The sequence below is a fragment of the Numenius arquata genome, chromosome 14 (genome assembly GCF_964106895.1).
Source record: "Numenius arquata chromosome 14, bNumArq3.hap1.1, whole genome shotgun sequence".
NCBI lineage: Eukaryota > Metazoa > Chordata > Aves > Charadriiformes > Scolopacidae > Numenius > Numenius arquata.
Window position 1 is genome coordinate 16,743,749 of NC_133589.1, and position 117,727 is coordinate 16,861,475.

Genomic DNA, 117,727 nt, shown 5'->3' on the forward strand with positions numbered 1-117,727 from the left:
GACTGCTGCCTTTCAGCCCGGGGGTCCTTCACGGCTCCTCGCCTCCACAACTCACTATTTAACTCCCGCTGTGTCTGGGCTGAGTTATTCTGGTTGAGGTTTTGGGGAAAAAAAAAACCCAAATTGGCACAGGGGGTCACTCTCTATTCGCAATAAATTTGCTAGCATTAAACCCAGACCAAAATAAATAGGACCGCTTCTGAAAGTCATATGTAAACTGGCTAAAAACTATCTAAATGAATTACCCGCAGATCTGGAAGTTTCATAATTGGGTATAATGCAAAAGGGTTTGCTTAATTAACGTAAATTAACAATGTGAAATCTTTTCGGTTCTGCCAAAAGGTGGCAGCCTGTATCTTGTATCCTTCAGGACCTGCGCAACTCCTGGGTTGATGGGGAATGGCTGGAGATGTTGGCTCAGCCAGGCTCCGTTCAGGGTGGATACATAAATAAAAAGGGCAGGAGAAAGAAATAAGAGGAAAATAAGAAATAAGAGAGAGAGAGAGAGAGGGTGTGTTGGTAAAGGAGCCTGAGATTCGCCGGAGGAAGCCCGGGGCGCCAGGAAGTGGTGGGAAGGTCTGGCGGGGCTGGTTTCTCTCCGCTCCCGTGTCTGGGGTGGGGAGACGGGTGCTGCGCTGCCGGGGTGTGAACGGCGCCGAGAGGCATCACCCCAGGCTTTGCAGAGCTTTGAGGAACCGGTGGCATCCCAAACCCCGCGGCGATGGGACAGGGAGAAGGCAAGGGCCGGGTTTCTGTGTGTGTGGGGGGGCACAGAGCAGCCCTGGAGCGGGCATTTCTCTGCTCCTTCAGGTGCCTGCTTAACGATGCCGTTATTAGTTTGTATCAAAAGCTTTAAACGTACCTAAACGCTGCAGATCAGCCCATTTTCTGATGTTTTCCACTTGTGGCTCCCTGCAGCTGTCCAGGAGCTCTTGCTTGGCACTTTGGTGCCCATCTAGACTTAGGCACGCTTCAGCGTGGTGACAGCAGGTCAGGTCCCCGAGGCTCTGCCAGCTGGAGAGCCCTGCTCAAGGTGACAACCAACGTCCCCTGATGCTGCTGGTGAATCTGCCCACGAGCCCCCGTGGGGGAACAGCCACGGATGTCCCACTCTTGAGCCCGATGTCGCCTCAGTGCTGTTGGTGGCTGCTGCGACAGCTCCTGGTGAGGCACAGTCCCAAGTCCTCAGCAGACTCCCAGAGCACAGGGTGATGGATCTGTTTTCTGGGGGGGGGGGGGGTGGCTGTCATATGAAAACCAAAGCCACCTCCTAGTAGGAGGAAGACCTGAGAGGCCAGACAGAGCAGAGAGGCAGCAGATATCTGTTATCTCCAGCCATCTGAGATGCTGTGGCCATCTCAGGACTGCCCCTTCATCTCAGATCCCCTGGCTTTTGGTCTATGTTGGACTTCCAGGAGCAAAAGTACATGTATGTAATTAGAGACAGAGATGAGCAGAAGCAGCTATGTCTGGGTCCGTGTTTCCCGGTGTCAATGCCAGGCAGTTTGGATCTTGGAGCAGGACACATGGTGATGAAAAAACTCAGCGGCTGCTTGGTAGAGGGTTTGTCTGTGCTCCTGGTCAGGGACTCTCCAGCACGGTGGTTGTGGCTCCCAGGCACGGATGGGTTTGGGACACGGACTGTAGGCCCACAGGCCTGGTGAAACATGGGGATGGTGGGACGTAGGATTGAAGCTGCTGGAAGAACACATCAGCATTGACTGGATACCCTCAGATGGAAGGATTTTCCCCTGGGCTGGGCTCTTGGACCACACCAGGAGAAGAAGCATTAACGCCAAGTTTTTGCCACCAAAATCCCCCATTTCCCTCACCGGGGATTGCAGACACCGTTCATCAGTTTGGCTGGGCAGCCTCCCACTCTCCAGCTTCTTCTCCCAGCGCCCCGGGAGATGGAGGCAACAAAGCAGGGCAGAGACAAACCATCGCTGGATTGTGGCTTCTCTGGACAGGCATCCCTGCTTGATCCCGGCCAAGCGATAGCTGCAAACCCGGGGCCGAGCTCCGTGCTCGCAGGATGGCCATGGACACCACCTTCCAGCCTCAGGGACGGTGACTGCGGCACTTCCAGAAGACGACTCATGTCAGCAGCCTCGGGACGGGCTGGGTCGCATCCTGGAAACATCTCGGATCTTTGTAGGGGTTTCAGAGATTGGCCTTGGCTGGCCTCCACCCTTCAAACAGCTCAGATAACACCCTTCACCCTCCTAGGATGCAGCCTCCAGCATCACTGGGTGGTCCTAGAGCTGCATCTGAAACTTTTCCACTGGAAGCAATAAAAAAACCAGCAGCTATTGCATTATTTATTCCACTGCTTTATGAATTCTGCTGCCTGATTCTCCCGGTCAGATGCCTCTGCACGAGCTGACCCAGGGCTGCTGGTTTCCAGCAGCGGGATCACATTCTGAAGTAGCACCAGAAGACACCATCAAATCATCTGTGGTGTTGGAGCAGGCTTCTCCCATCAAAGGGGTTTTTCTCGCCAGCCACGCTGCAGAGGAAGGGCTGTGGGGAGCAGCGCTGCCAGCAGCAGCAAATCCCCCTTTCATTCTGGCTGCCTTCTTGGTTCCACGCCAAAGATGAGAGATCCGGGGGCTGCTGCCTGCAAAGACTTAATTGAACTTTCCAGGCCAGGTAGAGACAAGAAGACATCAAAGGGTGAAAAATTTGCTGTGAATTGCTCACCGAGCTCCTTTAATTGGCGGCATCTTAATTGACCAAGCTAGTGCCTGGGGGGGTGAAGAGCAAGGGGAGCTGCTGCCTCAGCCCTGCTGCTCCCTGTATGGAGAAAACGGCTTTGCTGTAGGGCCATCATCACTGCCAGGGGGACCATGGACCTCTGACACCTCTGAAACCAGGGGGTCAGAGCTGGGCAGCCGAGGAAGAGCGGAGGAACTCGGGTTTCCCTCCTGAAGGGAAAGGATGTGGGTTCAGACCCAGCTACAACAGCACCCACCACCCCTATGAGGGCTTGTCCAAGCCACATGTGAAACCATCTGGGCAGCTGAGGATGGGCTTTGTCACCCAGTGCCCCTCGGACACTTACCCCACTCCATAGGAGGTGCTGCCAAGGGGTGTCCATGTGAGATCCAGCCAGTGGGGTCTGTGAGGGACCCGGCTCTGGGAGATGCTGTGCCTGGTCCTCCCTCCTGCAGCCTGGCCACCATCCACACACGGCTGGGCTACTGCTGGTGGCTGAGCCCTTGTGTCCTCTGGTAGGAGAAATACACCTCAGCATGGATCTCCTGGCAGGAAGATGAAGGGAAGAGTCTACAAAGGGGACATCCCAAGCACCTTAACCTCGTGCCATGGACCTAACCATGGACCAGAAACTCTACCAAGTTTCCCTGGTGAAGCTACATTTGTTCTTTCTTCCTGGAAGAGCTTGGGTTTGACAAAAGAAAGTGTTACCTGGTCCTGTTGGCAAGGCTGCACCGAAGCCCCCACGGTGCCCACGTGCCACTGCGGAGTGCGTTTGGGCAAAGGCAATGCTGCCTGTGGGCAGGGACCTCCTTGAAGTGCCTCTGACCCACATGGACGGGGGTGATCGCGTGGATCTAGAGCATCCTGTAGGCCAGGTGGAGGTGAGGAAGGGATGCTGTGCCAGGACACGGGCACTGGGACACTGCGCTTGCATCGCTGCCGTGATCAGACAGCCCCTGGGGCTGAGAAGTTCCCACCTGGACATGGCCAACTCCTGGAGATGACTTTGGGGCTGGTGGAGACGCCATAGCACAGTGCCATCTGCTAACACAGGTGAAGCTGGGAGCACTCTCAGGCCTGGAGGCATTTCCCTCTCCACCTCTGTTCATAAAACAATTGGACTCAGTGAGCGGATACACTTCTTAAAAATAAAACACCAAACCCTCAGTGTGGTTTGGCAGCAGCCGAGGGGGAGGGAGCAGGTAGATGCTCCTTCTCCAGGCAACGATTCAAGAGTGCTGCAAAAGTGGAGCATCTACAGAGCTCTGCAACAGGATGTGGTGTTGGCCACGCTCAGCAAGCCCTGACGGAGGCTCTGGACGGTGGTGAGGTGGGTTTGAAACTGAAACAGGCTCTTCATCGCTCAGTCTGCTGCCCCACAGCTTCCTTCACAACACAGAGAAGAAAAACGCATGAGCGGTTCACGGCCCTGATGTCCCTCCGGTGACAGCAATCACTGGGTGGCCCACAGATGACACGGGTGCATCGTCAGGGCAATTAATGCAACCACTCTGCCCGAGAAAGGCTCCGACATAAGCAGCGGTGGTCAAGGCACCAAGTTTGTGGCACATGAGGTCTGGGTATAGATGATGGCCCTGGCTCTGCCCCTGCCAGGTCCACAGCACCGGGGACTCTGGTCTTAGCCAAAAACTGACGAAAGGACCCTTGGTTCCACCACAGTCAGCACCACGTTAGCTCAAGATGGGCTCCCTCCCATGCTGCTTCTCATGCTTTTCCTTTTCTCCCACCAGGAACATGGATAAAGGCTGAGGAGCCTCAACCGACGCTGTGAGCCAGCCTGGGGGACGCGGGGCGGTCCATGGGACGGCCGTGCTGCTGCCAACACAGCGCTCCTCGCCCAGGGATCACTCATGTCACGGGAGGCCTCTGATGGAAGGTGAGTGGTGGCTGGGCAGCCGGAGACCCACCACCTTGGAGTTTCAAATTCAAATATGGGACAAGGTGGGGGACCAAGGAATGAGGGTTGACAGTGGTTCCTAGTCCAAGGGTTTGGGAACAACTCTGCTGGAACAAGGGGAATGGCTATCTCCAAAGACAAATGATCTTGCTCAGACTTTTATATCTGCATGGGCCTGGTTACCAGGAGGAAATTTCATTTCATGATTGTGTTCTTCCGTTTCTTTGACTCCAATTTCGATAGCTGCTGCCTTGGCCAGGCATCTCCTAACAAAACAGCCTGCCACAGCTTTGGGATGGCATCATCTCAAGGAGGACTTTGGCAGGTTGCTCTGAAGGGCTCTAGTTTACCCCCTGCTACCCTCAGAGTCAGATGGGATGCTCCACTGCCACCTTTCCCCATGACCCCTGAGCAACGTGCCCAGAGCCTTGTTTAAGACTCAACTCTCCTGCTCTCCTCTTCCGCAGAGGTTTGGATCAATCGCTACCGCAAGCAGCTGGTGAGGTCCATCTCACCACAGTTCCTGGAGGAGATCATCTGCTACCTGCGGAGGCTGGACCTCCTCACGGTGGAGGAGGCCGGCCGGGCGCAGGAGGCCAGCTCCCTGCCCGAGCAGGTGAGGGCAGTGGTGGACATCCTGGCTGGCAAGGGCAGCTACGCCTCCCAGTCCCTGCAGACCTTCATCGAGACCACCAATTCCCAGCTCTACCTTCACATCACTGTCTATGGTAGGCAGTCCACTTTGGACCCAACGAGGGGTGTTTGCACACATGTCCTGGCTGTGGGTGCTTGCTGGAGCACCCCAAGATGTGCACAGATCTGGGCAACGTTGGCAGCTCCAATGGGAGTGTCCATGCAAGTGACAGTCCTGTCTTGGGGTCTCTGCTGGGGAAGGACACAGCCAGGGGGTGACAAGGACTCTCTACCACGTCTGAGGGACCTTCCTGTGGGTCCCTCACTGCCCTCAGCACACCTCTCTGGGCAGCCTGAGGAGTCTTTAGTGTCGTCAACATCCAGATCACACCAGTCATTCCCAGCAGCTGTGCTGGGAACAGGGGGACGGCAGGAGGAGGACAGCTGGGCATCCCTGACCCCACCTGTTGGTGGTTGCCCCAACTCTAGGCTCTCCTTGCAACCCTCTTGCCAGGAGAGGTTTCCCTTCTGGTTGGGAGGCTCCAGCCTTGGCTGGTGTCTGCTCTGACTCTCTCGCAGCATCATTCCCTGCTTGCCCAGCCTTTGCTGGAGGGTTTAAATACTCTGTCCCAGGGGCCGTGGTACGTGAGTCAGGTGAGCAGGACAGGTCCAGAGATGATCACCAGGTTCAGCCAGGAGTCCAACTCATCAGACAAGTCCATAGCGATGAGGCAGGGCTGAGGTCAAGCTGGGAAGTCAATCCGGAGGTCATAGCCAGGTCCAGCGAGGGCAATCAGGTTAAGACATAGTCCAGCTGTCACTAGACAAGCGCAGAGCGATGAGGCCCAAGATCAAGGCCCAGATGAACAAGGTCCTGCAGGCACAGGCACAATGGTGCTGTAGATAAGTGCTCCTACAATATAGCTTAGGCAGGGGTTGAAGGCCCAGGGTTGAACTTAAATGGGCTCCTGGACCAATGGGTGAGGCTGTTCAGGGCCATTTAAGCCTATTAGTGCCCTCCAGGCCCTGGCACGTACCTTCCTGCCCAGACGTGAGGGCTCTGTGCAGCTTCCCCTCTGCGTGGGCATGGCAGAAAAGTGAAGCAGCATCTCTCATTTGCATTTGTGGTTAGCATCCTCCTGCTCACCCCCCCATTTCATTTCTCTCTGTGCAGAACCCATGGTGCAGAAGCACCTGGAGAGCCTCCAAAACTACTATGGGAATGGCTTGGAGACAGGTCCCCTCCAGCGACTCACCAGCCTGCTGCTGGTGGAAGGCTTGACTGATATCCAGCAGAAGGAGCATGATATCCTGCAGATTGAAGCCACCAAAGGCTTACGAAACGCATCCAAGAGCATCCCTCTGGAGAAGCTCTTCCTGCCTCTCTCCAAGGTCAGCATCCCACCCCGGATCTCTGTCACCATCGGAGTGGCCGGGATTGGCAAAAGCACACTGGTGAAGCTGTTTGTCTACACCTGGGCAAAGGGGGAGATCAACAGGGACATCATCTTTGTGCTGCCCCTCACCTTCCGGGAGCTCAACACCTACGAGAAGCTCTCTGCCGAAAGGCTCATCTGCTTGGCCTTTCCTCACATCACCGAGCCCAACTGCATCTGGGCGGGAGCCGCCAGGACCCTCCTCATCCTTGACGGTTTGGATGAGTTCAAGACTCCTTTGGATTTTTCCAACACGGTAGTATGCACCGATCCCAAAAAGGAGATCCAGGTGGACAACCTGATCACAAACATTATACGTGGCAACTTGCTGCAGGAGGCTTCTGTCTGGGTCACGTCACGGCCAACTGCAGCCAGCCAAATCCCCGGTGGGCTTGTTGACCGGATGACGGAAATACGAGGGTTTGGAGCTGCAGAGATGAAGGACTTCTTGGACCAGATGTTCCTTGACAACAGAGACTTATCCAGCCAAGTCCTGCGTCACATCAGGGCTAACAGGTCCTTACACGTCATGTGCACTGTTCCTGGCTTTTGCTGGATTTCTGGCTCCTCCATTGGTTATTACCTAAAAAACAGCACCAATCAATCCCAAGAAACACCCGTCGTCCCCAGGACCCTATCAGAAATCTACTCCTATTATTTTAAGATGGCTCTGAGCAGCGACTGGCCAGAAAAGCCGAGAGAAACCCTCAGGATCGAGCAGGCTGTGAACAACAGCAAGAAGATAGTGGGCAGCCTGGGCAGACTGGCCTTCTACGGGCTGCTCAAAAAGAAATACGTGTTTTACGAGCAGGACATGAAGGCGTACGGCATCGACCTCTCCTTGCTGCAGAGCAGCTTGTGCAGCCGGCTCCTGCTCAAGGAAGAGATGCAGTCCTTCACGGCCTACTACTTCTCCCACTTAACCATCCAGGAGTTTCTAGCGGCTATTTATTATTACACGGCAGCGAAACGGGCAATATTTGACCTTTTCACGGAGAGCGGGATGTCCTGGCCCAAGTTGGGCTTCCTCAACCACTTCAAGAGCGCTGTTCAGAAGTCACTGCAGGCAGAGGACAGGCAGCTGGACATATTTGTGCGTTTTCTCTCCGGGCTCCTCTCCCCGCAGGTGAACAAGCTGCTCTCTGGGTGGCTGCTGGTGAAGGACGAGCACAACAGCTTCAGGAGCCAAGCGATCAGCTTCCTCCAGGGCTGCCTGAACACCAACTATGTCATCTCCTCACGAACAGTGAACACCATGCACTGCCTGTATGAAATTCAGCACACGGAGATTGCCAAGACTGTGGAAGAAGCCATGAAGAACGAGAGCTTGGCCGGGATGCTCACCCCCGTGAACTGCTCTGCTCTGGCTTATCTCCTGCAGGTCTCTGACGTCTGCATGGAGGAGACAAACCTCTCCAACTGTCTCACCTACAACGTCTGTAAGAGCCTGCTCTCCCAGCTCCTCTTCTGCCACAACCTCAGGTGAGTCCTGGTTGGATTGCATCAGGAGAAGCAACCAGGGGTGCCGGGCTGTGACTCAAAATCCTGGGTGTCGATGGGAGACACGGGCCCACTAACATTGTCCCTCAGCAGAGAGATCTCCTAGGGATGCCTCTGATTCAGCTCTGCTTCTCTGAGTTTTTCCACCTGTGGTGGGCAGATGTCACAGGAGGGTAGTCCTTTCTCCACTTTGCTCTCCAAATGCTTGCTTTTGCTCTCTCTTTGTATCTTCTCCAGGCTGGACAATAACCAGTTTAAGGACAACGTGATGGAGCTGCTGGGCAGCGTGTTGAGTGTGAAGGACTGTCAGATCCAGAAGCTCAGGTAGGAGCTGGCCCAGGGCAGACAGGCTGCTCCTGGGGATGCAGAGCAGAGTTGGGGGCATCTCAAAACCAGGGTGAGGGTCTTCCAGGAATGTCTCTCCCACTGGCTCCTCAGGGTGCCTAGTGACAAGGACAGCCCCACATGATCTCCTGCACCCAGCCATGGTGACCTTACCCTCTGTGTTCTCACGGTGGCTGGGCAGGCTGTCTCACCCAGCCTTCCTGGGACCACGGCCTCCTCGCTGTTCCTAAAATACTGTGTAGAAATCCATGGGTTATCCCAACAAACTGCTTCCCAAGGTCACAGCTCTTTGCTGGACACCTGAGGCTCCGCACGGAGCATCTGATGTATGGAGGGGACGGGCTCCTGACCCCCACACAGGTAGATGCCTCACCCCAGACAGATGCTGCCCACTTTCTCCACCTTCCTCCCTGTCTTCATGGCTGAACAGAGTCCCCCATGCTGCGATTGGAACCCCCTTTTCATGACACCAATGAATGTTAAGTCTAGAAACTCCCCTTCCACCCTGTCCTTGCAAACCCCTGCCTGGTGTCCACCCCAGGAGAGCAGACCTCAGAGGATCCACCACTTCGCATGGTTGTACCACGAATGAAATGTTCCCCATGGCTTTCCTCTGCTCACCCATCCCAGCTGCATCCTGGAACATGCCAGGGGCTGAAAAAGCTTCTTTCTTCCCCTGAAAAACACCTGATTTTTCTCTTTTCCGGGCAGCTTGGCAGAAAATCAGATCAGCAACAAGGGAGCCAAAGCGCTGGCCAGGTCACTGATGGTGAACAGGAGCCTGGTGGTGCTGGAGTAAGTGTTTCCCCTTTGCCAGCTCCTGCCACTCACACATTCCCCACGGGAACCATTCCCATGGCCACAGCGGGGCCAGATACCACCCGGCCCGACCAAGCTGGGGAAGGTCTCCAGCCCCTAAAGCCACCACTGCTCAAGAGGTGAATGTAACTCTTGTGAGCTGCCGGCCTGATGTCCCACCTCAGCAGTGCCGGAGATTGTGCCACGTGGAGGCATTTGGCTTAAACTGGGCACAGGCCACTCCAGCTTTGCTAAATTTGGTTTTTCTGCCCGTCTCGCCCCAGCCTGCGGAGCAACTCCATCGGCCCCACCGGAGCAAAAGCACTAGCTGATGCGCTGAAAAAAAACCAAGTCCTGCTCTCCCTGAAGTAAGTCTCAACTTCTGCAGCACCTCCGGGAACAGATCCCTAGGACAAACCCCCCTCCAGCCCTCTCCTGTCCCATTGAGGTTTTCCCCACTTTGAGGGTCAGCCTGGGGGGAGATCCTGGACACAACCTGGTTGGGTTGTGCCAGGCAGCGAGCACGACTGCAGCCGGCAGAGACCTGGTGACCATGGGCCAGAGATGTTGGGACCTTCTGCCTCTCAGCTTCAGGAGGTGGAGGTGGAGGTCCAGGTCCATCCCTCGCGCGAGAGCTCACACTATGCTGGTGCATGGGAGGAGGCGTCTCCCACGGAAGGAGGGAGGGAGGGAAAGCACTGGGCAGGGATGCTCGGGGGCCAGACAACCCTCTCATGCCAGGGATGGGGGCAAGCAAACGCCTGGGCAGATGATCACTGGACATGGCTTTGCTCCTCTCTCCTGGTAGCCTGCAGCACAACACCATCAAGGAGGACGGTGCCACCTTCCTGGCTGAGGCCCTGTTGACCAACCGCAGGCTGACGACCCTACAGTGAGTGACCATGACCTGCTGTCTCCCCTCTCCCAGCCACCCAGCAGACCAAGGTGCCACTGAGGGGGACGTGGCACCCCATATTCATGGGTGCCTTCCTCACCTTTGCAGCCTGCAGAAAAACGCCATCGGAGCCCAGGGTGCCAGGAAGATAGCGGAGGCGCTGAAGCAGAACTGCAGCCTGAAGGAGCTGACGTAAGGGCAGCGCAAGGTGGAGGGATGGTGACACCAGCCCTACGTCTCCTTGGATCTGCGGGCAGGAGCGATGGGCAGGGGCTGGGCCATGCGATGCAGGCAGGGTGGACTCCACTAGCTTTGCCTGAGGGGGTCAGCATGGGTGGAGGGGACTCTCCAGGGTTGCAGGGAGCAGAGAACTGGGAGGCCAAGCTTGCCCTCCAGCAGAGGCAAGCGTCCGGTCTCCAGGCCCTGTGGATACATTAAAAGCTGAGTTTCAGCTCAAAACCAACATAAAAGAACAAAAGGTATGGGAAGGTTGGAAACGAGATCACAGCAAGTTCATACTTACTGCTGGAGCAGAAGGAACCAGGGGGGATGAATCCTTTGCCGGCAGACCCAAGCTGGTTGCAGCGCGGCTGCTGGTAACGCCTGCTCTTCCTCTTGTGTCTTAGACTCTCCAGCAACTCGGTAGGAGACAACGGCTCGGTTGCCTTGGCTGAAGCTCTAAAGGTGAACCACAGTCTGCAAAGCCTCGAGTAAGTCATAGAATGGTTTGGGTTGGAAGGGAACTTAAAGCCCATCCAGTGCCACCCCCTGCCCTGGGCAGGGACACCTCCCACCAGACCAGGTTGCTCCAAGCCCCGTCCAACCTGGCCTTGAACCCCTCCAGGGACGGAGCAGCCACAGCTTCTCTAAGCAACCTGAGGGGAAAAAGCTCATGGGATAGGAGACTTAAATGGAGCAGAGTCTGCTCCAGACTTTCCACCCACTTCTGCACCAACTGTCCACCCACTGTTTTGGTGGTCCCCCCTCCATGCCTGGTCTCCTGCTTGCCCAGCAGAACCCAGTCCAGCCTCCTCACTCCAGCATCTCCCACCTACTCCAGGCTCCCTCCCCTGCCTCCAGAGCCCCTTGTACTGCCCTGGATCCTCCCCCCCTACGTTCCCTGGAGGGGCACGGGCGCTGTGGGTGCTCCATGTGGGCTGGAGCACCGTGCAGCAGCCCCAGGCAATGCCGGCAGCAGCTGGGCTGGCCCTGCTTTCACCAAAGGAGCGTAGAAGGAGTTAATCCTCAACCCAGATGATGATTATTTTTTTTTCTGCTTTTGGAGGATACTGGTAGCTTTAGGTCTTCTCTCACTCAAAAGTGATGGGAATTGGCTAACGAGGAAGGTAACGGGCTGGGGACTGGCAGAGTCAGGGTGAGATGGTGTGACCTTCATCCCCCTTGAGAATGGCAGCCAGAGAGGACCATTACTCCCACCCCTCCAAAGCAGAGGGCTGATGGCTCCTGGGGACAAGCTGCTGTTCTCTGGGTCCATCAAAGGACCAAAAGAGTGCAGGAACCGCATCCCCAGGTGAGCCAGTAGCCACGGTGACAGCCGGCTGGGGACACATCTGCCCCGAAGTGCCAGCAAACCCTGTCACCTCTGCTCAGTGGGACTGGTGCTCCAGGAGATGCTGATCCTGGTCTGGCTGATCATAAAGGTGGCCCTTTAGCCTTGGCTCCCCCCTGCCTCCCGTGGCTGGGAGATGCCGGTTTCTCAGTTAAACGGGCAAATGGGGACTTTTCACCCCAAACACAACCCTGCAGCCCAAGCCCGCAAGATTGGCCCGTCCTCATGCCTTGCCCTGTTTGTCTCAGTCTCCAGAGTAATTCCATCAGCAGCACTGGGGTCACTGCACTGACAGCAGCTCTCTGCTCCAACAAGGGACTCATCAGCCTCAAGTAAGTGACAGTCCCTCCTGCCACCCTGGCCAAAAGCTGCTGCTGGGACATGGGATGCGAGGACTTTTCCTTGTGCCTGGTTGTTTCCACAAGTGCTCTGGGACATGGAAAGCAGCCTCTGTCCCTCCCTCTGGCTGTGAGCACCTTCCCTCCATCGTTAGCTTACTCCCCTTGGGACACTATCGGTTCAGCCGTGTCCGGCAATGAAACAATGGCAGTAGGGATGGGAAAAAGCTCTGGTGGCATCGGGGGTCACAGTTGTAGGATGCACAGGGAATGGAGATGTAGGGAATGGAGATGTAGGGAATGGAGATCCAGATGCTGATGGGGACGCAGTGAATGGAGATCCAGATGCTGAGATAGGGAAGTGGGGAAGGAATATGCAGGGAACAGAGATGCTGATGGGGATGCAGATGCTGATGGAGATGCAGGGAATGGAGATGCAGGTGCTGATGAGGATGCCGATGCTGATGGGGATGCAAGGAAAGAAGATGCAGATGCTGATGGGGATGCAAGGAAAGGAGATGCAGATGCTGATGGGGATGGAGGGAAAGGAGACCCAGATGCTGATGGGGATGCAAGTCAGACAGACTGCCCATTGCAATGGATGGTCTCAGCCCCAGAGCTTGGGGGCGAGGTGGGCTGTGGGAGAGCAGCCGAAGTCCTGTTTTGGCTGCTCCTCCCTAGCCCTGTGTCTTTCCCCAGCTTGCGGGAGAACTCCATCAGCAAGGAGGGGGGCCCCGCCATTGCCCGTGCCCTGCGGACCAACAGCACCCTCAGGAAGCTGGAGTAAGTCCCGTGGCCCCCAGAAGGGCACCCACACTGCTGTGCAGCGTTGCTGGAGTTGTCCCAAACTCTGTGTGTGTGACTTGTGTCCTCTGTCCCTTCCCTCCAGCTTAGCGGCGAACCTGCTCTACGACGAAGGCGGCAAGGCCATTGCTTTAGCGATGAAAGACAACCGGGCACTCACCTCCCTCCAGTGAGTTTCCCCTTGGACCTGGATGGTTTTGAAGCTCCTTGTGTGGATGTGGGGCAGGGAAAAATGCTCCCAGGCCTCAGGCTGTGAGATGGGGTCACCCTTCCATGGGAGGCGTGCTGTACCATCCCAGACGGACCCATGGGTCGCCTCCCAGCCTCCACCAGACTGCATGGGAGCGGATGGATGCTGAGCCTGTAGGGATCGGGGCATCCTCACAGCCCTGGACTTCACCTCCTGTTTTCTCCTGTTCGCAGTTTGCAGTGGAACTTCATCCAGGCGAACGCTGCCACGGCCCTGGCACAAGCACTACAGTCCAACGGCAGCCTGGCCAGCCTTGAGTAAGTGGGGACACGGGTGGAGAGGTCCTGGGCAGTGTCTTCCTACTGGGACCTGCCCAAGGACTCTGCCCTCATGCTGCTCCAGGGGAGGTGGCTTTCCCTGCTGCCTCCTCCACGGGCTCCAGTCCATCCTCTGTTCCCATCACATGTCCTTGCCTGGGGATGCAGTAAGTGCTTGGTGGCCCAGGGACCACTCCAAGCCATTTGGGAAAGCCCAGCACACTGTGTCCTGTGCTCGATGCCCCTCGTTGCCCCTGGCCCTGCTCCCGTGGGCCATGGGCAGAGGTAGCACGTGCATGTCTTAGCTTGCAGGAGAACGCCATTGGAGATGAGGGAATGGCTGCCCTCTCCACCGCGCTGAAGGTCAACACAACCCTGGCAGATCTCCAGTGAGTATCCAGGCTGTGGCAGGGCCCTGGCACCGCAGCCTGTTTAATTAGCTTCTCCAATTAGCACACCACGGCTACCTCATGACATGCGCTGAAGGGTCCTTGTTCTCTTGCAGCCTGCAGATGGCTTCAGTTGGTGCAGCTGGTGCCCAAGCCCTGGCAGAAGCCTTGGTGGTCAACAAGAGCCTGCAGACCCTGGAGTAAGCATTTGGTGGGGTTACCAAGTCCCCCTGGTTGCGACACCACTCCCTGGGGGCGTCCAAGACCCTGGTCCTTAGCTCAGCACCGCTTCCACCCTTGCATTGTGTCCTACCAGACTTGGCTTGCCTGTCCCATGACTCGCTGGCCTGGAGCCACCTCTCCCACCTCCTCCTCTTCCCCACGAACAGCATGGGGCCATCCCAGGCCGTCCTTTCTCACCGCCTGCCTTCCTCTGCAGCTTGCGGGGAAACTCCATTGGTGCGGCAGGGGCCAAGGCGATGGCCAACGCGCTGAAGGTGAACCGCAGCCTCCGCTGGCTCAAGTAAGTATCCCGCTCCCCATGCTGGGAGACAGAAAGAGCCTTTCCAGACCTTTCAGCGAGGGGACGGCCAGGCCAGCAGCTCTCAGTGGGGCAAACTCCTCAGCTGGTGGCTTTTTGCAACGCCCACACCACCTCCTGGTGGCCACATCTCCCTGGCTGGTGCTTTCTGACCCTCTCACCTCCCGCAGCCTGCAGGAAAACTCCCTGGGCATGGACGGAGCCATCTGCATCGCCACGGCTCTGAAGGGCAACCACGGCCTCACCTACGTGAAGTAAGTGACTGCTGAGCTGGATGGTAAGGGCAGGGACAGGGGAGACCACGGGAACCATCAAGGGACCATCCCCATCACTGGCACTGCCCATTCCTGGCTGCCCCACAGGGACCCCTGCAATGGGGCAGGGGGTAAGGGCGCCCTGTGCTGCTCCCGGTGTGACAGCCACCATCCCCGCACTGCTCCAGACCCCACAGCTCCACTCTGGGGATGCCTCTGGGGTGAAGAACCACCCCAAAAGCCACATAATCTCCAAAATATCACAAGGAAGGGCTGGTTCAGCCCCGCCAGCTCCCCAGGGGCTTTTTCCACCTTCTCACCTGTCTGTCTCTGGGCTCTCAAACCCAGAGTCTCCTGTGACTGGGGTCCCAGCAAGAGCTCCTGGATGGTGTGGGGAAGGTGCAGATGATGCTGGTGCAAAGCTGGGGAGCATCTCTCACAGCCACCAAGGATCCTACTTTGCCTTATGTCCAAGCCTGAACTCTTCTCCTTGCTCCCAGCCTGCAGGGGAACCGCATCGGCCAGTCGGGAGCCAAGATGATCTCCGACGCCATCCGGACGAACTCACCCGACTGCGTTGTGGACGTGTGAGGGTTCCTGGCCGCAGCCAGGAGGTGGCCTGCTGCGTCCCTTTGGCCAGCGTGCCCCCCAGGGAGCTGCTCTGCCCTCTGCCTGCCTGTCTCAGCTGGGGCAAGGAGAGGTCCCGAGCTCCCCGTCATGGCCCACGAGGAGCTGGGGCCCCTGGATCAGCAATGCAGGAGGGTCAAAACTCACTGGTGTTGAAAGTTGGGGGATGTGCGACCATGTCCCTGTTCATCCAGGCCCTGGGGGAGCTTCAAGGAATGAGTGAAATGGAAAAAGAAGGGAGGAGGGGGCAGATCCCACACTCTTCTTGTTTTTGTGGGTGATTCACCTGCCACTGCCGGTGGCCGCGACCCCTTCCGGTGATCTCCATGGGGTTACAGCGCTGTGCTCAGAGCCTGCCCCAGACTGGGCGCATCCTGACCGCCCCAGAGCTCTGCTCTCCTCCAGCCGAGGTCCCAGCGCTCTGCTCCAGCTCTTCTCCCTCTAGTTCTGGCAGGGATTCCAGCAGAAGTGGATAAAACACGGGCAGGATTCACAGCCACCCCTTCTTGCCTGGCCCCGCAGGCTGCCCTTGGCATCTCGGAGAGAGATGAGGTTTGCTGTCTCCTTGCTCAGATGAGAGCGGTGCCCTGGACCTGGGCACTTCAGAGCAGGGTCCGAGGCAACGAGTGTTTTGCCAGCCCTCAATAACACTTTGGTGCTGGCCCAGCAGGCCTGAAGTGTTCGTTAGTGCTGTTCTCTGTCAAAGAGAGAGACATCCCAAGACATAGGAGTGGAACCATCTAGAAAGACCTTGGGAAATAAAGAGCCCTCAGGAGAATGGGAGGAGGAGTGGGAGGGTGAACATAAGAGGAACAGCACTGCACATGGATGGGCTGTCTCCAGCACACGTGTCTCGGTGCTACACCAGGACTGCCTTATCATGAAGTTCTGCCTCTTGAGTACAGGCTGGACTTCTTTGGACTCCTGCTGTTGTCATCGGTGACAAGCTGTGTGACCTTGGGATGTTTCTTCCCAATGTCCCAGCTGCAGGCAGGGTCCTCCCCTAGCAGGTCACCTTTTGGGCAGAGGTGCCAGGTGATGCCCTCGTGTGCGCAGCAGAGACCCAGACTCTCCAGAAGGTGCCAGGTTTGCAGGTGGACCAGTCGCCAAACTATGCAACGCCTCCCAGAGCCCCCCTCCAGCCACTGTCCCCTCTCCCCACTCCACCTCTGCCAGTGCCCACCCTGAGCCACGCTGCTGCTGCAGGCAGGGACCTCTGTGGGTTGATCCTGGAGAAACGCTGGGCTGAGCTGTGCGAGATGTACATACTGAGAAATAAATTGGTTCCTAGCCGAGAAGATGCCTTGCACTGCCTTCCTCTCTTGGTCATGGACCATGACTTAGGAGATCTGGGGTGTGCTGCGCTCCGCTGCCCCGGTTGCAGATCCCACGCCCTGTGCTGGTGTGACAAGAGGGCTCATGGCTTTTCCATAAGGCATCAGGGGCTGGCACACGCTCTCCAACAGGATACAGTGACGTTGAGTGATTTAAGTCCTACCTCTTTCACCATTATTTCAGGGCAGACTGAGGCTCGGGTCCAGCTCTGCCCAAAGCCTGTGTCTAATCCTGAGCTGAAACATCACCTGAAACACCAACGGAGAGCGCGATCGACAACCCCGAGCCAGCTCCAGCGCCCTGGAGCTCCGAGAAACAGGGGGTTAACAACAATTTGAAATATATTTAATCGATCTATACGCGTTATGCACAAACCCAGCTGTACACAAACACTCCTGAGCTGAAAGCACCAAGTGCTCCGAGGGTGCATTTTCACTGGCACCGGGGGTGGCTACCAACAGCGCTGCTCTTCTAGCCCGGCATGAGAAGCTGCAAAGCAAAATCACGGCTACCCCAAAACCCATCTGGCTGCGCTGAAAGGCTCTGGTTTTGAGCACACAAGGTATTAAGTCAGCTTTCATTTTGGCCTACAATATCAGAAATAACATAGAAAACTAACTCTGAAACTGCAGCCCAGACTTGGAGACTGGACCCAGTCTTGTGGGAAATCCCCCTCCCGAGTCAGACACATCTCAGCACTCAGAGAGGACCAGAACAGATTCCCTGCCTAACCTGGAAAAAAATGTTTTAAGAACAGATCCTAAAATCAGGACATTCTCGTCCCTTGAGAGAGGGATGTGGGGAGCACATGCACTTTCTCAATGGCTGTCACAGTGCTTTGCAGCGCTAAGAACATCATCTTCTGTGTCTGCTTTCTTTGAAGTGAGGTGCAAAATGCCAATTAACTTTACAGCATGCAAGGAAGTGTCCTAACCATCACCCCGCTCAGCTCAAGCCTGTACAGTCGTGTGCATTTCAGCACATCACCGCGCACAAACATATCCCGTTACTACACAAAACCTGCGCTGTATTTACCTGTAAACTTTTGTCCCACCTTGACGTGACATTTCAAGCTCTGGGCTCTGTCGACGGGGACCTGCCTCGGGTTGGAAGGTGCCACCCTTGAGGCCAGAGACACGGAGAGATGAAAAAGCTCTTGGTTTTTCAAATAACTCACGTGTATTCCTTCCTTCAGCACAATAACGGAGGGGCTGGACCTGACTCTAGACTTCAGACGGGGGGAAAAGCAAAGTACTCTGCTGATTTAAAAAAAAAAAAAAAAAAAAAAAGGGAAGGGCAGGAAAACAGCCTGGGCTCTCGTCTGCCCTGATGAACACACACCAAAATGAACTCTTCTAATCAAGCACTGATTTCTGCCCCTGTGAAGACAAATTGTGAGGCTAAAGCAGAGCTTAAAGACAAGAGGCAACACACCAGACAACCCCCAGCTTTTGGGTTCACCTGAATACGCTCTCACTGATGGCAGCAGAGTAACTCGCTGAACAAAAGCCCAACTTTTGGCCCATTTGAGCACCTCAATCTCAGTCCACCCCAGAAGGACCAGTATAATTAAAGGACTAATTTCATACGGATTTAGTTACAGCGCTGTCTCACACCGGCCGCTCTCAGAACACTCAAGCCCAGTGAAGTTTGAGAACAATTCCCACTGACAGCTGAAATACTACGAGATGCTGCGCCAAAGGTGACATTTGGGGACCCCGTCACTGCTCTCCCACTCCCTTGGTGCAACTGGTGCTGCTCTTCGTGGAGGCAAGCCCTTGATTAAGAAAAAGATATGTTTAGGATAAATAGATTTAAGCCAGATTTAAAATCAATTTAAGTGTGTTCCCAGAGCGGCTTTTCATCCAGTTTTATTAAGCCAAAAAAATCTGTTTGGACATAATAAAATGCAGGGAAATCAAGCAGACGATACCCACTGGAGTGCGACTTCTGGCACTGCGGTGCGTGAGGGCCAGTTCTAATGCAATTATGGAAATAACCGCACTCCACATTACTGTGATTCTCATTACGGATAAACTGCTCATGCTTTGAGAGTCACAGGAGTGGCAATCCAAGTTTAATTTTCAAGTTTAATGAACATTATTTACCGACTCCTGAATTCATGCTGACAAGCGCTTTTCAAATGGCAGGATATTAGCTCCTGGCCTGAATCTCTCCAAAGTTTGTATTTCCAGATGCCTCCTGCTACTAAAGGGTCAGAAGTCGTTATCACTTTCCTCTAGTGGCTCTGGCTTCCTTGCACGGTGACTGGATTTGCTCGGGGAAATTTCCATGCTGTCATCTTCCATATCCTCCTCCTCCTCGTCTTCATCTTCATCCAGGTCAATCTCACTATCCCCCGAGTCCTCCTGCATGGAAAGCAAAGAGAATTCAGGACCAGTTCGGTTCTCAGATGGCAAAGCAGCTTTGCTGGCTCCAAAGTAAAAGGTGGCTCAGTCGCATTCTCCCCTGTGCTCTGTGCAACCCCACGCCTGAGGGATATGGGGAAGGCTGTTTGTCTGGACCGGAACGGATCCAGATTTGGACTTGCTCCGGGGAGCAGCGGCAGACTCTGCAAGAAGCTTTGGTCCAACTCAGGCTGCTGCACTGCTGGCCTTCCCAAATAATGAAAAGCCAGAGCTCAGCTGCCTCTGGGAGCTAACGGCCCACATGGCTTTCACCAGCAGCTCCCCACTCTGCTAGACAGCGGCTGCTCCCTTCAGTTCACCGAATTTCACTGAATTTTTAGAGTTGGAAGGGACCAGAGATCATCCAGTCCAACTCCCCCTGCTGAAGCAGGATTGCCCAGAGCGTGTCAGAGCACGTTACTCAGGACTGCATCCAGGCGGGTCTTGAAAATCTCCAGAGAAGGGGACTCCACACCCTCCCTGGGCAGCCTGTTCCAGGGCTCTGGCACCCTCACCGTGAAGAAGTTTCTTCTCATATTTGAGTGGAACCTCCTGTGTTCCAACTTGTGCCCGTTGCCCCTCGTCCTGTCACTGGCAACCACTGAAAAGACTCTGGCTCCCTCCTCCTTCAACCCACCCTTCAGATACTTATAAGCATTGATAAGGTCTCCCCTCAGCCTTCTCTTCTCCAGGCTAAAGAGTCCCAGCTCTCTCAGCCTTTCTTCATAAGGGAGATGCTCCAATCCCTTAATCATCTTCGTTGCCCTTCGCTGGACTCTTTCCAGTAGTTCCCTGTCCCTCTTGAATTGGGGAGCCCAGAACTGGACGCACTATTCCAGTTGTGGCCTCACCAGTGCAGAGTAGAGGGGGAGAATGACTTCCCTCGACCTACTGGCCACACTCTTCCCTATGCAGCCCAGGATTCCACTGGCCTTCCTGGACACAAGAGCACGCTGCTTGCTCATTGTCATTTTGCGGTCTACCAGGACCCCCAGATCTTTCTCTTCAGAACTTGACTCCAGCAGGTCCACACCTAACCTGTATTGGTGCCTGACATTCTTCTGTTCATTGCAAACCTCTTTCCCCACTTAACAGGGCTGACAAAAACCAAACTCCCTGACTTCTGCTAAATCGGTGGTACTAAAAACCTTGCAGGGTGTTTAACTTTGAAGTGATACCTATTGCAAGACCAAAGAATCGAGGCGTAGTGGAAGGAAATGAACTGCAGGAGAGGAACCCACCTGTGCCTTGGTGATGCTCTTGCGCGTGCCTGGCCGTGCCGGGGCAGATCTCCCCTTGGAGAACCAGAGTGGGAAGAACAGGAGAGGCAGAGCAGGGGAAAAAAAAAACCAAAACAAGCACAAGAACATAAAAGAAAACAGAAAGTAACCAGAATGGGAGCAGGGGAGAAAGCAGCAAAGCCAGGTACAGCTCGGGCATTGTGTGCCACACCAGCAAGTGACAGAGTCCAGGCATACAGCTGCTGGCTCTTGGGCTGGCTGAAGCCTGCTCTCTTGCCACCATAACCCAAATAATTCTTTGAGGGCTTCAAACCAGCCTCACTAGTTTCCTTCCCTGCAAGGGAAGATTAGGGACAAGCTTAGGGACAAGCAACCTCTCAGCCCCAATACCCACCGAGATGCTGTACTAACAGCAAAAGAGCCATGAGACAACTCAAGTGGTTGCAGGTGAGGGCAATAAGAGGCTGAAGGCCTTGGCTCTCCACACCTGGATATGATGGGGCTGGTGCCAAGAGGGAAACGTGGGGGAAAGCTGTGAACAGGGAAGTCCAAAGGGAAGAGAAATTGCAGAAGATGACTATCCAAATCTGGCAAGACTGTGGTGAAGGACAATCAGGCAGCACCGTGGCTGAGGTCACAACATCTTCACCTACAGCACTGGCACTCCTGACCCTACCCAGAAATGGGTCTGAACACCAAGGGCATAAACCATTCCCCAGAAGGCAACGAACAGCCTTAGCCACATCCCGTCTGGCAGAAGCCAACAGCAGAGTTGTTGGCAAAGTTCCTTTCCAGAGAAAAGGTGAGGATGGGCAGAAAGAAGGGCCCATCCCTCTCTAGCAAAAGACTTAACTCCCTTATGGCTATATATAGCAATATGTATCCAGGTGCAATAAACACTTAACAGCAGTGGTGCTTTCCCTCTTCTGGCCCTGCCTGCAGGAGAAATAGTCTGCCCAGAGCTCTGCAGGGCTAACCTAGCCGTGTCGGACAGCCACAGCAAACGGTTTTTGTATGTGGTGGTGAACACCGGGAGTTTCCTACTACCCTATGTCCTGCAGAGGTGCATCCCCCATCCATTTCCCTCCCATTTTAAACCTTCTCCTTGGGACCCTGGAGTGGTGCTAGCTCACGACTTGTCCGTTAACCTCCGCTTCCTCATCCAAGCCAGCATAATCCCCGGGGTTTGGTGGCTGGAATGGGCTTTTGTTGAAGGGATTAATCAAAAAGCAAATTCTTTGTTTCAGAGTGGCTTAATTTGTATGCCGTGAAGGCAACGAAAGGCAGGGCAGTGCTGAGAGAGAAGGATAATCCCCCAGCAGCACAGGGCTTCTTGCTGGGCCCAGAGAAGATGTCTGAATCCCTAGCACACCCTCCTTATCTAGAGTGGGTGGGGTGTCTGCTGGACAGTGAGACAGAAAGGCCACATCTACACCAGGAGATTACTAGACAGCACAGGTTCAAATACAAGTTCATGGTCATCATAGTTTTTAAGTGTTTGTACTATTTCCTAGCACACTTTTGGCCTGTGCCAACTAGAACTCTCCAAAACAAGATTCCAGCATCCCCCCAGGGAATCCCCAGCTAGCTCCTGGCTGGCAGCTTGGATGGAAGAACGTTCAGGGGACGATGGGGAGAGCTTACTGTAGGGATGCAAACCACATCACAGCAGCTGGCTTCAGCTTCCTAGTACAGATACGGCCACTTATGAGTGCCCAGAGGCACAGAAAGACGCCAAAGGGGTTGCCCATATGCCACAGGCTGAGAACAGTAGTCAGAATGAGTCCCTGCTGTACCTGCTTAGCCACTATCTGCTCACCAGGTCAACCAGATGGAAAGCCAGGAGCCATGGGACAGCTTTATCTGCAAGGCAGGGATCCCCGGGACACAGCTCACAGTTCGGCTCTCATCCCTGCCCCATCAGCTGGAAGACTGATGCCGTGCGTTAGCACGTGCCAGGCCGAGGGCTCCAAGGAATGCGATTTTAGAGCAATGCAGGCAACTTAGATTTAACGCATCTAAGTCCTGCCACACTGCGCTGATCCCCTCTTCCCCAACAGCTCAACGAAGCAGCATTCCCGCAGCCTGCGTGCCGCTGGTTATACCCCGCAGCTGAGTTTGAAGCACAGGGCGGCGTGCAGAGGCTCCCAGAGCAAAACAAAAATAGGAAAATACATGCCTATGCAGACGAGAGCGCAGTCAGCTGGAGGAAAGGAGGGGAAAAGCAGGCCTGGAACATGAAGATTCAGCAGGTAAAAAGGTGTTTCTCTGGCTGAGGAGAGGGCTGTCAGTGTAAAGCACTGTTGGAGAAGCTCTACAGGCACACGGGGGTGGTTACTTACATCTTCCTCCGTGTCTCCACCTTGCATCGTTCCCACGATCCGGGCGCCAGCTCTTCCTGCAAGAGCAAAGAGAATCACCATAAAGTCTGGCTCATGGTTAACACTAAGGGAGATGAACGACGAAGTTCAGGATTTACCTTTTCGAGGACTCATCAAATGCCAGTGACAGAATGAGATCTCAGTGCATGTGAAATCACGCCCCCCACCTTGTTAAGCTCCCCCAGAGCTCAGAAGAAGGTAGAAGAGGCTAAGGCTGACAGCAAGTCCAATCAGGATGGTATTTCCAGAGCTGCCTTATGCTGGTATGACAGTTCTGACAGGACAAGAGGCAATTACACACTAAGAAACAGGAAATTCTATCTGAACACAAGAAACCATTTTTATTTCTTACTCTGAGGGTGGTCAAACACTGGAGCAAGTTTGCCAAAAGAAGTTGTGGAGTATAATCCACAACGGATTTTAATATCCACGGAGATATTAAAAACCCAACTGGATATGATCCTGGGTAACCTGCTTTAGCTGATCCTGTTTGAGCAGAGGAGCTGGACTGGATGATCTCAAGAGGTCCCTTCCAACCTAAACAATTCTGTGAACTGGCACATGCCTTCCTCTGCTTTGGTGCCCAGGGACCAAAAGCCTGACTTTTCCATGTGGTAAAGCCTTCCATCCTTTAGAGAGCCCACTGTGCTCAGATCCTTTCCAATCTTGGGCGTTGGACCCAAGGACCCTTCCAACCCAAATCATTCTATGATATTGCAGTAGGGCCTAGGCAGCGCCAAGGCAAACTCAAGAATTCCTTGTTGAGAGTTGGATGTGGAAGTCTGAAGATGGAGATGGAGACCTCAGGGTTGTAGGGAGTTCATTGAAAAGGGAGAACACACTTGCACCTTGCTTTGTTACTTTGGGTTGGTCTCCTTTGCTAGAGGAGAACCCAGAAGGTGTTGGGAATGGGTATAACAGAGTTGTGACTGGGGAAATTCCATGTGTGGGCTGATGGGGTGACTCAGCCCTGCTTTCTGCAGCCACCAGAAGTCACTCAGCGCCAACTGGATGCCTATTTAACAGCCCTGCTGTGACCATCACACTTCACCATGTGTTTATCTCCTGTCAGGACTAGTTTTCTCTATGCCAAATATGGATTTTTCCCATCTAGACAAAATCCATGCATTTTTTTTAGCATGAAAACAAAGCAACTTTAAAATATATCCCTTCAAACCTCTTTTGTACCTCCCACAGTACAAAAGACGACAGGTCCCTTTTGTCTCCTTTGCCGGCTGATTTGGGTTAATTGTAGCGAAAAGCTGGCTAACTCAACCAGAAGTCATCAAAACACCCTTGCTGTGTCAAGGCAGATGATTTAAAGGATATTATGTCTTTAAATAAAAGCAGTGTCCTCTATCCACCTGGTTGCTGATAACACAGGCAGTGGAGATGGAATTGTAAGAGGATTCCTGGACAGAGGACCTCTCTTCAAGCTTTACAGACGTTTGCTCTAGTACATGTGAGACTAAACTAAGTAAATTTGTAGATGATTACAACTGACATCATTAGACGACCACAGAACGACATTTTTGCCCAGCTACAGGTGGCTCCAAGATTTTCACTGCAATTTTGCTACGTAGAAGGCTCAGTATAAGGAGTTAGATTGGGAATTACTACCTCAAAGGAGAAAGCAGCAGGGAGCTCCTAAAATCTACCGATAAGACAAAGCTGAGAGAGAACCCGAATGTAAAAGAGAATCAGAATATCACACAAGGAGAGCTGATGAAATAGGACAGTTCAAAGACGCCAAGGGAAGAGCTTAGAGAATGCTAACAGAAGGTCTGCAGGATGCTGGATGCTGCTCTTCTGCCAGCAGGGACATCTTGTGAGCATCTAATTGCTTACATTTGGAGAATCAGGTACTGCCTGGACTTTGACCCCTGCATGGGTTTAAGCCAGGAGCACCTCGTTGAACGAGCGACTGTGGGATCAGCAGCGTTAGGTCCTGGGGGACACTCACAGGAGACAACCCAGGGCGCAGAGGGTTGTGCACTATGCTGGAGACCAAGCAAGAGGGAAAGCACATTTTCCACATCGGTAAAAGAGCTTCCGTGACAAAGGCAAGAACATTATTTTAACTTTCAGATCGCAAACCCCCACGCTTCCGTGTGTGGGAGCCAGAGGAGTGGCAGATGGTGGCGGGGCATTTCCCCGTGCACTGGGGGGGTGGCAGGAAACAGAGTTGTCACCTGCCCAGGACAGGGAGAGCTGGGGTGTTTGCCACTCGAAATTTCCTGGGTCCAATTTAAGTGGGCATTAGTGCAGCACCACTCTGGCCACCGAAGGTCACGCAGCTTCCAAGTGGGTGAGAGCTTGTTATGTTTACTTACAGATAATGTGAATTCAGCCGGGACAGGCTGTACAAAGGGATAATTAGGTAAAATGCTAGTAATGAACAGACCGTAATTCACTGCACCTTTGGATTCAAATCTAATCTCCGCGCATCGCCACGGTTTAAGCCGCTGAGCCAGCAACCATCTGAAGCGAACGTGCATCCATGATTTTAAGCCTGTGAGCGTTTGCCATTTTTCCTCTGTGCGAAGCTTGCCATCGCGCTCGCCCGTGCAGCTGCCTACAATGGATCCACAGGACGAGAACGATTTACATTTTCTCGCCCAGCAGTGGGTATATGTCAACCCTGTGCTGCTGCCCAGGAGGAGCATGTTTCTATTTATTTCTTACACCCTCCACGAAACGGAAATTCGCTCGGAAGTGAGTCGCCTGTCTCAAACCCAGCATTTCAGACCCACAGCCTCTCCTCCTTCTCCGCTAGGTCCAGCGTCGCAATGGCCATCATACGGGCTGAAAGCATATGGAAATACCTCCCTCCTCCCAGCGAGGGCTGGACTTTGCTGACACAAAACATACAGCCAAAGCCAGCTCTGTTGGACGCAGATGCCGAGATGGTGGGAGGAAGCTCTATTTCAAGTTAAGACAAATTAATTTCTGTGAATTCCAACCACAGCCCCTTTTTGGTGTTTCCAAACACATTTGATCACCCCCTTTCCCAGCCGCAGGAGCCTGGTAGTATTGTCCAGCAGCTGCTGTATCAGGAGACAAAAGACTTTGCAGACTCCCATCTGGGGGATGGGAATCTGCCGAGATCCACACAGAACTACAGGAAAATGAGAAGAGCAGCTCTATCAGCTTTCTCCCTCCCCAGGTTAGTTTCCCCCGAGTAGTAGCAGTGATACCCAGTGGCTCAAACACAGTGTTCACTGGTTTTTCCCTCCTGCTTGGCCTGAAGAGGCAAAGAAGAGGAGGCTTAGCTGACTCTCCAAAATGCTTTTATAAGGTTTACAATTAGGACTAGGTTTCCTTTACTAGAAAAGTATATTCGCTCCGGGAGCACAGTCACAAGGACCCACCGTGTATGGTGTGTACAGAGCCCCAGTTGGCATAAAATTGCATTCTGTGAAGCTCACAAGGAAGGAATTTATTTTTAAAAGTTCCTGGGGAGCAATAGCTGTTTGGCAGAGTCCTGCGATGTGCTCTGAGAGCAGGTGCATTTGTGAAATTCTTCCCCTTGACATTACCAAACAGCTGGAGAACTTGAACCCTGCTAATGCACAGCCACATACCTTCCCACCAGACCCATTCTTTATGCCTTCTCCCTCTGCCGCTACCACGATGCGTGTGAAATCCAAATTTCCACTCATCTCCTCGCTTTCAGAGACTTTGAACCAAGGCAGACACATGCAACGAGATGCCTGCAAACACCAGGGCTCATGAAGAACTACGAGGAAGGGAGCAGCCTGGCCAGGTGAGAAGAGATTTTGAAGATTGCTCACTGCCAAGAAATCAGAGGGGGGATTTTCAGAGGAGCTCTGGGGTTACAAACCATAATCACAAACCCCCCACGGGCAGGAGGGTTCAGAGCCCAGCAGAGCCTGTGCCAAAGCTGCTGTTTGTATCTGACTCACCTCTGCCCGCTTGACGCCACATCGGGTCTGTAGCTCTCCCGTCTGCACAGGCATCAGAAAACCTATTTTGGGCTCTGAAAGCATGAGACGCCAAGCACCTGCAAACCCCACTGAGAACTGGATTCCTGGTATTTCTGAGACTCAGGCCTTGCCATGCTGGAACTGCTGGGGCATCAGGAGGACATTGATAGTTTCTTGAGTCTGCGGCTGCGGTTTGCACGTGCAACATCCTTGGCAAATCCTCCCCAGGGGCACTTTTTAGTCATCGAGCCTGGCATGACTCTGAACAAGACATTTTCTGCTGTTTTTTTTCCAAAAACACAAATTCCAGGTACTGCGACTGCAGCAGAGGGACCCTGATCACTGTTTTTTAAGGGTTTCTGAACATGCTGACTGGGGGGAATGACCTGGGAAGAGTAAAGCAGGAGCCCGTATCCTGCACTAAGCCACGTGCCAGTAAGAGGCCAGCTGTCCCTGCGGACAAAGCTGAGAGATCAGGGATGGGGTCACACCACGTTTGAATCACGCCCAGACAACCGCAGTGGGCTTCAGCATGTTTTTCTTATGAGGGCTGATTTCCACAACAGAGAAGAATGTAACATTTTGAGGAAAAACTGCAGATTTGATACCAACTTGTATTTGTAAAGACAAACGCACTTGCATATGTTTCTTGGGCTTGGAGTCGAGAGATGTAATTTCCTTTAGGAAACAAAAAGCAGGGAAGAAATAGGCTAGTTATTTAACATGTGCTTTTTAAAATTGGGCAGGTGACAGCCACAGGAACCCAATGTGAACAAGACATCCAACAAGGAGCAGGCAGCTGCTGCACATTCCTAATTGAATCCCTCCTCTCCCCTTCCCATTGATAACACACCTGTGGGTTCTATGCACCCGGGGGAGGTTAGAGGGAAGAAAAACACTCTAGAAATTCCGTAGCAGAAATCCAAACACGGTCACAAGCTGAAGAGAGAATTTCCACATGCGGAGTCTGACCATTTCCACCGAGAACAGGTCCTTCTTCCTCTTCAGCTCGCAGGCTGCATGGAGGGATTTGGAAACAGGGCTGTGCAGGCTCACCTGAGAAGATTTCTTGCTACTATGTCAAATCTCCAATTCTCTCTACAGGACTGAAAAAATGAGGAGTAATTCAGTCTCCGCAACCTTTCCCCCAGCACACAAAGTACCTTTGGCCCTCTCCCCACATCTGCTGACCAGCTCCTACTTAACAATCACAAGCTCAAGCTTCAAAGAAAAACTGAGACAGAGAGGCTAAACATCACCGTGGTCTCAAAGCACCGAGTATCCGCCCCAGCGGCACCATCAGGATGCTTTGGGTACCTGCTTCTGAGCCTGCACTGCCTCTGTACAGGACTGGGGATGCCACAGCACGGCACGAGCCAGCCCTTGTCCACAGAGACACGGGACCATCCTCTCTGTCTGCCCCTGAACTCATCTTCGGTTTGATTGTTGCATATTTAGTTCCGCTTCTTCCAATGAGGAACGCTTTGCTTTCTTAATAAAACCCTTTTATTCTCATCTGCTGCATCCGTAGACATATTTCTTCTTGCTGCGTTAAGCAGGGCGGGTTTTCACAGGCAAAGTCCTCTCGCTAACCTGGTTGCCAGCACATCATTTCCACGTTGATCCTCAGGGGCTGTTCTGCAAAGGTAAGAGGCTCCAAGAGAGCTGCTCTCTCGCTGTTGGACTTTGGGCTGATTGTCCGCTGAAAAACATCCTGAGTTTCAGAAAGCCGTCTTCTTCCAATAAAGAGCAAATGGCACTGAAGTTGTTATTGTCTCGGTAGTGAAATGGTCTCCGTGGTCCCAACAGGACAAAAATGTTCCTTAACACCAATGTTCCAGAAGAAAATATCAGAGCTAAAGCATTTGGATAATCGGTTTATGGGAGCGGAAAGACCCTGGCAGTGTGGAACAGAGGCTGATTTACTATAGACAGGCACAGTTCTGCAAGTGCCAATCATTTCCTCTTCATTCCATAGCATTCCCACTGCCTACCTTGTTGCGAGCACAGTGTGTGCCCATCTGCCATGGCCCTCCGCATCAGCCAGGGCTATCACTGGCAGGAGCAGAGATCCTGAATTTGCTCACGATTCCAAAATACGTTTCAGAACTCTAGACTGAATGAGACTGGAAAGATGGATTTGCACAGGTAAACACAACATCGCTTCAAAATCTGCCACTTTCGATGGCGCGGATGAAAAAAACCCACTTTAGTTCAAGAAGAAACTGGAAAGGTTCCTAGAAAAAAACCCTGCATCTACTAAGGGTTAGATTAAATTTGTGGAAACCACATCCTGATGAGGGATGAAGCTGTCCGAGAGTAGGAGGGAGCCTGGGGGAAGGTCCTACACTCTTTCACAGGCATTCTCTCAAGACCAGGCTGGAGAGACCTCATGCCTGACCTGGCACAGCAGCTTCTACGTTCCTAGGATGAGGCTTTGCCTTCTTCACCCTGATGCCCACCCCATCTGCACAGGAACAACCATCCTGCTGCAGACTACTGGTTTATGGCCTGCTTCAGGCAAGAGGTTTCTCCACACTGCAGACAGTTAAGACCTTCAACGTGGCAAGAATTTCTTTTTCTTTGGTTCTCTGACAAAACAGTCTTATGCCAAACTCCATCATAGCTCACGGTTTGACCTCAGGGAGGTCCCTGCATCTGTTTTATTTGTGTAACAACCTCATTTATCTATTGCCAGACAGAATAAAAGAGGATGTGAATTTTTATTCACATTGACAACGTTCAAATTAAAAGTTACAGATGATAAATCAATGATAAATCTTACTTACGAAAGCAAATGATTAGTGACATATGGATTTATTATAATAAGCCCCATCAAGGAGGAGACTTGCCTGCAATTGTGACATTGTGATAACAAACCAGGCTGTAGTTTCACAAACCCAGTAACCCAGCATCCGTCAGTTTGGTGACTGCCTTCCTGGCCATTTATTCACCTCCCTGCCCCAAATTCCTGCTCCCTCCTTGTCCAGGTTTCCTAAAACTGGGTTTGCTGTGCTGCCGAACCAAAACTGATGAACTCAAAGGAGATAAAAGCTCCGTAGAGCGTTACAGGTTCCTCCTTCACCTGCTCCTGCCTCTTCCTTGTTGTACACGGGGAATGAGGGTTTGATTTTCTCTCTGTACCACCAGCTGCCCGACACGTCTCCCCCGGCTAACACTCTTTTCTGCTCCGTGGGAGACGAACTCCTATTCCTTCAAGTCTTTTAATTGGCTACAAGAATAAAACCAGGAGCAATTTTGTCAAAGCTGCGTTTAGGTTGAATTTTGCTGCATCCAGACAAACCTGATGAAAGGACTCTTGAGGGTGAAAGTGTGTTGATTTTTCCTCAATTATACCAAGTGGCCTAATAAGAGAGATTATCTCTCCCCGAGAATCTTGCCTCTATAGTAGCAAAACACACCGGAATACCTGCCCCCCTATTACAGGCAGAGGGAGGAAGTCTTCTCTTACAATACTAATAACCTGGAAATTAGAGATGTAAAAATTGAATCACAGCCACCCCAGGAACTGATCACAGCAGCCCAGTTCTCCTTAGTTTGAGAGCAAATATGGGTCAGAAGCACCACACAATGCTTCAAAAGAAAATGATTGAAATCTCTTGAATTGAGTCAAGGAAAAAAGCAGGAATTAATAGAAATAATGTTCTTGTCATGCTCCCTTAATAATTAAGTACATTTTAAATGCAAACTACCCCTGCTGAATAACACGTACAGATTCTTGGTGCATTTAATGACAAACGGCCAGTGAATGTTCAGGCCTGATTTTCTAGAGAAGCTGACATTAATCTTGAGTCTTGACATGTCTCCAGCACTTCAGTTGGTGAGGGTCATGCAGTCAAACATACAACCTCTCTATTGATGGGGGACCCAGACCAAAGGGGCCCGTGTACACAGACGGAGAGGTGCAGATTTGAGTCTGTTCTCGAGGCTGGAATGTAAGGATGCTCTCTGGATCAGGTTGGAGCTCCTGACGGGAAGCTTTGGCCTGACTGGTGTCATGATACAGTCCAAGCTTTTGTTTGTATGTTCTGGACGGACTAGGCAAGCTAACTCTAACACCAGAAGCAGAGATATACCAAGGTTGAGTTTTCCTAAACAAAAAGCATAGATATTTTGAACCAAAGCCAGCGGTAGGGACAGAGAGTCCACTGTTAATCTCACGGTGTAGCTCCAGCTACAGCAACTGGGCGACTTGCCCAAGATGATGACGAGTAACCTTGGCAAAGCAGAAAAGTGAGCCAAGAATCCTTCCCTGAAGAGTCTAACAATGTTTGTACCCATCTCTGCCAGCAGAGACTGCACTGGAGCACCGTAGGACTGCAGTGTGTGAGTCAGAATGAAGGAATACAACCTCACTCCTTCCAGAGAAACTGTAGAGAAGGCATCTCAGGAGCCACTTAACATACCTGGAGCTGCTTCAGTAGTTCACAGCAGGGGAGAGGCAAAAAGAGGATGGAGAGCTAAGGGAGGCTCCCACCTTAAACAGAGATAAGGAGAGTAAAGCCTGGAAAGTAAAGCCTGTAGTCGGCAAACAGCATGAGAGTATGCGAAACTCAGAGGATAATTATCTGCCAGAAGTAGTTTACTAAAGACTACAAAGAGACCTACAAAAGCAGAGAAAGCAACCTGAACAGCACGGCAGAGAAAGCAGCTCAGGGCTCTGAACTGCTTGCTTTAAGTCTAACAAGCTAATGCCGAGTTGCCAGTAAGTGTAATTAATAAGAACAAAGCTCTTCCCAGAAAAAAAATTGTACTTGCAACAAAATCTACAACTCTTACAATAAAGCTTTTCATTCCTAAAACTGATATTAAGAGCTGACTCTGACTGCAGCCCAGGTTATGATGCTCTGAGATGAAGGATCACAGTTACAGTCACCTCCAAAGCTCCCAAAACTGCATACAAACCTTTCCTTGAGAAACTGCGACAGAAAAACCCTTACTGAGTATTAACATTTCTAGCACTTTTCAAGAATTTTCAAGTTTTATGAAAAACAACAGAATTGAGGAGAAAAAGAATTGCATTATATTGACTTGTGAACTTCAGCTTCTTGCTCTGGTCTCAGTCAGAGAGGGGAATTCAGAATTCAACTCAGAAAACCCCACAAATTTGCAGTTTATCTAAGTAAGAGGTTCCAGCAGAAGTAGTGGCACATGAAATTACCCACACAGGCACTTCATCCGGATCGCGGAGAGGCTTTTGCTGATGGTCAGAATCACTCACTGTTAACAGGAACGCCAAGGAGAACTAACCTGATTTTCTGGTTTCGTTTTGTTTGACTATAGACTAAGCAGAACATTTCTTTTCCCCACCTACATGAAACACAGCCCCTCAGACAGTAACTTCTCAGAGTTGCTTCTGACCAGGGCCCTAGTGGAATCAGCAGCCAGAGACCGCAGTTCCACTCCACATAAAAAGCAGCAGAAGCCAGACGACTTTCCCAGAAAGAAATGTCAGGTGTGTTGCACCCATGACTGTGCCAGAGCAGGTGGCTTTAGGGACCTGCTAAAGGTCTCCTTTTGGAGAATCACAGAATCACAGAATCTTAGTGGTTGGAAGGGACCTTTGAGATCATCGAGTCCAACCACATTAAAAAAAAAAAAAACAAAAAAAAAAACAAAAAAAAAAAAAACAAAAAAAAACAAAACAAAAAAACACACAAACAAACAAAAAAACACAACACAAAACCAAACAAACAACAACACCCCCCCCCAAAAAAAAAAAAAAAAAAAAAAAAAAAAAAAAAGCAAGCAGCATCCATCAACTAAACCCCACACACAACACCCCACCACAAACCAACAATCCCGGGTACTAGAGCATGCCCTGAAGAGCCACGTCTACACGTTTCTTAAATACCTCCAGGGATGGTGACTCCACCACCTCCCTGGGCAGGCTGTTCCAGTGCTTGACCACTCTCTCAGTAAAGTAATTCTTCCTAATATCTAATCTAAACCTCCCCTGCCGCAACTTCAGACCATTTCCTCTGGTCCTGTCGTTATTCCCTTGGGAGAAGAGGCCAACCCCCGCCTCTCTACTTGACCCTACTTGAAGAAGACCCTACTTGAACCACTGTCAACAGCTAAAGGGAAATAAACGCTTTGCAATAATACCATTACTTTTCTAAGGTTTTGCATAAAGCTTCTTCAGAATCTGCAAGGTAATATCCAAGGAAGGTTTTTCACAGAATCACAGAATGATATGGGGTTGGAAGGGACCTCTGGAGATCATCCAGTCCAACCCCCTGCCAGAGCAGGTCCACCTAGAGCAGGTTAAACAGGAACGTGTCCAGGTGGGGTTTGAATGTCTTCAGAGAAGGAGACTCCATCACCTCTCTGGGCAGCCTCTTCCAGGGCTCTGCCACCCTCACAGGAAAGAAGTTCCTCCTCATGTTTAGATGGAACTTCCCATGTTCAAGTTTGTGCCCGTTCCCTCTTGTCCTGTCACTGGGCACCACTGAAAAAAGACTGATCCCATCCTCCTGACACCCACCCTTTCAGTATTTATAGGCGTTGGTCAGATCCCCCCTCAGTCTGCTCTTCTCCAGACTAAAAAGGCCCAAGTCCCTCAACCTTTCCTCATAAGAGAGAAGTTCCAGGCTCCTTTTCCTCACGTGGTACTTTTTTAGTAAATAATCCTTAATTTGCTCCCAAGACACTATCCCCTTACAGCTCTCAAGATCTCAGCAGTGCCAATGTCCTTGAACGATAACAGGGTCTTCTTACATTTAAGGTTACCCAGATAATTCCAGCACGTCCTTCTGAACAAAGGCAGCTAAGGAAAGGTTAAGGTACCTTGCAGAAGTGTTTCCGGGATGGCGCGCTGCTTCGTGATCTGCCCGTCTTCCACTTCGCTATCAGATCCTTCATCTTCTTGAATCTCTACGTCGGAATCATCATTATCTGGTTAAAAAAAGAACAGTTGATAAATATCACTCAAACCAATCCACAACTCAGAAGAGCAGTAGGACGCAAGAGGTGCTAGCGGTCTCTACCTTTGTTAAGTCCAAGATTAATTAAAAATACAGTCGCAGATAGAGCGTTGGCTCTACTGATGAGCTCAGGGAAACAGCCAACGTCCACCTCCTAAGGAAGATGTCCTTCTGCACAGAAGTGCCAAAGCATACAATATCACCAATTGTCCTGGGACAATCCTCAGATTATACCATAAAGGCGCTGTTCTGAATACAGTCTCCAGGTGTGAAGCGTACGTACAGTCACAAGGTGCCATTTCAGCAATTGATTTAAAGATAAAAATATTTTAAAGCATTTGGACAGTGTGGGCTTAAAAATACATCCCCTAATCTTTTACCCTGACATAAGCAATATCAAAAATTGTCTCCTAAAGCTCTTTGCGCATCATAGATTAGAAAAGCACAGTGAGACATCCCCAAACAAACCAGTTACAGCCAAACCCAGGATGGCTGGGGAGACAGGAAAGCTTCCAAAGATGCAGGAACTTCATATATTTTCATGATCTGCCTTTGTTTTCTTCTTCCTACCCAAACTAAAGCCTATTTAGTCCCTTATTCCCAGTCATCAGATTGGAACAAATCTAAAGAACTTAGATTAAATTACCCTTCAGATGTTTGAAAGGATGACAAAAGTCTTCAGATATTTAAAAGAGCCTGCAAAGAAGAGAGCAGACTGCTCTCCATCTCAGCTGTGCAAGTCATACCTTGAGGTTCACACACACAGACAAGGAAACTGATTCTCCTCTGAGCCCATGCTGAAGCAAAGCAGTGGGTGGACAGTTGGCCCCAAAGCAGGTGGAAAGCCTGGAGCAGGTTCTGCTTTATTTAAATCTCCTGTCCCATGAGCTTTTTCCCCTCAGGTTGCCCAGAGAAGCTGTGGCTGCCCCATCCCTGGAGGGGTTCAAGGCCAGGCTGGACGGGGCTTGGAGCAACCTGCTCTGGTGGGAGGTGTCCCTGCCCAGGGCAGGAGGGTGGAACTAAGTGATCTTTAAGGTCCCTCCCCACCCAAACCATTCCATGATTCCCTCTCTCCTTGTCCATGCCAATCTGCTTGTGCAAGCTCCTTGGCTCACTAAACCCAGTATTATTTACTTCCCTTTTCAAACATTCAAACCATGAGCCAGATCCTCAGCTCCCACCATCTTATCAACTCTTCTCACTGGGGCAGAGATGAGCCCCTCTACACCAGCTGGTCCCACAGCTCGGGGCTGATGCTGGGTGGTGGCCCGCCTGCAGGAGCTGATGGTATCAGCCAGGCTACAACAAACCCAACAGGACCCCGTGTCAGGTCAGCACCCAGCAGAGCAACAATAGCTGTTAATTATTTAGAGAAAATAGGCAATTCTTTCCCAGGTACATTTAATTACACACGTCTGAGCTGAAAATGGAAATAACTACTTTAATTATGATTAGTAATGAACTGACACATCCTTGCAATATTTAATTATTGGACAATATACAAATATTAGACATTTTTCCATAATCTTTTTCATTGCAATATTAAGTTAATGACAAAATATAACAGCGAGGGATATATTTGATACCCTGCTGAGATTACGGGGCTCCAGCAACGTTAGCTACAATCTCTATTTGTGCTGCACTTTATTCTTGGGCCAGAGAAGGAATCGCTTACTGCTGTGTGACCTGAATTCCGCTTCTGTTTACCTGGTATTGAGGAAACCGAGGTTTTGTCCCGTCCTTACCCAGGCAAACTCTCTGGGAAGAGTCACGTGGAGCCTAAAGAAAGGATTCAGGTTTGTGCTATGTATGTTAAAGAGCGAGACTACCCCACCTGTGATGGCTCTTACTGCTACTACTGAAATGCCCTTGTTCTTATTTTGTGCTTTGGGGTTTTTTTTTTCCCTTGTTTTTTTTTTTCTTTTTTTTTTTTAAAGCAGCAATTCCTCCCTTTCAGGTTTTATTTGTGCTTCTCTTGTCACACAGCACCAGCGGCCAGAGCTGAGGACGCCGCAGAGAGCCCTTACCATTACTTCGCCAAACCGTTTCTATTCCATCCCCATTAGCACTTTCTGCTTCTCGCTGGGATCTCCCGAGCATCAGCTGCCAGCCGAGCCGCTCACAACCCAGGGTGGCAAACTCAGCTACCACCACTTCGGGGACAGGACGTACAGCAGAGGGACACAGAGATGTGATACTGCTCCGGCTGGGGGCACGGCTGTAACGACACGGGGCTTTAATTTTACATTTCCCTTTTCTTTTAAACCTTTTGTGGTAACAGATTTCAGATGTATCACGTAAAATACATTTCCCTTGGGACAAAGCAGCAGGAAAAGACAAGAATAAACAGGAATGAATCTGCCACCTCCCTCCAAAATTCTCTTTCCCAACTACCCACGCTGATGGCTTAATGCTCCACCACGTGAACCCTTCCCAGCTCCCTGCAGCACTTCAGCCTTTTCTGACCCATTTCAACTTGCAAAAAGGAAGCTCATCTCATCATATAATTCCCCGCAGTTTCTTTCTGCTGGAAAGTGGGACTTGCAGGAACATCCCCCGGTGAATAAGTGCCCTGCGACAGAAGTGATACCTACTGCGGAGAGTGCATCAGTGGCTGGAGGGCCCCGACCTGCTGCTTTATGAAAGAAAATGGTTTAAAAACAGATTTTGTTTTCTTTTCTCACCCAGGCCTTTTCTTCTTTCCCTCAGGTTCTCTGCTACTCTCCATCCCCTCTTTCTCACGCTATTTTCTGTATCCTTCTCCCCTACTAACTCAGAGCCAGTAGCAACTCTATGTCCGGCTTTCATTTACGCCTTTAAAAATCCTGGATTATTTCTCAATCCAAATGAAGAGAAGGTTAATCAGGTGAATTATCAGCACATAAACTGATAATATATAACATAAGCACAAGGCGTAATTTTTCCTACCAAGTTGTGACTTTGAAACACACCTCGGTAGGGATCTATGGCAAGAATTCGGATTTTCCAGCCTCGCTGGAATTCTGATGCACGTACCCCGACACGAAGTGTCACTGAGTTGCTCCAGTGAACAGACACCGGAGGACCAGAAAAGCTGCAAATTCAGCAAAATCTGTGCCTCCAGGCCTCCTGCCCACCACTCGGAAAGCCAATCAGCACCTTTTTCATTTACAAAAAACCAAATGAATCTCCCTAACCCAGCTCAATGGCTCCCATCGCCCAGCCCGGCTCTGCCCAGTACAATCCCAGTTATCATCAGCTGAGCAGAATCGTGCTGGGCCAAAATCCCAGGGCCACAGAAGCAGGGTATATTGCTGAAAATTTATTTAAATACCCAAGATAAAGACAAGCTGAGTACAGGCTTCTTAGAGGGATTAATGGACAATTCTATGATTAAACAGCAGACTAGTGCAATGCTGTGTGCGACCTGTCCTCGCTAGAGCGCTACAGGGTTTCACCATATCATCGTATCACGGTATGGTTTGGGTTGGAAGGGACCTTAAAGTTATCATCGAGTTCCAACCCCCCTGCCCTGGGCAGGGACACCTCCCACCAGACCAGGTTGCTCCAAGCCCCGTCCAACCTGGCCTTGAACCCCTCCAGGGATGGGGCAGCCACAGCTTCTCTGGGCAACCATCCTAAATCCTTACCGTACACGCCCAGTGTGTCCAGTTTTCAACAAAATATTCTTGGTGTTCATAAAAAAGTGACAGTTCAGAAAGTTTAACTACATATAGAAAGAAACTACTTGTTGCCCCGGGAGAAGTTACAATCACATCCGTGTAATACCGCGTAACAGAAATTACAATGCGTCAAGACAAGGAACATTCTTTATGGAGAAAAAAACGTAGATTTTTCTTAGTATCAGCATAAAGCAAGAAGAAAATAAAGCAGACTGCTACAAATTCCGACGTACCGGTACACGGAGTACGGAACACACTCTAACGGAGCTGGCTTATGGGATTTGCACGGGTTTACGTGAAGATTATTTGACTTTCTGCAATAAACTGCAATTCAGCAATCCACGTGCCCAAATTTAGGCCAACGCTGGCAGCTGACTGGGGCTTAATGCTGGTATTTTAACAAGCTCTGGTATTTTTACTACAAAAAGGTAATCGACAGAACAACTCTATAAACCCTGGCCCATTTCCCCACTGCTGTGATTTACTCTACCGCACGGAGAATACTGGCAAAACACCAGACTACCTGAGAGAGAACATACTGGGATTTTAAACGCCGTTTGCCTTCCATTTCAGTATTTCCATTTCAGAAAGGCGGGTTTCAGTCAAATAACTCAGTTTGATTTTAAAAAGTCCAGCCACAAAAGGTACATCCTGGTTACAACTGAAAAACACTCTCAGAAGATGCGTTATTTGTTCCAAAGAACAACTACTGCTTCCAGAAAAAGCCACAGCAGATACCTGGACCGATAATACTATATTTAAATGATTTAATTTTTGGTAATTTGCAATGCTTGAAGGGAAACCAGCATGATTTAATAACTTACCAGTGATTTCATTACAGATTTGTTAGTTTGCATAAATATTCAAGTAAATGTATCCAACTGTGAAATAAGAAGGTACTGTGGTGAAGATAACGAGCACAAAAGACATCGCTTATTGATACGCTTTAGAATTAGAGGTAAGCGTTGCTTAGCGTGTTCAATTTCATAATAAAAATCTCCGCTTTGAAAGCACAGGCATTGGCTCCACAGCAATTACTGGATTCAGCAGGATGTTGATTTCGGTGCAAAAACCATAATGAAAAAATCAAGCAGGCAACTGACAGCCCCTTCATCCAAAATAAAATCCTTTTAATAAGTAGCGGGAAATTTTAGAATAGAAAAAAAAAAAAAAAAAAAAAAGAAAAAGGGGTGGATTGGGATTTTAATGTGACCTAAGGGAGGGGGAAGTTCAGTTCCCACCTGAAAGCCGTGGTTCTACCAAACCCAAACTCGTGTCTCTCCAAACCCAGAGACACCGGTTGTGTACATCAGCCCGAATAATTAGAGATCTGCAGCTCTGCGATTTGAACAGGAAGAAACGCTTCCGTATACATATTTCAGCAGGGAACGTCCTTAGCACAAAACTGAGAACCTTCATCTGATCTCTGAGAAAACTTCCTCCTGGTACTGAGAGCTTGGATCGAGGTCCAAACCCCACCGGTTCCAACTAACTGCAGCAGAAAGCTGAAGTTCAGACCTGCGTACATTAAAACTGGGCAATAACTTAACCACCAAACACCAACCAGTTGGTTGTAGAGATCTAAGGGCACTTTCTTACCTCGCTTGGTCGTTGTCAAATGGTCTATTGCTACAGTATCCAAACTCCCGTTTTTAACAGGAAGGGTGATTAACCACTGCCCAGGGAAGCAATAGGTCTCTGTCGCTTGAAATAATTAAAAATAACTCTCGATGACAAGCTCCATTTACACTGGGATTTGTAGTCTTGGCACAGGAATAAGTAGCTAAGATATTTTTTGGCCTCTGTATTTCATAGAGAGGTCATATTTGGTGACCATAACTATTTCTAATGGTCCTAAAAGCCAAGAGTCCATCAAAGCACTATCAAATTAGAACATGAATTTGCAATTATTTAACAAGCAAAACAGCAGACTACCGTGGACAAATTCCAAGTGTCTGTTACAGGAAGATGGATGGTCTGAGCATCCTGCTGGCGACAGCGCTGAGCATTAGCAATATCATCCAGGCATCTCTCCCCCCCTGTGGGAATTACCCAGCCACTCACTGCTAAACTTCACATGCCAGAGTTGCTGCCGTGGGACTTTCGCTTCATCTGCTGTCAGGTTTTAAAGCATCAATTCTGGAGAAGGAAGAGGACGAGAGATTCAGGGCAGCACCAAACTGCAGCAGCATCAGGCGATTTGCTGTCCGAAGCACAACATCTATATTTGCCCGGTTTAATCGAGCGAGGAGATAGAGCTGAGCACTTTTTGCTTGGCTGTCAGAAAAAAAAAAGAGGTAGTTTGGCAAGAAGAACCGGCCAAAGAAATGCTTTGGGTGGGTATCGAGCAGAATTGAAGCTCCCCAGGAACATCAGTTAATCCTGCTGCTATTGCTGAACAATATTGAAATAATGCAAATATCACAAAATTCACAGGGATGGTTATTCATTCTACAGACCGAGCAGGGTGGGCTGACGGGTGCGGCAGAGCAGAAAGCGGTACAGGCAACGAAAAATGCAGTTTTTACAGCAAATATTTTTGCAAACTGGAATAAAATCTTGGGCATCGCATTATCCCAAAAAAATACAGGAAATATTTTGCAAAATTCAAAGGGTTTATTTTTATATTTTCAAAACAAAATATTTTACTTTCATAGAATCATAGAATGGTTAGAGTTGGAAGGGACCTTAAAGATCATGGAGTTCCAACCCCCCTGCCATGGGCAGGGACACCTCCCACCAGACCAGGTTGCCCAAAGCCCCATCCAGCCTGGCCTTGAACGCTTCCAGGGATGGGGCATCCACAACTTCCCTGGGCAACCTGTTCCAGTGCTTCACCACCCTCACAGTAAAGAATTTCTTCCTAATATCTAACCTAAATCTCCCCTCTTCCAATTTAAAACCATTACCCCTTGTCCTGTCACTACATCTCCTGACAAAGAGTCCCTCTCCGGCTCTCCTGGAGGCTCCCTTCAGATATTGGAAGGCTGCTATGAGGTCTCCCCGGAGCCTTCTCTTCTCCAGGCTGAGAATACTTTTTTTAAATGCTGAGATACTTTTTTTAACTATAGTTCATATAGTCTGCTTTTAAACTGACAAAAAAAAAAAATTAAAAAAAAGAAACTGCGAGCAAACGCACGTGAAAATGTGTAGAAAAGTGAGAAAAAGATCCGTAGATGAAATAAGCCGATTAGCCTGAAAAAAACTGTATTTCAGTCTAGAAACATTTCCACTTGTTACTTTTTGCTCAGCAAAAAACGTGTTTTTTTCAACCTCGGATGAACTTGAAAAAAAAAAAAACAAACCATCTTGAATTTCTGCCGTGGTCAGTGACCTTCCCAGCCCTTTTCCCTCACACCCAGCCATTAGCAGAGCAGCTCCTCACGTATCTGCACCTGACAATAGTTCTATCGCCAACCTTCGCAGTGCCCATCCGAGCGGTGTCTAATAGAATGCTTTAAGAGTCACCGTTCCATTAACCACGAGGAAACCAAGCCCCGAGTTTCAGTCAATTGGCGTTTGTTACTTTGCACCAACCTTGGCCGCGCCACGGGGGCAGAACGCCGTGTGAAAAACACCACGTTCCTATATTGCTTTCTCTAAGAGCATCCGATGTGATAGAAAGGTTACAAAAATAACAGCAATTTCCTTACCGCTCATCACAAAACACATTTCTGTACCGCTGTAAAAACTTAATTGTATATAGTTTCATCATGGAAATAACACTCAAAGCCTGATCTGCATCTGGAGTTCGACACCTTTACATAATTTAAGAATGGGTTTTCATACAGCTTATCGTTAGCTTTTCTTATTTTTTAGTGCAGTGGTTTTATGGGGATGCTCTGTCAGAAGTAAAAGATGATTCGCTACGTATTCTAGCAAAAGAAAAGAAAAACCAGGCTGTTTCTGAGAGATACTAGACATTTTTGCAGGTTTTATGCGAGTACCGTGACATATCTATGGGCGTTCTACATTCTTAACACAGACCTGCACAATTCAACCTACATTTCACAGCCCTTCTTTACAAGAATCCCAGAATGATATGGGGTTGGAAGGGACCTCTGCAGATCATCCAGTCCAACCCCCTGCCAGAGCAGGGCCACCTAGAGCAGGGTGCACAGGAACATGTCCAGGAGGGTTTGGAATGTCTCCAGAGAAGGAGACTCCACCACCTCTCTGGGCAGCCTCTTCCAGGGCTCTGCCACCTTCAAAGTACAGAAGTTCCTCCTCATGCTGAGATGGAACCTCTTATATTCAAGTTTGTGCCCATTTCCTCTTGTCCTGTCACTGGGCACCACTGAAAAAAGAGCGGCCCCATCCTCCTGACACCCACCCTTTCAGGCGTTGATCAGATCCCCCCTCAGTCTGCTCTTCTCCAGACTAAAAAGACCCAAGTCCCTCAGCCTCTCCTCAGCAGAGAGATGCTCCAGGCCCCTCATCATCTTTGTAGCCCTTTGCTGTACCCTCTCCAGCGGTTCCCTGTCCTTGAACTGGGGAGCCCAGAACTGGACCCAGAGCTCCAGATGGGGCCTCACCAGAGCAGAGCAGAGGGGGAGGATGACCTCCCTCCACGTGCTGGCCACACTCTTCTTGATGCCCCCCAGGATGCCATTGCCCTTCATGGCCACAAGGGCACATTGCTGTGATTTAGGTTTCTCTGGTGTTAGTTCAGCCTGAAACTCAACCAAGAGCCATCCAGAATCCCTGTAACTTCTGCTGCAGAGAAAGGAACTGTTAATTTGCAACCCTACTTCCCAAATTAGCAGGAGATAAGGTCAGAACATCCAGACAATAAGAGAACTGCATCAATTACAAAGGTACGCAAAGGTAAGAGTGCTTACAGGGGCAGAATGGATGCTGACTTTTATCAGTTAATGGTAACAAATTTATCACAATTCCAGCCTGTGCTGTTAGAAGAGCCTCATTAAGTGTTTTGCAGCTCTCAGGGGCAAAGTGTAATGAGAGTTAGAGAACCTTCCCTTTCCCTCACCGGAGGCGCCAGCCCCATGCTACCCCTTGGCGTAGGAAAGCAATGAATCTGTTCAAACAAAGCTCACCTCTCCACCCCACACCTTGAAGATGCAGCTGAGGAGTCTCAGGAGACATGAAGGCAGCCTGCTCACCTTCCACAGGGCAAGAAGCTCATCCCTTCACCTCCAGAACCCATTGCATGGGCAAGAGCAAGCCAGAGCAGTCTCTACTTTACCAGTCCTGTGAGCAGGCACAAAGGATTTGCTGGGTTGAAGGTCCAGACAGCAAAGACCTGAGTTTTTTGACAAACTGAAGATGGAAGACAGCTTAGGATAAAAGAATTACTCAAAACCACAAGTGGAATAAGTGTTTTCTCCTCCCAAAACCTACTTTAGAAAGGTCCTTCTAGCAGTGAATCAAAGTCCTTCTTTAATCTTCCTTGTGTCTTCCTCATTAACAGGGCACATCCCATCTCAGAAGAAGGATGGAGCAGAGTCCCCAAACACAGGTGAAAGAAGGTTTAAGTGTTCACACCTGTAGCACTTCACACAACACTCACAGCACTTGGTTGATAAAATCACTGACTGCCAGACCAAAGTTTAGGGCTCTCGGGGGGCCTCCAGGGCAGAAACTCCATCCCTTATCACGCTTCCTATTTCTGGTGTGAATTTCACTATTAACCTTTGGGGCGGTTTGGGCAGGCAGAGCTGTTCAGCGATGCTGCACCGATTCTGCTGCTGTTTCTTCAGTTCCTTTAACAAAAATAGCTATTTTTCTTGTGACTGGGATGCTAGGATTAACGTAACCGTCTCTTACCAAAGCAGATCTCCTGGTTTCGAATTGTATAAAGGGCATAATTTAACTAATAATGTGAGGAGGAGAACGGGGTCTGGTCTAAAGGGAGAGCACAGCCCGGTACCTGATCATTATATGTTAGCAAACCGTGGTCTCCAAGAGCTTTACGACATTCAATAAATTAACCTTACAGCATGCAGTAATGAAGCCGTGCTCCGTGCTCGTGAGTGGGGAAACAGCCTCTGAGAGCCAAATTTGTTGTCTCGGTTGACTTCCACACCACGTCAGGCTTGAGCTGACAAAGATGACTTGATTTTCCAAGGTGATTTGACACTCAATAAATGAGCCAACACTGAAAACCAGGATCCCGGTGCTCTTATCAGTAGAATAAATACCAATTATGACAATTAAGTACTTGAATAAAGATGTATTATGGTGATATTTTTGAGTCATTAAAAGTCATAATCATGTGTTCTTAGGCGGCAGTTAAATCACTCACTAAAAGGCAAGGTTCATACGATTTCAGAAATTCCAAATTATAGTTTTCCATGATGCCAAAAAATAGTTTTCCAAGTGAAAATCCACAGCCAAGGAGAAAGTGGGTCAGCAAATTTTCACCTTATACTTCACCCTGCTAATTACTGATGATAGATGTCTTCTCCTCTTGAACTTACCCTGAAAAATGTCAGAGAGCAGGACCTGGACTTTTTCACTCAAGTAAATCCTTGAAACAATTACACATTCTTGTAATTTACATTTACAAATCTGATGTTTCCGCTAAAACTCCTTCAGTTTTTAACGCATTGACATAAGAAAATGAGATCAAAGATGGGCAGAAATGAGTGAATTTAATAGAATCATAGACTGGTTTGGGTTGGAAGGGACCTTTAAAGGCCATCTAGTCCAAGCGCCCTGCAATGAGCATGGACATCTTCAACTAGACCAGGTTGCTCCAAGCCCCCTCCAACCTGGCCTTGAACCCCTCCAGGGATGGGGCAGCCACAGCTTCTCTGGGCAACCTGGGCCAGGCTCTCACCACCCTCACACCAAAGAAGTTCTTCCCCACATCTCAGCTCAATCTCCCCTCTTTCAGTGTCAAACCCTTCCCCCTCCTCCTAGGGCTCCCCTCCCTCATCCAGAGTCCCTCCCCAGCTTTCCTGGAGCCCCTTGAGGGACTGGAAGGGGCTCGAAGGTCTCCCCGGAGCCTTCTCTTCTCCAGGCTGAACCCCCCCAACTCTCTCAGCCTGTCCTCCCAGCAGAGGGGCTCCAGCCCTCCCAGCATCTCCATGGCCTCCTCTGGCCCCGCTCCAACAGGTCCATGTCCGTCTGATGTTGGTGGCCCCAGAGCTGGAGGCAGCACTGCAGAGGGGTCTCCCCGGAGTGGAGGGGCAGAATCCCCCCCCTCGCCCTGCTGGCCATGGGGCTGAGGATGCAGCCCAGGGTGCAGGGGGCTTTCTGGGCTGTGAGCGCAAGTTGCCGGGGTGTGTTGAGCTTCTCATCCACCAACACCCCCAAGTCCTTCTCCCCAGAGCTGTTCTCCATCCCTCCATCCCCAGCCTGGATTAATACCAGGGGTTGCCCTGACCCAGGTGCAGAACCCCGCACTTTTCCTCTTTGATGAGCTTGCTCTGAAAATCTCTGCCAGCAAACAAACTGTGAAGCGCTACTTTTATGCCTTTACTCAATTTCAGCTTTCATGAACTCTCCCTCTGATCCTAAGAATTAACTTCCCTTCTATTTTCTCCCACTACCATATAAAAATGCACACACTGCAATATTAAATTCACAGGGGTAATTAATGAGGAAGTTCTTGCTGATGCTTGGCTCAAAAGGAGCAAAATGTGGTTTGCTAGCTTTCTCCTAAACCTCAAGAGGTTGTTATTCCCTTCTGATCCTCAGCTAGAATTCTAATTAATTCAGAGTAAGTTTAGAAAAAAAGAAAAAAAAAACCCAATTTTTAATTGCATTCATATTTTGCAGGTACACTAAAATCAAGCAGCTGCAAGCGGGCAAACGCGGATCCCACTTTGAAGATCAGGGATACATTAAAGAGGATTTCAAGCTGAGAAGTTTTCATCTGTGAAAGCTATGATCTGATAGACACATCACAAAGATTGATTCTGAACACATAACCAAACTCCATGCCATGCAACGCGGCAGGCGAACTGCCGAGGACAGAAATTACCCTCTGGTTTTGCAAGGCACGCCAGCACACGCGTGATACGAGGCAGTCAAGCAGTCCCACAAACCAGTGAGACTACTCACCTACACGCCAGAATTTTCACAGAATCACAGAATCTTCTAGGTTGGAAGGGACCTTCAAGATCATCTTGTTCAACCATCAACCTAACTGACAAAAATAAACACCCACAAAACAACAAAATGCAACACCATCACTAAACCATGTCTCCCAGCACCACGTCAACCCGTCTTTTGAACACCTCCAGGGATGGTGCCTCAACCACCTCCCTGGGCAGCCCATTCCAATGTCTGATAACCCTTTCAGTGAAAAAATTTTTCCTAATATCCAGCCTGAACCTCCCCTGGCGCAACTTAAGGCTGTTTCCTCTAGTCCTGTCGCCCGTGACTTGGGAGAAGAGACCGACCCCCGCCTCTCTACACCCTCCTTTCAGGGAGTTGGAGAGAGCAAGAAGGTCTCCCCTCAGACTCCTTTTCTCCAGGCTGAATAACCCTAGTTCCCTCAGCCTCTCTTCACAAGACTTGTTGTACAAGACTGCTTGTACTGCAGACCCCTCACCAGCCTTGTTGCTCTTCTCTGGACCCGTTCCAGCACCTCAATGTCTTTTTTGTGGTAGGGGGCCCAAAACTGGACCCAGCACTCGAGGTGGGGCCTCGAGGTGGAGCCTACTCTTTTGCGGAGTAGGATCCTCTAACCAAGTCTGTTCGCAAACAGACCTTTCAGCAGCAATCCCACCGTGCTGGGACAAGTGTGACATCCACAGTGAGCCCATACGGGCTTTGGTAATAGTCAAACAAAGGCTAAAATCCACTCACTGTTTCATCCTGTTTTCATCCCTTGGCGCTGCGGGTAAAATTTAGAAAGCAGAGGAGTGTTTCACAGAGGTGAGGTTCCCTATTTCACTGCTGTCCTTTCAAAATTACTATCATCCCACGTTTTCTAACAGAGCCTGTTGACTCTGTCATCTATCCCATGTCCCCTCCGCTTCGTGCTTGTAAGTGGCTACTTATACATGAAGCAGCAAGTACTTAACGATTTCCCTGCTAATAAAAGCCGTGAAGAAATCCCACTTACTTCCACTCTTAAGCAGGTGCTGTTCCTCTTCCTTCAGCCTGCTCTGCATCAGGCGGAGCATGTTTGCTGTTTCCTGCAAGAGGTGAAAAACAACTGAATTAGAAAAGCTGCCACGTTGCCCAATCAAGTAGCTAATTGGATGGTCCCACAACAACCATTAGCGGCACTCACAGGTAGAATGAGACCAGAAAATTTCAACATTGAAAATATTTAATGACAAAAACGTCTTAATTGAAATATGGGAGCTCCTACTTACTTTGCTCATGAGGGTCAGGATATAAAGCATATACCCAGGTAGAACAGCGCACTGAAAATCAACCATACATTCCCACCGGCTGAAACCTTACTTATCCCACTGAAAATGAGTTCACTTGTCTTCATCCCACGGAAAATTACTACTGATGGAATTTGCTCTCTTTTGAAAAGCAGTCTTTGGTAGTTGTTTTCAACCAATACTCCATTGAACACCAGAAGTAGTTTGTGAAATGACCTCAGCTTCATAATACACAAACCAAACCAGAATAAATTCACACCTTTCCGTGCACGCAAACAAAACGGGAGCACAAAGCCCCATCGATAAGCTGGAGAAGTATAGCCATGTACTGCACTATAGGATTTGGGTGCAAAGGAGAACCGTGACAGTGAGACTGTACTGTTGATTTTCATTTTTGAATATAGCAGGTTGTCAGATAAAAATATGCTGAGGAGCATTATTGTAATGACGGAATAATAAAGCTATGACAAACGCAGTTGAGAGCAAATGGAATACGGTAGTAGAACAGTGGTTGCTGCGCTGAGGAAGAGAAGCAAATCGCAAGTCTCAACCCATTCGAATGATAACAGAAAATGTTACCAAAAGGCCCACAAAGACTCAGAAAAGCCAAGTCTTGCACAATCAATCGAGTAAGGAATGTGACAGCCTGGAAGGGAAGATGGAAGCTGGTGGCAGCAGGGCAGTGGCAGTTAAGACAGACGTTCTCACTCCAGCAGAATGGATTGATACAAAAACACGGCTGGCTCTGTAGACAGGAACTGATGAGAGTAATTTTCATTTTCTAGGATGCATGCACTTGTGGAGCATCACAGACCTGGTAGACTAAAGGGACTATTTGATTGCTGAACACCACAAAGCAATTGTAGGAGGAGTTTCGCTGAGTTCAAGAAGTTCTTCATCCAGTTAGGACTAAAATCCAGCACAGATACCAAGAGGTTGAACTTTAGGAACTAAGGCTGACTGTTCCAATATAAGCATCAGACAGAAAAATGTATTTTTAATGATACCTGGTTTAAATTTGGGTAATGTTAATGGTGAATATCACACTAAACGTGATGGAGTAGGTAAGATACGAATACGTACAATCGGATTCAGATAGAACCCACAATACTAAACAGGTGGCAAACAACTGGTGGAAGGATTTGGCCACCAATTTTGCTAATTTTAGTCTCTTCAATTCCAGTCAAGCGAGACAAGTAGATGGGAATAGCTAATTGACTGTGGACTGAACTAAGATTTTTCTGAGTGTTTCATTTTTCTATGCAAAATATGCTTAAAATTCAAAACACTAGTCGCTTTGACATGGTCAAATCCCCAATTTACAGTGCATTTGCAGAAAGGAAACATGGGCTCGGCTGGAATATCCATGGGATGGAGGGAAGAAAGTAAGAAGAGCATCTGAAAACGGTTGAATGATGGGCCACCTTTTTAAATGCCATACCTACAGCAATAGTGCGTTAGCTGAGAGGGGAAAATCTCCTCCCACCAAGCTCCAAGCAGCAGCAAACCACCAAGTCCCACCCAGCACAGAAGGAAGATGCTGGAAACGGAGGCCTGGGGACTGGCTGGTGGGATGCATCACACCTTGGGATGAACATCTACGGCTTGAGAGTTGAAATTCATGCAGAAAAAGATGCATGAGATGCAGGGAAGATGCTTACAGGTGGTAAGGGATATAAGTCACCTGTACCTGGTGAGAAACCCAGCTCAGTGCCTCTCTCAAGGCCACAGAGGGAATAAATTCTGATCCAAAACTCTGCTTTGGACAAATTGTCTGCCATCCAAACTCTCCGGTGCTAACAGAGGCTCCCCGGGTGCTAGGAAGATGGCTAATGATTGCTCGGGACTATGGAAACAACACTGCAAAACCGAAGCAGGCATGACAGCTTCCAGGGCTATAAAGCAGAAAGGTCATGATGCAAAATCACACTGAGACACTCCAGCAGCACCTTGCAACAATATAAACTACTGAAACCTCTGAAATGATGGATTTATATTCCGCAGGGAGAAGCTAATTCCATCTGCAAGAACAAGGAAGGAAAAAGACACAAGCATATTTTTATAACTTGCTTCATGTAGATTCAGAACAATTTAAATAGCCTATTTAGGAAAGCACTCTTCTTTATTAATTCCTTCCGTAAGGAACAAATGACAGTGAGGACAGAAGAGCGTCCTCGCTCCAGAGAGTCAGGGCTGAAGATTAAAGGAAAGGGAAGATGCAGGGATGCTGAGGATGGTGCAGTTATGGCAACAGCCTCGTAGTTGCCATCTTCTTTCCCTACCTCTTCCTCCCTATCCGGTTTCTCCCAGTCAGTCAGTGATTTAACCAAGTCAGAGATGGTCAGTGATTTAACCAAGTCTTGCCCTGGCCCCAGAGAGCATTTAAAATGCAGCCTCCCTATTGCTATGGCATTGGAATAAGCGAGAGATCGATCAGAATCCTGAATCTTGACTCCACTGGCTGTTGCAGCCTATGTGGCAAACAAATTCTACAGGGAGGAAAAAAATGAAAGGATATTTCCCAAATATTGTGAGGACAAATTCGTAAACCCAGAAAACATTTTTAAAACGTTCACAGAGCGATGAAATAATAAGTACAGATATAGTCATTGCCTAATGCTGTAATTCCAGGCACACGTTAAAGAGAGCTGAAGGTGGCAGTTCAGATTCAGTCCAACGAGCAGCTGCCCTCCCCTGCACCCTGGGCCACTTGCTCCTTCCCTTTTATCACCCTCCCGCTCCGGTGCGAGCATTTGTGCAGCGACACAAAAGAAACCCGGTGAAAACTAATCCATCAAAACAAAATTAAGCCAGGCAAATTCTCCGCTGCGGTTCAGCGTGTGGCTACACTAATTCTTGACTGGCACAACAGAGGACGGGGTGCTGCAGTTGTGGAAAAAACAGCGGGGGTGAGAAGATGGGGGACTGTTAGTTTCAGCTTCAGTGCTGGTTTATGGACTTAAAACACAAGAGAAATGAAGCCTAAGAAAATGGTTTAACCATACAGATGAGCTACTTCTCCCCCTTTCCTCCAGCCTCTTACTTGTGCTGCTGCCAGCAGCTCAGCTGACCTCATAGCCAGCCCAGAGACTTAACTGGCAGGAAAAAATGTTGATTTTCTACTGGTTTGGGTTTCTCAACAGCTCAATGCGTGGTCAGTCAAACACCGCTGTCAGCCCAAGGGAGCTGCTGAGACTGTACAACATCGTCCCTTTCAACAGCAGCCCGTCACTCCATCAGTTTAGCTGTGCTGCCAGACTGCACCCTGAAAAAGCTTATCAAAAACTCCAGCAACAAAAACCGTTTCCAAAGGGCAGCCTCAAACCAGTTGGAACCAGGATAGCATCAGTTAAGTGATGTTTATAGTCCTTAACACATAAGGTCTTCAAAGGAGGGGGCAGAAGCGATGGCAGATCACATGTGTAGAAAGTAAACAAAATTTATCACGGAATTCTTTGAAGTTACATACTCACTTAAAACAATCCACAGAGAAATCTTAGAGCTGTTAAATTAGTGAATGAACGACAACAGATTTGTTGGTTTAAAACAATGACAACTTTTAAACAGCTGAGTCCATGGCATTTTCAGCTTCTCTTTCTCCTTCCAGTCCCTCAAGGGGCTCCAGGAAAGCTGGGGAGGGACTCTGGATGAGGGAGGGGAGCCATAGGAGGAGGGGGAAGGGTTTGACACTGAAAGAGGGGAGATGGAGCTGAGATGTGGGGAAGAACTTCTTTGCTGTGAGGGTGGTGAGAGCCTGGCCCAGGTTGCCCAGAGAAGCTGTGGCTGCCCCATCCCTGGAGGGGTTCAAGGCCAGGTTGGAGGGGGCTTGGAGCAACCTGGTGTGGTGGGAGGTGTCCCTGCCCAGGGCAGGGGGTGGCACTGGGTGGCCTTTAAGGTCCCTTCCAACCCAAACCATTCTATGATTCTAATTTTCATGAATGTGACCATCAGGCTGTGTTTTTTGGCCTGATCGGCTTCTACCTTCACTGCAGACACCACTCCCTGCTCTCCACACTATCTTAAGAGATGGGATTTATATCAGCTCGGTGAAAACATGCCCAAGCTAATCAGAGATGTTTTCCTGTTTTAGGCTGTCCACTTCTGTGTGACCCAGGGCTTCTCAAATATGACAAAGAAGAAATGCCGAAGCCATGACGACCAGAACACTACGGATGCTCTTTCACACACACAATGTTGTACATCAGGCTTTAATAGACCAGCATTTCGCACAGGACAACAGTCACGTTTGTGGCAGAGTGACAGCTCCGTGGAGCAAGAGACGTGGCCTTGACCTGGCAAAGCACCCGTGGGGACAGCCCGGGTGCCTCGGGACACCGGGTGAGCAGGAGCCAACATCTAAGAGTCCCTTTCAGCCACTCCAGTAAACAAACAGGACTGAAACGCTGCGGTCACACACTGCACGTATTTTCTCTACAAGCTAACTTTGCCCAAATTAAGTGGCAGCATACACTGTGGAACCACACTGTCAAATTAATGCAACTGAAGTGCCAATTAACACAAAATCACAGCCAGCCTGCCCCATCAGAGGGGGCTCCCAGGCCTTTAAGGACACCGGAGATAATTGAGGCTGAAAATCCTGCTTTAGAGGCAGATAGGTCTCTGCTGAGATGGAACTATTCCTCCTTTGTCTCATATTTTACGCAGCCTTTCCGAAGTGTAACTTTGCCCTTTGAGGAGTAACCAAATCAATCACTTTGCAAACCCAAAAGCCAGCCTAGGGAAATGGCCAGCAAGGCAGGACTTGGTTGCCAACACTTAGACCCGCAGAATAACCCCAGCTCCAAGGGACCTTTGGAAGTCCCCAGTCCCACCTCCTGCTCCAAGCAGGAGCAGCAAAGGGATCAGACCACAGTGCCCAGGGCTTGAGGTAGTTGGGTCATAAAAACCTCCAAGGAGAGAGACGGACCAACCTGTTTGGGCAACCTGTTCCGATACCTAACTATCCAAGGGGTGAAAAAGTTTCCTTACATCATCAAGTCAGAGCTATTTTTCATTGCTATTTTTCCATGTCTTGTGGTATCGGTAGGTTCAGTTCGCCTTAGTCACCAGTTGTGTCACCAGCTTTCCATCGTGGGCACCTTACCCTGGGACAGAGAAACCAATGGTCTATGTACAGTCAACAGCAGCAGGAAATAAAGAAACCTTTTGTTGACACACTAGGACAAACAAAGGCTTTTAAAATAAATAAGTTGCACTTATGTTTACAATCATCTGCGCCCAATTCAGCAAGAACGTTACCCGTCTTCTACAGCACACAATGCACTAATGTATATTTTTTGTGGAATGGGAGTTTGAATGAGCACAATACAGATATTCTGCATCTCAATCTACTTTAACTGGCAAAGCAAGTGGCTTTACATCTCATGCCTGACTATGAAAGTCTTCGGAAAACCGCAATAAAATCCAACACGTGGCTGTCTGGCAGAATGTTTTAATATAATCTAACTTATTGCTCTACAGACAAGTAAAATGCCAAGGGTGAGTCCCTACAGCAGCGTGATCGGGAGTTGGCTTTGAAAATCTTATTGCAGAAGCAGAGCCTGAGAAATGTTTTTTCATTTATTGACTATTTTTTATAATTTCTTTGAGAGAAGGATTACTGAACAGCACGCGATTACTACTACATGCCAACTACACACAACGATGTGCAGGGGCTGGGGTATTTCATCAATGATCTGGATGAGGGGATTGAGTGCACCCTCAGTAAGTTCGCAGATGACACCAAGTTGGGTGGGAGTGTCGACCTGCTGGAGGGTAGAAAGGCTTTGCAGAGGGATCTGGACAGGCTGGATCGATGGGCTGAGACCAACGGGATGAGGTTCAACATGGCCAAGTGCCAGGTCCTGCACTTGGGTCACACCAACCCCATGCAGCGCTCCAGGCTTAGGGCAGAGCGGCTGGAGCTGCCCGGCAGAAAAGGACCTGGGGGGGTGTTGGTCGACTGTCGGCTGAACATGAGCCAGCAGTGTGCCCAGGTGGCCAAGAAGGCCAACAGCATCTTGGCCTGTATCAAGAACAGTGTGGTGAGTAGGACTTGGGAGGTGATCATGCCCCTGTACTGGGCACTAGTGAGACCCCATCTCAAGTGCTGGGTCCAGTTTTGGGCCCCTCACCACAAAAAAGACATTGAGGGGCTGGAGCGGGTCCAGAGAAGAGCAACGGAGCTGGTGAGGGGTCTGGAGCACAAGTCTTGTGAGGAGAGGCTGAGGGAGCTGGGGGTGTTCAGCCTGGAGAAAAGGAGGCTGAGGGGAGACCTTCTTGCTCTCTCGAACTCCCTGAAAGGAGGGTGTAGCCGGGGGGGGTAGGTCTCTTCTCCCAAGGAACAGGCAATGGGACAAGAGGAAATGGCCTCAAGTTGCACCAGGGAAGGTTCAGATTGGATATTAGGAAACATTTTTACACGGAAAGGGTTATTAAGCCTTGGAATGGGCTGCCCAGGGAAGTGGTTGAGGCACCATCCCTGGAGGTGTTCAAAAGACGGGCTGACATGGTGCTGGGGGACACGGTTTAGTGATGTATGTGGTTTTGTTTTTTTTTTTTCTTTTTGTCAGAGTTAGGTTGATGGTTGGACTAGATGATCTTAAAGGTCCCTTCCAACCTAGATGATTCTATGATTCTATGATTGGTGTTTTTTTGTGTTTTTAAAACAGAGGCCAATATGCCCCCCCCAGAGAATATCCTCCAGCAGCAGACCCCCACACAACTAGCTCTGGCACCGATCAGTGTTTGGCTTAGGGCAAGTCATCCAGGATTTGAATAAGCCACATGATTTCTTGCCTGCCAGTCCTTGATGATACACCTAATGCTGCTGAGTAAGGGTTCAAATAATAAAATCAAGGTGCTGAAATCACAAGATTGAAGACAACTCTGCCCCTGCAGGCTGCAAAGCAGCAAGTCCAAAAAGGCTCAAAACCAGAAAGAGCAAAAATAATGCAGCATTTCATAATATAAAATCTCTCTCTCTTTTTTTTTTTTTTTTTTTTTTTTTTTAAAGTTAACCTCAAAGTTTTGTTGGCAAAGCTGTGGAGAAAAACCAAGCGGGATTTTGAATATAAAGAATTTGTACCCCGGAGCCAGCTGACAGACAACATGGTTACCACTAAGCACAAAGAAAAGGAAAATAATTGGGGAAAATATGAAGGGGATAAGTATGAAAGAACAACAGGAAAATAACAGGAGCTCTCTGACTTTTTTTTTTTTTGGATGCTAACATTTCCATTTTTGCCTAGGCTATTTCTTCTGCTTGCAGACATCCTCCCAATCCCAGGAATCTCCCTAGACATCTCTCTCTCTGTACAACCTTTTCATCTTAGCAAGGGAAAATGATGTTTCCTTCTGTTTTTTGGGGTTTTTTTTCTTGTGATTTGCTAGAGAATAGTGGCAATCCTACTGCTCTATAGTACACGTAAAGTGAACCAATTTGATGATGGATTGAACCACCTCATCTTCACCTTGCCTATTAATCTCAGCAGCTGTTTCTTGCTTTGTTATAGAACAAAGCAGCGGAGATTAGCTCCGGCCACACGCACACAGCGGCGTTTGTTTTTCATAATAGAGTGTTGCCAGTCATTCAGCAAGGGTGAGAGAGAAGGACGGGGAGAAACCGCGCGGTGCCTGAACAGGGAATGTGACAATATTCTTAATAAGAGGAAGCCTGCGAGGTACAACAGAATCACAGAATCACATGGGGTTGGAAGGGACCTCTGCAGATCATCCAGTCCAACCCCCTGCCAAAGCAGGTCCACCTAGAGCAGGTTGCACAGGAACTTGTCCAGGAGGGTCTGAATGTCTCCAGACAAGGAGACTCCACCACCCCCTTGGGCAGCCTGTTCCAGTGTTCTACCACCCTCAAAGCAAAGAAGTTCCTCCTCATGTTTAGATGGAACTTCCCATGTTCAAGTTTGTGCCCATTTCCTCTTGTCTTATCCCTGGGCACCACTGAAAAAAGACCAGCCCCGTCCTCTTGACACCCACCCTTTAAGTATTTATAGGTGTTGATCAGATCCCCCCTGTCTTCTCTTCTCTAGACTAAAAAGACCCAAGTCCCTCAGCCTTTCCTCAGCAGAGAGATGCTCCAGTCCCCTCATCATCTTTGTAGCCCTCTGCTGTACCCTCTCCAGCAGAAAGGCAAGGGAAGGGAACACAATGTTGAGGTTGCTCAGCTGAAGTTCATGATAGCACAGAGTGCCAACCTACCCAGCGCTGACCTTTAAGGCTAGAAAAGATGCTTCCTATCACTCTGAACTACTATTAAATACCTCACCCTAAATTCATGTCCAGTTTCATGAGCTGAATTGGACCATGGCTATAGTCCTGCTTGAGTAAAAGTGACTGCAATGCTATGGGGTTTGTTCCTTTTTATACTGTTGGGGAATGAAGACTATGGGAGAGAGATAAGATCCATCTGAAGAAGTGGGGCAGAAGAATCTTTACCAGCAGGCTTGCCAACCTGTGAGGAGGGCTTCATGCTAGGCCTGGCAGGGAATGGTGATGATGATGATAGCCCAGTGAAGAGTGAAGAGGAGGCTCTGGTATGCTCCTTGTGAAGGCAGCACAAGTGGGATCCCATCTCAAGTGCCTGAACACAAGTACATACATCATCGGAAACAAAACAGAAGGAATTAGAAGGTGCACTGCTTTGATCTTATTGGGATCACGCGAACACGGTGAGAGTTTCCATGCCTGGAGGGCTGCACTGGATGGATACAGGCACTCGAAAGGACAGGCTGGAAGAGGAGGAGGAGGAGGGGTTGTTGCCTCTGCAAAGGAGCAGCCTGAGTGCGCTGAACATTGCCTTCTGGTGGGTGATGAGCCCTTTGAGAGCTTATAGTTAAGGATCAGAGGACAAACTGCCGACCTATAAAACAACACAGATCGTGCCGCATAAACTAATGTTCATTTCAACCTTGAACTTTTAAATGCTTATTGTTAGCAGATCATCTCACTTCAGTAAAAAACCAAAACCAAAAGCTGCAGCTGGCAGCGTCACCAGAGGCGTCCTCTGGTTTCCCATCTCTTGTCTATAGTCATTTGACCAGGACTTTCATTTTCCTACAAAAGTTTTCAAAACTGAAAATTAAAAAATTCCTTTCCATATGACACGATGCTGCACGCAGTAAATGGTGTAGAACCACAGGGAAGCTGGCTTAGAGCTGCTCAGAGCCAGCAGTAAAGCAGGACCCTGGCCTTCTGGCACAGAAAGAGATTTTGCACCTAGAGGTTCTTCTGCTTTGACTGCTGATGCCCCCTCAATCATTAAGAAGTGCTACCACCGTGATAGAGCTTCCTGACGAATACAGAAGGAGGAATCTCCTTCATCCCACAATATTAAATCAAGCACAGCGCTTTGGAGAATGTGGTCTCAAGCAAACGACCCACTGGTCCAAACGCAGAGCTCTGCACCAGAAAAGCAAACGTGACCTTGTTTTAGCAGATTCTCTGCATCCTGTATCAAGGTTCATACTAACAAATATTTAGCTTTCACAGACTTTTATACATCTTTACACTTTTGGCCTGAGGAGCATCTGAAAGCCATCAGCACTGGCCATTTAAACTTTTTTAGAGGTCATCCTTCCAGTGGATGAGTACACATTGAAAGAATTGAAAATCATCAGCCCCTATTATAAGACCATCTGTCTCCTCCTTATTCTCATTATTCCCATCTTCTCCCTCGCTCTCAAGCGCTGAAACAGTCACTGCCTCTCATCATTAATAGTCATTTTACAGTAATCATTTCTATTGAAACACATAGAAAGCTTTCTTCAGAGTATTTTATACACTTAACTGATACCAGAAATTCACCAACTGTTGTAACACTGGCACCACCAGTGTCACTGGAAGGGAATTAATTTCTGCTGTAGTGTCACTATTTAAAATTATTTATTTGATTGACTGTCCTTCCTCAGAGAAAGCTTTTTTAATCTTGAAACTCTTCTGTCCCAGCTAGCCATTACCTGTCATTGATACATCTTTTTCCAAAAGGATCACATTCTTTTGAAAAACAGCAAATCCTATGCTCCTTAACAACGTGACCTCGTCTTTTCTTATTCTTTTCCTGTGTTAAACCTTGCATTTTGCTGCTTCTTGTGGAAGAACTGTTCGCTTGGGAGTACTGTAAGAGATACCCTAAAAGTACTTCAATAAAGGGGGTAGAAGAGTATTAGCCATTTAAGATGACAGAATAGCACTTACCCAAGTGAAACACCAAGAGGCTCAGCAGAAGGACACCACGCAGCATTGATGTTGGCCAGTCCACAGCACACAGGCACCACGGGAGGTAACACCCTTCCCCAAGAAATGCTGACTCATCAACTCCAGTGATCAGATTTATCAAAAAAAATTAGATCTGTTAGATCGCTACCAAAGTGCACTTCCATCAACAAAAGTCACAAAAATACCTCAAAAATGTCTTGAAAGCTTTATCTTTTCAAGGAAATACATGTTAATTAACTGAATGTCATTCATGCTATTATGAAAATTAGGAAAAAAACTAGAATGTTTTCCTAATGTGAATGAAATATATCATAAAGGAAAGCTATCATAGTTTAAAAATCTAGCACGGGCTCTTATGATGGCTTTGGTTTGGGGGAAAGTCTTTAGGGAGGTAAAATGCTATCGGGGATCCATGAGAAACTGGAACAAGGAACAGAGTGCCCAGCTGAGCCTTTGCATGGGCTCACACCAGTAGCAGAATGCAGAGCCAGGAAAAATATGCAGTTTATGGCCTAGTATGCCTACGCTGATGCTATTCTAACATAGCAGCTCTTCACGCTCCCAAGCTCAGGCTACACGAAGCCAGACAGTGAAGTGTATTAAAATACACCCCACACTTAGAACAAAAGGATGCAACACGACCCGTAACAAGCATTTTGAAATTAGATTGATTTAACATTTCTCACATACACTTGTTCCATAATTACTTAGCAAGTTCTGACTTCGGTACGTCCAGCTCAAACAATGCAATAACCACTTTTCGCAGAAGAGATAAATTGGAGTTGGAAGTGAACAGCACACTTCATAACCTGAAGTTGAGAGATAGCGTCTTGAGACTTAAGGCAGATCAGTTCCTGTTCCTCTTGAACAAGCAGCCTGTGCATGAAGGTGATATTAACACTTTCCCTTTGGGAATTCAAAAGGAAGGGACAAAATAGAAAGAGCAAATTACCTCAGAGGGACAAATTCCAACTTGGTAATTGTTTGTTCTTGCACTATGGAATGGGTTTCCTGACTTCACAGAATGGTTAGAGTTGAAAGGGACTTTGAAGATCATCTAGTTCCACCCCCTGCCCTGGGCAGGGACACCTCCCACCACACCAGGTTGCTCCAAGCCCCCTCCAACCTGGCCTTGAACCCCTCCAGGGATGGGGCAGCCACAGCTTCTCTGGGCAACCTGGGCCAGGTTCTCACCACCCTCACACCAAAGAAGTTCTTCCCCACATCTCATCTAAATCTCCCCTCTTTCAGTGTCAAACCCTTCCCCCTCCTCCTATGGCTCCCCTCCCTCATCAAGAGTCCCTCCCCAGCTTTCCTGAAGCCCCTTGAGGGACTGGAAGGGGCTCTAAGGTCTCCCCGGAGCCTTCTCTTCTCCAGGCTGAACCCCCCCAACTCTCTCAGCCTGTCCTTATAGCCCTATAGCCTAGGGGGCCACATTCATGCTTTGTGTGAACTCTCTCCTCTCTACAGCTCTCCCTTCTTATCCTCATTAAGTAACACTCCCAGTACCATGTTTCTTGAGTGGCTTTTGATGCAATTTAAAAGCTTTCCACACAGGTTAACTACACTTTTTTCTATGCCTAGACATCACACTTTTTCCATTAGAACGGTCGAACAACTGCTTTCCCAAAGAGGCTGTGCAGTCTCTGCCCTTGGAGCTTTTCAAGACTGGACTGGGTAAAGTCTTGAGCAATGTGGTCTGATGCCAGACCTGACCTTATTTTGAACAGAGTTAATCTGTGAATCAGTGACCAAGAAAGCAGGTTGAAAAGTTATTTAGCTACTTTGACTGGTTTTCTGTTTAAATAAAACAAAAACACCCACAAAAACTTTCCACCTCAAATACTCCACTTCTGGCCTGTACTTATTTTGGGCTATAATTAGATGCACAGGAATTCAAGGAATTTGACATATGCTACACGAAAGCTCTCAACAAGGATACCAGTCGAGCTCTGTGCAACCTTATCCCCTTCATTATGAGCTCTGACAGTTCTGGAGTCAACTCTGGCTCTGATGAGCTTGAGGCTTCAGATCTTCCTTTACTTCATGACCTTCCCTTCCCTCTCGTTCTGAAGCTCCTTCTCACATGCACCCTATTTTCATTATTTCCTGGGCCAGCCAGTTCTCCCCAACACCTACGTGTGCATTTTGCACAGTATGGATCACTTCTTTTCAGACTGATGTAAATTTTTCCCTTGACTATCTCCATTCATTCAGCAATAATGGGCATGAGGCACCATAAACATGGAAAATGGAGAAGCCTTGTTAAAAAAAAATGGATTAGACGTATACCAGATGCTTCTGCTGAACTGCTTTTCCAGCGCTGCTCCTAGAGCACACTTCACTGTGCCACCAACGAGAGCCGTCTCATTATTCACAGAAATTGGGCCATTTTGAGAGCGAGGAGCTTTGCGCTGTCATGATTCACCGAGACAAGTACCAGCATAAATGCCTTTTTCAGTTGGTTAAAGCAGCACAGGGATCCTGCCTACAGGTACTCCCAGCGTGTTTACGCCACGTTAAGGTTTTCCTTTCAGACTTAGGAAGATCCAAAGTCAATAAAGCTGGCTGGAGGCTTGAAGCAAAAGGCCCCAGGAGGATGTGTAAGAAATCCTCCTGAACCAGCCAGGAACCACAGAGCCAAGGGAGCAGAACATCAGAGGTACCACGGATTTACGTGACCGTCTACGACAGGGCACAGCTCCAGAGGACTGTGAAGAGATGGGAGACAAAATGATTGCGAAGGCACCAGCAACATGAGACTAGTCGAGATCACAGGCCTTTAAATCATCCCCAGAAGAAAAAAAAAAAGAAGAGGGAAAAAAAGAAAAAAGACCCAGACTAACATTTCCTGCCCAGAATTTTCGAGTTCAAATGCTTTCATGCAAGTCAGCACTAACACTCAGGAATTCACTACTGCCTCAAATAACATGACAGAGGATGGACTTCATCCTGTGAATCAAATGTATTCATCATTAGATGTAACGCGAGTTTACCGTAATGACAACTCCTCTCCATTTTTCCCATTTGCTTTTGTGGAAGATATGAATTATAATGACTCAATAACAGCTCATTGAGCATTCCCTTCACGTATTACATTTTTATTGTACCAAGCTTACAAGCGATATTGGTTGGATGTGTGATTTATTTAAATTAACGTACAATTCCGTAATGTAAACCTGGGGTCAGTTTGCAGTGCCTGAAGAAATTACCATCCAAATTAATATTGATTGGAAGTTAGTAGTCACAGCTGTGTCTTGTTCACCACCATAAAGCAGTCAGTGTCACATCATTGCTAGAATCTAACATCAGAATTATCCTCTCCCCCGTCACAGGTAGCACAAACCCTTAAGTGTTTGAAGGGGAGTCAGGATTATTGGCTCTTTTCAGGGAAAGCTTTTATTATATTAAAAAGTAGTTGTTCTTGGTGAACTTGATGGGTCCAGGAATTGAAAGCGGAATCTGATGCCTTCCATCTTAAGATCAATTAGCTCAAACACAGCCCATGTTTCCTGTAGCGGAGAATCTCTTCTACTGGTGGCTGACACACACTTCAGTCTATTTCTGACTTCCCACCAGTAAGTCCCAAATTAAGAGGCAGCACCACCAAGCAGTCTTGTTAGAGCCTCGGCACAGGAATTAGACCTGCTTTTTATGATTCTCCAGCTTGAAAACCTTTGCACTCATAGCTCCTGCTCGCCAGGACAGGGCTCTAGCTACTGGCTTAGCTGACTGACTGGAGTCCTCACCACAAGAAGGACATGGGGCTGTTGGAGCGGGGCCAGAGGAGGCCACGGAGATGCTGGGAGGGCTGGAGCCCCTCTGCTGTGAGGACAGGCTGAGAGAGTTGCGGGGGGTTCAGCCTGGAGAAGAGAAGGCTCCGGGGAGACCTTAGAGCCCCTTCCAGTCCCTCAAGGGGCTCCAGGAAAGCTGGGGAGGGACTCTGGATCAGGGAGGGGAGCCCTAGGAGGAGGGGGAAGGGTTTGACACTGAAAGAGGGGAGATTGAGATGAGATGTGGGGAAGAACTTCTTTGGTGTGAGGGTGGTGAGAGCCTGGCCCAGGTTGCCCAGAGAAGCTGTGGCTGCCCCATCCCTGGAGGGGTTCAAGGCCAGGTTGGAGGGGGCTTGGAGCAACCTGGTGTGGTGGGAGGTGTCCCTGCCCAGGGCAGGGGGTGGCACTGGGTGGGCTTTAAGATCCCTTCCAACCCAAACCATACTATGAAAACTATTTTTAAATATCTCATTGTGGTGGGTTAGAGAAGAAAAAAGCAAAGATGACTAATTACGCAGACAAACTTTTTTTTTTTTTAAAAGGGAGTGGCAAGCACTGTTTCTCGGACTGTTCACATGCATTGGGCCATGACTCTTAATACGAAACAAGTCAGTAATACTTGCTGGGCAACCACTGATCTACAACACCACCAGGTTTCACCTTACACATCCTCATTCTCTAGTTTCAATAACTGTGGTGTTCTCCACATAATCACCCAGCTTAAGCAGTAGGGACACAGAACAGCTTCCTTCCAGCCTGTTATACAGATTAAGAAACAGGAACTGTTGGTTTAAAAATTCTTGTGGTTGAGGAGAAGCTGAGCTGTAGGACGCACTACATGAGCTCCTTGTTTCTTGTTAGAAGATGGCCACCACCAGGTATGTAAAGTGAATGCAGCACTGCTGAAAGAAGTTAGATCCTGCTGAACAGGCTGGGCTCTGATCACGTCAGGTCTCCCATCAGTCCTCCCAAAGATGCAACAAAGCTTGAGAAGGACATGGGCATATAGCTCTCCAGGTCAACAAATTTTTTAAAAAAAACAGGCTCTCGGAGATAGTTGAGTGGCCTAAAATGGAGCTTCCCATTGATTTCAGGCCTACTCTCTGCTCAAGATAAGCCCGAATGAGAATGTAAATGGAATTCTAGCAAAACAAATACAACCTATAGTCCCTGGGCAGAAAGGTATACTGTTTAACCTAGGATTTCTTACCTTTCCGTAGTCCCAATGTTTGACCCTGCTGCTATGAAATGGTACGGCTTGCAATTTGGCCCACTGGTATCTCAGTATCAGAACCATCTTCAAAGAATTTTGAGCCAGCAATGTGCCCTTGTGGCCAAGAAGGCCAATGGCATCCTGGGGGGCATCAAGAAGAGTGTGACCAGCCGGTGGAGGGAGGTCATCCTCCCCCTCTGCTCTGCCCTGGGGAGGCCCCATCTGGAACACTGGGTCCAGTTCTGGGCCCCCCAGTTCAAGAAGGACGGGGAACTGCTGGAGAGGGTCCAGCAAAGGGCTACAAAGATGATGAGGGGACCGGAGCATCTCTCTGCTGAGGAAAGGCTGAGGGAATTGGGTCTGGAGAAGACTGAGGGGGGATCTGATCAACGCCTATAAATACTTAAAGGGTGGGTGTCAGGAGGATGGGGCCAGTCTTTTTCCAGTGGTGCCCAGTGACAGGACAAGAGGAAATGGGCACAAACTTGAACGGGAAGTTCCATCTAAACATGAGGAAGAACTTCTGTACTTTGAAGGTGGCAGAGCCCTGGAAAAGGCTGCCCAGAGAGGTGGTGGAGTCTCTGTCTCTGGAGACATTCAAAACTCGCCTGGACAAGTTTCTGTGCACCCTGCTCTAGGCTTTGGCAGGGGGGTTTTCCAACCCCATATCATTCTGTGATTCTGTGAATCCCGACAGAATTCTGGAGCTCAGAGGAGAAGGCGATGACTGTGGAAGGGGCAGGAACTCATGCTGCCAGCCTGTGCGCTTGGTGGGTGTTAGACAAGGCTTCTGCCAGAGCATCTACCCCAGAGGCCTGCTGTTCATACGAGCGTAGGCTTTAATTTTCATGTTTCACAGCATTGAACTAGAAATTGTTTCTACACAGCTAGAAAACTGAGAACTATTTCACTATTTAACACTGAAAAACCCCAAACCTTATGTTTTTTCACATTATGAGACTACACACGCCTGCACAAATTAAAATGCTAGTCTCGTAGCTACTGTTCTCTGCTCCTAAGTACCTCCTGCAGCAATAGAGCATAAACCTCCTGAATTTCACATACCTCATTTTAACATTACCTACTTATGTCATCCAGTGCAAATCGCTTGCAAAACATCAGTCCCCAAATAGGGGTTATTTTAACTTTTTTTTTTTTTTCTTTCAACCAATTCTTTAGTTTTTAATCACCCAGTAAATAGTTTCTCAATGATTTTTATGTGTTGACCTCTGGGGGGAAAAAACCTCCGACTGATCTGGTTGATCAGTGTTGCTTCAAGTGATCTGATTGTCTCCTGCTTGGAGTGAATCTCAAGCTGGATTTCTCTTCCTTAATTCCCACATTTAAAGTACTTGTGAATATTCAAAAGCATAACACAGGCTGACAGGAAAGGCAGAAAGAATGCAATATGAGCAAACCACTTGTTCTATCTTCTTACTAAATAAACCTGGATAAAGAGAATACTTAAACCCTAAAAGGCAGTACATTCAGAATGCACTAAATAGACACTGTTTTCATGCAGTATTTCTTCTGCAGTAGAGTCACTGCAGACGAAATTCAGTGAGACAACTTCAGAACTTAAAGTATCAGAGACTCTCGGATCTCTATCATGAAAATCATTCATGGATTTCCAAACTACACTATCAACGAGCCCCGTTACATCTCAAGACTTCACAGAAATAATTGCTGGCAAGAGAGAGAAACTCACCCCGACTTAGTACCCTGCAAAACTCAGTAGATACTCTTCTGTGTTCCTTCCTCAATGCAGAGTATTTAATATATAACAGAGTTTACAGAGTTTTACAGCAGCAAAAAAGAACTAGACTGAGTAGCCTGTGCAGAGGGTTCATATCCAATCATAGCACCAAGCCCTGATGCACAAGGGATCTCTTCAACTCTTCTGTTCGTGGGCTGCTGAAGGGAGAATATGGATGTTTCCATTGGTCAGAAAAACTCACAAGTGATGACAAGAGTTTTAATCACTTCTTGTTTGAGCTCTAGGTCTGTGAAAAAACAAGTTCTAGAATCTGTCAGACATTAAGAACTTGAAGCTGCGAGTCAAATGACCCCAAATTTGGGATCCTAAGGCAAATGTGCTCACCCACCTGGCACACCAGATGTCAAGATAATCCTGAAAAACACATGGATCTTTGAGCACTGAGCTGATGGATCTGATTGAGAGCAGCTGAGCTGATCTCAATTGTTTTCACTTCCCAAAAAGTTTTCCTATAGCTTTTAATGGAGCCAGTATCAATAAAGCACCAGGAGCAGGTATGCACACAACTGCTTCAGGGCATTTCCAGGTACCTCTGAGAGTCCAGATCTGGTTGCCATGGTATTGGTAGGAGATTGCAGGTTTTTATTTGAGTGGAATGAATGCACGTGGCAACACTTCCATCTTTTCTAACATGGTCTTCTCATGCCCCTCCACCTTTTCTCTATCTCCACCTTCTCCTTTTGCGTGACCACCATTTCTCAGACCAGCAGTTTCCTCTGTCCTTTTCTCCATTGCCCCCACTCTCTCCCTGAGCATTCCCTTCCTCCTCCTCTATTTTTTTCCCCGCATTTCTCCATTATGGGATTTGTGTGTCTCAGCGCACCGATACTGTCATCCTTGTACACCGGACAAAATGCCAAAATAGAAGTAATCAACAATTAAGATGCCTGTACTTACTTTTAAATCTCATATTCTGATAATTCAGTAACACTGGACCAGGAGTGCTCTCCTGGTACCTATAAAAATGTTCCCAAAGAGTCAGAATTCAAATGTACATTAGCTAGAAGATTAAAGACTGTAACCAACCGCTTCTCACATTAACCTTCTGTCTGGCTATTTCAGCAAGCAGACATTGCAATGGGAAGGTTTAGATTTAATATTTCAAATGGGAGGGCTCAATGCAAAAAGACATGAAAAGCAGCAGAACCAAGGAGTATCTCAGAGTGCAGCAGAACTCAGATATCCCTCCTATATGCATATTCAGAATAAAACATCTGCTTCAGGTATGAAGCTCTGATTAAAAAACCCCCCAACATTAGTTTAATGAAGAGGGGATTTTATTTGGGGAGGGTGGTTTACCAAGGGGGAGTCATGATATAGTCTATTTATTTGGCTTGTTCTTGCTTAATCATGATAGACTGCTTACTGATAGTAATATCCTAAAAATGACAAGAAAAATGGCTTAAGCAATGCCAAACCAACAATAATGACCGAGTGGCTTAGAACATCCTCTTCCGTGTGTCCACCACCTCATGGCATTCCGTAGCTGAGATTTCAGAGGACTAACATAAATGCAGTCTTAAAATACCTTAGGAGACAGTAGCTGAAGAAGAAAGTACTTCAGGGATGCCCTCTGAGAAGCACAAGAAAGAATAAGCATATTCTGCCTAGAGAAAAGGCAAATGCTCAAGGATATTGCCAAGTTATTCTGGCATTACACAAGCTAGTTTCAAAAACACCTTGTTGAACTGTGTCAGTCTGTATTGTCCTTTAAAAGAGAGGCATTCATTTAGAGCCCACAGAAAATTTCAACCCCCAAGGTCTGAAACCCCCTGAAACTTTGATTTTTAGAGCAGCCAAAGTTCTAATAGCTTTCATGTCTAAACATCAGAAATAATTTCATCTTAAAAACAGGATAAAAATGAATGAAGTGTGCCAAATCTTTTTACAAAGTAGAAAAATGAGAACGAATCTTTGAGGAGACATGGCACATCAATCCCTGCTTCTGCACAGAAATGCAAGATGATGGATTAATTCCACGAGCAGCACAAAAGAACAGAAACAGAATAAAAGAGGTGGCTGGAAATGAAAAAAATAAAGGCTAAGGAAACTGCAAAGACAAAAGACGCTTATTTAAACTCCTCGGGTGCAGTAATAAGTAGTGCATGACAGTTTGCCAGTAAGTGTGAGAAACTCACTCAAAGGAGGAGTCACGTGAGGACTTCTGACATCTCCACAAATGAGAGTTGATAACAGACAAATAATTTCATATTTTTCATAAATTTCAAAGGGCTTCCAACATCAAACGGGCAGGTGCTCTGCCGGTGGTAATTTCATCACCAATTAATTGTTCGGTTCTGGCAATTCATTCGGTTCAGACTCAAACCCAAGCTTTTAAGTTCCTTTTAACACAGAGAGAGAGATTTCCCAGTCCAGTGCCTGGCAGGAGACTCCTGCCCATTGCTCTCCAATCACTGCTCCGTATTATTTTGGACACCGGGAGGCAAAGGAAATAGGAAATTCCAGACAACAGGACCTCTGGAGCGCTCCTCTCCATCCAATTGTACATCCACCATGTGGAAGAACCCACCACAAAACCCCACACGAACGAGCGCTGCAGTCTGGAAAGGCGGGAGTGCTTCAACTGCTCAATGACACTTAATTAAAATTGTGTGCTTGGGCACAATCTTTAAATCACTTTTCTAATTAGGAAATGCACTCCGGCCCAGGTCATTAGCTGCGCAACGTCAGCAGGGAACCAAAACAGCCTGGAGGCTGAGTGCTCTAAAGATTAGTCTCGTTATTCGGCAACGGGCTCTCAATAAGAGCAAAAATTCCTCCTGAAAACATGCACCCAGTCAAGGAAAGGGGTCCAGGAATCAGTCCTCAGGACCGAGCGGCACACGGAGTGCTGGATTAATCTAATTACATTGCTGTCGCTATTTCCTGGCGAGCTATTTAACAAAATACACAGCGATGATAAAAGAATTGACTCTCACTTCTACTAGAAAAGATAATTAAGATTTGTTTGGTGGAACAAAAGACAAACCAGGGTTGGAAAAAAATCAACATAATTTTCAGTGTTTTCTGACAGCTGGAGAGGGTAAGTATGAAAATGGGTTAAATGCAATTATCCTAGTTATTTTTTCTCTGTTGATTCTGAAAATGACACAGAGATGATGAACTTCAGGACAAGATATGGCAGCAGTCTGGAGCAAACTGCTTTTTTTTTCAAGCATGTAATAAACAACCCACAGATTTGCTTCACCAACGAGCAGCCAAAGGTGATAAAGCACTACCTGAAAAGCAGATTAAGACTGACAGAAGTGGGAGAAATGCCCTGATGTTCCAGGTTAGCAAAAGACTCATCTGAAATGGACTAAACAGTGCACAGTCTTTGAAAATAACAAAATAAAAAAGTCCCCCACTGGTTTGGAAATAGAAATGCACCAGCAAGCCTCTTGACTAATTTGGGACCCAGATTCTCCATCTTGTTTTAGTTATCAAGTCTTGGACCCTGATTTTGAGCGCTGACATCTCATAATGACTTCAAATAATAGTTTGGACTCCTGCACTCCTGAAAAACTGTCTGCAAGAGAGACACATGCGTAGCCTTGTCTTCTACCAAAGCAACAGCTTCTACAACAAAGCAGTCACAGCTACCCGAGTCACTGCTCTGCTGCCCACAAAGAGACGGTTACAGCCTCAGCCTTTAAATATTCTAAGTATTTTTAGACATTCCAATTTTCTGGGTTTGATCCCCGTGCTCCTCCCTCCAGTTCTGAAGAACAACTGTCAAATGTACCATTTTTTCCCCTTCATATTTTCGGTCCACCTAGGGAAAAGATTTAACAGACTAATACCCAGGAAGTGAAATGAAATGATCCCAGGGTCCTTTCAGGGTGAAGCTCAAGCTACAGAACTAGATGTGACAGATAAACTTCATGCTGGTTTAAGCCAACACAAGGTATTTAACAGATACAGGGTTCAGCACAAGTAACTTAATCATAGAATCATAGAATGGTCTAGGTTGGAAGGGACCTTCAAGATCGTCTAGTCCAACCATCAACCTCTGATAAAAAACATCACTAACCCATGTCTCTAAGCACTATGTCAACCCATCTTTTAAATACCTCCAGGGATGGTGTCTCCACTACTTCCCTGGGCAGCCCATTCCAAGGCTTAATAACCCTTTCCATGTGAAAATGTTTCCTAATGTCCAATCTGAACCTTCCCTGGTGCAACTTGAGGCCATTTCCTCTTGTCCCATTGCCTGTTCCTTGGGAGAAGAGACCGACCCCCCCCGGCTACACCCTCCTTTCAGGGAGTTGGAGAGAGCAAGGTCTCCCCTCAGCCTCCTTTTCTCCAGGCTGAACAACACCAGCTCCCTCAGCCTCTCCTCACAAGACTTGTGCTCCAGACCCCTCACCAGCTCCGTTGCTCTTCTCTGGACCCACTCCAGCCCCTCAATGTCTTTTTTGTGGCGAGGGGCCCAAAACTGGACCCAGAACTCGAGGTGGGGCCTCACCAGTGCCCAGTACAGGGGCATGATCACCTCCCGAGTCCTACTCACCACGCTGTTCCTGATACAGGCCAAGATGCTGTTGGCCTTCTTGGCCACCTGGGCACACTGCTGGCTCATGTTCAGCCCACAGTCAACCAACACCCCCCCCAGGTCCTTTTCTGCCAGGCAGCTCCAGCCGCTCTGCCCCAAGCCTGGAGCGCTGCATGGGGTTGGTGTGACCCAAGTGCGGGACCCGGCACTTGGCCCTGTTGAACTTCAATCACTTGAGGTGACAGAGACACTCAAGCACAGACCACCAGGCATGGCCAGAACCCATTCTAAATGCAGAAGACCCGATGGCATTTTGCTTTTAACACAAACCACATCTTAAAGGTGTTTCCAGTTGTGATCCCTGCTAACGCACGCTGCAGATAACAAGTGACAGAAGCGTGCAGAGAAAAAACACATCTTTTTGTCACAGGCTTTTATACTCTTTAATTCTGCACAATGCTGAAGTATTATTACCTGCTTATCCCAGCAAATGAAAAGTCAAACCATATGGCTAGATTTCCAGGTGTCTCACAGAAAGAAGGAGAAAAAGGGAAATAAAAAGTGCTCTCCATATTCTAAGCACGGGCACAGCCCTGAATAACAAAGGCTTTTTCTTCGTCTTATTGTCTTTTAACAAAAATCCCCTGAAGAGCTGTACGCCAACTCATTACTAACTTCTGTGCATGAATTTATAAACAGTTTCAGGTAGCTCCGTTCAAAACATTTCTACTTTTGGTATTAAGTCTCAATGGCATTTGAACAGAAGGGAAAAATCAGATTTTAGGCTTCATTTCAAGATTATGATTTAATCAAGGGCTTCTTTTTGACCAAAGATATGGAGAACTAGAACATTATAAAACAAGACACATGAAAATACCAAGTTGACTACAAATTAGAAATATGTGAAATAATGTCTACAGAGACCGTGCTTATAAAAAAAAGAGAAGTTAACGGGAAATTGGTTCATAATGATTAACAAGTTGTTAAATGCCCACGTTATCTTTTAAAAGACGGGTTACTTTATCCCTCAAGCAAATAATGCAGTAAAATACTTGAGCCTTCCCAACAGAATAGAGCACACCTTGTCCAAAAGGTGATGGAAATGACTCTATTTTCTCCAGACCAGCCTGAAGCCTGGTTATGAAGCCCCCTGAACATTGTACTGTACGGCCTCGACACGCAGAAACAGAGCCCAGGTGTCAAAGGGGAGGCTTCTCGGCACAATCGGTTCTATAGAATGATAAAGCTTTCTAAAAAGATACCTCACGGATGCAAGAGAGATTATAGGAGAATGGGGACTATAAAGTTACTGAGCCTTATTTGCAGCCTAAGCACAGGTCACAAAATTTTACTATAACTAAACACAGGAATGAATTTTTGAAGGAGAAGGCTAAAAAACTTGGGGTCAAAACACTTTGTTTTCAGATCAGTAGGCACATATGGGCACGGCAAAAGCAAAACACGCAGTCATAGCCAGAAGGAACATTATGCACAGCTCTCCCATATTTCTGCCAGGAACAAGAGTAAGTTGTGTTGACAAAATAAAACATGATCTGCATATGAAAGACAGGATGATCCAGAAAGAGGAAGCACTGGTTAACTCAAATTATAGTGCTCCCACCAGTATTAAAGTCATTCATTCACTGAAATGTGTTTTCAATGAAGATATACCAGGTAATGACGGTGAGAAGGATGAAAAGCCAACAAGTAAACCATGAAGCTACAGGAAGTTGAATGAGAGGCTGGCCGAAATCGCTGCAGCCCAACAAACATCCAAAAGAAAGTATGGAGCAAGATGAGATACAGAAGCAGATTATCCATCAGGATGCAAAGTAGAGACTTGCACTGAACAGATACAATTCAGCAAGTCAATAGAAAATAGCGTTTCTGCCAAGCAAAACTGAAGTTTATGTGAGCAAGGATTCCAGCGTATCTGATCTTTTCACTGATACTCTTTACTCTTTTCATTGAAGAGGACCTTCTATGAGGAAACTGAAGAACCTTGTGCTGAGAAACCACTTAGAATTTATAATAATAATATAATAATGCCAATAACTGATATTAGAATATCAGTTGTTGGCAGGGGATAAAAATAAGCGCCTAGTAACTCTTAGCACATACATTGTATGTGGCAAAAGGAAGATTAGAAATGCTGAAAACATTCTTCACGAACAAAAAACATCGACTGAAAACGAGTCGGGGGAGTCAGAAACTGGAAAAGGGAATCATTACACTGGTTTAAGTTCACTAACTCCAAAAATAAAGCTGTATTATCATGCTCGCCCAAGCGCAGTCACACTGCCCGGGTTGTCAGTAAACTGCCAGTCACTCAGAGCTGGCTCCACAACTAGTAAAGTGCTCCTTTGGCAAAGGGTATTCAAACATTTTCTGTTACAAGGCCAAGAATTAAAGGATGTACAGTCTTGCCGAGCATTTCTAAGCTGTTTTACCTCAAACATCTCTTGCTCTGTCCGCCGATGATCATCCAAGAGCTGCTCCATGTAGGTTAGATTACGGAATTTTTCTAGATAAACACTGTATTGTTTCTGCAGTTGTTCCTCAATCTTCTCGTACTCATCCATAAAAGCAGGACTGGAGAGAACAAGGACAAACTACTCAGTGAAATATTGACCTGTATATGCAGAATTCTGAAATAAGCAGTTTCCTTTCCATGTCTACTAAACTAATCAAAAAGGACTTTTTGTTTTTAAGGTTCCACACTACTTCAGAGACTAAAAGCACGAGATAAAAACCCTCAAAAATTACATATATCAAAGGAAAGGTTATTGTGTACCCACTACCATTTCCTTTCAAACAGGCAGAAAGGCAGCATTTATGGTCCCTTTAGCAGGCAAATCTAAGTTAATTGTCCTGCTGTTCCACGAGTCCAAAAAATCAGCTTGTAGCACAGCTGGTAAATCACCTACTTTGCCAGAGACTTATTTCCTACAAAAATGTGCCATTTCATTACAAGATTAACTAGACTTGACACTGGTAAGTGATGACGGTCTCATAGTGCAGAGCGAACTGTTGCACCCCAAAGAACACTACTGCTGTTTGATGCTTCACATCTACCCAATACACTTCCTCCAAAGCGTTACTGGAAGCCCCTGGGAACAGAGGGAATGTTTGCACCAGTTGCCATTTTCAGGAGAACTACCTAATCTATGGTTAATGACAAAGGAAAAGACAAGACACGCTACCTGACCATTTTGTGTGGGTCAAGCAGCAATTAGGCAACCCCAACAAATAATATTCTGGCCACTTTTAACAGCCCTGAAATTCTGATTTCAAATACTCGGTAATGGAAAAATGAACAATTACAATCCACACCAGGCATTTCTAGAGCAGAGAATCTCTCTCTCCATCTCAGTCTCATTACAGACTTCACTCCTCGCTGCTCTAAGCATTAACAGTGCACATTTCCATCATTTATGCTAACACTCATTTGTGCAGTAGATAATCAGTTCATAATCTTTACCGAACACTCTGTAGCGTCTGTAGCCTCTTCTGACTTCTTTCCAGTTCCAATTTTCGTTTTTCAATCTTGGCTTCCAAATTGGCTTCGTCCAAAGCCACATTATTCAACATGTCTTTAGTCTTTTGGACTTCTTCCTAAAGAAGAAGGATAGTGAATCATGGCTCGTACTGGAATAATTAGAATTGTCTTTCAGATGCTGACCGTTCCTCTGCATAATCTCACATCTCAGGTTAGCAAATAACTTTAAAACAATGAGCTAGAACATAAACCGGCCAGGAAATGAACATTATCTTCAAGATAAAGGTCACTTTTATAAAGAATTTACTCTATTCAAATATCTTCATCCTTTTCTAAGTCTTGCTTTATCCGTCTGGGAAGCATCCTGAACATTGCAACACGTGCTACAGGAATCAGGAGGGGGAAATGGGAATACTTCAGTTTAACAAAATTAGCTGAGCACTTTCAGTGTGTTCAAGCTCATGAAACCATGAGCATCTTTTGAGTGAGAGAGAGAGAGGGCTTCACACTTGCTGAAATTCCAGCAGTAACTCTTAGATGCTGCTCAGCTCTAATAGGTCATTTCATTAACTGGTCCAGAACTAAAACAGCTGAGGTACGTGTTATTGATACTTCCCAAGCAGCCAACTGCTCTCCCATGCTGCTGTGAGTTTATTAGCACCAGTGCCTAGAACAGCGATGCATATTAACAACATTTAGAATTTATATAGACTGCGAGTGGGAGCAGAGACATAAGGAAAGATCGCCTGGAGCATCTATTGATTATGCACCAGCTGTTTAAATCTGAAACTCCACTCCTTGTAATTATTCAATTGGACTGGACACAGTTTGCAGTTAAATAACTTATAGTAATCACTAGGATTTAATTAATCACCATACTTGCACAGTGGCTGTGAGTGCAGCTAAGGGGTCAGAAATACAAGAACCCAAGCACTGGAGCAAGGACAGTGTTGTGAAGACTGGGACACACCAAAGGTCCTCCAAAACGAGACGCATAACGATATGTTGGCATTGCACTAATTAGCACAGAGCTAGTTCTTCAGACTCCTTGGCCAGCTCAGCCATCCTGCTTCCAGAGCCCAACTTCACAACTCCAGAGGAACCAGCACATTTTGAATTACCAAGTACAGCCATTGCAGCCCTGACTCTGCCAAGTTTACAGGGCTTAGACAATGTAGGTGGGATGGAGATTTCTGTGCTGATTTAGGCAATTTTTATCCCTCCTATAGAGCTTCTGGGGCAACTACTGAGCTCCTAACAGAGGCAGGGAATATGACTAAAATGCGGAGGGTTTTTCGGTCATTTTTTCACAAGAGTGAAGCCAAGGGAGGTCAAGTGCAGTCCTTTGATGTATCAACTGGAGGAGCGTTTCAGCGTATTGAATCAACACAGTTACACAGCGCAACAGGCTGAAAGCCGAGAAGGTCTTAACACGTTCTCCCAGGTAGTGCTGCTAACGTTGTTTACCCTTTCTCCTGCAGGCTGTGATTTCTGCTTGCCAGCTCACAACCATCGCTGTGCACGCACCTCCTTCACTCCGCCAGGAAAGCTATCGGTGTCAATTAACAGGCTTGTTCACTCTGAACACAACAGATTTCCCAAATAAACCGTAGGGGTCATCAGTGACCGCATTCATTATGACAACATAAGGAGTCATCACAGACCGATCTCTGCCTTGATGAACTTCTGTTCACCCATCTGATATTACCTAAAGACCAAAGGCTGCATTAGGCATTAACTGAAGATCGACATTAGCTATTAATTGATCAGATGCAGCACTACTTGGTCCAGCCAGCTGAAGGTGATGTGTGATTTGGCACTTTTAACCCTCAGCTGTTGATAAAAAGAACTATGTTCCTCTTGCAGGAGAGGAATGATCATTTTGCAATTAAATAAATATCATTTCTCTTACCAGAACACAGTCGATGGCAACTTTCATCATCTTCTCAGCCTCATTTATCTCCAAAGGTCTGGCAATAGATTCTGTTCTTGCTTCCTGGGAAATAAAAATACAACAGTGTATTTAAAGACTACACAAAGGAACTAATATATGCAGAACTGAGGGTGGTCAAGCAACAATGATATGATCATCTGCATAATAAATGGAGTAGGATTTAGTGTTTATTCACCAAGGCTAAGATAATTTAAAGGACAGGAGATGGAGTAGTCAGTTAAGTGAGGCTGAGATTAACACTGAGCAATTAAGGTATCTTTTCAAAACAAGCTAAGTGCTACTGTCTGAACTGAAAGCACTGTTGAATGCAGATTTTTGGAAACTGCACTGGTGATTACAGGTTGAGCAAGGTATATGAGGTAGCACAGTAGATTTCACCATCTTTACAACAAGACCCACGAAAACAATAGCGCAGGGAGATGAGCAGTGTCACAAAAATTGTGGAGAAACAAGCACTGTGAATCCATCTAACTCAGGCAGGCAGCTGGGGCAGTCAGCAGGTGCCTCCTATGCCCACATGGAAATCAGATGGTGCAGATGTGTGGGGTTCTCCGATTCTGATAACCAAGTGGTTCAGAATTCTCATCCAAACACCGATCCTTATTTAGATCCCAAAGGATGAAAAAACTTCCCTCCTCTGCAATTTTGGGGCAGATGGGCTTAGGGGTACGCAGCGTACGCTCATCTGTATGATGACTTACAACACTGACCTGGTCATCGTATGGAAATACTGGATTAATTGTTTGCTACTGGGAGGACAGGAGGGAGACTTTTGCAGCTCAATGTCCTTAAAATCATCTTATGTTGGCGAACTGCTTGGTAACAGGTGGATAAAGATGGAAATAGCATCTCTGTAGAGAACATCTGACTAAGAATCTAAAAACGCTTCAGACACATTGCAAGAGGCTGCACCCAGCCTACTACAGGATGAATTCTGGCAGCAGATACAACTACTCTGTGAAGTTACCGTGCCAGACGCCCCAGGTTGCATCGGCAAGCACGAGCAGAGGCAGCCCAGCTCCCTCTCCACCAGCCCACATGCAGGGGGTTGCATGGTGAACCCAATCAGGGAGCTCATCCAGCCAAAAAACCCAGCTTTTTGTACAGAGCTTATTCCTCTGCTGGATCAGTTCCCCGAACAAGCCTGCACATACTGCACAAAGGCTTTTTTTTCTGGCACAAGAAAAGAAGTAGAAGAAATATTATTTTGGAGATAGTGACAGGAGCTACATCTGTTAACAGCAGTGAAAGCTTACTCTGCCTGAACTGCTTGTGAACATTCCTCTGTCCACAGAGAATCATAGACTGGTTTGGGTTGGAAGGGACCTTAAAGATCATAAAGTTCCAACCCCCTTCCCTGGGCAGGGACACCTCCCACCACACCAGGTTGAGCAAAGCCCCCTCCAACCTGGCCTTGAACCCCTCCAGGGATGGGGCAGCCACAGCTTCTCTGGGCAACCTGGGCCAGGCTCTCACCACCCTCACACCAAAGAAGTTCTTCCCCACATCTCATCTCAATCTCCCCTCTTTCAGTGTCAAACCCTTCCCCCTCCTCCTAGGGCTCCCCTCCCTCATCAAGAGTCCCTCCCCAGCTTTCCTGGAGCCCCTTGAGGGACTGGAAGGGGCTCGAAGGTCTCCCTGGAGCCTTCTCTTCTCCAGGCTGAACCCCCCAACTCTCTCAGCCTGTCCTCACAGCAGAGGGGCTCCAGTCCCCTCCAAGCAGCAGAAAGTTAATTTGGATGAAAATAAGACACAAAGAGTCTGCACAAAACAAACTCCACACGTAGACGCTTTTGGAGGAAGACAGAGCAAGAATAATGTAGCTCAGTAGCTATTCTGAGAAAATTATGCATTTAACAAGCTCAACAAAATGCCGATTTATTTGCGAGGACTTTCCCTGAACTGAAACTGCAGCCGGGATGAGCCTGGCGAAGACACTGCCCCACCAACAGCACTCGCTTCTTCTGATGGGAACAGCGAGAGCTCTGCTGCAGAGCCTATTTCAAACAAAATAGTTTATCACTCAGCAGGAAGAAGGAAATTATTTTCCTTCCCACTTTCAAAAGAGAATAAAAAACCAGCAAGGACCTTAGTTTTTAATTATAAACAACTCCCTCACCAATTTCCTTGTAGTGGCCTGGTAAAACATCCTCAGAACACTGCAGCATGTGTCAGGTCAGGGTAACGTGGATTTTAGATAAACTTCTGAGGATCTGCACTTTTAAGATGGAATCATTTATACAAGTTTAGTGCCTTTTCTTCTTCCACCTTCCCTCCACTTCCCAGAGGAATTTAACGTACAGACCACAGCCTTCATGCAGGAATTCACATCGTTTCCTAGACAAGGTTGAGTCCTACAGTCACACCTGCCTGGAAAAGCCTGGCAGGGCAATGAAGAGTAGCATAAAAGCAGAAATTTGTATTTTCAGAGTACGGAGTCAGGGCTAAACTGGAAAAGGAGAAGGTAAGGGCAGTTAACAGAGCCCAGCAGAGCAAGACGAGAATCAAAGTGGACCATTACTGCTTCTGTACACACACAGCTCCTCCCTAAGACTCTGCATTCGTACCTACATTTTTCATTGCACTGCTACAAACGCAGCCATTAACCTAATTTGGACACTTTGGAGTAGTAAATGTAAGTGGAAAATATAGTAAATACATAACAGAAATATAATGGGAAAATAAATATATGTGTTGAGGGTATCAAAGGTGTTGAGAAATTTTTAAAGGGATGTTTGTAACAGCTCCCCTGGGTTTCCAGCACTGGGTCGTGTCCTGTTATCCTGTGACAACTCTCAAAGAGAAAACTTTTATTTCAAACATCTCTTTTCAGGAAGGACCCTGCAACTGGCCATATAGAAGAGGATTAAAAGGAAGGCAGCTCTCATTAATATGCCTGGATAAAAATAATCACTCCACAAAGATTATGAAGACATTAGGAAAAGCATTTACTTTAAAATACCAAAGTTGGTTGATTTAAACATTGTTAAGCCATGAGCAAATTGAAGAAAACCAATTTAACACAACCACTTGGACTATCTCTGACTCCCCACATGAGCAAATAAAGCCCATTTTTCCTCCAACCCAACTCATCCTCACTAGTATTTCTTACCCAATATAAAATACGCAATAACATGACAACAGAGATTTTTAAAACCTGGCTCTTTTCTTCATGCTTAAATCTGTGGATACAAATAGGCTGTATACTTGAAGCCAAAACCAATTTTCTAAATTTGTCCAAATACCAGGTATTACATTGCCACTGGCCGTACTCACAATTCCTTGTGCTCCAAAAAAAGTGTGTAAATGAAACTGAGCTGAGAAACACGGCCTCCTTCATTTTCTTGTAAAGTAATGTACTCTTTGCAATTAGGAGTACTAATGAGAATACACAAGAGCTTTCCTTTAAACTAACCATCAAAAATAGTGTTCTCAGGAGAGATGAAAAATATAGAAAAAAAAATTATCAAGGCAAGAGGAGGTTAGAAGCAGAACAATTTAGGACTATGCCTGGTAATTACAACTTGACAAAAAAAAAACAGACGCAAAACCAGAGAGGGATTCATGAAGGAGCTGATTGTTTACCACTTACCAGCGTTTCCTGTTCAAAGTGTCCAAGGGCTCCCTGGCTAGAGTTTTACATGATAAATACTAATTAAAAAACAGGAAAGCCAATGTAAAATTATTTTTGATGAACTAAAGCTGATAATTATTAAAGAAAACACAAGAAGGCACACAAGAGGCACCATTTGCTGGCATTATTTATCTCCCCTGGTTGGACTAATATTTGGTGCTGCACGGAAGGGCTGGGACTTTAATTCTTCAAATTCTGCATCTCACTTTGGACAAAGCCAATTGGAAGCACCAACAAATGAGTTAGCTGGTTTAGGCTTGAAAACTCTTGTTTTCTTTGGAAATGAGAATTTCATTACAAAGTAAGAAAGATTTCTAATCAAAGACGAGCTGACTGCCCAACCAAGCAGAAGAGAGCACAGCCTGACAGGACGTTCCCCACGGGACACAGAAAGTTAGCACCGAAGCCAGCTCTGCCCAAATTGCACCAGTTTTGGCATTAAAAGCAAAGATAAATTTCCTTAGAGCAAAACTGTACTGCAGTCATTTCAGGAAATAACACTGATCTTAAAGCCTTCAAAACTCCATCTGTCTAAAGAATTTCCTCGGCTCAAATCTGCGTCCCTGCTAAGCGATGCTCCCCTGGGTCAGACACCAGGGAAGGAAAAGGCCAGAGTAGATATTCGGAGCAGAAGCCCGAGGTTCTGTCCACAGGAATCAGATCAGCAGCCAGGCTTCTGGAAGAGGCAACGAGCTGCCACTCTGGGTGTTTGCTGCAGGAACCACCTTTTGGGGGAGAATTCAGCCTGAGACAGGACCACAAGTTACCATTATTCTCGAAACACTCAGTTTAGTGTTGCAGAACAACTTCCTTCTGCCAAAGGACAGTGATGGTGCATCTAACCAGGAGCTCGACCTCGCTCGGCGAAAAAAGCATCCTGTAGGATACAGACGTAGTAACCTTATCTAATCCTCGTGCAGCTTCACTGCCAAATACCCAGCTCAATGTAAAAAAGCTGTTTGAAATATGAAATAAAGCAGCACAGGACTTGCCTTTGCTCTCACTAAAGATCTATTCCACAAAACTCTGCAGCCTCAAGTTTCCTGCATGTGGAAACGTGTGGATTTCTCTGCCCCTCCAGGCTCATTAGGGACGACCTATCTTTTATTCAGAGTATAGTACCTTTTAGGGTATGTACACAACCTCCCAAACATATGGTAACATGCAGGTGAATCCATTGCCTGAACAATCTGATCTTCCAGGTATTCCCTAAGTCCAGTATTATATTTCCAGCCCTCTTTAGATGTCTTGGACGCTCTCAGACATGCGAAATGAGACTGTATGCCTGTATTTAGGCACCTGTACTGCACGTCAAAAAAAAGCACAGTGCAGCATTGCCATCTTCCCAAATAAAAAAACAAACCCAACAACAACAAAAAAACAACAACAAAAAAACCCAGATAAGAGCTCCTGAAAGTCTGGATTTGGGCCCACTTGCATGTCAAATATAAGACAAGAAATATTAAAATTATTGAGATAATAGAAAAATTCTCCAAAAGCATCAAGAATTAGCAGCAAGCGCTAGGTTGTCCCACTGAACAAACATGCTAATGTGCAAGAGGGTAATCCAACCCATTTCATTCCACCCCTGGGGATGCTGCCTCCCTGGGTGCTGCAATGTCAACGGGGAACACTGAAGCCATCCTAAATTCACACACTCCCTCGCTGCACAGTAACGTCACCCTGCAGAAAGCCAAACGCACAAGAAGTGGCGGCAGGAAGATGCTACCATCCCTGCAAATGCTACCCACCACTTCCCTTACCGAGAATTTCCCACCCCCCCCACCCCCCCCCCGGAGCTTTACACTTGGTTAACAATGAAAAGCCACTACTGCAAAACCATTCTGTAAATATGCCCAGTGAAGAGTTTTCAACTGGTAATGGTTTTCCATCATTATGCATCAAAAACTCATAAAGCAGCTTTCTGCATGCTTGATGTATGGGTAAATGGATGCACATGTCTTCTGAACTGCACTAAAGAACCAAGGCAAGCAATTAAGCATGACCAGCACACAAGTCACTCACGATAAATATGGTGTAATATGCATATACATTGATGTGCACAATGTCTAGAAGAGGTTTCTAAACACCTTTTTTGGGATAAGCACCTGAAATGAAAGCTTTTTTCCAACATACAGGTCTTTGCACCAAACGTTTTTTGACCATGGGTTAAATCCTTCCTTGTTTTTTCTGAAGTTTGTAAGCTCCAAACTCCAGGAGGAGTACCTCCTCACTGCCACGCGTGCTGCGCCTTCAGTCTTAGTCCGGAAAGCATTTTACATCCCATGCTCCCTGCAAATACGGGTTTTCCAACTTCTCCTGTCTATGCAGGCAATAAAACTCTTCTTTTGGAGACTTTATTATTCAGGGAGTTTACTAACACACACTGTGATCAATATAGGGAATGGATAATTAGGCATCGTTACATATGAACGGGAAGATACAGAAAGAACATTAAAAATAATCCAGACCTGAAGGAATCTGATACTTCCTAAAGGCCTATTTTCTGGCTCAAGAGATTAAAGCTCAAGCTAATTGAGAATTTTGCTGCTTCCAGGCTCCCATAAAGCTATGCTGCTTTCTCATGTGCTCATCTCAGCAGTCCACAGAGGGAATCCACTGAGACATCTCCCTGCTCAGCAATGCAGAACTCTCAATCAAAGACAGGGGCCGAATGCCCCTGGCTATCCCGATGAGTAAAAAACACGCCACAAGAAGGTCAGAGATAAAGAACCAACTGAAAAGCGTATTTTTTCTGCAGACCATAATGAATCAGAAGGCCTGCCTAGCCGGATAAGAAGGAATCTGAACATATGGTCTATGACAGAAGAAACCCCTCACAAACCCTGGTGTACAGATCGCCAGCACGAAAGGGAACTTTAAACCTTTTTGACAGGCATGAAGTGACCCTGCTCTGTTCCCACCACCCTTACCCCCTTCCAGGAGTCCACCCGTCTTCTGCTTCAAGAGACTGTTCCACTGAATTACCCTCAGCTCATAAACCCCAGCACGTGCTCACTGCTGTGTCCAGCTCTGGAGTCCTCAGCACAGGAAGGACATGGACCTGTTGGAATGAGTCCAGAGAAGGGCCATGAAGATGATCAGAGGGCTGGAGCCCCTCTGCTGTGAGGACAGGCTGAGAGAGTTGGGGGGGGTCAGCCTGGAGAAGAGAAGGCTCTGGGGAGACCTCAGAGCCCCTTCCACTCCCTCAAGGGGCTCCAGGAAAGCTGGGGAGGGACTCTGGATGAGGGAGGGGAGCCATAGGAGGAAGGGGAAGGTTTGACACTGAAAGAGGGGAGATTGAGCTGAGATGTGGGGAAGAACTTCTTTGCTGTGAGGGTGGTGAGAGCCTGGCCCAGGTTGCCCAGAGAAGCTGTGGCTGCCCCATCCCTGGAGGGGTTCAAGGCCAGGTTGGAGGGGGCTTGGAGCAACCTGGTCTGGTGGGAGGTGTCCCTGCCCAGGGCAGGGGGTGGCACTGGATGGGCTTTAAGATCCCTTCCAACCCAAACTATTCCATGATTCTATTATTCCTACATCCTTAAAACCCTCACCTTTAATTTACTTCATGTAAGGTTTTGTGGCACACAGCATTGGTAAAAGCTTGGAGTTGTCCACGGGACAACAGGGTGTCACTTAACCAGGAGGTGGCTTGTGATGTCTTTTCCAGAGTCGGCCAAGACAACGAGGAATGTATCTCTTCCAGCAGAGCAAAAGCAAGGTTTGTGAGTGAATTTCCTAACATAAACAGATAAAATGGGCAGCATGGACCAGTGGGAGATTGCTTTCTGCTTTTTAAAGGGAAAAAGAGCAGGGTCATCAAAAAGGCAAGACACCCAGTCAGGCAAAAAAGTCTTTACAGTTTCTCCTTTTGTCCACATTCTTCCGCAACAAAACTAGAAACAGAATTTCCTTTCTTTATAGATAACATATAAGAAAACTTCAGGAAGGGATATGATTTTCTTAGGGGAAGAAAAACAGCAACAAAAAGGAGTATGTTTTTCAGCAGCACCTTTCAGACCTCAAAGATCCACAAAGACATCATGCAAAGGTGCAGGCATTGTGGAGGCAGTGATATCACCCAAAGAGATAGTTTAAATTCACATGAAGCCTTTGACCTCAGTGAACACTGCCGTATAACTTCCATTTCCATTCTCCATTCCCAGCAAAGCTTAACCAGCAGTAAGTGGAGTGGCTGGTGTATTCCAGAGACAGAATTATAGGGTGGCTCTCTTCAGGCACAAAAAAAAGGCATTTTAAATAGGTAAAGCCAGCTAAAATCATTGTCCTTATGTTTAAGCCAACACATTTTCCTCTGATGTAATTAAAATTTTGACACGGCTTTGAGACACATACTTTGTGTCTCATGAAGGAAGGTTAGGAGTAATGAACGACCCAAACCTCACCAGATATTCAGAATACAGTGTTTCTGATTTAGCCCAATTAAGCGAAACTTCTTGCGGGGTCATACAGGTTTTGACAAATGCTGTGATGTGAAAAAGATGGTTTAAGTGCGATTTTCTTCCCAGCCAAGCTACAACGGTTTTTCAACGCAGTCTAGAACTGAGCTAACAAGAATTCAAATCTTCCAACTGGTCCCCAGAATCCTCAATGCACTGACATAACTGGTCCCCAAACTGGGAGGAGAAATGTGCCGTCCAGCAATTTATAGCTGGCGCCGCCTCTCCAAGCTAAATACTAATGGGAAGTTCACTATGAAATTATTTCTTACACAAAACACACATCCACAAGTGTTAGATCCACACGGCATACAGCCACGGTTATGATTACAGCAATCTAAAATATAGAACAGTATTGACTCAAATATACTTTACAACTGCAAGGTTTAATTTTAGCTTCAGTTTTACACAGCTTCCCGCTTTGCAATAAACCCCTTTTCTCAAAACTGACAGGTTAGGTTTCGGTTTGAAGCAGGTCAGTTCAAGAAATTTGAAGCAAACTAGGGAATTCTCCAGAGTTCTGGCAATTTCAGGTTATAAATTTCCACTAGAAAAATTTTTTTTCCTCCCTGATACGTGGCAACATTTTAGCCAAAGCACAGGAAATAAAAGAAATTAGTTTATCAGCCTCCCCCAGGGCAGTAGCTCGTACCCAGAACTAACATTTGGCAGACGGAAAATGTTTCCAATGTTACAAATAAAATCATTTTTTGTCGTTAACTTCCAAAGCGTACTGAATAACGCAGCCAAATCAGCGCTCAAATCAGATCTCCCTCTCTCCAGCAAGAGCAGGCAGCGAGCTACAGCAGCGCGAGAGGGGGCAGGCAGGGAGAAGGGCTCTTTAATCAAAAAAGCCGGGAATAAAGAGATCCAAGTTAAATAACCTTAGTCGAAACGCTTTTCATTGTAACCGATAACCTCACAGTTCCACAGCTGGATCTAAACACCTTCGGCTCTCCTAAGAGTTTAATCCAAGCGTTTCACAAACTGGAGTCGGTAAAGACATTCTCAGTGAGTTTCATCAGTTTTGGAACAAGCTTAGACCTACACATACACAACAGCAACACTCCTAGCAACGCCCTGTACTTCCAAACGTATCCTCCATAGATCGGGAAGCCCTTTATCTGGCAGTTAAAAGCTTTAATCTACAAAATTACAGAAATTACTCTATTTACACAAGAGGATACCCAGGGAATAAACAGTTTGCTCAAGGTCACAGACGGAGTAAGTGCCAAGAGGAGCGTTAGAAAACAAACCCGATGCGTTGCCCATCTTCAGCACAGGCTAAGTATGTTAAAAAAAAATAAATATTATTTTCTGTTTTCTTCAATTTCACATGGCTTAGAGCTAATTAAGAGGTAAATAAAATGAAAACAACCTTGAGAAGGTCAGAAATCTTTACGCCTGCCACCAGCACAGAGGCAGTTTTATTCTGGTATTTCTTTTTTGCTTCATTATCTTACTGCGTCTAATAATTCAGCAAATGTAAGCAAGGCAGGTTCTTGACAGGCTCCTGCTAATGTGTCCCCAGGACCTCTGACAGATGCCAAGTGGCAGGAGCTCAGAGCCAGCCAGCTTCGCTGAGGGGTTAGAAAGAGCTGTGAATTCCTCCTTTTGGATGCCTGATGTATGATAACTCAGGAACGTCCTTCCTCAACCGATCGCAACTGCCCTCAAAGGTCATTAATGCTTCATTTTCTGCTAAAGAATTATTTGGATCATCTCATCATCCCTCCCTCCCCCCAAGGATTCACCTTGCCATTTTCCCCATGATCACCAGCTGTTACAGGGAATAGAAGACCACTGACTTCTCTAACATCTTCTAACATCTCTAGGAAGAACTTCTTTGTTGTGAGGGTGGTGAGAGCCTGGCCCAGGTTGCCCAGAGAAGCTGTGGCTGCCCCATCCCTGGAGGGGTTCAAGGCCAGGTTGGAGGGGGCTTGGAGCAACCTGGTGTGGTGGGAGGTGTCCCTGCCCAGGGCAGGGGGTGGCACTGGATGGGCTTTAAGGTCGCTTCCAACCCAAACCATTCCATGGTTCTGTGATCTTTAGGCCACTGACAAGACTGTAGCCATTCACTGTGTAGGTCCAGGGGAAGTCACCAGATATGAAACCCAAAGTTTGGGTGAATGTGTAATGAAGTGGTGCTGCATTTTGCCCAAGAACTTACATTAAATCTGTTGCTGCTTTTCTTAATTTTGGGCTTGACTGGCTTAAATCACAGCACTGGTATTTTCAACTTCTTTTAATCGTCCTAAGCATTTAGTACAGCGTACAGAGAGAGAAAGAAATCCACACAAAATCTCCCATTCCCACCTCAAATCAACCTCCACTTTTCCCATCCAAAAAAAAAAAGCTAGAAAACAGATTACAGAAAACAAGAATGCAAAGTGTCTAGTTACTCTTCCAAAGCTAGTTGTAAATATTCTGAAAATTAAGGCTACAAAGTAATGCAATGCAGGGGAAGTTCCCCTGGCCCTGGCAGTGAAGGAAAGAATGAAGGTGAAGACATATGTCTCTGTACATAGAATCTGCTTTTCAGCTGGGGATCTGACTGTGTTGTACCAAAATTCATTCATCAACTCCCCTACGATCCTAACATCTATCAAGATTACAATGATTTTACACATAAAGAACCAAATACAGAGCGTTAGGAACCAGCGTATTCAAAACCAGAGTCTACAAATTCCACCTTTGCAGGTTCTGTGCTCTGAGATTTGGACCAGTAAGACTGGAAACCGCAGACTATTTTGGAAATGTAAGCATTAAATGTATTTTAAAAGAAAAATTCTACATTTCCACCACTGCACTGCCACAGGACACCAACAACCTACGCTGTTCTTACACACAGCTGGTCTAAAAACAAACAGCTTTGTTGGAAATCACCATTTAACTCCAAAGATCCTCTGGCCAAGTAAGGTTTTTCATCCCTTTCCCCCTTAGAGCTGAATTGCTCCCCAAAATTAACTGGGCCAAGCTCCAGTTTCACAGTTAGGTGACAGTGTGGGTGACACGCTGTAGTAACGCACACGCAGAGCCCGTACTTTCTCCCCTCCATGTCTGGTGCTCCACAACCCACTCCACCAGTTGGGATCCACCGACAGCAGGAAAGGGAATCTCTTAGCTTAAATGCGAAGAGAAGCCATTTGGTTCCAGCCCTGCAGAAAGCATTCTTCTGATTTAAGATTGTTAGTTGGAAATGCCTTCCTCTTCTTTTTCAAATATAAAATCTGCTTTCTTCTTTAAACCAAAAATGACATTTGTGATTTTCACTTGGTGAGGAAAGTAGAGCTTTCGGGTTGTTTGGTTTTTTCCCGCAAAAAAATCTTAACAGCATCACAGTCTGAATTCAGCAAATGAAAACTTGTAGGTTTGGTTTCTTCTGCTATTCTTAAATTGAAGGGTTTTTTACAATTATAGATTAACTTTGAAAGTAGTTTACATATACATTCAGCCTAGAAACAATGTATTTTTGAAGGCATCAGAAAAGCACAGTACCACATTTCCAAGAAAATGAATACAGACTCAAACTCTTCCCAGTAAACACACACACACACACACTTCCATCACTATATACCTACAACAACATCTAACAGAACCATTTCGCTAATAAACTCTTCCCTGGCTGAAATCTGTTTTCATTCAGAAAGCAATTTATTAAAAAAAAAACAAAACCCAATGTGCTCCATGACCCAAACCAATAAAATTTATCTAACGTATAAGGTTTTCCTACACAGTTTCTATATAAATTATGTGCAAAAAGGACTCCAATAAGGTAAGTAAAGGTTGTGACACAAATTAGAGTCAACATTTCTACAGGAAATAATGAGCTTTACTTCACTTTTTCCCAATGATCTTTCCCCAAAAGCTGCTCAGACTATGACAACAGACCTAGTCAACCCATTAGTGCCAAATGCTGGCATTTCTTTTACTGGAAAAATGAAGCAGTCTTCACTTAGAACAGAAACAAGATATATCATCAGTCTGTCTTAGCCTAGGTAGCAAGAGTCTTCATTTAAATATTTGGAAATGGATGGATTGGGGGGAAAAAAAAAATAAAAGAAAAAAACCAAGAGGTTCAGGAAACACAAAACTACCATGTTCTCAAATTCATTAAAACAATATCATGGCTATTGTCAATGCTTTTAATATATGTAACAGGATTTAGGATATAAAGTGTAATGAAAAAGTCAACCATACTGCTCTCCTACTGCCCTTTAATCGCACAATCCCTCTGCCAGTGCAATTTATTGTGCCCATTACTTAGCCACGCAACGTCAAAAGAAAACAAGTAATGGAAATCAATAATCTTCACATTAAAAAATAATAAAAGGAACCTTAGATTAATGGCAACTAATTTGATATCCACAGACAAAGCTCTAATTCCCCACACAAAGCCAGAATTAACTGCACTTCTACTTCTGCCCACCTGGTTCCAGGCGAGAAGGGCAGGCAGAAGATGCCATCCCTGTCATCTTCTGAGCACCTCACCAAGTCTGTGAAGGATCCAGGGAAGACGGCGTGAAATGAAGAAAGGCTGCCCCTCAACATTGGCTGCTTAGAAAGAACTACAGCTCCACTGACTTCCGTGGGCATTTTCAGACCTAACAGCGGTGGAAGAAAACAGCATTTGGCTCTAAGGCTCTCGTTTGATGAGCAAATCTCATACTTCAAGTGAAAAGCGGAGTTGGGTGCTTCTAATTAAAAAAGGACAAATTAAAAATTGATAAATTCCACCGAATGACTGGTTACTGCAACCTCCTGGCTTCTAAGCTGGAACCTATTTGCTTTGCTACAGGCTCAAGCCTCAAACCTGTCACACACTTATGTACCAAACTTGGCATTTAACATGCGAGCCAAAAATGGGTCCTTTAGCTTTAACAAATCACCAAACAAGTCTGGAACCAGTCGCAAATCATAAGGAACAGAGCACGCAAGTCTCTTCTGCTGCTCTCTGGAGGTTCTCACTGTGCTGTCAGAGTGTCACCTTGTGCTTTTAGGATATAAACTCAGAGCTAATGAGACAGAAGCAAAGGTCATCTTTCCTCAGGCAGGATTTCTTAAAAGACAACAAGTTCAATCTGTCAAACCTTTTTGCAAAATATAAACTGTGTACCTATATAGGATTAGTTCGCCCCATCTTGTGCACTCAGTCATTACGCCATAAGAAACATGTGTTCGCTACTATATATAAGAAATGCTGTCCTTTTAGAAATTGCACCTTTAAATAGTCTTCCATTGAAGATTTCTTAATGGACCCAATGAGAAGTGGCTGCACTGCAGCACTTACTCGTCTCTTGATTTTTCATTTCATGCTTTCAGCGCTCTGCACTTGTGCAAGTCCCTCTTCTAGGGCCCAGTTCTAAAGTCAGCCTGACTCCTAAAAGCCTTGATTTAAAGGGATTAAACAATGTCCAATTTCAAACCAATGCTCGAGTACTTTTAAAAAAATGTTGCCTTATACTGACCTATACCTGACTTTTTAGCAGAGTTTTAGAGATGCTGTACTTAGAAAAAAGGGTTTAATGCTCAGGGCAAACATTAGGCAGTATTTGTGTGAAAACTATTTCAAAGCCAAGAAATGAAGACAAGAATGCAAGACAAGAAGTGACTGATTAACAGTTTTGTGACAATCGTGTATGTTGAATTAAACTGGCCTTCCTTCTCTCTCCCTTTTATAAAATATTAATGCTTTTCACACTGCTGCATACCACGCTAACATATCCAGCAGAAAAGGCAATGTTCCCCAGATAATCTTCCCTGTATATCATCTACCCTTTGAAACACTTGTACTCCATCAAACAAGGACCTAGGAGCATTAATCATCGCGGCACACGGGCTACTGCTCTTAGAGGCTGCGCTTCCTACAGCTCAGATTCTGCTAACCTGAAGATTACCTGTAACAGAACTAGAACATTCAGGGTTTCCCTTGTTTAAAAGTCTATTTTCAGAAAATGAATAACCTCCAGCATTGCAGATAAATGCATTAAAGAAAATAATTGAAAGCCTTATTGGCAGCGTTTCAGGACGCTTCCGTGACTTCATGCAACAGCTTGTGATTTTACAATGAAGCTAAAGAATATGAAGAACCCTGCGGGCTCGCGAGGCCTTCAATTACTGTAACAGAAATAATGAGCCTCTCACTTGGGCAACTAAGGGCATTAATCATTTATCTTTCTGAATATATCTATCCCCACCACTAAAACGTACATAAAAAGTTAGTATTTCCAAACAGTTCTACAGAGAGTATTTCAGTTTTCTGCTGAAGAGAAAACGCCAAACTGTTCTCTCAGGCTTACTGCAATTCAAGCACGAATACAAGTGGGAAGGAAAGGCAAACTTTCAGAGCCATCCCTTCAACTCGGAGAATATTCATTTTAAATGTAGTCATTAAGACAAACTACTGATATGTTTTTCACCCTTTTCCTTCACAGCAGCCAGTGAACCCAAGTTCCCATACACTCTCCAGGTTGTACTTACCCTCAGTTCAACTTCTTTGCCAAGTAAGTCATAGAGGGTTGCTCCTTTGGAGGTGATTTCGGATGCAAGCTGTCTGGCTGCCTTCAAGTCAGCAATCTGCAAACAAAGAAACAGCACTCAATAGCAAAAGAGAATCCCCAGCATAACAAAATCCACAACAGGTTTTTTTTTTTCCTATTTTGATGTTAAAATTGCGTAAGAGATCAGCACGGTGGCTGAAAATCTGCTGTAGCATCGAAGAAGTTGTCCATTGGAATCAGAGCGAGCCCGTCTCCTGGCTTTAGAATGGTCTAGATGAAGCACCATTCAGACACGGGCTTCTGGGTGAAACACCAGCCACTTTTGGCCAACGAAAAAACCTCCTCAAAACTGTGACTCGGCCAGTTGTTGGGTCATGTGCTGCCCGGGCCAAAAGGAAACATGCAAAAGTAAAAAGTATATATACCATAAGGAACGTGACTAGCAGATTGCATAGGCAAGGAATACTGATCATCTACAAGTATTTTTTTTTTTATTATTTCTTCAGGTGCTTTCTTCAGAGGGACACACCAGATCTACCTAAATTAAAAATCACCTGTGGTTCTACCATTTTTTTCATGAATGGTAGTTTTACTGCCTAACAAGCGGGCATGACATCGTATAGCTATAAACAATCAAAGACTAAAAATATTAGTATATAGAAGAGGTGCTAAAACTAACAAAAAGAAGCAACAGAAATTCCTCTTATTTAACAAAGTGTTCGGGCTTTTCTAATATCTAGAGATGGCATCTACTTTAAGGGCTTGAACAGCTTTGATGTCTGTTAGGGTAACACGAAGAGTTCCTTCAATGCAAACAGGCTCAAAAAACCCTTTCAGTCAATATTTTGCAAACTCCTCCTGTTGCAACAAGGTTAGTAGATAGAAAATAGCCTTTATTCAGGTCTACTCCAATATTTCTATGATTTCAACAGCAGTCCGTAGCAAAGATAACCAAGTTTGTGCCCCTGGTGCCTTATGTTACGCTTCTGGTTGAGAATTCACAGAGATTAAAGCAAATCATAGCCTATAACCTCAACAACAGAAAGTACGAGTTAAATCCATAGCCGCTCCCCTGTGAAAACATTCCCTGATTAAGTTTCAGATAGAAAAAGGATTTGGTTTCCCTAAGTGAACACAAAATCCCTGCCCAAAACAAAAGTATAAGTTTTCCTTACTTTTGAGCCAAGATCAAACTTGAACTTGCTGCTGTCTTCCTCACTCGGGTCTGCACGTTCCACCCCCTTGGTGTTCATAGCCCCGTAAAGCACCGAGGTGATCTTCAGCAGTTCCTTCACCGCGTAGCCATCAGCCTGGTAAAGCTTCTTAGTGTTGAGCTTTATGTGAGCTTTGGTAGCCTTTGGGAAGAAAGAATGAATTCATCGTGTCACAAAGAACAAAATACTCATTTAACCTCTTCACACTTCACTTGAAAGCTCTTTTTGGGGACACCATGCTCTGCTTTACGGAAGTGAATCTTCCTGTTTGGAAGCAAAAGTTTGCCTCAGCGCATTACTGATGTTTCTAGAAGAAATTTTTCTGAAACACGTGCACTTTCCGCACATCAGAACATTTGCAGATAATTGCCAGAATGAAAAAATTCAAAACTATCCATTAATTCTTCCCTGCATGACGATCAGCAAAAACCCTGTGCACCACTTAAATTCAAATTAAGTTTAAGTGGAACATAAATGCTGCCCAGGTCTCGTGATGATGCTGCAGAGAGGTAAATTTCACCCTTAATGAGTTACAAGAATAAGATCAATTATCCTAATCTAACTGTCTTCTCTTCCAGCAGTACCTTCAGAATATTTTATTGTTTCTCTCAGTTTTTTCCCTGCTACGATATTAGTGGTTTTATTCCCTTGTCTTCCATCTCTGAAAAGTACAGACAGACCAGTAAGGAAAAAAACCATTAAAAATTATAATATTATCTTTTTATACTTCAAAATAATAAAGGGGAGAAAAGAGGATAATAGAAATGATGCATCTGTCACAGAAAGGACACAATCATTGTTCTTGAAATTTCTGACAAGATTATATCCTAAAGGAAGAGCCCCAAGGAGCCAACACCAAACTTCAGGTAAAAGTTTGAGGCACTCTGCCTGATGGCACGACTAAAGCAGCAAGCAAACAAAAACTGATCACCGGTTACGGATACAAAAAATAAGCATCCAAATGACTTAACATCTTCTTTTCAGTATGTTTTTAAGATGATACTTCTTCTAAAACATTTATCCTTTGGGAATATTGTGTGGCAGAAAGAATCTATCCAAGATTCACTCGTGGTATTACACGACTTTGGTGTTACGGTGTTTCCATAAGCCATTCACATCCCCCCAGGGCTCTGGCGGTGCAAGTCCTTCAACCTGGGATAAAAGACTCCAACAGAGTGGTTGGTATGAGTTTTGCCCGCTTTGCACCGAGCTTCACTGAATAACTGACTGCAGCAAAATCCCCCGCGAAACTAAAGAGAGAAAGGACCACAACTCAAATAATGGATTTAGCTCCAGCCTTTCAAAGAATGAAGGAAACAAAGCCAATAATTCTTGCCCCACGTCTCTCTCTCTTGCATCTTGTCAAACTTTGTGACTTTGCAATCAGATTTCCATTTCCAAGATTTTGGAAATCCCAAAAATCTCAACCCAGCAGAGGAAAGCGATTCTACATCTGCTCCTGCAGGCAGGAACTCAGCTGAAAAGCCAAGGCAAAATTTCCAGCACAGGTTACTGGTGTTGTACACCCCGAGCCCAGAGAATACAAGACTTAATGGTACAAAAAAACTCCTAATCACTCCCGAAAATTTTGATCAGCGTGACCTCAAATGAGCCAACACACAAAGTGGAAAGCCAGGTATGTTTTCCTTCCTTCCCTTTCAGTAGAAGAAATCTTACAAACTAATCATAGAAATAGTAGATATTAAATTTTAAGAGAAGCAAGTAATTAAACTGACAGAATCTGTTAAACATCCCCTACACAAAGACAACCACCTCATAAAGGAGGCTGTTAAAGACAGGAATTCCAATTTCAGTTCCATTCAGCCCCAAGAGAGAAAAATCAATGTCTAGTAAAAGGAAAAAACAATGTTTTTTCACTCAAAAACTAGTTACAAAGAGGAAAAAATACACAGACAGGTACATATATTTTTCAGATTGGCATAATGGCACTGCTTACTCAAGCACATAACTTCATGTTTGGAAAGCCCGAGACAGTCACTGACTTTATAACAACTCTAAATAGATTTAAAGTATCATTAAAAATCACCTCCCCTCTATTCTGAAGATCAGATTATTACCAAGCAACAGAAAAGCGCAATAGAACTATGCTGCAAGAATGGCATCAACAGCCGGAAAGTTTGCTTTGCTTTAAAATCTGCTTTATTATTACCACAGAGCCTAATTTTGGCAGCGTGACAGAAATGCAGAAACAGCCCAGGGAACACCAGAGGGATGGGATGTCATTCAGAGGGACCTGGACAGGCTGGAGAGGTGGGCCCAGATGAACCTGGACAGGCTGGAGAGGTGGGCCCAGGTGAACCTCATGAGGTTCAACAAAAGCAAGTGCAGGGTTCTGCACCTGGGCCGAAACAATCCTCAGTATCAATACAGCCTGGGGGATGGGGTATTAGAAAGCAGCCCTGAGGAAAGGGACTTGGGGGTGCTGATGGACGAGAAGCTGGACATGAGCAGGCAATGTGCTCTCGCAGCCCAGAAGGCCAATCCCATCCTGGGCTGCATCAAAAGAAGTGTTGCCAGCAGATCCAGAGAGGGCATTCTGCCACTTTGCTCTGCTCTGGTGAGACCTCACCTGGAGCACTGTGTGCAGGTCTGGAGCCCTCAATATAGAAAGGACATGGACCTGATGGAGCGGGTCCAGAGGAGGGCCACCAAAATGATCAGGGGGTTGGAGCCCCTCTGCTACGAGGACAGACTGAGGGAGCTGGGGTTGTTCAGCCTGGAGAAGAGGAGGCTCCGGGGAGACCTCATAGCAGCCTTCCAGTCCCTGAGGGGGGCCTACAGGAAGGCTGGGGAGGGTCTGTTTACAAAGGCCTGCAGTGACAGGACGAGGGGCAATGGCTTTAAGTTGGAAAAGGGGAGATTTAGATTGGATATTAGGAAAAAGTTCTTTACTCTGAGGGTGGTGGAGCACTGGAACGGGTTGCCCAGGGAGGTGGTTGAGGCCCCTTCCCTTGAGATATTCAAGGTGAAGCTCGACAAGGCCCTGGGCAACCTGGTCTAGTTGGGGGTGTCCCTGCTGACTGCGGGGAGGTCGGACTAGATGACCTTTAGAGGTCCCTTCCGGCCTGGACCAATCTATGAATCTATAAGAACCAGAACTCCCAGCTGGGTGCTCCAGCAGAGTCCTGGTCTTTACCCTGTCTACCCCAAACATTTTGCATTCTTTCCTCAGCACATTCTCGATAGGGAGAACGAGGATTGCTCTCAACTCCCTGTCTTGCTTAATACTTAGCTTAGTCTCCTGGGTACTCTGTGGGTCTAAATCTTCACAGGCTGAAATGGGAATTGAACATACGATGCTTCCCAGAAACCACTCAAGATGATTATTAGCAGAAATTGCATCAATGTCTTCTCCCACCACTTTTTAAAAAACAAATAGGTCTCTCTTTGCAAAGACTTTGGTACCTTAGTTTGCTAAGTATGTTTTCATGAGTGCATTGCTATGAGACTAAACTCATCAGAAGCTTTTTGCTGCGCTCTGCCTCAAATCCAGATCCAAGTGGGCTCGAGCAGGAGCCAGGTATTGAGTCACACAAACTAGGACAGTTCTAGGTGGACAAATGATTAATAACCCACATAAAACAACCCTGCAGACACTTCAGGAACTTTTGGGTCCAAAAAGGAGACATTTGGCAAGTTCTCAAACTACTGGTAGCAAAGAGCAATACATAATTTGTGTAAAAAATTAACAAATCTTTACTCCTTGTTCAGCAAAGGAGAGCTATACTCTCGTTATATTTCACGATGATTAATCTATCCTGATGTTCTCTTCTCAGACAAATCCGTCTCCGTCAAATCTCACATCTGGCTACGGATGCATAAAGCTATTAGCTACTGGAGAAGATAACCGTGGATTCCGTGGACAGTGAATTATTAAGGAAATGTCTACAAGCTCTTCTCATTCTGAAAATGCTGAAAACCTATAATAATCCCCATATTACATTGTACTATTAACTGAGAATAAGTATAGGATGATTAAAGAAACTTCCATTCATTTCATGTTCTGAATCATATGATGTAATTTGTCAAAACCCATTGGGATTTCTTATATGAAATCAGTTATTAAAAGGAATTATTAAGTTATTAATTCTGCTTTCATACTTGTCCTTTTAAAACATGCTGGATTTGGAGGGAGGAAATCCCTCCAAACAAAATAGATCTGTTCATTACAGATTCCTATGATGCTCCAGGGCTCAACAGTGCATTCTGGTACGTACAGAAGTGTATCATGCTCTGAACAGTAAAAATTAAGGAATTTTACAGTGAACATCATCACAAATCCGAAAGGAAAAGCTGGCTTGGTTAGAATATCATTTTGAGATATTTTAAAAACTCAAAGTGCTATAAGAAATTAATCTTTGGCATTAGCATAAAGACTTCCATTGCTTCCAGACCCATCCGCAGCCCCATTAAGTTTTTTCCACCCGGTTCAGAGTGCTATGTAAGTGTGCTATAACTGCAAAGGCTCACGCTGCATCAAAATAACAGGAATGATATGTAGGACAATGTTATTTTATTCCATGAGACCAAAAAAAGCTGACGGCCCAATTCAAGTATGCTCATTCACAGTGCGATAAAAGATTTGATCTGAGAAAAATCAGGCTCGATCTAGTGAGAAGGCTCATACAACAGAATACTGATATATGATTCTATAGCATCATGAAAACATCAGAAGTTATGACTATTCAAGCACACAAAAGAATCAGCACAACACGTACAATACAGCACAAGAATCACAGAATGATATGGGGTTGGAAGGGACCTCTGGAGATCATCCAGTCCAACCCCCTGCCAGAGCAGGTCCACCTAGAGCAGGTCCCACAGGAACGTGTCCAGGTGGGTTTGGAATGCCTCCAGAGACTCCACCACCTCTCTGGGCAGCCCGTTCCAGGGCTCTGCCACCCTCACAGCAAAGAAGTTCCTCCTCATGTTGAGATGGAACTTCCCATGTTCAAGTTTGTGCCCATTCCCTCTTGTCCTGTCACTGGGCACCACTGGAAAAAGACTGGCCCCATCCTCCTGACACCCACCCTTGAAGTATTTATAGGTGTTGATCAGATCGTCCCTCAGTCTTCTCCAGAGTAAACAGACCCAAGTCCCTCACAGCCTTTCCTCATCAGAGAGATGCTCCAGTCCCCTCATCATCTTCACAGCCCTTTGCTGTACCCTCTCCAGCAGTTCCCTGTCCTTCTTGAACTGGGGGGCCCAGAACCGGACCCAGTGCTCCAGATGGGACCTCACCAGAGCAGAGCAGAGAGGCAGGATGACCTCCCTCCACCTGCTGGTCACACTCTTCCTGATGCACCCCAGGATGCCATTGGCCTTTTTGGCCACAAGGGCACATTGCTGGCTCATGGGCATCCTGTTGTCCACCAGGACACAATACATACAATTCCCTTGCATTGGGTGGCTGGGTAAGAGATTGAGAGAGAAAGCATTTAATTGCATATTAATGGAACCAGTATTTCAATGTGTTTAAGCACGACTCCTGCGGCAGACTTACCATGAACTGAGCCACTGCCTTAATGAAGAAAACCCGGTCCTGTTCTGTCTCCACGTCAGGAGGAATATCAGTCTGAGGTTCATACCTGTGGAGAGAAGGATGCGTAGAGTCTGACAAGAAATACACGTGCAATATTAACGAGACTGGTTCATTTGTGAGGCAAAAATCAAACAAAACAAGCATGTACGAGACTGGAAAATAAATCTTTAGCTCCTGCTGCAGACTGGGGCATCCAGACCCTGGAATGCATGTGACAGCTTTGTGTACAAACTGAAAAAGCTGTAAAACCTGAGACACTTCTCCAGAAGTAACTGTTACTGTGGGGTCCTGAATCTTTTCAGTCAGTTTTACAAGGGAGCAAAATTTAGCTGGCTCAATCAAGTCTGGGAAATACTTATTTTCTGAAGTAATTTGCTACTTAAATCACAAGCTGCTTTTATAAATCAAACTAAACCTAACCACGTGTGGCTTCACAATTTAACACACCAAGCATATGGCTAAATTAATATTCCCAGCCTTTCTGGTGGTACGTCAAAATGACTTGTACTAGATTACTATTGTTGGTAATAACAAAACAAGCCACCTTGTCCTTTAAAATGTTACCAGACCTTTCCACTCTCTCAAAACACACAAGTTCATGCTCACAGGCATCACTTCAAACACATTATTCAAAAGTAAATGAAACTCACAAACCCGCAAATTGAAAGATTGTGAAATGCTTTTTAAAAACCCACTAGTAAAATACAGAAACTTCTCAAAGTCTCACCAGCCTACAGGAACCAGGGAAGAAAAAGGAAATTCCCAGAATCTTCTACAAAGCTTTGAGATTTTCAACATTCAGCCAGGCAAAAAAGCATCTTCACTTTCAAATCACATATGAAATTAAGAGCAAGGCAAGCGCAAAGGATCCTCTCTTGCTTTAAAGTGTATTTAAAAGGTTTCTAGAAGCTGGAAAAGCTGCCTGTGCCAAGTGTAAGTCTGACCCATAACAGACAAGGATGCCAGTGTTTGGTTGCTATTTGCTCTGAAAGTGAAGCATTTCACTATTAGGCATAAAACTCCCAGTAATAACACAGAAGTTTAAGCTTTTAAAAGTGTTCAGCTTCACTAGAGAAGCATATTTTTAAAACAGTATTTTTCTCTTCTTTCAATTGCTCTGTTATCTTACTGTTACATACTGGGGGGGGGACACAGAGATTTTTGTTTTTACTCCTGAGTTGTAAACAATCAGGAATTCAGATCCTCAGTGTAACAGCAGTTACTATTTAGGTAACTTAATCCAGGTAATTTAGAACAGCTGTAAGTATTTCCCTATTTTATTACAATTGCAACAATATTCATCAAATTTCTAACAGCTTGATAATTAAACTGAATGGATACTAATTATGAATCAAGGCCAAAAACCAGCAATCAGGCAAATGGGTCACTGTCATAATTTCAACCGTAATATTCTACTTTACGAGTAGCTTAAAAAACATAGTTTATTTTTTTTCACTCACATGGGAGAAAGAAGATTATGTAGAATTTGATTAGCACCTTAAGTTTCATAAATATTTAGCCAGAGTCTGTCAATGGGTTAAGTGGGTGTAGAACTGCAGGTGGAGAGCAGTAGACTAGTACTGTGGCATTTAATTTTATTTATTTTTTTAACGTGGCATGGATGCTAGACAACACCAGGTGGAACCAATAACAACTGTAGCAACAAGGTAAGAACTAACTGTATCTTAAGTTCTCTCTCTATGTCTCCCTGTTGGGGGTACAAGGTCAGATATAGGCAGGATAATAATGGAGTTTGTAAGTTATATGAAAGATATGGCTAGTTTCAAATAAGTACGTCCACCTTCAAGATGCTCTGCCAGAACTGAGTCATTGTATTTTCCACTTCAGCTATTAAAACACTTTTTTTTTTTTTATAATTAAACTAAAAACCTGCAAACTTAACCACCACGTTTTCTATCTGATATTTAGAAGAGTGGGTCTCAACGAATGACTAAGTATCACTATGCTCCTCTTTAAACTTCTTAATACAGTTTCACACCAAAACATCAGCTACAAGCATATGTCCTACATCCCAGCATCAGCCCCAACACTCGTTAGCCTAATCACCAACCTTTTCACCAGCCACAGAAGCACTTCTGAAACAAGCATGAAGTTTGGGGTATGGAAATTCTCCATGGATATGAGTCGGGGATACCCCAGTGCCCTCATCATCTCGGTAAAATCTGAAAAACAAGCAAGAAAAGGGATTCCTTCTTATATATCCATCAGGGACCTTACCGAGAGCCCTGGTTCCCACAGCATGCCGGTCATTTTCCATTAGACAGGCCCTGGTCTCAAAAAACGTCTGAATGCATTAAATAAAAAAAATTTATAGCATTTCACTAAAAAACACGCCAGAGTAAAAAGGCGGCTTTTTAACAAGAGACTCACTGGGCAGAAAACAGTACTAAAACAGCTCGTCTCTACAAAACACGAAGTTAAGCACAGACTGTGGTGATCGGAGGCTGTGCTATTCCCACTCCTCGGCCTGTGAAGGCCCAGTAGCCCCGCCAGGCAGCTTAAAGAAATTAAATTATTTAATAAAATTCTGCAGCCCTTGCCCGAGGCACAAGGGAGGCCTCAAGCTTCCCGTATCCCCCGGCGCTGCCTCCCGTCTCTCTAAGTGAAATTATAGGGCAAAACTTGGAGGCAAAGCGGGGCCCGCCCGGCTGCTGAGGGGCCGGGGCCGCCCCGCAGGCCCTGCCGACTCGGGGCGGGGGGGGGTCAAGAGAGGGTCCGTCCCGCTCCATCCCGTCCCCCTCGTCCCTCCGCGGGGCCGCTCACTCCGGAGGTCGCGGAACGACATGGTTTGGGGAGCCCGCCGGCCTCCGCCGCCGCCGCCGCCGCCGCCACCACAGCGGGCCGGGCGGCGCCGCTCGTCGCTATGGCAACCCCCCCTACGGCGCGGCGGCCGGGCCAAACCGCCGCCGAAAGCGAAGGGCCGTGGCCTGGCCCGGCCTTGGCCCGGGCCGGGGCAGTCTCACACCAGGCAGGGCGGTGAAAGCGAGCGGCTCCGCCTCCCTCACCCCGGCTCTGCGGGGCGGCGGGGCCTGCGGACGGGGTGGCTGCTGCCCGGGTGCAGGGTGTCCCCGGGGACTGGGCCAGAACGGGGACCAGCTGGGCATCATGGTGGCTCCCTGTACGCCGGGAGGTGGACCTGTTGGAGCGGGGCCAGAGGAGGCCACGGAGATGCTGGGAGGGCTGGAGCCCCTCTGCTGGGAGGACAGGCTGAGAGAGTTGGGGGGGTTCAGCCTGGAGAAGAGAAGGCTCCGGGGAGACCTTGGAGCCCCTTCCAGTCCCTCAAGGGGCTCCAGGAAAGCTGGGGAGGGACTCTGGATCAGGGAGGGGAGCCCTAGGAGGAGGGGGAAGGGTTTGACACTGAAAGAGGGGAGATGGAGCTGAGATGTGGGGAAGAACTTCTTTGCTGTGAGGGTGGTGAGAGCCTGGCCCAGGTTGCCCAGAGAAGCTGTGGCTGCCCCATCCCTGGAGGGGTTCAAGGCCAGGTTGGAGGGGGCTTTGCTCAACCTGGTGTGGTGGGAGGTGTCCCTGCCCAGGGCAGGGGGTGGCACTGGGTGGGCTTTAAGGTCCCTTCCAACCCAAACCATTCTATGATTCTATGACCATTTTTAGAGAAGATCCAACAGTACCTGTGCCACGTTCAACCACGGGTGCTGTGGTTTGAGGACAAGCTGTGCTCCCCGACGGGACACCACAACAGTCATCAGGGATATGAAAACCCGTGTTCTCACCTTGTGTGAGCGGACACAAACTCACCACTGCCGCATCCCAGGTCCCTGGCTCTGTCCTGTTGGAGTTAGCGCATCCAGCTCCTGTCAGCAGAGGAGGACTTGGATCTCTCCCAGGACAGGAGCCTGGCTGCTCAAGCATTGCAGGGCTGAGGTTGAGCGGGAGGTGTGGATGAGGAGGAAGGCAGGCGGGAACACCACCTTCTCTACGGTCACACATTTCTGATGGGCATCCGGGGTGCCGCAGCCACCCAGACAGCGACTGCCGTACGTGGAGCACCAGCTGAAATGCACAAGAGGTCTTTGGCGCAGCTCAGACTGCACGTGGCTGCCCGACAGAGCCAGACCCCTGTGCGTTCATTGTCCGTCCCCAAAGACACCCACGGAAACCAGTGTCCCCGGGCCAGCCGACACGGCTTCTTGCAACCTCTTGACACTGACTGATCCTGTCAGCAGTTTCATAACAAACTTCTTAAAGGCTCTCGGTGTCCTCAGTTTGCCCCTGCAGACATAACCAGGAGCAGTTTTCATGTTGATGCATCAAATCAGAACAGTATGACAGCTTCTCTGCTAACACTCGGTGGCTTCAGATGTCCTAAAGGAACGGGAGCTCTGACCACGAGACTCTGCAGAAACACCGGCCGCAGCGGCCGCAGCTCTTAGTGACAGGGTCATCAATATCGTGGGGTGGGATGAGCTGAAAATAATCTGGATGTCAGGCTGATCTATGGATGTCTCGGGACGTTTTTGCGGAGCAGGCCACAGTTTTCCAGTTCTAACTGCCCAAGCATACGGAAGGTGTGCCCACATGGGCTCCGTATTGAGCGGTACCCTGTCCACGCCATTGAAAAAGTAATCAAAAGCAAGGAAAATAACAATGAATCCTACAAAGAATGAATATTGACATTAGAAAATAGGAGATGGGATTAGAGGCTGGGTTTCTTATGCCAGAAGGCCGTGAGATAGCAAACCTGAAATGATTTACGAGTTGAAGAGCATATCAGCCATCCAAGTAACTTGGGCAGGGGGACAGAGAAGGAAGGAAACATTCCCCTGCTCTATTGGTGTTACATTGACCAACGGGCAGAAGGCAGGCGAGATGAAATACGTGGGGGAAAGCCAAAGCTGTAAAATAAATGAAATAAATAGTCAGTATACTGTTTACCTCAGCTCTTTGCTTTATATAAATAGCATTAATATTGATATATTAGTATTCGGCAGCACAAATGCGCTGCTGGAGAAGGAGTGGGTGTAGCGTTGAGCTGAACAGGGGCTCACACCGCATCCCCGAGGGCTGAGCCTCTCCCCCCGCCACCTTCCCATCTCCAGAAACCTGCACCCAAAGCCAAAAACTTTACACGTCTCTGCTTATTCCCCTGACACGTGAAGTAACCTCCATGGAAACAGCTCCCCATTCCGCAGCCCAGTTCACACTTTCGAGGGATGGGTTTCCCCCCCCCCTTCCCACCTCCTTCATCACTCCAAAAGCTGGAAATTTTGTTGGAAAGGGCAGAAAATACAAAATTTTGGTGCAGGTTTCTATGGCGGTGGGTGAGCAAGCAGGTGACGTTGCAGGCTTTCTGAGTACAGATGGTAATATCTTTGCTGCACATCTGCAGCACCTGGTCTCCATCCAAAACCTCTAATTTCCTTCAGATGAAATTTGGTTTTTTTTTTTTTTTTTTTTGTTAGGGCTGTAGGAAGCCACAACTGCTGCTGGGGCACCTGGTAGAGGTGTAGGAGGAACCCAGCCGGGGGTGGCGAACACCATCCAAGGGGTGTGTAAGCATCCAGTGGCACCGACCACCACTCGGGCTGGTCTCTAGCGGGAGGTGGTGACCCCACCTCGCAGCCTGAACTGCTGGTGATATGGAATTAGCAGCCCCTGCAGCCACCAGCTTTGCTCTGAAAGGCAGCGGGGATGGCAGAAGACACCATCATCAGCAGCTATTATTTAACGCCTCACGGAAAATAGCATCATCTCATCCTATTTACCCCCTCCATTCTGCTTTCAGGGCTCTGCCATCCCCTTTTAGCCCTTCTCTCTGGCTTCCAGCCACCCCCAAACGCTCCACTGAAGTCGAGTCATCCTTTGGCTCCTGAACATCCGTTAATCAAAAGATTTCACCGAGAAACCATTGACCTGGGCAGCCCAACATCATCCATCCGGGGTACCCGCCACCAGGTCCCTTTCGGCTGCTGCGAGCGTGGTTAGCACAACGTGCTTTTAAACAAGCCATCAGTCAAATATCCCATCGGACAGATGGATGTCTCCCTGGCAGCTCCCAATTTAGCAACAATAGTGCCCGAATTTGCAGTACACAGCCTCGCCATGCACTGGCAGAGCCTCGGTGGCTGGGCCAAGGCAGGAGGTGAGCTCCATGACCAAAGAGAGATGGGAAGGAGAAACCATCTCACTGAAAGGATGGCCTGACCTTGTAGCACCAACACCACTCTCCTCTGCTTGAAAGAAGCTCCTCTTTTTTGGGGGAAAAAGAACAACTTGGCCACATCTCTCCGTACAGGTTCCCCCCCTCCATGTGCGGAGCTCAAACATGCAACCTCCATGGATACTTTTTTCTGCTTCACCCCCATTATTGCCATTTTAGGAGCAGCAGAATAAATCTGAACGATTTGCAGGTTGAGCCCCCCTCCTTTCCTCGCTGTGTTCACCAAACGCTCTTTACATCTAAAGCAGCGTTATCGATCCCGCGGTCGGAGTCTCCTGGCCCTCAGCCAGCCCTTTCCCAGCTCGGCCGCGCTGCCTGCACCCTTCAGCAGCATCTCCCTGACCCCATCCCTCCAGGATATCCCCCCTCCCCACCGCTATCTGTCGGCTTCTCAACAGGGAAATAATCAGCTCTATTAGTCTTTCCCTCTGTCGGTCCTTTCAGCCGTCCGAATTCTTCTTGCCGTCTTCCTGCAGATGAAGGAGAGTTTTTCTGGCAACACGTATACTTTTATTTTTACTGTCCTTTCCTCGGCTTGTTTTTTTTGGCGGAGCTTGGCATTAAAGCTGCTCTCACATGTTTTTAAGTCAAATTCTCACATCCTTACGTTACAGTACCTGGCAGATTGGCCTAGAACATTATTTTCCCCCGGTAACAAGGAGTTTTGCTTCGTGAAGAGCTGTTGTTTCTTGCTCTTCCCACTGTTGGGAATGGTTCGGTGGGGTTAGGCTGACCTGGACCACGCTTGCCGAGGGCTTGTGCCCGGGGATGTGGCAGGCGGAGGAGTGAAGTTGGCCAGTTGTGAAGATGGGACTTGTTCCAGCTCATGGACAGCCCCAAGGAGCGGCTGTGGATCCTCTGCCAGATAATTGGAAAGGAGATTTGTTTTTTTCATGCCTTAAATTTCAGAAAGAAACTGTGCGCAGGGGTCAGGGGAGACGTGCTGGTGGGGAGTTTGGGGGTGCAGGTAGTGGCTTCACCACCGTGGCCACAAACACCCAGGGACAGGCTGAACCACAGGAGCAGGAGGAAAAACGCATCCCTGTCTCCTGCTGGGACACTCATCTGTGCCCCGGCTTCTGCTGTGTGCCTCCAGCAAGGGCTCTGCCATAGTCACATCACCAATGAACGAATGTCCCAAAAATAAATATAAATATATATAAAAAAGCAAATAAATAAGTGTCCTCATTGCGGGGGGGTGGGGTGGACTAAGTGACCTTTAAGGTCCTTTCCGACCCAAACTATTCCATGATTCTATAAATTAAACTGCTGTTCTTCTCCCTGTCCCACCACTGGTTTCCCTGGGTTAGGGGAGCAGCTACGTCTGCTTTTGCCCTCAAAGATGCAGAATCACCCAGTTCCAAATAGGACCACGCAACAGGGCAGAAAACCAGGCTTTTCTGAGGGTGGGCTTTCTCCCCAAGCAAGTGTCACAGGCGCGAGGTCCCCCAGCTGTCCTGGGTGGTATTTCTGTAAAATGACAGCCTGGAGAAGAGAAGGCTCCGGGGAGACCTCATAGCAGCCTTCCAATATCTGAAGGGAGCCTACGGGAGAGCCGGAGAGGGACTCTTTGTCAGGAGATGTAGTGACAGGACAAGGGGTAATGGTTTTAAATTGGCAGAGGGGAGATTTAGATTAGATATTAGGAGGAAATTCTTTACTGTGAGGGTGGTGAAGCACTGGAGCAGGTTGCCCAGGGAAGTTGTGGATGCTCCATCCCTGGAGGTGTTCAAGGCCAGGCTGGATGGGGCTTTGAGCAACCTGCTCTAGTGAGAGGTGTCCCTGCCCATGGCAGGGGGGTTGGAACTAGGTGATCTTTAAGGTCCCTTCCAACTCTAACCATTCTATGATTCTACGACCTGCAAAGCTTCAGAATTTTCCTGCTCTTTTTCCGGTGTTGTCTTACTTGTTTATTCTCGTACTGCGAATTCAGTCCTCGATGCCAGGGATGGCAGGACTGTGGCTCTGAGCAGAGCTAGGACACAACGTGCTGTTGAAAATATGATCCAGTGAGAAAGCAAGTCGTTTTTACTCTGACTTCTCTAATGTTTTTTTAGATCAGGAATAAAATTAAAAAAAAAAAAAAAAAGTGAGACAATCAGGTATTCTTGAGATTCCTCAAGCACAAAATAAAGTAACACTCATCTGTGCCCTCTGTGTTGGGGAAAAAAGGGTAAAAAGGCCTCAAAGCTTCTTTGACATCCCAGGAGACCTTTGTGTGAGGTCGCTGTATGCTTCAGTATTGGGGTTTTTTTCCCAAGCTACCCAGTAGATAAGTGCTGCAGGAGGGTGTTAGATTTACAAATAGACCCTTTATAGCTAGAGGGACTAGGAAGGGAACCCACCAGAGTAATTTGCTCCGAGGGGCTGGTGCAAAAAAAAAAAAAAAATAAAAATAAGGCAGGGTGGGAAGCAACGAGGGTTTCATTAGGCTGGTGCGTGGAAGTGTCAGACAGACACTTCGTGTTCAGGTTTTTGCATCCACTTTCTGCTTTTACTCGCAAGTTGGGCATCGGTTTTTGCTACTCTAATCAGAGCCTCTCCCCATTACCCAGCTGGGCCAGATGAATTTTCACCTAAAAGCTGTTTTCAACCCTGGGCTGCCACATTTTCTGCCCCAATCCCCACAGCCTGAGGTTTATCTTTGCTGCTGAGGCTCAGCTTGCAAACCCCTTGGTGCTGGCGTGGAAGGGGGTTTCACAAGGAGACTTCTTCCATCCCCTTTATTTAACGTTAACCCTCAACTCGGCTCTTGGCGCTGAGGAACCTGGGGAAATCTGGAGCCTTTGTGCCGGGGGAAGGAAAATATCCAGGAATGTCACGTTCCCCTGTAATTACATTGCAGAGCAGCTCCCTCCCTATTAATGCGCTGGCATTAGAGAAGAGCTGGGAGAGCGGAGTGCGGTACCCAGGATAAGCTGCAGCCCATGTATCAAGCAGAAGGGGTAATAAATCAAGGGCCTCTGTTTGATCACTCAGCAGATAAGCAAGAGGAGCTACTTAGGATGAAAAAACATCCCCAAGCAAGTAGATTCCCAGATCTATCTCAGACTTTGCCTGACAGGTCAGGAGAGGAGAGACTGGCTTCTCATTTATATGCAGTGAAAAACAAGATTATATTTCCACTCTCTATTAGCTCCCTCCAAAGCCGAGTGCCACTTGGCCTGCCTGAAGCTTATTTCCCAGAATCTGCCTAATTTCGGGGTGTCCGATTTAAGCTGGCATGCCTCAGCTTAAATTTATAGACAACACGACACTCCTCATGTCCCTGGGAGCTGAAAGTCCAGATCGTCTTCACTACAAGGCAAAGGGATCCAGAAAAATCATAAAGTCGTAGAATTGTCTAGGTTGGAAGGGACCTTTAAGACCATCTAGTCCAACCATCAACCTAACTCTGATAAAAACCATCACTAAACCATGTCACCAGGCACTATGTCAACACGTCTTTCAAATACCTCCAGGGATGGTGCCTCAACCACTTCCCTGGGCAGCCCATTCCAAGGCTTAATAACCCTTTCAGTAAAGAAATGTTTCCTAATATCCTATCTGGACCTCCCCTGGCGCAACTTGAGGCCATAAATCATTGTTTTCTCATGAAAAGTTTTGGTGAGAAAGAAAGTTTTGTTTTAAAGAAAACATCTTGGTTCTTGACCTCTCTGGAGGGAAGATTACGGAGAACAACCAGACAAGGTGACAAGGAGAAGGAGTCAAAGTAGGCTCCAAAGGACACTGTTATCATTTGCCCAACTGGCCCTTTTTGAGGAGCATCACCAAGCAAGAACCTGCTTTCACAGCTGAGAACAAGCCCCACACAGCACGAGGGTGAAGGAAGCCCTCCTGGGCAAGGTCCCCTTCTCCAAGCTCTGGTCTTGGTGCAGCCACATTAATTAACTGATTGCAATCATCATTTGGGCACCGTCATCAAAACTAGGGACACACGGGGAAATGGGAGTTCTTCCAGGACTATCCCAAGTACTCCTTACCTGTGGAGGTGCCACCTTTGCCCAGTTTTTGCCCCAAGCATGGCTTTCCATCCTCCCCTGATGCTTTCAGGGTGCTGCTTTCTGGCAGCAGATGATGGGACCACGGAGGTCTGTGCCCTCACGCAGCCTTGGGTGGGCTTGGGGGCCACCACGGCCAGGGAAGCCACATGATGGAGAGCCCAGTGGCTGCTCAGCCAGCACCAGGGCAGCAGGAGCCCTCCTGATGGCTGCGGTGGGATGGGGATGGTGCCCTGTCCTCTGAAAAAGAGAAAGGCAGAGCCCATCGGGGAATGCAGAAATAATATTAGCATTTAAACAGCGAGCAGCTGTTTCAGCGACAACCTTTCACGCTGCCAGGAGAAGAAACAGCTTGCTTAAAAACCTTTCAGAGGTATCAAACCGCAATGAAAGTCCTGAAGTGCCGGGAGCTGGCTTTGTCTTCCGTTCCCAGCTCCGCTTGGGCGTTAAACCGTAATCGGTGAAACAGCAGCTCCACCAGTCCCACCTGGCAGGGGGAGTCGGGGTCTGGGATAAATAGACCTTGGGGCTGAGCCAGTCTGGCAATTCTGCGTCCCTGCGCTGGCAGAAACCTGTGATCTCAGCAGCAGAATTAATTGTTGCCCTGGTACAAGGGCAGGGCAGCTGGTTTAGGCTCAATACATCTAAAAATAGGTTTGTGACAAGGAAACGTTCGGAGGGGAAGCGATGGAAGGGCTTCAGGCAGGATGGATGGGGCGCAGCCGGAGCGGTGTAAGAAGCACCAGAGAATCACAATAGGAGAAGGGGGAAGGGTTTGACACTGAAAGAGGGGAGATGGAGATGAGATGTGGGGAAGAACTTCTTTGCTGTGAGGGTGGTGAGAGCCTGGCCCAGGTTGCCCAGAGAAGCTGTGGCTGCCCCATCCCTGGAGGGGTTCAAGGCCAGGTTGGAGGGGGCTTGGAGCAACCTGGTGTGGTGGGAGGTGTCCCTGCCCAGGGCAGGGGGTGGCACTGAGGGGACTTTATGGTCACAAAGAAAAGACGAGCAACAGCAGGGACATGCCTTATCTGGAAATAACCCCTCTCTTGTAACTCCCTTTTCCTATTGCAAAAATACACTCAACTGTGAAATTGAGCCCCGAGGAAGCCATCCCTCCTCCATGAATTCAGCATCGCTCCCAGCAGCCGTCTGCGCTGCGGCTGCGTCACCCACCTCTGTCTGGAGCGTACGGAGGATGCAGGGAGACCTTGTAACCTCTCCGCTCTTGAGGCAAAAGCTATTGCACTGCAGATATTATGGGATTTGGGAAATCATTATCCCGCCTAGGTTAGATAACCAGGATCTCTGGCTCCCTGGGCAAGTGATAGATTGTTTTCTCTGCAGGCTGGGTGCCTGCATCGGCTGTTAAGCTGTTGGAAGATCTCTGGTCACATCAGAAAAAAAAACACCCTGATGTGAGGATGCCTGTGCCTCTTTATGAGCAGAGTCACAGAACCTTCTTGTTTGGAAGAGACCTTTGAGTTCATCGAGTCCAGCCATACACACACACACAAAAAAACCCACCAACAACTAAAAAAATCAAAAAACACACCCAACCCAACAATCTCGGGCACTAGAGCATGCCCTGAAGTGTCACAGCTACAGGTTTCTTAAATACCTCCAGGGATGGCGACTCCACCACCTCCCTGGGCAGGCTGTTCCAGTGCCTGACCACCCTCTCAGTAAAGTAATTCTTCCTAATATCTAACCTAAACCTCCCCTGCCCCAACTTCAGACCATTTCCTCTGTTCCTGTCATTATTCCCTTGGGAGAAGAGGCCAACACCCACCTCTCTACACCCTCCTTTCAGGTAGTTGTAGAGGGCAATGAGGTCTCCCCTCAGCCTCCTCTTCTCCAAACTAAACATGCCCAGTTCCTTCAGCCTCTCCTCGTTACGACTTGTTCTCTGGACTCCTCACCAGCTTGGTGGCTCTCCTCTGGACACGCTCCAGCACTTCAATGTCCTTAAGAGGTGACATGTACACCCAGAAATCTCTCTTTACCGGAGCTCCAAAAAATACATCATGTATTTTATCATCACACCCAGGACCCAGCTTCAGGTTTCATTAATGAAAAGAGAAGCGACGACCCCTCAAAACCTCATCCAAAGCCTATTGAATCACGGGGGGGGATGGCCTCCGGGGTGGGCAAGCTGCCCTGCACCTCATCAGTAATGGGGTTTACTAACACCCCATCGCTACAGGAGGGTGCTCCGTTGCGGGAAGCACCCTCCGAGCCAGTCCTGCAAGCCCCTGGTGGCCAGCAGAAAGGAGCCCAGCCAGTACCCGAGAGCTAAAAATCTTCTCTCTTCTTCTCTGGGGAGGCAAAGCTCCTTGAAGACAGAGACTGCCAAGGCAGAAGGTGCGGAGTCCACACTGCTGCTCCCGGAGAGCTTCCCTGCAGCAGCCGAAACGGGAGCGAGTGGAGAAGGAGCGATAACCGGGGGACTACACTGCCTCATCTGATTATTGATTAATATCTGATTATACTGATTAATTAGCCCTTCTGTCATCAGAGGGAGAGACACACACAGGCAGCCCCAGATAACACATACAAGTCCAAGGGGCTGTTTTCTGCCCAGCTCAGGGCATCGATCGATACCTTTAGATCCACACAGCCCAAATGCCCATAATTTTGTGAAGATTTCGTACATACGCAGAAATCCGACGCCAGAAAGAGCAGTGTGTGCTGAGCTGCCCGTCTCTTCGTGTTCGAGCCTCAAAGGAGGGCTGCATTTGAGCAGAGGAGCCATCTCCCTGCAAACAGGCGGAGAAGAGCATCCCAGCCCCAGCTCTGCCCTCCCCACCAGCTCACCGGGAAGCTCACACGGTAACGCATAGAAGGAACAGCTAAGAGGCCAGCAAATCCCTTTCTGACTTTATTTTTCCCCAAAGCGAGGAAAAAGGGAGAGTTTTCCCAACAAGCTGAAGTTAAACAGCCGACCTGCAGCGTGGGCTGCAAGCTCAGGAACCTGCGGGCTTTGGGCAGGGTGCTGGAGGAGATGCATCCTCACATCTCAACCGGTAGCAGAGATTCCAAGTTCCATCAGTCCCACCTCGAGTGGCCTGCCCCATGACACAACACAGCTTCTACAGGCTCTCGTTCCCACCATACCAGAACATGCTGGGAGGGCTGGAGCCCCTCTGCTGTGAGGACAGGCTGAGAGAGTTGGGGGGGTTCAGCCTGGAGAAGAGAAGAGAAGGCTCCAGGGAGATCCTAGAGCCCCTTCCAGCACTGTTCCCCAAATGTGCATTTTGGCAAGTAATGAAGAAAATATTCCAGACTGCCCAGCTTTCCCTCAAACATTTTGGAGAACAACCTACCACCCAGCCCTGCATTTACTGAACCCTGTGGAGAAATTAAGTAGTGGTTGGGAGGCTCTGCTGAAGATGCCCTTAAGAGATTACACCTGGGGTTAGCCCAGACCCTACCCAGCTTAATGACAATTAAGCTTAATGGCATTTAGCAGTAGTTTCACCTAAAGCGGGGTCAGCAGGGATGGAGGTTGAAGACACAGGTCATTGCTGTGCCCAGGACCAGTGATGGCCGCAGGGGACAGTCCCCGGCAGAGCCACCGCTGCAAGGAGCACAGCTTCATCCTCCTTCCACAGCCATAAGACCCCATGTATCACAGGTGCCATGGTGGCTGAAGAATTTGCATGAGATTTAGAATCATAGAATTTTCTAGGTTGGAAGGAACCTTTAAGATCATCAAGTCCAACCATCAGCCCAACACTGCCAAACCCACCACTGACCCATGTCCCTCAGCACCATGTCTGCCCGTCTGTTAAATACCTCCAGGGTTGATGACTCCACCACTTCCCTGGGCAGCCTGTTCCAAGGCTTGACAACCCTTCCAGTGAAGAATTTTTTCCTAATATCCACCCTAAACCTCCCCTGGCGCAACTTGAGGCCCTTTCTTCTTGTCCTAAAATTGGCTCATTGGGAGAAAACTTCTGGGTTTGCTTTTTCTGTTTTCCAGTGGAACAAAAATGAAACTCAGGGAGAGCAGACCCAGAGCTAAATCGTGTCTGATGTTTCAGACAACAGCCTCAGCCTCTGCTGGTGCTGGAGCTCTTTGTGATTCAGCCACGAAGGCAGGCGAAGCCTCCCGAGAGGAGCACAGCGATGGGGAGCCTGTGGTTTTGCAGATCACGGAGACCCGGCAAATCCAGACGTGATGGAGGGAGATGTTTTCAGAGGTCAGGTCCAGCCACTGATGGAAGAAGCAGCTTTGGTGCAGGACGTCTGTACGGGAGCGTCACCACCCCGGCTGCTCTCCTCCAGCCAGGCTGGGCCCCTGCAGCCACTGCTCATGGCTGATGGGGAGAACAAGCGGTGGGATGCAGGGATACCTCGGCTCACACCTAAAGGTGAGGGAAAGAGCGGGGCAGGATGTGCTGGCAGGGGACGGTCCTGCTCCATCCCCACCTATATCTGCCCCAGCAAACCCAACCTGCAGCAGCCACCGTTTAATCTTTTATTCCTGGCACTACCAGCCTGGAAACCTGCTGGTGTCCCCTCTGTTTCTGGCAACCAGCTGGACCCTGTGCCCCGAAGATGACAAAAAAGCTGTCCCTGGCTCAAAGAGGGGGGCAAAGGGATTATTTTTAATTTTTTTTTTTTCCAAAGGGATTATTCCAAAGTCACCTTCAGGACTGTGTTTCACCTTTGGAAAGTCATCCGCGTGTCCACCCCAGGGCTGTAAATGCAGCTGGGTGCAGAGCAAAGCCCAGCCCCTCGTACATCACACCCACACGGGAAGGTGGCGACCGCCCTTATTTCCACACTGGCAGGTGAAAAGGAGATGCTGTTTTCCCTGGATATGGCCACGCCACCACCAGTCTGGCCAGAAAGAAGACAAGCAAGCGATAGATCAGCCACAATTCTGCTTAAATAAGTGGTAATAGAAGAAGTTGCAACCAGGCTGCTAACAGGAAGGAAGGAGATAAAAGATGCAGCCTCTTATCTGCTCCTTGAATTCCTGACGCCGGGGGTACAGCCGTCCTGACGTGGAATATGGATGCTGCGCTGCCTGCCAAGGCTTTACATATGGAGGAGGGCAAACCATGTCCTTCAGCAGAGGACGGGTACAAAGAGTCCAGCTCCGGGGCAGGATGTGAATATAGATGATTTTCAGAGAAGTTCTTGATCTTATCGTTTAAACCTTCCTGCTTGAATAAGGTGAGAAACACGACGGAAACTAAAGAGACTTGGTCAGCTTTGAATACAGACCTGGGCGCCTGGGGGCTCTCTGAAAGGACGGCATCTGCTGAGGGTTTCTCTGAGTAAGTGCCAAATTCAATAGTGCCTTTATGAGCTGGGAACAGTCATTTATCACGAGCGTGTGGCAGCGCGGCGCTGGAGCACCGGCTTGGAAGTGACCTTTGCTGTGAAACAATGCGGATGGAGTGGGATCCCCGGGCTGCCGCTGCCCGAGGGGATGGAAACAGGGTGGAAATGGGGTGGAAACACCGTGTAAAAGCCAGAGCTCCAAGCTCCAGGTCCCATATGACCCCTGCAAGGTGCTGGATTGGGGTACCCTCCAAGGCATCTCTTAGGACATGACTTGCAAGCTTCTTCCTTCTCTACTCAAAAGATCATAGAACAGTTTGGGTTGGAAAGGATCTTAAAGCCCACCCAGTGCCACCCCCTGCCCTGGGCAGGGACACCTCCCACCAGACCAGGTTGCTCCAAGCCCCCTCCAACCTGGCCTTGAACCCCTCCAGGGATGGGGCAGCCACAGCTTCTCTGGGCAACCTGGGCCAGGCTCTCACCACCCTCACAGCAAAGAAGTTCTTCCCCACATCTCAGCTCAGTGTCTCCTTTTTCAGTGTCAAACCCTCCCCCCTCCTCCTAGGGCTCCCCTCCCTCATCCAGAGTCCCTCCCCAGCTTTCCTGGAGCCCCCTGAGGGACTGGAAGGGGCTCTAAGGTCTCCCCGGAGCCTTCTCTTCTCAAAAGACCATCTCTCCCTGTCCCTCCAAGGTCCTGTCCCCCCGCCAGCAGCTCTTGAAACCAGCATTTATTGGAAATAAATGTCCAAGCAGCTGATTCTTTACAAAAATCCCCCAACTGGTCATAAACGGGTGGGAAGGCAGTGGTGTTTGGCTGATTTCTGGCTATGGGACAGCTCGACACGTTCTCTCTTTATAATCATATTGTAGTAAAAACTACCATCAGGCAAATGCTCAAGCACATAACAGAGCATTAAACGTTACATTTCTCGTGGTCTTTGCAGGAATAAGCCCCAAAACAGCAAGTCTCCTGGAGGTGGGGTGTGATGGTCCAGCCCCATGAAGCCGGTGGTGACGTCCTTGTTGGCTGGAACAACTCGATGTCTCCCAGAAGGTAATGAAGCCGTTGCTCTGCGTAGCCGGGGTCAGACCATTGCCCGTCGGAAAGAGGGAGCGCTCTGTGGCTGGGCAAAGCTCAGCGTCATTTCTCTCCCGCATCAGAGAGGGTCAAGGAAGAAACAGCTTTTGCTCGGAGTCAGGCAACAGCTTCCGAAAAGAGCAAACCCCAGGGCAAGCGGCTCCACGCTCAGGTGGGTCTGACTCCGCCTCTCCCCGGGCTGCACTTTCACAGCTATCTTTAACAGCACCATCTGCTGATATTTAAAAAATACTTTGCTTTTTTAATACACACACCAGCCCTCGGATTGCCTGAGCTCCCAGCAGCCTCCCGAGTCCAGCGGCAAAGGGGTGCAGCTCGATACGAGCCACGTACCCCCCCCCCCCCGCCGAGGTCTGCCATCTCCCACCTCCCTCGGGTCGGTGGGCATCCACACGCTGATGGATTTCTCTACCCGGTAACGGTCTGGCAGGCTTTTCTGAGAAGTTCACTGCATAATTTGCAAGTGGGGATGTGTTGATTAGCATTTCTGTTCTGCGAATTACCGCTGTATGGGGAGCAAGGCGGCGTGATTAGCAAAGTCTACAGTAACACACACCTGTGACTTTCCCCCGTCAGTAACAGCTAGAGAAAGTGAAGCCTGCCTCCAGGAGGGATTTCTGCTGGTGAGCCTGGCAATGGTCCTGGGAGGAAGGGACTTAGCCCTTCGTGATGGTCTGGTTTGGCATCCAGCCCGTAGGGACGCTGGTGGAGGACGCTGGAGGATGCTCTCCTCCTCCCCAGCACCCCTGAACCTCTCAGGTTGCCCGAGGGCCACTGACACCTTCAATGCACAAGACCGTTCAGGGGCGATTTTCCCCTCTCTAATGGCACACCCTGCCTTTAACGTACACGTTTATCAACTGTGTCTCCTTGGTGACAGCCACGCAGCACAGCCAGCGTCCCAAAACCCACCCCAGCAGGACAGGAGCTGTTGGAGAGCTGGAGATTGGTGGTCTCAAGGGGTTTTACCCACTGTGTGAGGAATTGGGAAGGTGTTTCAAGAAGCTGTGACATTTTCGGAGCTGCTGGGGCCTGGCTGAGTGCACATTGAGGTGCTAAAAATCGCCATCACGTGCTGATGGGCTGCTGGGACCACAGTCAAGAGGAAGATGAGGGATACACATGGTCTGACTGCAAAACTACCCATAGGAGATGCCTGTGCATCCCCCCAAAATGCAGAGTAGCGATGACAGGTTGTCCCTGGGCAGGGACAAGGCTGTCCTGAGGGTGGGATGGAGCACCGGGGTCCAGCACCACATCCATCCCAGCAATGCTTGGACCTGGATGCTGTTCCATGCCTATGACCAGCTCTGCAGCATCCCAGGGGTCAGGATCCGGCCTCAGCTGAGCCTCAAGCGCTGCAGTCGCTATGGAGACCCTGCCTGAGATACATCAATATGGAGAGGAACAGCTTGTTCTTCACGTCCCCATTCAAAGGACCAGCCAGCAAATCCCCTCCAGATGGATTCTCCGCTCCAGCATGGTCCCCGCCGACCCCGCAGAGCCCCTACAGGGCTGTGCAGGGTTGGTGGGGACCCCGCTGGCAGAAGATGCTGGGAGGTTTGTGGTCCTTCTCTGGGGAATTGCAGGTCCACCTCATGCTGGAGCTCTGGGCTGTCCCCCAAATTCAGCATCCCTGTGGGATGAGTCCATTGGCATTAGGTGTGTTCACACAGGGAGGTCTTCAGGGCAGCCATAGGGTCTGGGGATGGGGACATGGCTGGAAGAAGCCTCCATAAGTGCCCCAGGCCCATGTTATGGCTATGATGAGACCCTGGGAGAGCTGGCACCGGCTCCAACCCCGTGGCAGGGTGACATGAGAGCAGCAGAGGAGCCCCTCACACAATTTGCCACCCAAGACAAGAATCCTAATCCCTTCAGGAGACCTTGTACAGGAGCTTTCTGACCCGCTGAGCATCCTCCTGCCCCACATCCATTCGCAGCAGAGGACAGGGCCGGTGCACAGCAGCCCATGCGCTGCCTCCCCGCTTTCCCCATCCACAGTAAAGCCACCCCATGGCAACATCAGCCCGTAGAGAGAGGGACAAAGCCAGGACACGGCCAGCCACAGCCTGGCAAGCAATGCCCAAGGGATATCTGTCCAGGGGAGAACAAGTAGGAGGAGAAAGAGGAGAATCGGTTCTTTACCTGGAGCGAGAAGCAGCCGGGGGGGGGGGGGAGGCAGGGGGGGAGAGGAGCAAACAGCAGGGAGACGGCAGCTATCGGGGGGCAGGGGGAGATGGGGGAGACCATCTGGAGCTCAGGCTGCAAAATGAGCCACGGAGCTGTGGTGAGTCACGCTTGGCTGCCCGTGGTAATGGGGAAAAGAAAAAAAAAAAATCACAGCAAAAAAGAAGAAAAAAAAAAAAAAGAAAAAAAAAAAAGCAAAGTTTAAGTGCCACCATCTGCAAGGGGCAGCCCCAGCCAGCCGGTAGGGGTGGGATCGAGTCCTCCTCCCTCCTCGTTTCCACAGGTGCTGCGGGAGAGTCAAGATCTTCAGGCAAAGTCACTTTTCGGTGGCCGTTTGGGAATTACATGGTTATTGCAGAAAGCGCTTGTCACCTTGAGAAAAAGTTAACTGTCCGCCAAGGAGGAAAACCACAAAGTCTCCAGAAAAACTGCTTCAGCAGCATGGCTGGGGTGACATCTCCCTCTCGTCCCCATCCTTCTCTGCTACTCGGCCATCGCTAGGGGTACCGAGTGACACCAACCCTTATCTGTGTCGATAGTTATGTCTTCTTCCAGCAAGGCTGTTATAGGGGGAGAGCATCTCTGTCTGCATCAGCTAAAGCTGCCTGCAGGCACCCATGCTCATTTCTCATCACCCTTCGTGGCTTACAGGTTTCCTTGGTGGCCAGCCACATCCCACGCACTTGGTGATGCTCATGCAGGGAAACCCCATGGGAAACCCTCTTCTTTTGGTTTATCTGCTGTCTGGAGGCTTTAGAAATTTCAATCATGGTCCATCTTCCATCTCCACCCTTGGGGGTTGTCAAGACCAGACTGGGTAGAGCCCTGAGCCAGGTCTGATCGTGGAGCTGACCCTGCTGTGACCAGGGTTGGACTAGAGACCTCCTGAGGTCCCTCACCCTATAATCACATCATCTTCACCTCCAGTGGTGTTGCTCTGTCCTAATCTCGGTGGCATCACTCCCATGTGAGACCAGCTGCCTTCTGCTGCTGTTTCCCCACCTTACACTGAGGCTTGGACCAGCCAGACCTTCCCACAGCCCCTGTCCTTCAGCCAGACCCCGCTGACTGTCCATCTTCAGTGACACGCACAGACATATTCCCACACACTCTGCCAGCACCTCCTCATCCCCAGTACCCGGATGGGCTCCTGTCCCCTCTGCCCACCAGCCAGCCTTTCCTCAATGCCCAAGCAGCAACCCAGACACATGGGTCCACCTAGAACATCCTGCAAAGGGTTAATACAGGTCCTTAGTGCTTTTCATTAGGAGTGACCAGTTCTGGAGCATTAATCAACCCAGCTCCCACAACAGGAGCTGGCGGCTGTGTCCAAGGACTGTGCTACCTTCTGCCCAGGTGTTTCCATAACCTGCTGGGGTCACACCAGCCTTGGGGTCATACCATCCTCATTCGGGGACTCGGCAGGTTGTGGTGTCCCCCTATAGGAACCGTATCAAGAGGTGCTGATGGAACTATTGCCACCATTGGTATCTCTCCAGCACCCACCTCTGTCTCCAAAGTCCTCCCTCCCAGCCCAATTTCTCACCTCCATTGCTGCTGTTCCTGGCTCCTGGCAAGTTTTGGTGGGAGGAGGTTGCCTTCTACCCAGGTACAGGTGGACACAGCCCCAGGGAATGCTGCAGTTGGGGACCGATGGCCCTGAAAGAGGGGGTGACACAAGGGTCTGCACCTGCACAGCCTGACAGTTCATCGCTCACAGCTCCTGGACCCACCCAGCATGAGCTCAGCCCACCCTGGGAGGACACCAGAGGGGTCCCCAGCATCCCCGGGCTGTGCCAGCCCAGCAGCAGGACAAGTTTGGGCTGTGACACAGCCGAGCCGAGGCCATGGCCACCGCACAGCTGGGGACACAGGCAAGCTCCTGCAGGAAAGCTGCCTCCTGGTGCTCATGCTTTATGTCCTTCCTCACGCAGAGGCTGCTCCAGTCCTGCCAGAAAACTGATTTGTTCTCCCAGTCCACTTAGGAACGCCGGAGAGGTGCGTTCCCTGCCTGCACCTTCCTGTCCCTGCCCCTTGTCCTGCTCCCGGCGATGGGGACCCTCCGCCTGGGTCGGTGGCTGAGCTGCGGCTCCCGACCCCACCGTGCTGGGGGGCAGGAGAGAAGCCAGCGCCGAGCCCCATGGCAGGTTCGTAGGGGAGATGCAGCTCATCGTGGAGTGGCATCGCCCTAGCACCTGCTTCCCAGTATGAAGCAGTGCTGCTGAGAGCACACCAGTGCCCAGGTGGGGTGCAAACACCCACACCTCTCCGGAGCCCCCAGGAGAGCATCCAGGGGTGGGTGAGGAGCTCATGGCTGCTCCCCAGCTCAGCTTCCCAGGTGGGAAGGGCCGCAGGGGTGGAAGGACCCACTCTCCCCGTGCATGAGACCAGAGCCCTCCCACCACCACGGTGCTCGGAGGGGCTCAAGGGGACAACTCACCCCCAAACACCATCCCCCCCGGTCGCCTCCCCTTCCCTAACGGGGCTTTGGGACCCCACAGACGGACCCACACCTCACCCGGGGACCCGCCAGCATCAGGGAGCCTGGGAGCAGGCACATCCAGCCAGAACCCACCCAGGCTCCACTCTTTAAATCTCAAGTGCATTATTTTTAGCTTTCCATCTGTACGCGAGGAGCGGCCTCACAAAAAGCACTATAATCTGCTTACAAGCAAACGCAACAGGGTGGAGAGGCCCCAGAAAGGGCCCAGGGGCAGCTCGTGCTGAGAAAGGCACCCCAGGGCTTGGTTTCCCCCCAAACCAGCAAACCATTACCACGGGCTGCTCTCCAAGGGGTTATTTTTCACCTGGAATAACCGGACACCGCTGGCTTCGATAGAGCAACGGCTGCAACTCCTCATCCCTTTGAATCGCTGTCTCTGCTCTGAGCCCACCGCAACGGTTTCAGGGTAAACATCCCCATTTTTTGCAGAATAAACGCATTTTCTGATGCATTCAGCCTCTAGCAGCTTTAGGGTATCAGTAGGATGTCCTGCTGCGGGGCAGGGCCAGCACCGATGTCCCAGAGTACGATGGCTCAAGCCGCTTTCTCCAGCCGGGGCTGGAAGGGAGGTGGGAGCCTGGGGGGGGCTCCACTGCTGGTCTTTGGAGGGTCTCCAGGGGCTCTCAGGGAGGGCCCAGCCATTCTTGAAATCTCCTCCACCTGCTCCACTGATGGGAAAACCACCTTCACCTGCCCTTCACTGGGCTGTGGGTCAGCACAGACCCGTTCCCGCCCCACTGCGAGGATGTGGGGTGGCCGGGAAGGCAGCATGGCCAGGGCTACCAGGCTTGTCCCACGGCTTGTCCCTGCCTTTGTGGTTTCCCCAGTGTTGGGGCCGGATGATGGGACCTGTGTCATGGGCTGTGTCCCTGTGCCAGATCCAGCATTGTCCCCAGGGCCACCCGCTCCTTGTCCCCAGGGGAGTGTGGCCCCTGGCAGCCCACCCTGCGGGCACAGGGCTCTGCACAGCGAGGGGCTGCCGCTGTGCCACCACCCCACAGCACCCAGCCAGGGGACAGCCATCGGGACGCCAAACCTGGGGATGAAAGACTCCTGTGACTCCTTTGACCCTCCCTGGGGCTGCATGGACTGCTCTGGGGGAGACCAAGGGGGTCTGGACCCACGTTCCCATCCCCGTGACCCCCAGTTTGAGGGCTGGACCCTCTTCCCTGTCCCCGTGTGACACAACTGGTGACCCTCAGCATGGCTGGACCCTCATCCCCATTCCTGCATGATACAACTGGGGACCCTAAGCAGGGATGGACCCACATCCCCATCCCTTTGTGATGCAATTGGGACCCCTGGTGGGCCTGGACCCCCATCCCCCTGCCCGTGTGACCAGGCAGGGCTGGACCCTCATCCCTGTGACCCAACTGGGGACCCCCAGCGGGGCTGGACCCTCATCTCTGTTCCTTGTGTGACCCAACCGGGGACCCCGGGCAGGGCTGAACCCCCATCCTTGCCTCTGTGTGACCCAACTGGGGACCCCCACCCCTGTCCCCGTGTGACCCAACCGGGGACCTCCGGTGGGGCTGAACCTGGACCCTCATCCCGGTCCTCGTGTGATGCAACGGGGGGGTCTCCGTGGGGGCCGTGCCGGAGCTCCGTCGGGGCGGCCCG

General features: G+C 48.2%; 2 protein-coding genes across 3 annotated transcripts; one reads left to right on the forward strand and one right to left on the reverse strand.

Annotated features, from left to right (window-relative positions):
• The first annotated feature begins 4,592 nt into the window (after positions 1–4,592).
• Positions 4,593–15,534, forward strand: NLRC3 (NLR family CARD domain containing 3). The gene is made up of 18 exons (XM_074158580.1): positions 4,593–4,618; positions 5,107–5,255; positions 6,447–8,190; positions 8,446–8,532; positions 9,265–9,348; positions 9,636–9,719; positions 10,160–10,243; positions 10,355–10,438; positions 10,873–10,956; positions 12,065–12,148; positions 12,854–12,937; positions 13,044–13,127; positions 13,382–13,465; positions 13,771–13,854; positions 13,971–14,054; positions 14,294–14,377; positions 14,566–14,649; positions 15,150–15,534. Exons 1-18 carry the CDS (start codon positions 4,593–4,595, stop codon positions 15,238–15,240), a joined length of 3,189 nt encoding a protein of 1,062 aa, XP_074014681.1. The 3' UTR covers positions 15,241–15,534.
• A 2,932-nt stretch (positions 15,535–18,466) lies between these two features.
• On the reverse strand, positions 18,467–97,710 carry CLUAP1 (clusterin associated protein 1). Of its 2 annotated transcripts, XM_074158553.1 has the most exons (13): positions 97,608–97,629; positions 96,895–97,006; positions 94,785–94,869; positions 89,222–89,401; positions 88,027–88,122; positions 73,414–73,497; positions 71,484–71,617; positions 70,453–70,594; positions 46,238–46,310; positions 33,399–33,506; positions 22,603–22,658; positions 20,261–20,314; positions 18,467–18,980 (listed from the first exon to the last, which is right to left on the reverse strand). In XM_074158553.1, exons 1-13 carry the CDS (start codon positions 97,627–97,629, stop codon positions 18,828–18,830), a joined length of 1,299 nt encoding a protein of 432 aa, XP_074014654.1. In that variant the 3' UTR covers positions 18,467–18,827. The 2 variants fall into 2 exon arrangements, with proteins under 2 accessions (XP_074014654.1, XP_074014655.1); XM_074158554.1 differs by lacking the exon at positions 20,261–20,314 and having other exon boundaries at positions 97,608–97,710.
• Positions 97,711–117,727: the final 20,017 nt, after the last annotated feature.

Bases quoted from the DNA above. Each gene is read 5' to 3' on its own strand.
- CLUAP1 (XM_074158553.1), bottom strand. From the start codon at position 97,629: ATGTCGTTCCGCGACCTCCGGA. The intron at 89,402-94,784 runs GTAAGTCTGCCG...TTCTTCCCAAAG, and splicing joins AGGCAGTGGCTCAGTTCATG to GCTACCAAAGCTCACATAAA. The intron at 20,315-22,602 runs GTAAGTAACCAC...TGGTTCTCCAAG, and splicing joins GTGGAGACACGGAGGAAGAT to GGGAGATCTGCCCCGGCACG.
- NLRC3 (XM_074158580.1), top strand. From the start codon at position 4,593: ATGTCACGGGAGGCCTCTGATGGAAG. The intron at 9,349-9,635 runs GTAAGTGTTTCC...GTCTCGCCCCAG, and splicing joins AGGAGCCTGGTGGTGCTGGA to CCTGCGGAGCAACTCCATCG. The intron at 14,650-15,149 runs GTAAGTGACTGC...CCTTGCTCCCAG, and splicing joins CACGGCCTCACCTACGTGAA to CCTGCAGGGGAACCGCATCG.